Source organism: Gigantopelta aegis, chromosome 8 (assembly GCF_016097555.1).
Source record: "Gigantopelta aegis isolate Gae_Host chromosome 8, Gae_host_genome, whole genome shotgun sequence".
Lineage (NCBI taxonomy): Eukaryota > Metazoa > Mollusca > Gastropoda > Neomphalida > Peltospiridae > Gigantopelta > Gigantopelta aegis.
The window spans coordinates 37,706,426-37,812,062 of NC_054706.1; the positions used below are offsets into that span (position 1 = coordinate 37,706,426).

The 105,637-nt window shown below is 36.0% G+C and overlaps 2 protein-coding genes across 2 annotated transcripts; one reads left to right on the plus strand and one right to left on the minus strand.

Moving 5' to 3' along the window:
- The first annotated feature begins 13,475 nt into the window (after nucleotides 1-13,475).
- Nucleotides 13,476-55,618, plus strand: LOC121379651 (cadherin-23-like). The gene is made up of 33 exons (XM_041508299.1): nucleotides 13,476-13,562; nucleotides 14,833-14,931; nucleotides 15,183-15,353; nucleotides 17,559-17,699; nucleotides 18,025-18,141; nucleotides 19,097-19,190; nucleotides 20,444-20,559; nucleotides 21,291-21,381; nucleotides 21,698-21,831; nucleotides 23,172-23,291; nucleotides 25,206-25,325; nucleotides 25,763-25,933; nucleotides 26,612-26,864; nucleotides 27,461-27,727; nucleotides 30,474-30,589; nucleotides 31,769-31,876; nucleotides 32,539-32,713; nucleotides 33,875-33,969; nucleotides 35,224-35,364; nucleotides 36,109-36,211; nucleotides 36,773-37,176; nucleotides 38,461-38,623; nucleotides 39,294-39,428; nucleotides 40,168-40,319; nucleotides 40,984-41,184; nucleotides 42,483-42,571; nucleotides 42,783-42,866; nucleotides 43,396-43,464; nucleotides 45,716-45,946; nucleotides 47,070-47,213; nucleotides 48,401-48,481; nucleotides 53,759-53,773; nucleotides 55,150-55,618. Exons 1-32 carry the CDS (start codon nucleotides 13,476-13,478, stop codon nucleotides 53,769-53,771), a joined length of 4,485 nt encoding a protein of 1,494 aa, XP_041364233.1. The 3' UTR covers nucleotides 53,772-53,773; nucleotides 55,150-55,618.
- A 13,899-nt stretch (nucleotides 55,619-69,517) lies between these two features.
- On the minus strand, nucleotides 69,518-96,858 carry LOC121378782 (synaptotagmin-15-like). The gene is made up of 9 exons (XM_041507098.1): nucleotides 96,728-96,858; nucleotides 91,133-91,268; nucleotides 85,819-85,978; nucleotides 82,749-82,976; nucleotides 81,221-81,354; nucleotides 78,438-78,571; nucleotides 76,826-76,987; nucleotides 75,867-75,987; nucleotides 69,518-71,387 (listed from the first exon to the last, which is right to left on the minus strand). Exons 2-9 carry the CDS (start codon nucleotides 91,260-91,262, stop codon nucleotides 71,044-71,046), a joined length of 1,413 nt encoding a protein of 470 aa, XP_041363032.1. The 5' UTR covers nucleotides 91,263-91,268; nucleotides 96,728-96,858; the 3' UTR covers nucleotides 69,518-71,043.
- Between the last annotated feature and the right edge of the window lie 8,779 nt (nucleotides 96,859-105,637).

The following is a 105,637-nucleotide window of genomic DNA, read 5'->3' on the forward strand; positions in this document are numbered from 1 at the left end:
CACAGTGTAAAGAACAGTGCAAAAAATACAAATATCACAGATATATAAAATTAAAATTTAAAATAAAGGTCGGTTTAACGTAAAAATTGTAAAACTAATTCTGGATGAAATCGAAATGATTCCATCACATTTCTCTGACCAAAAATATATTTTCTAATTTCTTTGAGATGAGGACACTCCACCAAAATGTGGCGTACCGTCAGAGTACACTGACAGTGCTCACACTGAGGTGGAGGATCCTTCTTCAAAATAAATGAATGGGTCAAGTAAGTATGACCGATGCGGGCATGACACAAGACTACCTCATCCTTCCTGCATTGTCTATAGGAGGACTGCCACTCTCCCAAGACCGACTTGATGGCATGAAGCTTGTTCGCAACCGCACCGTCCCAATCATGTTGCCAAGTCAAAAAGATAAATTTGTTGATATTATTTTTTAAATCAGTATAAGGCACACCAACCCTAGCATGAGGCAAATCCAAAGCAGACTTGGCAGCTGAATCTGCCTTTTCATTACCACTGATGCTAACATGGCTGGGCACCCAACAAAATACAATAACTTTAAACAACAAGAAAACATTCGTTGTTATTTTTTTTTATTTAAAGGTATTTTTAACAATGTATCTAATTATGTATAGAGATTGTCCCTCCGTTGATAAATCAATATAATAATATTGATTATTACCCATATGGTTAAAAATATCTTGGTACATATCAAAGTGATACGTCCCACTTGGCGTCATCGATTGGCGCACTACAACCTTATAGGAACGTCAATCAAACGAGTTGAGTGATATAAAGTAAGATCGATTATCAGTAATAAATAGGATATTAAACTGGCTACCATTTCGTATCATATCTATGTCCCTCGTGAAATAATTTGAAATGAAAATTATTTCACGAGGGACATAAACATGATATGAAATGAAGCTCGTTTAGTATCCTGTATATGACAGAGGTGTGTGTGTGTGTGTGTGTGTGTGTGTGTGTGTGTGATTTTGTCGAATCAGTTTTGTGAGTGGCAGTCTTCTTCCATGCTGATCAAAAAAATTGGTTAATATTATTTCTTACACAGTGAAATAATTGCTTGATATGTCACGTGTACCATACATTCAGGTGTTATTTATAAAAATTGTCCATGTGTTCGAAAAATGTATGATAATATTTTTGTGCCGGGGTGTCGTTAAACATTAATTCATTTGTATATATAATATGTTCCACTTTTTTCTTAGACAGACAACTCATGTATACCAATCTACATAGGCTAGCGTTGTGTTTGTAAAATAAAGTTACTATTATGCACACACACACACACACACACACACACACACACACACACACACACACACACACACACATACCCACCACTACTATCACTACTACTACCACCACCACCACCACCACCACAGACAACAAAACATGAATAATATTTCTGAGCTGTTAAAAACAATGTCTGTACCTATGATTTATGGCGAACTGGATATTTTCCCTCTGGATATTAAGATCAAAACCAGGATGCCTAGTTTTTGGGCCTCTTTGATTACTGGAAACCTAAAATATAAATTTAAGTTTTTAATTGATATAGAAGATACTCTAAACAAATTAGGCATTGGTTAAATCTAAATATTATAAATAAGAATGCATTCGTTCATATTGTGTCTAACAAGTTAAAATATCATTACAGATGATAATTTAAATATATATCCAAAATGTATTCCCTGTTGTTTATTCAAATCAATACATTCATACGAAAATTATCATTTTCATTTACCGGAGAAACTATGGACAGTCTACATTCGATTCAGAACTAGTAATCATTATTTACCAATTGAAACTGGCCGATGCCAAAACATTGAAAGACAAGACAGAATATGTTCTCTTTATAACACTACTTCTGGTGAAGAATATCAGTATTAATATCAGTGTCAGAGGCGGATCTAGGGGGAGGGGGGAGGCGCAGGGGCCCGAACTTCCCCCTCTAAATTTGTTGAGTTATAATTTTATTATATATTAATTTTAATTATTTTTTTACGAACCCTCTGCAAACTCCCTCAAAGTTCCCTTGGCATTCCGCCTCATGTCATTCCCCCCCCCCCCCAAATGGATTTTTTTGGATCCGCCACTGAGTGTCCTTATTTTGCAAATGAAAGATTAAAGTATCTAAACAGATACTAATACAAAAGACTTAACACCTTCAAATTTCATCAGCTATTTAATTCTAAATACAGCAACAACAAAATTAAGTATGTTCTTCAAGAAAGAAAAAGAAGTAAAAGTATGTTCCTCAATTTGGTTAACACCGTTTTAAAAATATGTATATATTATAATTATCTCCAGTGTATTATTATAGTATATGTTTAACGTCTAGAGTACACTGCTGTCTTTAAAATTATTCTTGTATAATAATTAAATTCATTTATGTATTATTGCTATTATTATATACCATAATTAATTATTATATAACATAATCTGTTCACAGTACACTGCAGCTGTCATTATGCATGTCTGTAAACCACCTCAATGTATCACCGTTTGGTGATCTGAGAGAAGTAAAGTTAGGTTCTGTTTTCTGTACTTTGATATCTAAATGCTGTTTAACACAATCGTTTTTTACATGCACATTATTTTGGTACCTTATGTGTTCGACCACAATTAGATTTTCAATTGCATGCATTCTTTTGAAGAGCTAATAGTGACGAATGTGTTTTTGTTTTTAAATTTAATTTACCTTTATTGAAAATGACTGGGGTTTGTCGTTTTCTTTGCATAAAAATTACTGGAGCCAGTGTCACATTTGTAATTTTGTTAACACATTGCACTCTTAACGTAGGTTACGTATTTGTATTTATTTAACTGTCTGTTTCGACTAACCTTTAAATGCACTAACATTATATTTGAAGGTACAAGCAGTTGATCCATCTAATGAAGAAAATAACGACACAGCGGAAGTTGTTATCTACGTCACGGATATTAATGACAACGCTCCTGTATTTGATAGAGGTATACCTGCTTCTTGATTTCTATCAAAATTAATAGAGTTGTTTTGTTGTTGAATTAAAAAGAAAATTTATATTATTTCCTGAGAAATTGACTAGAGTTTAAAGTCAGAATTACCAAATGTTTGACATCCAAAACCCCGATGATTATTAAATCAATTTGTTCGAGTGGTGTCGTTTACCTTTTTTTGTTTGACACCCAATAGCCGATGTAATTTTTGTGCTGGGGACATTGTTCATTCTTTACAATAACGTTAAATTTTGTGGATCTGGCCCACAGACTAAGTGATGTTTCTTATTTTGTATATAGAAAACTATGAATGTCAAGTACCAGAAAACGTTGAGCCTTTTCAGCTATATGGTTGCGAAGTAAACGCTACTGACATCGATTCATTTAATAATGGAAATGTCAAATATACTTTACAGACAGAAAATGAGGTGAGTGCAGACTTGATGATAATTAATTTGACTCGGTTTTGGTTTATAGATCTATATAGTCTATACTCGAAGGTGAAAAGTGTATGTATATTAGGTGGTATGCGTTGTTGAACTATTTGCTAGAAGTCCTTATGGAGTAATGCTTCACTAATACAATGTACCTACGGATTAACAGTGACTGGATTATCGAGTCGGCGCTAGCCGACGGTTATCTTGTTCAGCACACATATCATAATGACTAATCACTGGAGAGTCGGCAGCTGGTATAGTGGTTAGCCATCGGACATGCGGCTGGTAGGTACTGGGTTCGCATACCGGTACCAGCTCACAACCAGAGCAAGTTTAACAATTCTATGGGTAGGTGTAAAGCCACTACACCGACGTCTCTCTCTCTCTCTCACTCTCACTCTCACTCACTCTCACTCTCACTCTCACTCTCACTCTCACTCTCACTCTCACTCTCACTCTCACTCTCACTCACTCTCACTAAGTACTAACAGCTAACCACTAACCCTCTGTCATTGACAGACAGTTCAGATAGCTGATGTGTCTGCTCAGGACAGTATGCTTGAACCGTAATTGGATATAAACGAAAGTAAGTATTAACAATAAACAGAGTCGGCCATAACACGGACGCAGTGGTCTTGTTGGTAGGTATGTTCTCACCACAACATCGGTAACTGGAATACCATTATAGCAACGTCGTTTATTCCGCATTTTTACTGCATAATATGTACTTAAAAAGCGCACTAATAGCTTAGATTTAATTTCTTTACCTATCATTAATTGATACACTATGAATATAAACAAGAGTGGAAGTTGAGGTATAGCAATGGAAGGGAAAGAATTGTTTAACATTTCTGCACATTTATATTACCTCTATTTGGTGTACAATATATGTTATTAGGACACGTGACTGAAAGAAAGAAAGGACATCCACTGCCGCTACATACATTCAAAAATAGCCTTCATTACTTTGAGGCAGTAGTGATGTAGAGTAGGCCTACTAAATGTCGATAAAAGTACTTTCCTTATGCAAAGCACGGTTTGAAAAACTATATTATAATGCCACTTTGTAACTGGTGTACGTTTACAATAGCGGTTGCAAGTGCTAACTAATTATTAGTTAGGCTGAAACATTTTGTTTAATACTTGCCTGCGATATTTATTTTTCAGACCTTTGAAATCAACGTAGTGAGTGGACACCTTAATGTGTTATCAAGCCTCGATTATGAGTCACAAAAGGAATACATATTAAACATCTTAGCCTCTGATTCAGGGTCGCCCAACAAAACCAGGTAAACAGCACACGTGCGTTAAAAACGAATGCGCAAACACGTACAAATGTTGCCACTGATGTTTTTTTTATCTTCACAATATTTGAGATCCAAGTTAGATCCCTTCATAGCTTTCTCCGAGAGTATAAAATAGTTTATAGTACCTATACAATAAAAACAAAGCACGGGAAATAACGAGGACACCTTAACACTGTCAGTATCCATAATGTAACAGTAAAGTTTGTTTTTGTTTGACGACACAACTAGAGCACATTGATTAATTAATCATCGGCTATTGAATGTCAAACATTTGGTATTTCTGACACATAATCATCAGAGGAAACCCGATACATTTTTCCTAATGCAGCAAGGGATCTTTTATATGCAGTTTCCCATAGACAGGACAGAACATACCACGGTCTTTGTCCAGCTGTGGTGCACTAATTGGAACGAGAAAAAACCCAATCAGCTAGATGCCACGAAATTTATTACATTTATGTTCACAAAGACAGGAAAGCACATACCACGGCCTTTGACCAGCTTTGAGAAAAACCCAGTTAGTTGAATGGATCCACTGAGGTGGTTCGACCCTGAAACGCGAGCACCTCAAGCAAGCACTCAACTGACTGAGCTAAATACCCCCCCCCCCCCCCCATAATGTAACAGCGTCGGCCTCTGGGTTACAGTGGGTGGGAGAGGTCAATCTCTCAGTCGGTAGAAAGCTTGCCTGAGGTACTTGGGTTGCAGGATCGAACCGTCACGGTGGAATCATTCTGGTAGACTTTTCCCTGTCCCAACCAGTGACCCATGACTGATAGTTCAAAGGCAGTGGTATGTGTTGTCCTGACAGTGGGAAAGTGCATGTAAACGATCCCTTGCTGCTAATGAAAACATGTAGTGGGTTTCCTTTGATCTTATTTGCCAGCATTATTAAATGTTTGACATCCAAAAGTCGATAATTAAATACGTCTGTGTGCTTTAGTGGTGTTGTTTAACAAAATAGTGATACATTTCTGACACATTGGATAATGAGTGCACAAATCGCTAGGGAAAGATGTGGCCACCACCGCGCCACTTAAGTCCTTAACCAATAACAACTAATGTTCAGGATACAGTCGAGATAACTGATGTTTGTGACCAGGCCAGTGTGTTTACACGTTAATTGAACAGAAGTACATCATAAGTAAACAAAACAAAAAAGTTGATATAGATATTTTTTTAATAAAAAATCTAAAACCAAAACTGGCAAGATTAATTTCTGTTTATATCAATGTACCTGGAATTAAGAAATCTTAATTTCTACGTTTAGGACATGCACTGTGGTTATAAAAGTACAAAATGAAAACGACAATTCACCACATTTTATTGGACTGCGGTATAACTTCACGATACTGCAAACTATCACAGCTGGTGGTTTGATTGGAGTGGTTGAGGCGGACGATGCGGACGGAGACGTTTTACTGTTCAGTCTGAAGAACCACACTGAAAGTACGTAAGCTATACAGATCCTCTTTTATTTACGTTGGCTCACAAGCCTGCCAGAGAGAAGTTCTAAGTAATAGGGTCATATATGCTAGAGAGCTTGAGACAGCTATATCAATAGTATACACCTCTTAAAATGTTTTAGCATCACAGATGCTATTTCAAGACTTTTGCAACAATATACTTTTCAATTTGTCTCGAGAAATACGTTAGTTAGCTACATATGGCTGTAGGCTGTGCTCATGACGGGTGTCATCGGAGGGGCAGGATATGCTCACTATTCGCGAACATCTGATACCATCACTGTATCAGCCGTATATATTCCATTGAGATTTATCCTGTGCAAGTTGGGGTTTTCTAAGCTTCTCTTGGGAGTGGCATTTCCCCTACCGGTGGTGCAGGAGGGATGGAACACACTATTACGGATCTCCTAGGGGAGTGGAGGTACCCCTAAGGATGAAGACCTGGTAATGAATAACGAAAGCAATCACGACTCTGCCCAACTTCCTTTCATCCATGTGCAGAGATGTGATATTGATATGGGAATACGGTTTTGTCGTTGAGATTAATATGCTATCCCATTTGTTATAATCTCTTGGTATATAATTGAAGTTTGGCTTCTATTAATCTGATAATTTATTTTCCTTTTTTCTTTCTTTTGCTTTGTTTTCTCTGTTTTATTTTTTGTTTTATTTTTTTTCTTATCTCTCCTTTCCTACTTTTCGCTTTCAGCCATTTTTTTTATATTCTACTGTAGCTTTTTTATTATTTAAGTCAATGCTCTAGAAGTGTTTAAGTAATATTCTTTCATACTAGACAAGTCTCTGTAATTACCTGTATACGTTGCTACTAATATAATTTATATATACTTTGTATGGTAGTGATTTAGGGCCCCAACCCTAGCACTGCGTATATTTCTTGTTGGACAAAAAAGATTATCTTTTAAAAATCAGATAATGGTTATTTCATGTCAAGCTAACACTAGCTGTCTAAATTGTTTACAAAGCGGCTTATGGTAGAATGTGTTAGCTGAGAAAAAATCTGTATGTTTCAAGGCATGTAACGGTAAACCCGTGCGACGCTGTCTTTCGTATATCTAGTACATAAGTTCCTTGTAATTTTTAGATACAGTCAAGCATCAGTCTCTCGAAAAATTTGAACTCTCAAACTGACGCGATGGTCCCGTCCGAACTGATATACAAACTATTAATAACAGGCCACGAAAACTCAAAATTCAAAAACTCTGAAAACAATCGATCTCTCAAACTAATTTTTTAGTCACACCATAGATATTTAATGTACATGTATTTCTAATATATAAGTGTCCATTTTGGCATATCAGAAAAGAATAAAACATTGTGATTTTTCATTTTAAATGTTTTTTTGTTCTTTTGTTATAGATTTTCAAATAGATAATACAGGTCTGTTGACAACCAAACATGTGTTGGGGTGTGACCATACCTACCACATCTGGCTTCAAGTGAATGACTCGGTTAACACAAATGAAACAGTCATTGTCATAACGTCTGTCGGAGTGAATGAATTCTCACCATCTTTCACGGATATCTATGCAAGTGTCTTGGAGGAAAATGCCACTAAGGGTGACATTGTACTGCAGGTGAACTAGACATCGCACACTCGCCCACTTACACACACACACACACACACACACTGTGTCTGTCCATGTCTCTGTTTCTGGCTCCCTCTGTCTTTCTCTCTTTGTCTGTCTCTCTTTGTCTCTGTCTGTCTGTCTGTGTGTGTGTGTGTCTGTCTGTCTCTCTCTCTCTCTCTCTCTCTCTCTCTCTCTCTCTCTCTCTCTCTCTCTCTCTCTAATACAGATATTATATCGTTATAATACAATGTAACAGTTGTTTACAGTATACAATTTTATTATACAAGTTCTTACAACTAATTTATTTGTTTCATAGTAAAATTTGATTTGTAAGTTACTTTTAAAACCTATATCCCTTTATTAAATATCTAAATAAGAATTATATTTTAAAAACATACTGCACAGATCAAATTATAAACGAACTGTGTCAAACATCTAATAAAATAGACTTGATATACGGCCCTGATAATGTATTACTTGGTTTAATCTCTCAGACTAGTTTACAATACAATCTGTATTTATAAATCCAGATTTCGGCTTTGGACGGTGACTGTGGACAAGCCGGACAAGTATCGTACAACATCGTTGGTGGGAATTGGAATAATGCGTTTAGCATTTCTGAGAAAGGTTTGCTGACAGTCGGCTGCTCTGGTTGTCTTGACTACGATACACAAAACCAGTATGAACTGTTAGTCAAGGTTCAAGATGGTATGTTTATTTTTGTTGCTAGAAATCTGAATTATAAATGAAATCTATATTGGTATAATACATGTGGAACATTTTCCAGCATTTAGATAGATTAAAGCCCCAGTAAAGGATGCCCATTTGACTCTGCATTGTGCTGAGATACGGCCCTGATCTTTTTTTTTTTACGGTTTTATCGTTCAGGTGCCTAATTCATAATGTTCTCTTAAACTCTCTCAACCAACATCGCACCGTCCTTGCAAGTATTTTTGAATTATACTGCAAGATCACAAAGTTGTGAGAGTGTATTAAATTGTGCAGAGATAACGCCTTGATAACATATTATGTTTTGTCATTGACATCAACTGCCAGTAACACCTAATATTAGGATTTAGTGTACATTAAAACAAATTATGTGTTGCAGAAAATATACCATTTAGCCTACAAAAAAATGGTAATAATAACATATGTATCATGTGTGAAATGCTATTATGCATTTTGGTAAACTTCAGATAATAGTTTTAAATAATTGAGCAATATTTCTTTAAAATACATATCCTTGCTTTAAATATTATTCTTTGCATATCTGTATATGCCTTCAGACATCCCTTTGTTTACGGAACCCGTAAAACGTATTAGTCACGTTTAATGGGTGTGCATTATAAAAGTGGCAGTCTTCTTATAAATTGATTTTCCTGTCCTGGACGGAGGAGCAGGCGGAAGTCGACATCTGCGCCCATGACAGGCGTGTTTACAACGACTTGCTCTGAATGTACACGTAGAAACCCTCTGACCTGACCTAATAAATGGATTTGAAATGACATCGTGGTGAAGTGAATATCAGCTGTCCTCTTTAGGCAACCGACGCCATATAACCGTAAATACAATGTGTTGAATGCGTCGTTAAATAAGACATTATCTTCTTTAGACAAAGCACTGGACAGTGAGTCATGACTGCATATCCGCAAGGCTCTATTATAACTTCTTTTGGAATCGGTCTTGTGCAATATAATGACTGATTAGTATATGATTAACGATTATCATGTATGTTACTGCTTTTGTTACATAATTAAAAGTGTGGGTTTTTTAAATATTGTTTTAATGTATTACTAATACACATATTATAGTCATGTTTTTTTTGGAAAAAAACCTTTCTTTTGAGGACAAAGTACCTTTAAGAAAATAATAAGTATCGTTTTGCCTTCTGCGTGGTAGTAAACGATAGAACAGTCTGTGACGGGTTCCTGTACTTTGAAACCTATAATTCCCCGAGTCTTCATTTCTAAATAACCCCTGCGTGTGTTGTAACCTCAACGTGGTGCAGGGGTGTAACATTCTCTTTGAGAATGGCCAATACAGCACAAATTGAAGTTTAGAGTAAAAGTCAGTATCTTATCTGTGATATTTGTATTTGTATTTTTGCACAGTTCTTTACACTGTTTTTATTTATATCTTGAATTTTTCTGTTGATGTTGACCATCACCTTGTTTGTTTCCATTACCATAGTTTGACACCCAACAGCCGATGTATTTTTCGTACTGGGGTGTCGTTAAACATTCATTCATTCATTCATTCATTCATTCTAAATAATGTCTTTACATCTATTACTAATATTAAAGCTGAATTATTACAATATGTGAGATATAAACTGTCTTGTATACAGAATTTGTTAAAAATAATTACCTTTACAAATCAATGATGTTTTGTGGTATATTTTTAGGTGGCATTCTTCCAAGAATGAACTTTACGCTGGTAAACATAACCGTGACTAACATTAACGACGAGGCACCCATGTTCGACCGAACTGTATATGCAGCTCACATTTTCGAGAATGAAGAAAACGGAACAATAGTTCTACAGGTATTATACAACATTAGGATGGATTTTAAAATCTATTTATATGTTAATATGCATCATTGTGTCTTTCTGGGGTGTTGTTAAATATTCATTCATTCATGATGTCTTTCATGAATGAGACTCTCACTTCTTTTATTGATAATGTTTAACTTTTTGTATTGATATTTAGTCATTTACCTTTATTTGACCCTTGTTAGTCATGTGTTTTTCGTACTGGTGAGTCACAATCTAATTAAAAATAGCTCCACTGGTTAATTACTATTACCTGTGGATCTAAAAGTACCACGTTGGAGCTCATGTCTAGTTGACCTTTCATTCGACCAATCAAAACCTTACTTGCAAAATCATGACAGTGATTTGAAAAGAATTTAAAAACATTTGGAATTATGACGAGGGTGGACGAAGTGATTTGGGTGAATTACAAAGTATGCCGGAAACTAATTTCAATATAAAATTTTAATGTTGAACTTTTGTTTCAAGACAAAAAAAAATCTATTTATACTAGTGTACAATCCAGAGTTTATTACTGAACTCCCCCCCGATCCCGTTTTTTAATGTTGAAATAGACCAACAAGTTCACCTATTGCATAGATAGTCTCACCCGATATTTGTAGAATTTGCATGCTCCCGAATAACGCTATAAAAGGATATAAAGTGTGATTGGTCGATATTTAAATTATTATTTATAGATGAAATGTCACCTGGACATGAGAGTCCACGCAATGCAGTTAGATCTACTGGTAGACCAGTAGAGCTCATTTTTAATCAGATTGTGGTGTGTCATTAAATATTCCTCAAATCAGTTAAATTAACAGGTAATCAATAATAATATAGTGTTTGAAACTCAACCTAAATCAGAATTCAAATCAAGTCTTCAGCTGGTCTTTTGACAATAGTTACCACAGGGATAAGGCTAGTTGAAATATTTTGCTGGAGATAATTTCTACTCGTACCTTCATAAATAATCTTGTTATATGTTTCATTCATAAACATAAGTGTACTCTTCAGGGGCCAAATTCATAAAACATTGTGGACCAAATTTACGCTGCTTACTTTTCTTAACGCAGGTGTTTAAGCTTTGTAAATGTATGTAGTTGTAAGTGAAAAAACTAATCTTGATAAATTCGGCACTGTAACTTTACGTTTTAGTCTAGACGAGGAATCTCAAAATGGAGCATTTTGGAGTAAAAGTTGGGAACCAAACTTTTAAAAATAATTTGGATATGCTGAATCCAAATTTGTCGGTTCCCAAGCTGGATTTTGAGTCCTTCACCTTCAAAATGGCAAAACAAAAATGGCCGCCATATGGTTCCCGACTTTTACCCAAAAATGCTCCTAGACTATTTAGAGCTAACAGCCATACTTTTCGATGTATTTCGAATCTATATCACGGATAAATGACATAATTATAGAATATGGATCATGGTCAATATGAAATAATTATTTCAGACTTCCTGTAAGTATAAGGATTGTTTTTTATTCGGTAATTTAGAAGCCCAGTTTTGCATATAAACATACATTTATTAATAAAAAAAACCTATTGTTATATAATTACAAACAATACAAATAATACAGTTCGAAATTTAGAAAAATCGGTTTCTTTTGTTCGTACATTGACCCATCATATTGATGTACTTTTCTGTGTGAAACAGATACCAAATACTTGTAAACGTACAGGCTTTTAACGCTACTAGTTGAAGTATTAACCATTGATTTTTATATTGGTCTATTGGTGATCACAACTGCATAGTGGTGCTTACAGTTTGTAATTATATATTTCTTACTTTTTATATTATTACTTTTTCAATTAGTAAAATATGTTAACGCTGGTCAAATTTTGGTTGACACTGATGTACAGTATCTGTCATGCATCCATTTTAAAGTTATTTGTACATATTGTTTCAGGTCATTGCCAGTGACAAAGATTCGCCTGATAACGAACTGATATACTCACTGGTTGCTGACATGCCTGGATTTTCACTCTCGTCCACTGGGATATTAACCACAAATGGTGTTTTGGATGCCGATGGTGGACATTTCATAATCACAGGAAATGTATCGGTCACAGATGGCATACATTCTAACTTTGCCATAATTAATATTACAGTCGTGGATGTAAATGACAATATTCCTATTATTTTACTAGAGCCATCTAGTATTGATGTTCCTGAAAATGCAGAAATAGGAAGCATTATTTTCGAGGTGAAAGCAACAGACGAAGACCATACAAATGAGGGATTTACATACTGGTTAACAAACACAGACGGAAAGTTTGAGATAAACGCTATAAATGGTAGTATATTCGTTTCTGATCACTTTGATAGAAGTGTGAAGGATACTTACAATATCACAGTGCATGTTAGCGACCATGGAATTCCACCAAAATTTAATCAAAAACATTTTGCCATAAGCATCAAAGACAGTAACAATGAACCAGTGTTTTGGAATACTCCATACACATTCAGTGTTCCAGAAAATACCAGTCTACATACGGTGATTGGTGCAATATTTGCGAATGACTCTGATAGGGGTTCATCAGGCACAATCAAATATCAAATTACCGAGGGCAATGAAGATAACATGTTTCTTCTTGATTCATATTCAGGAAATATTTCTGTGTTTAATCGTTTAAATTTCGAAGGAAAATATGGTCAAACATACGTGCTCACTGTTATTGCTAAGGATTTATCATACGTTCCCAAGACTGCAACAACATCTGTGACTATTAATGTGGATAATATTCCAGAAGCGCCAGTATGGCCATTACCACTTCCTATAGTATTGGTTCAAACATCGGCATCATGCAAGACATTCCAGGTGACAGCTTTCTCTCAAGATGTTACATTTGTATCCAGTAGCGATGGTGGCGTTCTCTACAGACTTCTCAATTATAGAAACATATTTTCTATAGGGAGCACGACTGGCATTCTGAAAGCCAATATAACACTCACTGCTGCTGGGAAATATAATTTGAAGTTACAAGCGTGTAATGCAAATTATACCAACTTGTGTTCAAATGCCAATCTTACCATCGATGTTCGAAGCGATAATTCATTATTTTCCTTTTGCCCAGCCTTTATTTCAACCAGTATTAGAGAAGATGTACTGGGCGGACATCTAGTTGTTGACATGAACACAACGTTGGGAGATCTTGGGATCAGTTATATCATCACAGATGGAAATGAAAACCAAATATTTCACCTTAACTCTAGTCAGGTATGTATGACTGATTGGGTGTAAAATAAAACTAGGAGATATGACATTGTCAGAAAAAAACAGGCCAATACATTTTTCAGTTTGAAAATATATTTGTTTTCAAATATAAATTTGTGTCCTAAATGGTGTTATTCACGAAAATACACTGTCCACTGATAACAGATCAGTCAAAGTTGTAAACACCGTTTTACTTATTGATAGCAAAAATATGAAATTGTGTCTAATGCCTGCATACAATATATAAGCATGGATAACATGGTTTTAAAATGGTTCATCAACACACTAAACAAAGTGAAAGAACATTAATGTATAGATGTGGGCCTAGTACAACTAAATCTGTATTATAATATTAATTAATTACTCATTTATATCAAGAACACGTTTTTCAAGTTGGCCGCAGGTAATGATTTTATTTTCGAAGATCCGAGGAGACCGCCAAACACCTGTCATAAAACCTTTGACAGGAAGGTGGCCTTAGCTACCAAGGTTCCCCACCACTTTTGGTAGCAAAAGGGGAGGATTTACAAAAAAATGACACTTCTTACTGATATTAATTAACCCACCTTTGCGGTTTTCACGTAGAAGACAATTCCAGGACGGTACTATAATTGACGTGTGATCCAAAAGTAACTAAGGTATCCCAAAAATAATTTGTATTATAACAGGATACACCCTTCCCTCCAATGTATACCGGTAGGGGTAACATGAGTCGGTATACCTATAGATCCATGTCATGTCTCTCCAGATCTCGCCAACCCCGATCATAATTTCCTGCTGCGACAAAATGTGTTTGAATACAATTCAAGATATTTTCATTTTCCATTCTTGATACCAAATGGACAAATTTGTGTTTATTATGCTTGATTAGAAGTGCCCATACCACCTACGTTGAGCAAGTCATAATATATCAGACCAATAAAGCATCCTTCACCGAATCAGTTGTCTGCATTACAGTCTTCTGTATTAACTGGTTCAGCACCTGTACTTTCTACACAGTCTTTATTGGCGAGTTCTTCCTAATTTAACGCTCCTCAGCTGAAAGTATATTGGAAACAATTCGGCAGTATAATATTTTAGTGACAAAGTATAATATATTATCTGAAGTAGAGGTGGGTAGGTGGGTGACAACTGATAAAGCGCGTTCTCTCCTTGGGTAATCAATTAAAAAAGAACATACATCCGGATAGTAGCTGGTGTTAAGTCGTGTCGTAATCTTGACTGTAAGTGGCGGGGTTGACTGATTGATTTATTTATTTATTTATATTTTTAGGGTTTAATAACAACAGCCACAAAACTGGATCGTGAAAAAACTGATCACTACACACTTCTAGTTGAAGCTCATAGCAACAATCAAACTGCCCAAGCACAGGTATTGTATTATTATTTGTACCTTTAATTCCTAAACATCTGGGACCGAATTTACAAAGCCTGTTTATGCCTTACATCCATGTAACTACATACATTTACAATGCTTAAACACCTGTGTCAAAGAAAATTAGGCTTAGTAAATTTGGCCTCCGGTATTCAAATGTTTATTTTTATTAAGCATTATCAACTATAATATGAACTTCCATTTGTTAAACATGATGGAATAAATCATTACACATATTTTCAATGCAGGTGATTATAAAGATACTTGATATTAAGGACACCAGACCAAGGTTTCAAAGAAGTAACTATCGAGGAGAAGTATCGGAAGCTGCTAACATATATGACCCAGTTATAGTGAACATTGGTGGATATAAAACAAATTTAACTGTTGTGGCTGTGGATCTCGATTTGGACACGCAGGTAGTAATTTATTTCTAGTTTCTAGTCTCCATTATGTTGACATTTACCATTGTCTGACACACAATAGCTAATGTATTTTCATGCTGGGGTGTCATTAAACATTCATTCATTCATTCCTTTCATTTCATTTCTAGTATTAATGTTTACTAATAATGCGGACCAGAGGCGGATCTAGGGGGGGACAGGGGCCCTCTCCCCCTTAAATTTTGCGATAGTTATAATTTTATTATATATTAATTTTCATTGTTTTACGATCCCTCTCCAAACCTCCCCCAAAGTTCCCTTGGCATTCCACCTCATGTCACTGGGGCCCCCCTAAATGTATTTTCTGAATCCGTCACTGCGGATGCATGTATATGTGTGCTTGTAAAAAACAAATGCATACATGCAAAAACACATGCATGCACACACAATGTACACAAACATACTGGTCAACTTAAATGGTATCAAACTGAAATGGCCTGGAAGCACTAAATTGCAGTGATAATACTTGTTCAGTTTCCTATATATAAATTTGAATATTTTCTCTGAACAGATGTTGATTTAGTTGCATACTGGTTGTTTTAGCATTGTAACCTATGCAATGGAAATCAATATTTGAAGAAATATGAGGTGGGTGCATGAGCTAAGGAATTCTTTTTTAATTATCGACAATAATAGAACGAATAAGAAGGCTCGCAGAGCAAACGGATCACAAATTGGAAATGTAGAAACTTAGACATGTCAGAATGTTTGTTTTATTTTTAGGAATATTTTGACCGTTACAAACAATATATGAATATTACACAAGTTTAATTAACTGAACATATGAGAATAATAATTATTATGTTTGTATTGTAAATGAAAAACAAAATATACTCATACATGCTAACCATACTCCTTAGATTCTGTTTCATGTGCTGAGTAAGCCAAGATCTTGATGTTCAAATATTATTTTATTTTTATAATCTGTCACCACATTTATTATATCGTCCGTTGACCTGTTTCGGCGAAGGACCTGTTTCGGTGATTGCGTCGTTTGTGCGCATCAGTACGAACATTTGAAGATTTCTGACGTCGTGGACATTTGTATGTGGAAAGTAAACAAATATCTGTCACATTCACAGAAATGTTCGTAAAAATAAGGTCAAAACGAGCAAAGAAAGCAAGATTGAACTTAACCCACTCATAAACACAGCACATTTTTAATACCGTTTTTTATGATTTTCAAAGACTGTTATTTGAAAGAAAACTTAATTTTAAAAACTATTTTTGACTGTACTGCTATGTTGTTATTGAAATCACATGATTGTCACGGCGTCTACTGGCTAAACTCTCTTTACAGATATTTGCCCAAAATATATGGTTCTTATATGTTTTAACATAAATATCTTTCTGGATATCTGTTTATATATTTATTAAAACTCAGAATGCAGCTTATATGTTTTTAACCAAACAATTTTACCATTATAACTATTCATTTGCTCAACTTATAACACGATTGCAAGACATCAGAATTGTTATATTCGTTTTCCTAAAATGTTGTCTGTTAACATTGGTTCTCGAGGACTCCATTTTGTAATAAGTCTTAAAATATTTAAAATAATTTTTATAAATTATTATAAATACATGGTTTGTTGAACAACATATATGTTTTGATAAAACACTGAAAAGTTTTGTGTTAGAAAGTTTTGGCTGTAAGCTATACCACTAAACGTTTCACTCATTGAAACAAATGAATGTATGAATGAATGTTTAACGACACCCCAGCACGAAAAATTTAATCGGCTATTGGGTGTCAAACCAAACTCACCGAAACAGGTAACGTAGTTAACAATATTTACGGCTGATGCATGTTACAGTTTTTGACGCACGTGCGGTAAAGTTTGCTATATAGCGGCCAGTTTAGTGCTCATTTGAAGCATAGTAATACTAATAAAAAGGTAGCTATTTGAATAACTGTTTGTTTATAAATATTGATATGCTATAGAACCGAATGCTTATGCTCACCAAAACTGGTTTACCCATAATTTGTTTTACTGCATATGGTGAAAGTGGTGACTGGCATGATAGAACTCCTGAAAATCTTTATTGAAAATATCTGTGTTGAATTTGACAAGCTTGAGAACTTATTTACATATTAAAATATATAAAATGTGTATGTGTATATTGAGACGAATGTTATACATTGATATTTTTATGTTATGTTCAAACGTTTGCTTCCAGCTGACATACAATATAGTATCATCGAGTGATTCATCCAATGGATCATTTTCTGTTGGACCATCGTCTGGAGTTATAGTAGTCAACAAGACGTTAAATCGTGAAGAAATCCCGGCAGACATGCATGATGAGTACACTTTTCAGGTAGGTGCCAGTATTGTAGAAAGTGTTCTCGCACCTTCTACTTGATTTTCTGTAACATGGTCCACCATTTTAGGAGTTGATCGGTCGGGTGGTTTTATGTTATATTAAATGTCATAATTGTTGGACTACCCGCACCAGAAACCATACCTTGTACAGATCTCAGTAAATATTGCTACCTACTTCTAACAAAACACTGGCAGTGAATATATTTAATGACATATTATAGACTATAGAAGTATAGGTGTTTTGGCAGGCTGTCTATTAAGTCTTCTTGAACGAGGACAAGGAACGACTGACTGAACATGCACTAAACCATTTATTCCAGGTTACAGCATCAGATGAAAACTATACAGCAACCGCTACAGTAACTGTTCACGTTCTCGATGAAAATGACAACTCTCCTGACTTTCAAGAAGATGTTGTTAACATTAGTATTTCAGAGGTAAATATAAATGGATGGAATTCACATAAATATCTTTAAATCAATGTTAGCACAGCTATGACCTTCTAAGGGAAATTTGACGGACGTCCGTCCGGCGTCCAACCATTTTTCCCTTGAAGTCTGTCTCCTAGACGTTAGATTGGACCATTCTAACTTGATACAGGGATTCTCTGGATCTCCTAGAGTGTTGGGGGTGGGACGTAGCCCATTGGTAAAGCGCTCGCTTGATACGCGGTTGGTCTGGGATCGATCCCCGTCGGTGGGCCCATTGGGCTATTTCTCAATCCAGCCAGTGCACAACGACTGGTATATCAAAGGCCGTGGTATGTACTATCCTGTCTGTGGGATGGTGCATATAAAAGATCCCTTGCTGCTAATCGAAAAGAGTAGCCCATGAAGTGGCGACAGCGGGTTTCCTCTCTCAATATCTGTGGGGTCCTTAACCATATGTCTGACGCCATATAATCGTAAATTAAATGTGTTGAGTGACTCGTTAATAAAACATTTCTTTCTTTCTTTCTCCTAGATTTTAGATTGGATTGTTCTAAAACTTGGTACAGGGATTCGTTGGGGCAGTCTATACAACTAATACATACTGTATATGAATACTCTTTTTACAAAATATATTTATGACTAAATCATGACCGATACTAATTGTGAAAACATGTCATTACATTAACGGCCGCAATCACCGTGAACCACCCATGGAGACCTCAGTGCAAAGGGTATATGAATGTAATGAGAGATTGGCTTGTAATATAGTAGTAAACACCATCATAAAGTCACCAAAATAACAATGTCTTTGATGAGAGTTTGCTGACCTTTTCATGGATCTATTATTTAATACTAAAAAAAACCCTTTAGTTTTAAGGGGTTTTTTTGCACTCAAATATTTGGTTACATTATCAAATCAAAGATAAATTCAATATATTTTATTTATTTGTTCTATCTGTAGAATACCGCCATAGGATCTATAATATTCCACGCTGAAGCAAAGGACCTTGATTATGTTGACAGAGGGCAACTCAAATACAACATTTCTCCCAAAGGTATATATCTTATTTTATTTTATTCATTACCAAATCTCAAGCTAGATCCAAGCTGGAGACTGAGAAGGTTTTGTTTTAAAATACACATTCTTAGTATATTGCCAAAAAGAAAGAATGCAATAAAAACTGTAAAGACATGGTTTAAAATGTGCTGATGTGTAGTTAAACGAACATTCTTTTTTGTGGTTTTTTCTTAGTCAGTGATTTGTTAATACAGTCACTCAAGCTGTCCCATCCAAATCACAAAATTGACCTTTGGAAATTACCGTTACGACTGACACAAATAAGCAACATCGATCGTGACGATCGATGTTGCTTATTTGTGTTGCATTGTTCACAGAGGGAACGATATCAAACTCCCTTCTTTTTACCATGTTAGTCGTAACTAAAATATATTTCATTAAAAATAGGTGGAATCAATTTTACCACAAAAACAATGACCCGACAAAGTTAGGCTGATCAAACTGAAGTTGTTGTTTTGTGTTGTCTTGGAATTAAAAAAAAAAAATAAAAAAAAAAAAAAAAATATATATATATATATATATTGGATATACAGTATTCTTCCTGGTGTGGCTGGTATAGTGCTCTACCTCTTGGGGAGCCAGTATAAATATATATACCGTTACACTTTTTGTTACTACTTAAAGTTTCACGCTATGAGCGATCATCAGGTAACGTGTAACTGCCCTGTCGTTACGTCATGAAGCAGTGATGTCACAACAGGTGCAGTGGGTACGGGCTATTCTTTTTCGGCTTAGCTTAGGTGGCTGTGTTAATCCATGTGGGTGGGTGTCGGCATTTGGATATAAGTTCATTTCTCTTGTTCAGCGAGTTGGTCCCTATAGCTTTCAGTACTTCCAGCTTTTCCCCAATACATAGATTGCACTGCCCCGTGCTTCTCTTGAAGGTGTTCACTTTCCTTATTACGCGCCACGTTATTGTGTACTCAGCGTTTTTTCTTTTTAGTTCCCAAATGTATTTCGACAGTTCTGTTTCCTTTTCGTACTAGCTATGCATATATATATATATATATATATATATATATATATATATATATATTATTATTATTATTATTATTATTACCTAGTTGCACAGGGTCTGCATTACCTACAACTACTAACTTAGCATCTTCATATAAGACCATTGTTAAATACAGACAACAATGTAAAACAAAACCCACACACACTCCCTACTAAATAGAACATAAAAACATAAAAAATTAAATATTCATTTTGATATTCAATGATTTTCAGATGCGTTCAGCATTCACCCTGACTCTGGATATGTCTCCATGCGGTTGCCACTTGATCGAGAGTCTAGAACATCCTACAGCCTTACAATTGTTGCCAAGGATTTAGCTAATCACACTGTAAGTTAAATACAAGTAATAGCAATAGTTGTCACTTATTTGCATTATAATAATATTATTAAATTAATATATCAAAGTCTATGGTATGTACTGTTCAGTTTATGGAAAGGCGTATATAAAATATCCCTTACTGTTTTATAATTAGGATTGGGCGGCAGTGGATTTTCTATCTTTATCTACCAAGTGTTTCAATAAACATATATTAGACACCACGTAGCCACAAATAGTTTCAAATGTGCTGTGGTGTCGTTAAATAAATATTCCTTTCCTATAAACTAAATCTATCACATTTTGGGTAGCCATGATGACATGTTGCCAGCTGACAGAGCCATGTTAAATCACATATTAATTACATTTTCCTCCTTGGAATATCAATGTCTCTGTATACTTAAGGCGTTTTTGATCATCTTAATCTTCGTCATAGATCAAACTTCATTTCAACTCCCATATTGGTTTGATGAATATAATTTTATAACAATTTAAACTACCACAATTTTAACACGTTTTAAAAAACATGTGAGTTCAGCACATAGAGTAGTATCCTACATTACAAGGGTTACATACCTCAAATTTCAGTGCTTAAGCAGGGTTACTTAGATTACAGTTGTACCTCTCAAAAACGAGAGTATGTTCATATTGTATTGTATACTGCCCGAAGAGATGTATTAATACAATGATTTTGAATTGAATTTTCATTTTGATTATGTTGATTATAATCATTTTTGTTGAAGGCTGAAATGGAATTGAACATCTTTATTACCGACGAAAATGACAATCCACCACAATTTTACCAGTCACAGTATGTCTTCAATGTATTGGAAGGTAATGTCTGAAAAAAAAATTCTTTCCCGTAATGTGCCAACAAAACTTAGGTAGGGTAGGTCGGCTTACTTAAAAACTTTTTACCACATTGACTAAATATAAGACAACATAGATTAGACACCTAATATTTATAGTTAAAATTATGCTAAGATGTCTTTAAACAAATGGGATTCCTGTATTTGTGCATGATAGACAACGAGCACTCTCTGTCAACATCTACTGCTAAGACGGAACAGTAAACTGAGTTTCTTTACCATTTAACAGTACATAAAACAGTGTGTAATTTTTTTTTTAAATGTTGTTGTTGTTGTTTTAGGTACTGCCAGCATTAATCAGTCTTTTGTGGTAGCGGCACATGATGATGATATTGGAAACAATTCAGTTATCACATTCAACATTGTAAATGGAAATGATGATGGAATATTTGTCATGTCCAGCAATGGAAATAAGGTTAATATTTTATTTTTCATTATACATTGTGCAGCATTACTGAATACATTTCTTAAAATGTATATTAAATATGTATCAGATTTTCTAGGTATTAAAGGGCTCACGCTAAAGTATTATACCACATAATACTAAGGATGTTAATTCTGTTTTTGTTTGTTTCGAAAAAACCCACATGGTAAATTATAGCTTGGAGCCAATCATTGCCTCGTGCGTTCTTAGTTGTTGGTCGGACCCATGTTGTAATCTGTACAGTTCTTCTTCCATATTGTCATTCCACCAAATATTTGGTTGTATATGTCTTATTCTATTTTATGAGCAATGATGCCAGGCTTTATCTAAACGTTCTGCGTATTGCAAACACTTTTAATTCTGCAAATAGAGAAGCACAACATTTGAAGATGAAAATTCAAAGTAAAGACTTAGTGACTTTACAAGTTTCATTTTAACACAAGGAAATGAAGGAAATGGTTTATTTAACAATACACTCAACACATTTTATTTACGGTTATATGGCGTCGGACATATGGTCAAAGACCACAGATGTTGAGGGAGGAAACCCACTGACGCCACTTCATGGGCTACTCTTTTCGATGCACCATCCCATAGACAGGATAGCACATACCACGGCTTTTGATGTGCCAGTCGTGGTGCACTGGCTGGAGCGATAAATAGCCGAATGGGCCCACTGACGGGGATCGATCCCAAACCGACCGCGCATCAAGCCAACGCTTTACCACTGGACTACGTCTCGCCCCCCCCCCCCTCCCCCACCCCCACCTCACCCTCGTTTTAACAGAAACCGTAGACGAACTCTGAGACTACTTTCGACAATGAAAACTTAATTATGACATCAGCAATTAATTTCCACTAGTTCACGGTTACACCGTTAAAAACGACCTTTTATGCTTTTTAATTTCTATTGCTATTTTGTTGTATCAAAAGTTAAATATCTTACAATCACAACTTTTGGAATTTGTCGTTTTTGATTCTGAAAATATATGGTCCTTTTATGATATTTGATGAAAAGTAAACTTAATCTTACCCGACATTTTGACCTCATTAATTTACATTCAATTGAAGCAGGTCATTACTGCTTGCAGCTTTAATTATTAGTGTTCTTTTTCTATGTATCTGCCATTTTCGATTTAAAATACTTCATTTGCTAAGTGGCATATGAAATGACTGGCCCTATAGTAGTAGATGGCACTGGAATGATTCATACTGGATTGAAAAATTAAATAGTAAGGCCCCCTCTTCCCATTGTTAACCTTTCAGTTTACTTTTTTATACTTAATTGTAAAAAATGCATATGTTAATAAGTATCAATGTATTTTCGATAGGGGACATTAACAGTTGTTAAAGAACTTGATCGGGAAGACACCAGATGGGAGATTGAAAACGGAAGTGCTATCATAATATTAACAGTGGAAGCTGTTGATGGAGGATTTCCACCACTGAAGGTCTGAATGTTTTTGTCCCTGTTAAACAATAGAGTAGATAGAATGTAATATTGGCATCACAATGTAATAATTAGCCATAACGTATAGAGGATAATAAACAAGCTACTAGATACTATCACGTTAATATATACCAATGGACGTAAATTTGACATAACTATAACTGAGTTTATCACTGTATTTATTGCATACGTTATGTTTTGTCAACACTTGACTATGTGACGTAATTTTGTATGTAGGTAAGGTTGTGACTACATCATTTTTACTACATACAAGGCCATTACATAGAAAGGAATCATCTCAAAATGTATTAAAGACAACTGATCATTGTCCATCCATTTCATCCAATGACAGATTTATATTTTGAGCGCATTTATCATGAAGAACTGATTGAATAACCATCTTAATGACGAGTCACGTGATAAATATACTACAACATGATTGGTTCACTGTTTTAAAGATGTGACATCTTGCACATGGCGGAGTGAGATAAATACGCGTGAATCAAGAATATGCTAAATAAACAGCATTTTGAAAATACCTGTCTACTTGTCAGTGGCGTAGCGAGGGGAGAGGGAGCGCACGGGGGTAGTGCCCCCAATCAGACCTTTTTCAAATTTTTTCTATTGTATTAAATGTTATAAAATCATACCTACCTACATACATAGTGTGGGTTGCCCCTCCCCCAATAGTGTGTTTCTCTCCCAATATAAAACCCTGGCTACGCCAGTACTTGTACATGTGTATATACAAATTTACCCAGATATAGACCTACAGTTTCAGTGAAGCCGTTCTCACATAAGTTTGCATACCCAGATGAACATAACATAAATAACGGACAATACTTATAATTAAATTTTAAACATACTTACTAATAATAACATTAAAAATTCAAATTTTATTTTGAATAATATTTTGGTTCTTGAACAATAACGCTCAGTAAGACAAACTAGCAATATAAAGTGACATCATCAGATATGACCTTCCCCGACGTTCTTTTAACGTCCATCGAGAAATGAACAAACTGGCGTTTCTATGGCTGGATCAATGGGATTTTAATAATACACTGATCCCTCCAGTTTAATTAATGTATAACTGTCCCCACTGGTTTCTGGCATCTTCCGATTTGTATGTATGTCATACGCGTAGAAAGGGGGGGGGGGGGGGGGCACTACCACTCATGCTCTGAAGATACAACATTGACCCTTACCCTGTGAAGGCAAATTAAAATACAAGTCCATCTAGCAATCCATTTCACTGTGAAGACAATACGCGAATGGTGTATAAGTGAAGACGGCAAAAGGTGTACTAATGCTATTTGTCCCACCCGTATGAAGGACTTAACCAATGAAACTGTCTAAATAGATTAGAAGGCGTTAAACTTTTTTTCATAATTATCAATGGGCTACACATCACTCTGCCCATTCTATTTATTAACAAATGTCTTAATGTCGTCTAAGCTATACATAATGTCCCAAAAGACAAAATTATTTCATTTGTTGGCAAAACGATTGCCATTTTTATTAACAAAACAAATATCTCTTGATTTTGTTTGATGTTCATGTAGAGTATCAAATAATTATGTACTGGTTTACTGTTTAAAAATAAAACTAATAGTTTCCTCAAAGAAATGTCTAACAAACCAGCCTGCATTCACTTGCAAAAGTCATATTGCTTTTCCTTCACAAACATTTCAACTTCAGACAATGTTTTGTTAGTGTTTGACATCATACATTAAATATCAGAAGTAGTAAACAAAACATCAAATATTTTCTTCTAGTGTATTTTTTGTTGTTTTGTGAGTTTATCGCTGTTGTATTTTATTTAAGATATAATTACTTTAAAACTGTAAAATAACTATGTGCGGAAAAGAATAACAACTGTTTCATGTTTTAAAATGTACCCTTTTTTCTGTAGGATATGTCTGAAGTGACAGTGCGCATATATGATATAAATGATAATTCACCAACATTTGACAGCAACATATACAACGGTAGTATTTCTGAAGATGCCACAAATGGAACCTTAATTAGTATGGTAAATACCACCTCCCTTCCACACACTTCATTATATAACATAATTGTAAATACACATATTTACAGCTATGTTATAAATATCTAATAATCCATCTTGTAATTATAAATGCTAATGTGAGGATTACGTTGTCTAAAATTAAATGACATATTCCATTCTATAAAGTTCAGATGGACTAATCAAAGAGCAGCTTGAATGTTGCTTCATTCTAAGAAAGGTGCATATAAGCTATCATTATTGTAATAAAAGTAAACCTGGATGATTTTTTTTACAGAATTTCCATTTAATTGTTGTGGATTTGAAGTTTTGACTATATATGTTATGTACTTACTCATTAGCAAAAATAAATATTGAATGATTCAAGTTTACAATTTACAATTTATTGAACCTTTGAAAACCATAAACATCGATTAATATGTTGACTTCACTATATGTCTAAGGTGTCACAAATAGTCAGTACAGACCCAGACAATGACTTCAATGGAACTCAAGGACTTCGATACAGTCTTAGCCCTGAAAATACAATTTTTGACATCACCCCCAAGTCAGGACAAGTGTATGTGAAATCATCAGGATTGGATAGAGAAACAATAGCAATGTACAGATTCCAGGTATTATATGTTTGCTAATTTTAAATTTATATTCATTTCAAGGCGTTTAAAATATATCTAGAAACCTGTGGTCTGGAAACAATTGTAACACTAATCGGACACCTAAGTCGGGATAATGAATATACTGATTATTAAATTAGCTGATGGCTATTTCAATAGCAAATTCCGGTAACGATATTGTCAGATATTATATGTTATATTTGTACTGCATAACTGATGATTTTTATAAACATGGGGATCAGTACAATCACAATATTGGTGATGTTGACGATTTTTGTCATTTTATGAGCATACTGTAAAAGGTAATTACTTAATAACAATGTTAAGATAAATTTATTCACAAAGACGACAACGTATTAAAATAAATGTCGTTTACAGGATACTTGCACATGTTAAATACAAATAAAATATTGTGGAACCCATGATAACATTTTCATGATCAAGCTATACCGCCTCCCCCTCCCTCTCCTAAAAGTGTACATTAATGATGTAGATTTTCTTAGAGATATTATTGGGCATATAAGTTTTTCGTTCGTATCCCCCTTAAAGCTTAGAATTTGTACATCCATGAACATGTTGATAATTGACCAATGAACAGCCCTAAAGACCATGCATGTTATTTTTCGGTTATTCTTAAGTGGTAATCCTTCAATTTAAATTAAAAAAAAATATTTTCAGATTGTAGTACAAGATGCTGAAGGCACAGGAAACAAGGCAAATGCTACACTCTTGATCCATGTGTCGGACGTAAATGACGTAGCCCCTGAATTCCCCCGCTCTTCTTATACGTTCAACGTCTCCGAAGATGCCAATCCATCTGATTTTGTTGGTCAAGTGATGGCATTTGATAATGATTTAAATGGAAATCTTTCACTACGTTACACTCTCATCTCTGGAGACGATTTCAGGTTTTTTATTAACCGAATAACAGGTAAGTTGAAGTAAATATATCAAGGAGTAAACCTTTTTTGACACTTACGAACAAAACGACTTCCTTCTCTAAATGAAATATTATCCACATACATTTTGGATATATACATCAAATATATTAAATTAATTTAAGTTAAATACACAGATTTTGAGCATGTTATGAATGATACAAAAACATCTCACAGTATCCTAAATTCATTCAACTTAGTTTCGTGCTTATATCCAATTAAGGTTCAAGCACGCTGTCCTAGGCATACATACCTCAGCTGTCTGTCCAGGACAGTGAGTTAGTTGTTAGTGGTTAGTAATACCCATTGTGTCATTAAAACTCGCTCTGGGTGGGATCTGGTACCAGGCTGCGAACCCAGTACCTACCAACCGTATGTCCGATGGCTTAACCACGACATCACTGAGGCTGGTTATCTATATATATATATAAAATGAGACTTATTTTAAAACATAGCCTTAATTTAATGACAGACTCTGGTATTCATAAATCTTAAAATGATGAATTATGAAACAACTGTTTTCTTCTACATCATATAAAGGGTTGCAAATAAGATACAACTAACAATCGTTTAAATATATTTTTTTTAGGTGTTTTGAAAGTATCTGGTGGACTTGACAGAGAAGTGAAAAGTGCTTATAGTCTGCACATTTCTGTTACCGATGGAAAGTATTCCACTTTCACAACAGTTGTTATTATTATAGAAGATGTTAATGATAACTGTCCCAATTTCTCAAAGTCTGAAATAAAATACTTCATAGGGGAAAATGAGAAGCCCTCATATCTTGGGAATCTCAACGCATCGGATCCAGATAGTGGGGCCAATGGCTTGGTGAGGTTTTTCCTCAATAATACAGGTATGGTATAACGGTATGAGGTTTTTTTCTCAATACTATAAATACAAAATGATAATGCTAAAACAATATTAGCATCTGTATTCTGATAAATTGTACATGATTGACCTCAGTATCACAGTTATCAGTCAGTTACTATACACAGGTACAATCAGAGCAGTAACGATCTTGTCTCCAGCTTGTGTAGAAATGTGATTATGTTAGGGATGTTATTAAAAGGGATTGGTGCCATTTTGATGAATATAAAAATAAGATTTTTTTTTAAAGTAGATTATATTTTCTTTTACTGAATATCATACTTTGAAGACACCATGTATATTATGCTTTACCATAAGATCAGTCTCTCGTGAACTATAAATCCCCTTTCTAAGGGCCCTATGGGAAACCCAGGGAGACACGACAGCATCGTAGAGGTCTAATTAACGAACTAATGTCAAAACCTATTTACGTTTTGACCGACCGTTCAAAATTGCGTCAATTTCCTCAATCACAATTGTGCACCTTTTCTCTTTGGCATATTAATTGCTCCATTCAAAATTCCATAGCACGACCCCCCCCCCCCCCCCCCCCCCCGCCTGCTACCGACCTGGTCGGGCTGCTGGTGCTCCCTTGCACCTGACATTGCAGGCGGTCCCTCCTCTCCCCCCCCCACCTTTCCTGTCATGGACGGAGGAGCCGGCAAAGGCCGGCTCTTGTGCCCATGACAGGCGTGCATTACAACAGCTTGTTCTGAATGTGCACGTAAAACCCTATGACCTGACCTGACCTAACTATAAATCGTAGATGAATAACATATGGGTCAGTGTTGCACCTGTGCACCATCTCAATGCATGTTATTTTATTTTTTAAAAACACATTTAATATATATAATATATTTCTATAAATGAATTACTATTTGAAGCAAGAAACAAAGTTTTAAAATAGTGTTGTTAGAGAACACATTACCTTTAACAATATGAAGAATACAAATAACAGTTTTAGTATATTTATGGCAGGATAGGGCACTCCCTAATTCAGCCCTTTTTAAAATAATATATGAACAAACGGTTATTTTTCAGTGATTGAAGAGTTTTTTAACATCACACATACCGAGTTAAGAACCACTAGAGAAATAGACAGAGAGAAGAACAGCAGCTTTTCCTTTCGAATTTATGCCTCGGATTACGGACAGCAGCCTTGTGTTTCCTACATTGATGTCTTAGTTGTTATTGTGGATAAAAATGATAACGACCCCATATTTTGTGTTGAAGATATATGCAATAACAGTCCTATGAATGTTGTCGTTTTTGAAGAATCTCCCGTACAATCAGTGGTAGCACTGATCAGTGCCAAGGATGCAGATGTAGGACAAAATGGAGTCATAACATACAGCCTATTTGGCCAGTTCAGTGACTACTTTCAAATAGATAGAAACACAGGAGTTGTAACTGTTTTTAAATCATTGAAAAATATACTGACTGATGGTTTACAATTTTCGAATAATACTATAATTCTGACAGTTTTAGCAGCTGATAATGGGAATGTGAAAAGAAACAGTAGTATTATTTTAAACATCAGAGTTGATATCACCAAGGATTATGCGCCAAGCTTTGAAGAAATCGTGTATAACTTTACTGTAATGGAAAACGTTAAAGCAGGTTTGCATATAATTATTATACATTTTAAAACGGGTATTCTAGTACTACATGTATTAGTAATGTAGTGATTAATCAATATAATATAATTGACGAAATATAAGTTACATGTGTTAAGACTTACTTAAGAATTACACACACAAACTATCAATTACAACACCACTAGTTTTAATATTTAAGCATAGCCGCATAAAAACTTAACCAGTCATTTACCTTTTTTTTTTTCTTTTTTTTTTTTTAAATCAATATATTTTCCTAACGTGTAACATAAGTGCGTTTCTAAAAATTAATTAAAAGGTTTTTAAAATATTTAATAAATTGATGAGTAAATTGGTTAAAGTTATTAGAACCATTTGTAGTGCCTTTACATAGTTTTATCTCTATATAGCAAGGGTGTTTCGTTTTAATACAGTGCACCAAAGTTTGGGTGACATGTCCCATGATAAAAGAGTTTGTTACCCCTAACATGTACCCCATGGTCAACCGATGGTCTGATTTGGGGTATACATTTCTTGCCAGAATGACTAGATATGCCATGTTTGTGTATAGACGCTGAATGATTGGATGAACGTGAAGTACAGCAGCACTTCTGAGTCTCGTACACCTCCTAGATCAGGATATATATGCCCACAAAAAGCTCAGAAATCCCACATAAATATGAGTTTTAAAAATAAGCCATAGTACCCATTTTTCGAAGAGCCGTGACTCAAAAACTCTGACAAATGTTTGGAAATGTGCAAGCTGACACGACATACCTTGATATTGCATGATTTAACATAGAATGACCCACTTATGAGCTCCCAGTTTTACTGTTCACAAACTTTCGTATTTTTATCTTAGGATACACCACTATATTTTAGCATCAATTACATACATTTCTTCATGGCCTTTGCGGGCGACATTGGTCAAAGTTAGTAATGATAAAAGTTGAAACATGGCACAATTAAGTCAAGTAGTGAAACATATAGATGATATTACAATGTTCGGAGATTTGTGGAAATTAAATATATATGAAATAATTACAAAAATATATTTATTAATCACAATAAATTGTAACCACTTACGAAATTGTTGTGAATAACGTAAAACAATGTTCTGTCTATATTATATTTCAGGCGCTACTGTTGGGATTGTTAAAGCAACTCTTTCAAACGCAACATCTGGCACACTGGTTTATTCTGTTATTAGTACAGCGGATGTATCCCAGGCCTTTACTATTGACGAAACACATGTAAGATACAATGTTGATCAATAAATGCATTTATTTCTCAATAAGTAAATCTTTAATTATGATTGGGTGGCATATGTCCATATTTATACTACAGGACATCATGATTATGATAGCTTAAAATACCATTTTACATTTCATAAAACAGTATCTTTCTTTTATGTACAGATGCTCAGCTACATGTTTAGAGTGTAGTATCTAACAATGAACAGTTGCATGCAATTCATAGCACCATTGATAGCAGAATTCATCGTATTGTATTTAGTATTTTGTATATTTACATAATCATCATTTGAAATGGAATAGCAATTTAAAAATATTGGCTCACCTTGAGACGAAGGGTGGGTGTGATTTTTTAAAATGCCTATAAGAACCCACACTTTAAAAACATTATGCTAACAATACCTTATATCTAATCAAAATTTAAGGATTTAAATGCTTTTTGAGATTTGACGCTGACATAAATGAATCTGTTGCATGAGTACATTAGTACTTTGAAAATGTCTGCAATCAAAATGTAGCTTGCTCTCATTTTGTATTTAAAGGGACTGTCCTGAGTTTGCAGCCATTGCAAGATGTTTGTGATAACAGAGCCGTGTTGGCGACTACTAAATACTAAATTTCATACTAAATACATTTTCCTGTTTAGAATACCTGTGTCTGTATATCGAATGTGTTTGCGGTCGTATGCTGATGTTTGTAGCACTCGGTGTTTACTTTAATTCATCATATATATCCGGTTTGGGCTACTACAAGCATTAGGACAACAACAATCACCTTGTAAATACAGACACTGATATTTTAAATAAGAAAAAGTATTTAATTTGTATGTTACGTCATCGAAAAGGCTTTATTGGTCGGAAACATTTTACAATGGTTGTAATCTCAGGACTGTCCCTTTAAAAATCGTTTTTCTGTTATCACTGTCTGGGACTGAAGCCAGATATTGCTTCTGTCGTACTAAGGTATCTTGCTACCATGGCTAAAAAACCACAAAATTCCGCATAATATGTTTGTTTTCTAAATATGTCTGTCGTTACTGACCGCTTGCCATTATTCATGTATGTATGTATGTATGTATGTATGTATGTATGTATGTTGAATTTCATACTAAACAATGCACAATAGTAACAGTATCTGATGTCGTTCTCAGGCACTGGTTATAATGTAAATTCTTTTCAGGGTAAAGTTTCAACTACGATGGAATTAGACAGGGAAACAAAACAGTCTTATTCATTGATTGTTCAAGTTCGTAATGGAAGAAGACCAGAACGGATTGCTTATTCTGTGGTATGGCTTTATCAGCAATTCTGAGAGCTTAACAATTTCAGTCTAGATATTATTTCATGATAGAAATTCTACTTCACTTAATTTGACGTTGCTGTACGTAATAGCTTAGTTGTAACTGGTATATATAAAGAAAAGGCTAAGTGGCAAATTATACTGTTCTCTCTCTCTCTCTCTCTCTCTCTCTCTCTCTCTCTCTCTCTCTCTCTCTCTTCTCTCTCCTCTCTCTCTCTCTCTCTCTCTCCTCTCTCTCTCTCTCTCTCTCTCTCTCTCTCTCTCTCTCCCTCTCTCTCTCTCTCTGATTTATCATTTGTTCAATGAGCAAAGGGTGCCTAATTTCAGAAACCTGTCATCACAGACAGTCGAACTTCAGTAATTCGAAATTCAAGGAGTCAGTGAGATAGTTCTAGTTTTCTGGGAGTCTAGTTTTAGAAATTTACCTTTTCAAATAAGTGTACATACATTTCTGTTTCTAAATACTGTGAAACATTCACAATAGGCATATACCAAATGGGGGGGGGGGGGGAGAGAGAGAGAGAGAGAGAGAGAGAGAGAGAGAGATAGAGAGAGAGAGAGAGAGAGACAGGGGCAGAGAGACAGACAAACAAACAAATGGAGATACCTTATAAATCTTATATAGATATGTATATTATTTTTTTATATAGGTAACAGTGAACGTGTCAGATGAAAATGACAATGAGCCACAATTTTCTCAAAATGATTATAATATTGAAATCGAGGAAAATACAGAAAAGACATCCCTACTGATTATTACAGCAACAGACCTTGACTCTGGTGAAAATGGCAGAATATCTTATTCAATTGAGAATAATACATACGGTAATTATATCATTGTTTAGAAAGCTTTCTGGGTATTGTAGAAAATCAGTCGATTACCCAGCATCACTAGGTTTTGTTTTTTACAAACATATATCTGGAATTGAATGCATTTGTTAATTAATATTGTTTTAGTTGAAAATACAATATTGTTAACTAATAATAATCATTAGTAATCATACTAATCAATATCAGGAATCGGAGAGCTTTTTCATTATAATAATATTTTATATAATATTGTACTTTTATTGAATAATGTGCATATTTTAAGAATACTTAATGAAAAAAAAGAATCTTGCAAATATCCATCAAAAAACCCCAATCAATAGTGTTGTGTTAGATGAATATTATCTCATCCCTGTCAGAACACTAGGCTGTTTTTAGTTCGTATAAAACAAAATGTATTTGTACTGTATTTGCCATCCCATTGAAAATTATGTTTCAGACATTTTACACTCTCATTTTTTTGTTTGAGAGGTTAAGGGAATTTAGCTGTCATCAAAGTCACAACCAACAACCTGCTCTGATACAGTATTCAGAGCCTGTACCACTTTTACCACAACCCACTGTCACAGATTGCATTTTATTTGAGTAAATGCTTTTGCTCAGTACGGGGAATAATGCTGTTGTTTCTGAGATATTTGTGATATTTTGAGGTCTGAAGGTGTGAGATAAATTCAGGAGACATTCAGATTAAAGTTATTGTTGTTCACCAGGTGTCATCTGAACGTTCAATTTCGATTTGCTCACTTTCCTTTTCGTGTTTTACGTATACAGAGCAGCTAATAACCTTACGTGTCCAGGTTTCATATTCTTATATACATATGCATGTATACCAATACACTTCTATTTCCTTATCTTAGTAATGTTTAAAATTTTCATTTATATACTAGAGAGGAATGAATGTTAGTTTCATTATCTCCAGTCCTGACTATCCCTTGACGTAAATTCAATTGGGACTATTTCACAGACATCAGTTTGTTACACGACTGTGTAACTTATAGATAGAGCTATTTGTGCCGGAGTGCAGTAAAACATTAATTAATTTATGGGTATATATCCATTTTGTATCTACTAATATTACCACAACAACTACAACAACCATCTCCACTGCCTATAGCTCTACTACCTTTAGCTATTTTATTCTAATATATTGTTTTGCAGAAACCTCATTTGCTATCGATAATAATACAGGCGAACTCAAATTAAATGGAACATTGGACAGAGAAGTAAAATCTGAGTATTTGCTAACTGTTCAGGTAAGTCTACATAATTCTGATAATTACTTACTTCATTTAAAGGGACATTCTGAGTTTGCTGCAATTTTTAAGATGATCGACTAACAGATACTTTTTGACGACTGTAATTACATATAAAATATATTTTTCTGCATAAACTATTAGTGGCTGTATATCAAACGTGTTTCTGATCGTTCTAATATTTGTACTAGGTTAAATTTCATTTTATTTCCTAAAAACTATTTTTTCATACTAACAAAATTATTTGAAGACAAAATCCAGTTTGGGGCTTCTTACAAATATTAAGACGACGAGAAAAACATTGAATATACAGACACTGATATTCTAAAGAAAAGTAAAAGTAAAGTTTGTTTTATTTAACGACGCCACTAGAGCACATTGATTTTTTATCTTATCATCGGCTATTGGACGTCACACATATGGACATTCTGAGACTGTTTTTAGAGGAAACCCGCTGTCGCCACATAGGCTACTCTTTTACGACAGGCAGCAAGGGATCTTTTATTTGCACTTCCCACAGGCAGGATAGTACAAACCATGGCCTTTGTTGAACACCTACCCATTGAGCCTTGCGGAGCGCTCACTCAGGGTTTGGAGTCGGTATCTGGATTAAAAATCCCATGCCTCGACAGGGATCCGAACCCAGTACCTACCAGCCTGTAGACCGATGGCCTAACCACGCCGCCACCGAGGCCGGTCAGATATTCTAAAGAAGAAAATATATTTAATATGTACGTTTAATCGTACAAATATTTTATTAGTCAGAAACATCTTACAATGCAGCAAACTCGGGAATGTCTCTTTAATGAGGGCCGTATCTAGCCAAAATAGCTATGGTAGTGTCCGTGTGTGTATGGGGGGGGGGGGGGGGGGGGGTGGGGGGTGTGGTGGGCTGCAATAAAGTGTTCTTAACACCAATAGAAACGCAAGTCAGCGCTATAGTTAGTTTGTAATTAGAATAAGATTACTTGCTTACAATGAGCTCTGTCTGGTGCTAGTTTTGATTTAATAAGCTAGTCTGGGAGTGGCAGTCCTTTTGAGCAGTGCAAATGGGATGACATCTCCGGTAAAGGATCACCTCGGGAGTGGCTGTCCTCCCATAGACGAGGCACCAGACAGAGATTAATGGAATCAACCACTGTTTTACCAAATGCCCATTCGACTCTGCACTGTTCAGATATACGGCCCTGTTCATTTATTACGGTTTTGTCGTTCAGATTTACATTTCCTCAAATTATGTACTTGTTCTTGTAGGCCACCGATCATGGATCAGCTCCTCTGTCAGCTGTTACCAGAATATTTGTCACCATCATAGACAGAAATGATGAATATCCAGAATTCCAGAACCTACCGTATATTGTATCCATCAAAGAAAATGAAACTGCAATAACTAATGTAAGGATAATCTCATTTATCTAAAAATTTAGTATATTTACTAAAATTGTAAAATTACAGAATTTTTAAAATCCCCAAAATATTTAGGAAATTGTTGATTTAGATACTAATTACTATTTCTAAGTTCTGTATTTAGTTGGGTTTTTTTTTTTTTTACAATGAAGTAGTTTTTCTTGATCGTGGAGGTATATCTTGGATTTATAATATTGCCAGCTTTGTCATAGTCACAACTGTAATAATGTCCATTGGTATAATACTTTTCTGCAAAACATATTTAAAATGTTATGTTAGCATACTTCACTCGAGAATATTAAAATCATATTGTGAGTAACACCATCATTTCGCCAAGAATATTTGGTACAAATAGAAAGTAATGCCCAAATTAGTACATATATACATGTATATATGTTATTTGAAATTAGTTGCTTGACCCTTTCATACAAATATAATTTTGTGTATGTGAGAGAGAGAGAGAGAGAGAGAGAGAGAGAGAGAGAGAGAGAGAGAGAGAGAGAGAGAGAGAGAGAGAGAGAGAGAGAGAGAGAGTGAGTGAGAGACAGACAGACAGACAGACAGAGACACACACACAGAGAGAGAGAGAGAGAGAGAGAGAGAGAGAGAGAGAGCGAGAGAGAGACAGAGACAGAGAGACAGAGGCTCAAACGTACCGGTGTGTGCAGTTGTGAATGTCTGATATAAATAAAATAAACTGTTTCCGTTTTAAGAAAATTATGTTTACTTCAGATTATAAATGTATCAGCAACTGACAGAGATACCGGACTCAATGGTCAAGTGATCTACAGGTTAATAGGAAATGGATACAACTCTTTCCAGATCGATGCAGTTGGTAAGATTTCGCTATGTTCCATGTAACTTGTCAGTTAAACATAACCATCTGCCGTAAATCAGTCAAACTAAGGAAATCTGAACCAAGGATAAAACTGAAGCAAAATGTCTTTATCTAACACTAAGATAACATTATATTACTGGTACGACATGTGGTTAGATTGGCAAACTAGTAGACAGCTTCGAACTCAAGTAATGAAGTGGATCAAGTAATGTTACTATATAATAGAAACAAACCTCTAAACCACCCAATAATAATTATGCTACATTATGATAAACTTATGCATACTCTTATCTTAATATAATTGTTTTATATAACCATTGAAATCTATAATTACTTAAATAAGACCAAAATGGTGAACAGAAGAAATACATGTATAATAAGTGAAAATAAATCACAGCTGAGGAGTGAGACAAAACAAAGCAAGGTGAGAACCTGGCAAAACTTTTGCTTTCAACCCTAGAATGTTGTACCATTTTAAACATATCGAAGGTGGCTTCAGTATCAAGATCTAGTCTTCCATCAACTAATTTATATAGTTTTCCCCTACATTTTATATAGATGGATCTATATCTACTCTTGGAACACTGGGTTACGAATGTCAAAGAGGGTGTGTGCTGAAAGTAATGGCTCATGATCTGGGGATTCCACCTCTGAATGCAACAGCTGAAGTTATCATTTACGTCAACGGTTCTTATCACTCAAAACCAAAGTTTACCCAGCGTTTGTATGCATCAGAAGTTGCAATAGGAACTCCAAGAAACACTTACCTTCAAGTTAGTGTTGATGCAGGCAATGGTAGTTTTTACTACAACATCACACAAGGAAATAAAGATGGTTTATTTGCTATCGATTCTGACACGGCCGCTGTCTTTGTAGTTGAGGAACCGGTATCATTAGGACAGCACTTGTTTACAGTTACTGCTTTTAATAAGATTACTCCAGACAGCTACAGTTCAGCACAGGTAGGACAATTTTCATCATTTAACAATTCGTCTTTTGTAATGATGTCTGTTGTACACAGTTTGTGTTTTAGCATTTTTGTTCAACATTAAACATGCAGATAAATTGCTTCTTTCAGTTTAATACAACAGGTATTTAAACATGGTGAGGCAGGAAATAATTGGTATATATAGCTAATTATAGTAGTCTCGTTATCATCTGAGTGTCCGGTACTCGGGTCTGGGTCAAGTTTGACCTTTGAGTACTCACAGGCTTTCAAGCAAGATTTTGTGAAAAATAAGGGCTTTTTTTAGGGCAAAATTCTTAAAAAATAAGGGCTATTTTTAGGACTTTTTTTTTTGACAAAAATAAGGACTGAAATTCAATAATCAATATAAAAGAAAAACATTCTGTACTCACCTCCAGGGAGAACATAAATACAAAAGCTAATTACCAACTCAGAAGATCATGCCAATGGTCATCAACAGCGATATTCAGCATATCAATACAACCAGATTAAAGTAATCTGATATGGTGCAAATCCATGCTGAATATGATGCTGATAACCACCAAGATGTCTTCTGAGAAATACATTAATTCAACATATTCATTATCTGAAAGTATACTAAGGCTAGCTTTAATTAATTCCAACACTTATTTTATGTTGCATTTATCAAAAAATGTGAAAATTTGAACATTTAGGATTTTCACCAAAAAATTAGGGCTTTTTTTTAGGATTTTGAAGCTTTAATAAGGAATATTAGGGCTGCTGTCAAAAAATAAGGAAAATTAGGAAGCCTGTACTCGAGTCTAATATTTTGAACTTGTGGTGGCCCTATTACTGACTCATTTCTTATTTGCACGTGAACTTCAGAATGATCTTGTTAGAATTTGCAGATTGTTTTGTCAAATGTATGAGTCAGAATGACAGATGAATAATAATAAAGGAATAATTGGGGGGCAGAACTGCCAAAAATACAATAGAAACGATTTTAATTCGACAGAGAGTTAATTGTTACAACTTCATTCTTGATCTTCCATTCTATAGCATATTTTACTACTAAAAATACAAACAAAAAGTGGTTACCCCTGCACTCAAACAATTGCATTTGTAGACAAATTATAGAGGAATGCATTACACAATGTTATGGGAAGTGATCTGTGTAGTGAGACCTTTGCAAAATATTTAATATTGTCTATTTCTTATTATTTATTTATTTATTTATTAACATTAATATTAATATATATTCATTATTTCAAAATAATTGTTAAATAAAGACTGCTCATCTGATTTTGCTTACCACAAGGTACTTGTGACGGTAGTGGAACCAAAGGTAACCTTCATTAAAATCAAATATGAAGCTCATATAAATGAAAACACTCCACCTCCAGTGATGATTACCGATCTGAACTCTTCTGCTGAGATGGAAGGATCACGTGTGCTGTATCAACTTATAGATGGGCCTAAAGGTACGTCTAAAATACTCATCTGATTCTTCTAATTTCAGTTTCTGCGGTAATATTTAAGTACACAATAGTAGACGTCTTAGTCTTTAACTTTAGTTTTCAATGTACACATTGATGTATGAATAGCCATTGAAATATAAAGGCACAGAGGCTATTTCATGTTGTTTCTTCTTGGGATGTTTAATACAATTTTTATTAACTCTTGATCATATTTAAAAAAACATAATGCATTGGTCTATCTATTGCATTTTCTTCATTTAGGATTTAAAATGACACCAATAGCAAAATACCAAAAAAAAAAGATTTTACCCGATTATGGATAAGCATACTGCACCAGTGATCCTCAAATAAAATATGCTTGTGACATTTATTAAAATAATTGAAATTAAATGTAAATATTTCTTGTGGTTTTTAAATAATGATTGTTGTTATTAAATAATCATGCATGCATACATTTCATGAAAACGTTTAGAAATTTAATTTACCGGTAGAAATTTAAATTGTCTCTTGAAATATAACAAAACAGAATAAACGCCAAAGAATACAATGGACCATATATATATATATATATATATATATATATATATATATATATATATATATATATATATATATATATATATATACATATATATATATATGATGATGATGATGATGATGATGATGATTGCAGACACATTTATGGTCAATGGAAGCACAGGTCGTGTTTACTGTATACGCAGTCTTGATCGCGAGCAGGTAGCACAGTACAGTCTTCACGTAAAGGTGTCTGGAATTCTGTCAGCAAAGACCAGGCAAGGGAGATCAGGTAATGAATGCAGCATTGATTCTAAGTATCGGACGTGAATAATACAAAAAAGATTGCTGTAATAGATATTATAAACGTTATTAACGTATAGACCATTTTAAAAGGTTTTTCTTGAGCTACATGATAAGAAGGCATTTCACTATATATTATGTATCATCAATATCCAACAGGAAATGTTATTCCTATGGTTGTATCAAATTAATCTCTGTAAATTGCAATACAAAGGCTAACGATTCCTTTATAATTTTAGTTAGTTAGATACATCTTAAAATGGTAGCAAACTCAGGATAGTGTCTTTGATATTTAAAGTGACAGACCCCAGTTTTTAAACACTAAGGCATATTTTTCACTATTACAGCTGTTTTTGATAACTGAAATCATACTTTGCTTAGATTTTATTGGTTAGATTATCCATTTCCATATATCCGAAGTGTTTCTCGTCATCCTGGAGTGTTTTTTAATATCACAAAATGCATGTTTTGGTGTTTTTTTAAATACACGTACGTCTGAGAAGTAACAGTAATGGAGTCGAGTTTTAGTCTTTTTTAAGGGTATTTCACCGTATCAACGTTACAGACTCTTGTTTCACTCTGTTGTAACTTTATCCAACTGTTTTACAGGTTTTTAGATTAACTAAACTTAGTGTCTATTTTTACGGGTTGAAACTAAGGTCTGCGATTTTAATGTTGCTGTATTAAATAATCTTTGTTTTGATGGTGTATTATTCTTTCTATATAAGTGAGACGTGATATAGCTGAAGTTATTGTAAAAGTGGATGACGTCAATGATAATTATCCAGTATTCACTCACCCAAGGACAGACAACAATAACACTGTTATATTGGGAATACCAAAGTCAGCTGATCGCAATTATCTTCTAACTACAATTTCGGTAAGTACAACAATATCGGATTGTGGCTATTCACCTAGAACATGGTCGTTGGGAACTGCTAACAACTGTGGCGGGAAGGACAGTTATTAATAAGACGCATTATAACTGAGGGGAGAAGGGCAACTCATATTCTGACGATAATATAATATATAACGCATACTTTGAATGTCTGTAATGTTTCAGCTCATTTTATATTCGAGCCCAAAGCGGTGCACTGCTAATACAAAATAAAACTATAAACGCATTAACATCTTTCCTGGACATAGTATCTTTAAAAAAAAACCTTAGTTTTGTGCACAACAATTAGCTCGAGTCTGAGGAGGGGGATACATTTTGACATTTTGTGTGTACTAGTATTTTAAACACAGTAATTGGTTGTAGAAAATTGACAATCTCTTGCACAGAGTGCACTTTAGCTATATTCTAAAATATAAACAGAATACAGCGAAAGGACACTCGAGTTACATGTTAATGTGCTTGAGCTTTTGTTTGATTTTAGATTACAATTTTTTTTAAATGGAATTCGAAGTCAAAATCGGGATGAATTAACAATTGGGTGCTAGTAGGATTAAGGTGCAGGCGAATTAAATATCATATATATACACCTTTATACATGTTGAGAAAATCTCTTTCAGATTGTTATTCATGGTTTGTAACATTGCAGGCAACAGATGTGGATGAAGGAATTAATAGTCTCTTGAAATTTACGCTGGCTGATGATCAACATGTATTTGGTATTTACAACCCAACAGGCGAGATTGTATCATTGCAGGAAATTGCTAAAGTAAACGCAGATAATATCTTTATCACAGCAATAGCAACTGATGAAAATGGAATGGGTCGATCCAGTTACCTTAGCATGAAGGTAAAAACAAATACACTACACAACTATTAGTTTAGTCACTTGAACATAATATTTGTATAATAAAATAAATCTGTTGTTAAAACTAAAATTATTGTAAAGCACTCGTTTAAAATCGCAAGGCATGGTTGGAGTTCCCGGGACAAATCACAGTATTAAAAAACACCCACTCTCCAAAATAACTGAAATTACACATTAGCAATCACGTTTACTTACATTATTAATAACTTTTATGTTTATATGATTTACCTATGCAAATTGTCACATTTGAGTTGTTACTTTATTAATATAATTATCTTATGAATATAAATAATTAATAAATAAAAACACAAATATAATGCATATTCAATTATATTTACAACATATGAATGATAGGCCTACGTAAGTCATATTGAAAACAAACAGCATAATAGGAGTCGGTGCAAGTAAAAATAAAATGCTAGAGTGCAGGACAATGCACATACTGCACACAATACAGATAATTCCCTTATATTCAGAGCCCTCTCATAGAAAACACACACACCAATAAATATCAACTATTATATTGATAACGCATTAGGCCTGACCGACTGAGTATATGTAACACACACTGCTTCACACAATCACTATAATTAATACTTCAACATACTCTTATACACCATAACGAAGACACAACTTGCCCCCTCGGTCTCCTAGGCTAAATGACACGTGCTACAAACTGCACGTGCAGGGTTAACTTACTGAAACGCCACCTACGGGAGCTACTCCCAAATCAGGGAAAAATAGTTTTTGTCTAATTCACTTGGATCAATTGAGAAAATTATATATATACACACACACACACTGTGCAGGCCCATACGCAGAAATTTATAGGGGTGGGGAGGGGGGGTGCGTAATCGACGCCCCAAAGGGCCGGAATTGTTAGAGGGGTCCGGGGGCATGTCCTCCCGAAATGTCCACGGATGGACCTCGGCAGAATATGGGGGTGCGTACGCACCCCTCGCACCCCCCCCTTGCGTACGGGCCTGCACACACACACACACACACACACACACACACACACACACACACACACCTGTGTGCTCAAAGCAATTGTTCTTTTCAAAACATATTTTTCAGGGGAGTATGACTCAAATCCCATTAAATCTTTTCTCATGACAGTCTAACTTTTTTGCATTATTTTTTGCGCATACACCTGCTAAATATTAAAAACATTAATTATACAACTATTTACTCCCTGTTTACATTATGTTTTTATTTTGAAGTATTATGATTGGATCATGATGTTAGATGTTTAATTGGTTTAAATACTTTTGCTTTAGGTCATAATTCTGTCTGATGAAAAACGGTTTGGTTTCAATGTTGGAATCTCACCCTCAGAGATGCTTGCGGGAAAAGACTTACTTATTGGGTGAGTAATCTTATACCTAATGTTAAAAGTTTAGTTATGTTTTTGATGATTTTGGATGATAGTTGAAATGTTTTGTTTTGTTCTTCACTTACTAAACAATATGACAATACAAGCAATACTGATTCGTGCTTCCACTTAATTAACAATCCAGAAGGCAATCTTGTAGAGTATAGAAGAGAATATTCATATACTGACTTACTTGATTATTCAGAAACCTGAGTGACATCCTTGGCCTAGATGTGAAGCTGGAACAGAGCATACCACACTTTGCAACGAGTACCCAAGATCTTGACACGTATGTATCCCAGACATGCTACACATCGCAAGACACGTGTGTAATACAAATTCACTTAAAGTAATGAAACTGAAATGAACTTTTCTCTCTCTCGTTTTTGCAAACTCAGAAAATAATAAATTTATTGACATTTGTGTGGGATTGAAATAAACGTTTCAGCTTTAAAATTTATATATGTAGTTAAAATGTATATCTACAGAACATGACTTTATATGTTGTAATTATTTGAAAGTTATCGTTATTTTAATATGAAACTTATTATGACTTGTCAGTTGAGTATAGACAGTGTTTGGTGACACCTATCATTTTAATAAAGATGTGTTTCATAGGTGGATTAATAAAAATTTAAATTATCCACGACTTAAAACAATAAATCCCAAACAATTCTGATCATCTATGCTTCGGACCACTAAAGCAGGTAAATAGTAAGACATTTTGGTATTGGTGATTGCTGTCTTCACTGACAGAGACCCAATAGCCTGTATTTTTCGTGCTGAAGTGTCATTAAATTTAATTATTTCTTTTTCAGAACTGACTTGTACCTTCATGCATTTGATAAACTGACAGGAAACGCTGTGTCTTTTGATGAAGTTGTAAAGTATGTCAAAAATAAATACTGTCTCATACCACCAATCATAACCACACTTGTGTTTGATAATCAATATTTAACGAATAAAAATATTTATACTTCTGAGCTTAACATACCTGTAGGAATTACATGTTGTACACTATCTTCACATGCAATTTAGAGTGCGTGTTCATTAGAACTTGAAAGATATTCTATAGATTTGGAATATGCTGTGAAATTTCACCTAATCAATATTACAAAGATCGGAATATTTTATAGTAAAACAGTTATGATTAAAAATATTCTTCTGTCAAGCAAACGATGGACAATACATGTTGAAACCTTGCATCGTTGTCCTCACGGTGGTTTTAGAGCTAATTACTTGGGCTGCTCAGATAAGTTTTTGTAAACTGATGGCGAGTGTGTTCTGTATTGTGATTGGTTAATTACATTCTTTTTCCGGGATCAAATAGACAGTAACACCCTGAAAGCTAATGACGTCATTAGAAAGTGACGTCATTAGCAATTGGAACAGGCGAAGTTGACGATTCAAAGGTCTACTGTTAGAGTGTAGCTAGGTAATTTTTTCAAGAAATACCAAATATACAGTTAGTTCCGTTGAAAAACGATCCAGATTACAATGGACATAACCATATGGAGTTTTTAGATTTGCGGGTGTTATTGTCTATTTGATGCCCGCAAATGTTTTATTTTTGACCTCAGACTAACGCCTTCGGTCAAAATGACATTTGCGGGATCAAAGTGACAATAGCACCCGCAAATCTAAAAACTCCATATGGTTATCTCCTAATTAAAGAGTCTTCATTTGAATTTAGCTGGGAGTACAAAGGGAATAGTTTCCTACTATCAACAAACAGAAATACCGCTGCATCCACAAAGCATGGTCTTTTTATTGTATAACTTACACATAACAGTACTGAAAAATAGCAGCTGAATATTAACAAATACACAGTCACTCGTTTTATATGAAAGCAAATACCATATAATACTTTAGCGTTTCGTAGAAACAGCAGATAGAGCTATTAATTAACTGTAGAAAGTCATGTGACACAGAGGTCACACATTCATAGTTTATGGCAGTAGATACCCATAATCCATAATAAACTGTTGTCCATGGAGACTGTTATCTTAATTGTGTAATCATCAAGGCAAAATAGTGTTACCGATACACAATTAACTCTGTAATAGGCTTGACACAAGCTTATTGTTGTAATTTTATCATAATACCTTTGCAAATGACAATTTACCATCATCACCAATTAGGAGAAATTTTACGAGTTAAGACAATGTCGTTGACAAATTGGGAGAATAAACCACATTACATATGTACCCTAAATTCATCAAACAATCATCATTATTAATGTTGTGATTCAGTATACGGATCAACTCAATGGTCGTAATTGTGGAGTTTTACTGTATATGCGGTCAATATAACGGATGTCATCAACTTGTTTTAACCCTGACTGAACCTTTTTTTTTTTTTTTTTTTGGGGGGGGGGGGGGGGGGGGGGGGGGAGGACCAAACCAAATACGTTGTGTATTTCTTGACTTGATTTTGAGAAAAGAACACCATTATTTATAGTTTCTCAAGGACCAGCCAACTTTAACTTCTTATTACTGGGGTAAAAAAAAAAAATAGATATATGTGGGCTGACAGTGAATACTGTATCACTGTGCTCTACTGGTGTCTTGAAATAATGAGTCATACCAGTGTACAATATCTCTCAAAAAACGAGAAAATATATAGTACAGTTGGAATGATAAATGTTAACAAAATGTGCCTTATCATACGAGTTTATTTTTCTCTTGAAAGTGCTAAGGAAAGACTTCAAGTTGTCCATTATTAATGATAGTACAACGTCATCTTACCTCAAATTAATAAGTGTTAATTGTGTATCTGTAAAACTGCATGACCTTGAAAACATAATAGCATGGTCTGTTGTAAGCATTTCTTTCAGAAATGATGATATTAATGTAACAGTAGTAAAGGGTGCATAATGAGAAGAACCAGAAGGTCAACTATGTAAAAATCGTGTATATCGTTTGAGATGGAACTCCAAAACAGAATTTATTTGTTTAAAATAAACACTTTCCTCCTTTTTAGATTATTGTGAGAGCAAATGTTGAATAGTTTAGAGATATATAAAATAATTAACGAAAAAGCATTTATATATATAAATATATAACTGTATAACATACAAAATAAGTTCATATCCTGAGAATATTGTGTTATGTATGTTTATTATTGTTTTCATTGCAGGAGGGCAAGGGATAAAACACGTGCAATTAATGACATCTTCAAGAGCCACAAGGTATTCAAGATATATTCACCTACAACTCGAGGACCTATGACAGTTACTATGACACCTGGTGTACGCCAGAGGGAGCCGTACCACATCAGCAAAGCAGAGATAGCTATCCTCGCCATTGCTGGAATGATGTTCATTGGCTCTATCATTTCAATAGTAGCCATTATTAAAATATGGAAGAGGTGAACATTAAAAACAATGCATTACTTTAGTGTATTTATAAATTCAATAGTTCCATTTAAAACATACAATCTTGATTTCTGCAGCACTATTACAATACACTGAACAATGTTTATTATATCTGACTGATGTTCAAAATCAAAACGTAATACCTACTGAAATAAAAAGCAATTTTCATTAAAGTATGTTGATAACAATAATTATTTAGAATAGACAATATGAAATACATTTTAATTACAAACCAAGTTGATGTCAGTTCTTGTATAGACATACATCCATATATCTTTTTTTTTTAAATCTATAATATAGCTATTTCAAGTTTCATATCATAAGCAACAAATTTCTTCCATGTAACATTCATTGTTTTTAAGCTGTTAATTTGTATTATATTTTGCAGCGTACACTTGATTTATTATTAAATGCAACATAAAAGGAACTCATAAAAACGTATTATGGAGATTCCAAATTTCAAAGTGACTCAGACTTATGAATTAATCCCAGACATCTTTAATTATTGTTTGAACAAAGTAATTTTCCGTCCAAAATGTTTTACATATTAAAGCTACGCAGCACACAAACCTGCTTAAAATTACTTGTTTCTTGTTACATTTTGGTGATAGGATGTGTGTGTGTGTGTGTGTGTGTGTACATTCATGTGCGTGTGTACATTCGTGTGTGTGTGTGTGTGTACATTCATGTGCGTGTGTACATTCGTGTGCGTGTGTGTGTGTGTGTGTGTACATTCATGTGTGTGTGCATAGATGTTCATTACGTTAGTATTTTAATTTGAAAAATTACAAATATGTCCAAATAATATTTTTTACAAAAACAAACCATTTTCAATTCAAATTTGTTAATTGTGTTTACAAAACGTCTTTGAAATATTTTACAAGAGTATCCCAAAATATAGTTGATGTAAATTGTTTGATACATAAAACATTTTGTTTTTGTCAAACTGAAATGTCATGTACTTAACACGTTTTGTAAATTCATATACTAGTATTTGGCAATTAAACGTTGCTATTAAACAGTGTATAAACATTATTCTTTCTTGTCTTAAATATTTAATGATTTTAAGCTTATTTATAGCATGTACATTATGGTGGATAACTTGCTACATTTTAGACATGAAGATTACCTAGTTCATCAACATTTAGCACAGAAAGTCAGAAACAGACAAACAAACGTACACATTGATCAAGACGGGGGAACAGATGAAGGTTTCAATGAGATAAATGTTGACTCCGATAACACTGAAACTGTTGATAAGTAAGTCTTTTATTATATTATCGTGTACATACCCATTAGCGTATTTAGGCAGGGGCTCCAAGGAGTCAGGACCACTCTATTTTGCCTTTGTATAAGGCGGGGAATCTAGGTCACGAATGCAAAAACAAGATTATAATGTAATAGTTGTTTATTCATTTAATAAATCTGGGCCAATAATGTATTTTTTAAAAATTAACTCAAAATATAATATATCAGTTACCCCTCCAAAAATAATATTGACATTCAAAAAAATGCTCTTAGTTCATGAGAAAAATGTTTCTTTTTAGTATTTGGGGGGGTATGTGGCGATCCAAACATGTTTGATTGAAACAGCTCTTAGTATTCATTCCCTAGCAACCAATACTGCATCCATAAAAACTGTGAAAATATACTAGATACGTTGCATATTGGATCTTAATAGTTTTCTTGAGATGCCTGATACAAAATGCATGTTTAGAAACTATAGGTAATTTCCTTCTATCAATAATCATAGCATCTATAGCAACAAACCGGCCTCGGTGGCGTCGTGGTTAGCCATCGGTCTACAGGCTGGTAGGTACTGGGTTCGGATCCCAGTTGAGGCATGGGTTTTTTAATCCAGATACCGACTCCAAACCCTGAGTGAGTGTTCTGCAAGGCTCAGTGGGTAGGTGTAAACCACTTGCACCGACCAGTGATCCATAACTGGTTCAACAAAGGTCATGGTTTGTGCTATCCTGCCTGTGGGAAGCGCAAATAAAAGATCCCTTGCTGCCTGTCGTAAAAGAGTAGCCTATGTGGCGACAGCGGGTTTTCTCTCAAAATCTGTGTGGTCCTTAACCATATGTCTGACGCCATATAACCGTAAATAAAATGTGTTGAGTGCGTCGTTAAATAAAACATTTCTTTCTTTCTTTTTCTTTCTATAGCAACAATGAAAATACAGCAGTCCGTGTTTGGTTTTTATGGGAAAGGATGATGGATTGTAAAATATATATTTGAGAAACTGTCAGATTAATTCTTCTTTGACAAGCAAAATGCAGTCGAAAAGCAAAGGTCAAAATATAGGGTAAATACAGGGGTATTTAAAAGTTAGGGCTGCTGCATAATTATTTTTTATGTTATTATAATTATAATGATGATGATGATGATGATGGTGATATTATTATTATAATTATGATTATTATGATTATTATTATTATTACAAGCACTGACGTGATCATGGAAACTGATGAGGAATCACAGGATTTTAACCCCAAGACGTACCTCAGGCCAACAAGGATGTCAGAGTAAGTTTTTAGTCTACAACTAAATATAAACAAATAATTATTTTGTCTTCGTATTACGATATAGTTATCATACTATTACAATAAATCTATCATATATTACAACACTATGTCATACAATACCCACACCAAAAAAAAAAATAAAAAAAATAGACAATCTTATTAGATCTTATCAGATCAGTTGAACCTTTGTTGATTTAAACAAATACGATCACATCAGAGTATACAAACATAAATGATGCCAAAGATGAATGTGTTTTCAAAATGTCAATATTCCATGAATGTAAACAAAGGTCACCAAATGCGTATCTTGTGTTTGCTTCATCTGCATTCAAACTAATGGACACTGCATGTTCATGGATGCTGTGAGACTTGGAATTGGTGCCTATACGACGTTGGGCTTCCGTCATTGGATGCATAGCTTCAGAGCTTCAATGTGGAAAACTAAATGTGCTCTAAGGGACAAAGGTCCTGGCTTTTTATAACCATATGCGTTACGTTTCATGTTCAAATCTTTTAAGGTGTCATGGATGTTAGCTGAGTTGCATTTTTGAGAACTGATCCATTTTTACAAATGATGAATTTTTGGGTTTTAGTGTAAGAGCATATCGGATATGACATAAAATGACATTAAAATGAAATAATATATATAATATTGCGTTTAACACATTGATAAACACATTATGTGGGTTTTTTTGTGAAAGTATATTACAATATAGTTACAATATTACAATATACATACAGTATACTATTAGAAAATATTGTCATTATACTATTTAAAATATATTTATCATACAATTACAATATAGTTATACTATTGCAATTTACCTATACTACTACGTTGTAGTTATACCATTACAATTCATATATACTATCACAACATATAGGCCAGGAGCATTAGCCAAAATATAACAAGCACCCGGAAAAAATTAGTAGAAAGCTGAATTTTTCAGGAGAGCTCCAGAAAACCATACTTAGGCCAACATCACAAAGTTCTGCAAATTCTACCCAGTGGCATTTTTAAAATTCAAGATGGCCGCCATTACATCAGAGAAAAATGGGAAAACTCCAAAAGCATCATAACTGCTCAACCACCAGCCTTGGAACAATGATTTTAATGTGTAAATTCATGTGTAAATGTGTGCTGAATCCAATGAAGCTATATACATTTGTCTTGAAGCTGAGTTAATTTGCATAAATCCAAAATGGCCACCAACGAGACTAATATTTGGCTCCGAAATCGAAATATTTGCATAACTTTATAACTATATACTACAGAAATATTATATTTGCATCTATATACTATAAAAGAGATTCCAATAAGCAATTAAAACCAACTTTTGACTGCTCATAATTAGATTATATTACCTTGCGTCTGGAAAGTCTAATCACTAACATCAGTTTCTACATCAATAGCATGAGAATTTGTACAGTGGTGTCCACCACACACAGTACACTCCAACCCTGCCTTGTAACAGCCCCACTGTTTTCCTCCCGCTTGTAGGCACAGGATATAATTTTCAGCACGTTATGGAGCAACAGGCCTGTCAGTTTCGATTGAAAAGGCAGTCCCTCCATGTACTGCCATCCCCATTCAGTTGGTAACAACTGTTTCCCCTGCCATTTCTGGACAGTATAGTATGCTCTAAAGCTATGCTATTTTGCAGCTACTGAAGTTGGAGGGAGTGATTCCAACTTAAAACCAGATGAAAATAAAGATGCTTTATGGACAGATCGAAAATACATGACATAACGATGCTTGTCCAGTGACTTCGATTTAACTGCTCGATATAGCTTTAGCAGAAATAACTCTCCAACACTTGCTATATCATCGTGAGTGCTGTTAGACTGAGAAAAGACACTCAAACAGTCCCAGTTGTCACCATCATCAACCTGTACAAGAGCCTTCTTCTTCTCTTGATTGTAGAGGGCAGACACTGTATCACGCCCTGTGATTGCGTGTACAGACATCAGGTCTTATTTGATGTTGCTAAAAGCTGCTTGAATTTCACCTATACAGTATACTTGCAATAGATTGTGCCCAGAAAGCATATAGAGATCCATGTTTAAGGTGGCTTGTGCAACCACCATCACCAGCAAAACAGTGTCACAAGAACAATAAGTGAATTTTGTGTTTGGGCAGTATCCATGGCAGTTGATGCAATCAACCAGTTAGCATCTGTGGTGCTATGCTTCACAATCAAACCTACTCATTCAAATTTTCCAATCAACTTTTTGATTAAGCGATCTTTATTTTTGCCATTTCCCAAAAAGCCTTTTTAGATGTTGTGGTTTTCATTTCCAAATCAAAAACTATATCAGCTAATGTGTTCTGCTGTGCTCGTCGCTATTGTTCAGCAGATTTGGTTGAGGTTGCACTAACAGAGTCTGGCCAAAAGTGATCAAGCACACATGATACATAGTGGTCACAGACTTGGTCATATTTGGCATCAGTAGACCAAGGCAAGCTTTGGAGGAGGTGACCTCCATCAAGAATGAAGCGTGCGTCATCAGGAAGTTGAAGGTGGACACTTACTTTCGACTTTAGGATGTTACCGAGAACACTCTTCGTGTTGTTCCTCATAATCCCTTTATTGAATAAGGGGGTGGCTGTTTGGCAAACTTGTGAAGGAGATAAGCTTCCATCTCAGAACTATCCTTAATCACTAATGTCACCTTCATGCATAACAATGTGCTATTCACCTCCAACTCAACACCACGGATAGTGATACGGTTATTTTACCACTGACGTTGGTCACTCTATTGTTTCTCTTCAACTTCATGTTGGTATACGTTTGCCCAGTAACAGCCGTGTTTACACAATTCCCAGCAATGACACCACTTGCTACACAGATCAGCGAGTTATTGTGCTATCCATAGGAAAATGGAGAATGCACTTCCAGCCAATGGAGGAAGGTTTTATAGTCTATATTATCTCGGGCTGTGCTACTGGCATGAAGGTCCACATGCTTGTCAGAGGTGTTACTATGCACACCCGTAAAGGTTTCCAAGGCATCACAGCGAGGCATACCAAGCACTCATTTGCTCAGTATGCTGTCTGTAAATCCTCGACCATGAGGTTTTTAGCAATTACATCAAATCTTGTTCTATTGTTTGGTCACTGAAGTTTCCACTACAGAATTTATCTGTTCTTCAAATGGTAAAATAACCTCTCTTGGTGAAGACATAATACTGTTCAGCAGACATAATAGCCATCAGCCCTTTCATGTGATCAAGGTAGAGATGGGCAGATATTGCATATGCTATATGACCAGCAGCATGGAACAAGGGGATCATTTCACTGACGACATGAAGATGTAAATCCCAATCCCCAATGCGCTCTGCTAGGATGAAACGCCTAATGAGGGACACTTGTTTGAAATATTCAACCCAAAGTTTACTTGTTCTACTTTGAGTGGCGGAATTTTCCATCGGACTATCCATAATATGTGTGAGCTTTTGGACATATTCATCATTGTCCACAAAATCAGTGGGACATTAACCATCGAAATCCCGTAAGTCTGAAAACAATCTTATTGAGCTCTGGGAAAGACGATATCACATTTCATTTGCCTTGATGTACAAGGTTGGTCAAATGTGACAGGAGAAACACCAAATGAATGCTTTTCGGACAACTTTTGTGCAAAACACAAGGCAGAATAGATAGTTTTAGGTTGAGATGAATCCTGATTAACGAATGGCAAGATCTGAATCTTACTTTTTTCATGATTATCTCCCGTCACAGCACATTGCATGAAGCCATACCATAATGGACATTGTAAAACAGGGATGCCAAATGAGAAACTTGCTAACCAGATACTATCCAAGCATTTGTAGACACTTTCAGGAGAGGTGGGTTTGGTTTGGAAGGTTCAAGGGGCACAATCATGATAGACTTCAATCCTGGGGCAGTGGGCTTTTTGTACACTTTGATTTGTACTTTTCCGAGTTGACCTGTTTGGACAATAGTCATGACTTTCTGAGTTGACCAAGGAATGGCAGGCTGGTCTACTTTCTCACCTGTAGGGGTAACACATGCAATACCACCAAGAACGTGCCAAGTGCCCTGACCTGTAAGGGTTTTAACATTGATGTCAGCATTATCAAATATAAAATTTACAAGATCACCCTCAATATCATACAACTGCTCATCTGTAAGAAATGCATCATACAGACGCTGAAACTCTGTAATCATCTGCAAATGACAAGCTACTCAATATATCAACCAGTTCTCGAGATTCATACAAGTTGGGGTCTATCTTCTTCGTTTATAGTATTAGGAAACAAAGTGTAAATGCCATTTAGCTGATGCTATGCATATTTCCATATTTGTCCTTATATGTGTTGGCGGCTATTTTGTTTATTGAAACTTAAATAGAAAAATACCAGCCAATCCATCAGAAGGTACACCTACAATGCTAAAAGGGTAAGTTATTGTTGCCCAACAAATAACTGATAGTGAAATTAGTAACATATTTAGTCCACTGGTCAAATAATGTTATAAAACAAGAAAAAGAAAATTGATACACGAGGTCAAAAATTCACACACGTTGAACAAAAACAGACATTTTGTGTTTTGCCCTATCTCCATTTATCAAGATTTTGTTAGTAAATCCGCTCTTCAATTTAATGTATTGTGAATTATGTATTATTATAGCTCTAAAGTAAAGAAATGCCTGTTTTCAAGCCGATTATTAGCTTTGTTGGTAGCCATCTTGGATTATTTCAGATGGAATTGAAACATATTTGCACCCATTAGATTCAGCACACTCCAAACATGGATTTACACATTAAAATCATTGTTCTGAAGCCTGTGGTTGAGCAGTTATGATGCTTTTGGAGTTTTCCCATTTATCGTTGATGGTAATGGCGGCGGGCATCTTGAATTTTTAAAAATTCCACTGGGTAGAATTTGCAGAACTTTGCGATGTTGGTACAGGTATGACTTTCTGGAGCTCTACTGAAAAATTCAGCTTTCTACTAATTGTTTCCAGATTATATGCTAATGCTCCTGGCCTAATAGTTATGCTGTTGTAATTTAGCTATAGTACTTGTATTACAATATAGTTATTATACTATTAATTTAAAGTGATCAACTAGTCTATCACTGATTATAATATAGTGTAAAATAGTTACATGATAAAATAAAATATACACGTGTATATAGCCATGTTTATTAAGTCCGTTCAAATGTACGCAATATTAGTTAGATATGGAACATTTATGCTTGACCAATGAAAATTGTGAAATTATTTTCTCTGTTTTTTAATGTCATCGTAGGATTTTATATTAAAGGTAAGTTTCCAGCATTTTATTAGCTAATAACAAAATTTGAGCATTGAACTTGTATTTAATATAAATTATAATTTAAGAAGAAACTTAAAAGTCCTACATTGAAAACGGAATAATCTAATAACAAGACCCAGAATTTTCACTACGGTAAACCCAAACACCTTGTCCACACCCATGTTTTTACTATCTGTGATTCATATTGATGTAGCTAGGATTTTATATTGCAAGTCCACCCATATTGGCTGGGGATTGGCGGCTAACCACAATTAAGAGTCTGGCAATATAAATGGCGGGGGGACAGGTGCGATTGGGGGCATGGTCCACCCTCCTGCCACGCCAGTTTTGAGACATCAATTAAGAGTCTGGCAATATAAATGGCGGGGGGGAACAGGTGCGATTGGGGGCATGGTCCACCCTCCTGCCACGCCAGTTTTGAGACATAACAAAAAACCGGGCAATATAAATGGTCCACACCCATGGGGAACAGGTGCTATTGGGGGCATGGCCATATTCCTGCCACGCCAGTTTTGAGACATCAATTAAGAGTCCACCATATAAATGGCGGGGGGAACAGGTTGCGATGGGGGCTGGTCCACCCTCCTGCCACGCAGTTTTGAACATCAATTAAGGGTAATATAAATGGCGGGGGGGGGGGGGGGGGGGGGGGGAACAGGTGCGATTGGGGGCATGGCCAACCCTCCTGCCACGCCAGTTTTGAGACATCAATTAGCCATTTAAATATAAAACGTAAAATTATTATGTGCATAATTTCCAAAATATTTCATCACTGTCAATGCAGTACTCCATAATATAAACGTTAGTTATGAGTACGAAAATGGGATTGTGACACCTAAACTTTTGAGGGTAATAGCTTGAAAACCCTTTGTATTATGAAGCTAATTCTGGGCATTTTTTGTTTGGCATATATAATATGGGTATTTTTAGATGTTATTTATTTTGTCTAATGACACTGTAGCTGTTATTTGTAAACGTACTATCTCAAAGTTGCATAATGGTGCTTCCCGCCAAAATTATTTTATTAACTATTGTTACATACATGAATCCATAAAATATTATAAGTAAACAAAAGTTTCGTTAGTCGGAGATATCTTAACATTGCCAGCAAACTCAGGACATTCTCATTAAGAATTTTGATCGAAATCTTTATCACGAATTATTGTGTGATAAATTGTTTTACCTGAAGTAGAACAAAAATTAGTAAAAACTTCAAAACAGTAAACAATGGCATTATGTTCAATAATTTAAAGAGAAGTATGTGAATAATATTATAAATATGAAAGGAAAATGGTTTATGACAAGTAAGTGATAACTGAATTAATACACTAACATTTAAAAAAGCTGTCAACTTATATTTTCAGAACAGCCGAATTATTGATCCTGTTCACACTCAATATTGAAATGGAAGATCGGAGAAGATTGCTACATTTTGAAAGGAAGCACCAGACCAAGAGACTAATACTCTACAGAAGTTTGCTGCGAGAGGAGAAATACCAGAAACTGATTGTCCCAACGTTCTGTAATTGAGCCTATTGAGAATGGCACGCTGGAAGGCCATTTAAATCAACAGTTTTGTGATTAAGACAGTTAAACCCACTCGAAAGCCAACACCAGACTACTTCGAGAATGTGTGTTTTACTTTAAAGAACAAAGAGATGCAAAATATATTGTTGCCTTGGTTTGCATGGAAAGTCTTCATAAATTATATAAGAAAACAATCATGAAAAACGAAAAAGACATGGAATTTTTTTTTTATGTAACAATGTAAAGACTGTCATAAAGAATGTTTCACATGTATTTAAAGTAAAATAATTTATACCTGTTTCAAATCATGATTCAAAATAATCATCTATATAATAGTGTAAATATTGTTTTTACTTATGTTAAATTAACTGCTAATTTATGTAATGTGGTGGGCGATTTTAATTTTTATTACGATACAACAAAATTACCTACATTATAACAAATTGTTTTAGATAGCATGTATTTGCATTAGGAATATCAACTACATATTATATTTAATTGATATTTGTTGTGAAACTTATTTCAACTTAATCACTGTAAGTATTGTTTCTCTTTTGGACAATTCCACATGATTCATGACATTTGCATAACACTGAAACGACATTTTAAAAAATGAAAATGATTACGAAACGTTTATTTACCTGATGAAGAACTCTCCTCTTATATGTCTAAAATATGACAAAAATATTTTCTTTATATGAACAGATTTCTTGTTACCTATCATAAACTGTTAGGGATATGCAGGAAATTAGATTCTGGGGTCCCCATACTATTTCTTTTAATTCTGTGAAATGTTTTAAGATAAGATTAAATAACATACAACGGTCATTTACATAAATACTGTCTTTACATATTAATACTATTTAGAAAGGAAATTTCAAAAATAGAAAAATGTCTATTTAAAAATTGCGAGTATGACAAATTTTATGACTGATGAATTGATACACAAATTCAGTGAAACTTCCATATTTGTAAATTGAACTGATTTATTTCTCACCATATTTGTAGACCATAAAAAAACCTTATGAAAAAAAAAGAAGCAAAAACAAATACCACCACCATCTCTAATTTCATTCAGATAAAACACTATTAAAATTACTTTTATATCAATTTTAGTTTCTTTCCTCTCATCTTTGGCTTCTTCCTCTTAATTCCACTCCAATCAAAACTTATGCTGAAGCGATTGACAAAATAATTTTATTTCTGTAAAAATAGCGCAGGGATTATAATAGCTCATATTATACTCTGAGAGAACGATTATAACTGACCAAATGTCGTCTGGCTCTCGAAAGGCAGAGTACTCTGGCTAAGATCATATATGTATATGAAGGAAATGTTTTATTTAACGACGCATTCAACACATTTTATTTACGGTTATATGGCGTCAGACATATGGTTTAGGACCACACCGGTATTGAGAGTGGAAACCCGCTGTCGCCACTTCATGGGCTACACTTTTCGATTAGCAGCAAGGGATCTTGTATATGCACCATTCCAAAGATAGGATAATAAATACCACGGTCTTTGTTACACCAGTTATGGAGCACTGGCTGGAACGAGAAATAGCGCAATGGATCCACCGACGGGGATCGATCCTAGACCGACCGCACATCAAGCGAACGCTTTACCACTGAGCTACGTCCCGCCCCTACATGTATATATTTAATCACTAAAAATATAGATGTAAATATCTAAATGTATGTTTTATATGTGTATATAATGTATCTGCATGTATATGTTTATTTACAAATACTGTGAAAGTCGGTGACTCAAGGCTTCCATTGTCACATTGTATTGATCGTGGGCAATAAAATAATAATGCAAAAAATTAAAAAACGAAAAACAAGGTTGTCTTTATATATGATTAACTATGAGTAAATAATGTCAGTCAGTGTTGTGACCTCGGGCTTTTAAAGGTTGTACTATACCAAATTAAATCCCATAGGCGACCATGTTAACGTTTGTATTTAAAAACACTATATGCAATATAATCAATACCTGTGACGTGACACATTTGTTCTAGGTGTAGATTATTTTTCAAGAATCTGGGATTCGAACCCACTACTGACATAACTTATGCATTGTACAAGTACAACGCTTTTACCCAGACATCTGCATGATCAAATAAACATGTAATTTAAGCCTTATATATACCTCATCCTAGTGATAGTAATATATTCTGGCGGAACACGGCGAAAATTGTCGGAAACTAAATCGGAAATCAGAGATTACACGTTTAGCATGTGCATTACCCTGAACGTCAGCCATCCACTAATGATGATTTCCTGGCCGAATCGTTCAGGTTAGGTCCGAAAGGACCCTATCGTTTTGGGGTTATTAAATTAATAGTTTTGAAAATATTATTTTGTCATTTTAAACAATATTTTCATTAAAAAAAAAAGATCAAATAAAAGTTAATTTAGCAGTCATGTATTTTTAAAAATGAATAATGGATTAAGTTGAAGAATGCTTTCGGAAATGTAGAAACATAATCCACAGGTAATAGTTATCAACCAGTGGAGCTAATTATTTTTCAGGAATCTATATGCACCTTTTACATTCTACATTACACAGGCGACCATGTTAACTTTTATGTTTAAAAACGTTATATGCAAGTTAATCCATACCTGTGACGTCACGAGAATCAACACCTGCTAAACAATACAATTTGAACCTTTTATGCGTGCAGGTCAGGGACAGATCGTGTTCATTGTAAACAGGTACAACGCTTTAAAGGGACACGCCCTAGTTGTTAACCATTACGCCGTTGTTTTTCGCTATTAAACCCATTTTTTTCACAAATAAAATTGCATTTTACTTACCGATTATTATTTAGAATATACATTTCCATTCACCTGAAGTGTTTTTTTAGTAATCCTGGTAATCCTGGTGTTTGTAATACCACAAAATGCATTTTTTGTATTTCATAAAATGCCACGGGCCTCTGAGAAAAAAACGTTGAGCAGACAAGGTCTAATCTATTTTTAGAGGGGATATTCCCATTTCAATGTCACAGACGTTGGTATACCACGTGACCGTTATCATTTTGGTTCGGTTTGTTTTCTCGTGCACGGTTCGCGCAATCAACATCCGATTTGTTGTCGTTTGCTTGTTGTTCATTTGTGAGATTTTTCTTCACAGTTCGTGAACATTTTCAGTAACAATAAAGTTCAGACAAGTAAGTATCTCAATACAAAACGTTACAAAACCCTTAAAACCAATAATTTTGCTAAGTCTTACGATATCTGGAGAGGGGATACAACCAGGACAGAACAGTTGGAACATGTCCAGGAGAGATGAAAGGAACGCACCCCAAGTCTGTGCGCACTCTGTGAAATTTGTCGTGACGTAGGCATTGTTGTGCTTCGAGCGACATCTACCGGTGACATGAGAATACTAACTTTCAAAATTATTTCAAGCAATTGGGACATGGGTATTCCCATGGTATTTATCGATATAAAACCTGCTTTTTCACTCCATTTGATAAATACGTGATCTAAGTGTGTTACAGGTTTGTAGATTAACCAAATTATAATTTATTTTCGCTGGATGGAACTAGGGCGTGCGGCTTTAAGGAACATACCCTAGTTTCAACCCGTGAAAATTAACACTAATTTTAATTAATCTACAAACCTGTAATACATTTGGATAAAGTTATAACTGAGTGAAACATGAGTCTGTGACTTTGAAATGGTGAAATACCCTCTAAGAATAGACTAAAACTCGACTCCATAACTTATTTCTCAGACGCAAGTGCCTTTTTTTTAAAATATGAAAAATAAATGTTTTGATATTAAAACACCAGGATGACTAAAAACATTTCGAATGTACAGAAATTTATAATCTAAACCATAAAATCTAAGTAAAGTATGATTTCAGTTATCAAAAACGGCTATAATAGTAAAAAAATGCATTAGTGTTTACAAACTAGGGTATGCCCCTTTTAGCCCACGAAATGAAAGAAAGAAATATTTTATTTAACGACACACTCAACATATTTTATTTACGGTTATATGGCGTCAGACATATGGTTAAGGACCACACAGATTCTAAGAGGAAACCCGCTGTCGCCACTACATGGGCTACTCTTCCGATTAGCAACAAGGGATCTTTTATTTGCGCTTCCCACAGGCAGGATAACACAAACCATGGCCTTTGTTGAACCAGTTATGGATCACTGGTCGGTGCAAGTGGTTTACACCTACCCATTTAGCCTTGCGGAGCACTCACTCAGGGTTTGGAGTCGGTATCTGGATTAAAAATCCCATGCCTCGACTGGGATCCGAACCCAGTATCTACCAGCCTGTAGACCGATGGCCTGCCACAACGCCACCGAGGCCGGTTTTAGCCCACGAGGCTACACATCTGCATCATCAAATAAATATGTAATTTAAGCCTTATAAACCTGATACTAGTGGTAGTAATATATTCTGAGCGGAACACAACGAAGATTGTCAGAAACTAATTCTGAAATCGAAGATTATACGTTTAGCACGTGCATCACGCTTAATGCCAGCTATCCGCTGTTGAGGATTTTCTGACCCAATGGTTCAGGTTCAGGTTAGGTCCGAAAGGATCCTATGGTTTTGGGTAATTAGTTTTGTAAATATTATTTGCCGTTTTAACCAATATTTTTGTTATTAAAAAAGATAAAATAGAAGTTAATTCAGCAGTCACGTAATTTGTTTTAATGAATAATGGATTAAGTTGGAGAATGCACTTGGAAGTGTAGATTCATGAAAAATATAAAACAATTTCACGAATCTACACCTCATACATTCTCCATTACATATCAACCAAACTATGACCCATAAAAATCAGTACTACAACCCCAACCTCAAATTATTAATTGAAGAAAAATGGTACCTTTCATGGGTCATTTTCGAAATAGCCGGATGTTTTTACAAGACCCTTAGTTTCGCACAAAATTTGAGTACTTTTGTATTAGGTACCCCATACATGTTTCAAGCACAAGGCTACTTGACATAGCGGTACTAGATGAAATAAAATTCCATACAATTTTTACCCAGATGAAACTTTTTTCTTTTTTTATACCAAACACAGTCAAATTTATCAGCAATGGAATGACACGTGGTATTAAATGTTCGGTGCACCTCAGACTTTGACCTAGCCAATGTCACATAGTGTAGGACCAGGTGCGTGTATAGGAAATTGTGCAGCGGGGTCTTTGACTATGGCAAGCGAATCTTTTATTTTTCTATTCTTGTTTTTGTTTTTTTTGTGGTGGTAGGGTGGGGGTGTTACGTAATGCTCTCCCGGAAAATATATTAAAAAAAAAATATTTGCTCACGCGCCTGTGGTCGAACTCTCCCCCCCCCCCCCCCCCCCCCCCCCCAAGACATTTTAGTTTTTTATTCAATACATTTTTAGGGGAAGCATGTCTCGACTCGCCCCTTCCCCCAAAATTTCGTTCACAAGTCAACCCCTACCCGTCATAATTCCTGTACACGAGCCTGAACAGCTATAACTCACCTAATTGAAATACGTTTATATTATTGTTTATTAAGTTATCGAATATCTCATCAACTATATATAGGAAATGGACATTTTTCAACAGGGATAGTTCTTAATCACTCAGCGGTTTTTAATACAGCAACATACCTTATTGGTTTGGTAAAAACAAATAACAAAGAAAAACTACAAAACAGAATACACCCTGCTGAATATAGTGTTTCTTGGCACTAATAGCATCATATTCGGAGTGTCATTTGTTCGTTAAAGGGACATTCCTGAGTTTTTTGTATTTTTTAAGATGTTATCGACTAACAGAGACTTTTTAACGATTGTAATTACATATCAAATATATTTTTCTGCATAAAATATTAGCGCCTGTATATTAAACGTGTTTCTGATCGTTCTAATATTTTTACTAGGTTAAATTTCATTTTATTTCCTAAAATATTTCTTTTCGTACGTACGAAATTATTTGAAGACAAAATCCAGTTTGGACTTCTTACAAATATTAAGACGACCAGAAACACACTGAATATACAGACACTAATATTCTAAACAAGAAACTATATTTAATATGTAAGTTTAATCGTAGAAATATTTTATTAATTGGAAACATCTTACAATGCAGCAAACTCGGGAATGTCCCTTTAAGCATTGCAGTTCTATATTTTGCGTGGTAGTTCTGACGACGATTAGGAGGAAAAGTAATCGTTTATTTGATGACGCACCACTCAACAATGGTTATACTGACATCGCACATTATAGATAAGAGTTACAAAGATAACGAGAGGAAGCCCGTTGCCGCCATACCTACTACCGAAAACAAAAACCCATTCAGGGGTCCTTTATATGCACTTTGATATACCAGCCATGGAGCACCGATTGTGACGGGGGTGCGATCGGAATCTACACAGTGATAATACAGCTAATATGTATGATATTGTTCCTAGGGTATTCATGGACATTATAGGCCAAGTATGCTTGAATTTGATAGTACGTGTATTTGAAAAACAAAAGAAAAATTTTTATATTCTTTGAATACTCACCCCAACCCCACCCCCGGCTCCGACGGCCCTGTAGCAGGCAGAGGCGGATGCAGGGTATTTCTAGTGAGTAGATGCAATGCGTAAAAGGGGAACTTACTAACAGTTTTTAGAAGTACACTAACAATGTGAGTAACAGGTATTGTCAATATGGTAATCTTCAACAGAAAAATTATGTTTACCATTGTAAAGATGTTACCTACCCACTAAAAACCATAAATGGACTATGTATAAACACTGGATTTTCAGGGCTCTTCGAATTTTTGAGGGAAGGGGGCACACCTCCAACGCCCTCGAGAGCAGTTCTTAAGATTAAATTAATGAAATAAACAGAATTGAATTGAACTGAACTGAATTAACCTCGCGAACATTTCTTGTACAGTTTTATAATTTAATATACATTGTGGTAGCCAATATGTAACATGGGCGTATCCAGTATTTTAATAGGGAGGCGGGGGGGGGGGGGGGGGGGGGGAGCACCCCACACTACATAGGCCTGTGTATGTATGTATGTATGTATGTATGTATGACTTTATAAAATTTAAGTTTTTTTTTTTTTTTGAGAGTGATTGCCGACGCCATTGCCCTCGCTACGCCAATGCCTATGCACCTCAACTCCCGACTTCAACGGTCGTTATAAATAATCAAACAAACACTTACCTACCTGTAATCACTCAACACTTGCAACAGATCAGCACAGTAGGCCTAGTTAGATGTCGTCATTAGGTAGTGTTAGATCAACGCACAGATATTTTACATTTATACACATTTAAAAATATGATTATTAAATGACAAACAGCGATTCTGTTAGCACATTTCTGAAATTAAAACAGTAGTCAGAAGAATGTACGCAATATCGCTTTGACATCAATATGCATATTAATTAAAAGGTCAAAGCATTGTTGACGTCACGTCAAAGGACTGTTGACGTTTTTATGGTAACGTTTCCGGTCATTTTTATTAACAAAAAGTGTCGAAGTGCACATCCATTTTGATCGGCACCTTGACATACTGATGGGGAATAAAGGTAGCGCGGGACAGCGTACAGTAGACCTAATAATCCATTGTCTGTCAAGGGTAGAAATGATTATGCAAAGAATATATAAAGTATATATAATAATGTAACAGGATGACTGGGTTCTTTACTGGATGATTTCTTGTAATTAATAAATAAATGACCGAACAAACACAATTTGAAAGGTAACAAAAACGATAGATAGATATTTATTTACAAATGACAACTAAAGAAGGCATGTTATACATGATACAAAATAGATGAAAGAAAGAAATATTTTATTTAACGACGCACTCAACACATTTTATTTACGGTTATATGGCGTCAGACATATGGTTAAGGACCACACAGATTTTGAGAGGAAACCCGCTGTCGCCACTATATGGGCTACTCTTCCGATTAGCAGCAAGGGATCTTTTATTTGCGCTTCCCACAGGCAGGATAGCACAAACCATGGCCTTTGTTGAACCAGTTATGGATCACTGGTCGGTGGAAGTGGTTTACACCTACCCATTGAGCCTTGCGGAGCACTTACCCAGGGTTTGGAGTCGGTATTTGGATTAAAAATTCCATGCCTCGACTGGGATCCGAACCCAGTACCTACCAGCCTGTAGACCGATGGCCTACCACGACGCCACCGAGGCCGGTCCAAAATAGATGAATAATAAATAATAAAATTGTATGTTTATTTCCCCAAAATTGCTACTCACTTAAACCCCGAACGGTCTCGGAAGTTAATCCGACTTTAAAAACAGTGTTCTGAAACACTTCTTTTAATAGATCGTGCACGGGTGCCGACCGTCGAGACTCCAATGTTACGCATGTCAAGAAGGCCTATGACGTACACAACTAAATTGGAGACCGCCAACAAATATGTAATACATTGTTGCTCGATAGGCTTCATCCAAACATCTGAGCTATAAATACCCTTTGTTATTATTATTTACAAATAGGAGGTGATTAATTTCAAGCTCCCCTATCACACTAATAAAAAAAGTATTCATGTATTAAACTATCAGCCAACAATTTTTTTTTGTTTTTTTTGTTTTTCTGTCAAATTCAAAATGTAGCGTCACATATTAAACCTGTTGGTAATTATTACTGGGTATTTCAATAATACAAATTAAAAAAAAAAATTGTAAAAGAAATTATTTGGATGTATTTTTGTTCTCTGACGTAGCCAGAATGGCGGCATGCGGGCACTACCCATGCTCCCCTCACACCTTCCTCCAACTATCACGTTATATATTTTCCTGTCGCCACGTAATATGACTCAGACAATGTGGTTACCCCCCTCCCCACACACACACACACACACATTAAAATTGTTTTGTTTTATTTAGTGGAGTGGGGACATAATTCAAGGTATAATTTTTACACATCACAAATAAAAATGAATATTTTTGTTATTACGCAACTTTGAGGCTGACCGGCCTCGGTGGCGTCGTGATAGGCCATCGGTCTACAGGCTGGTAGGTACTGGGTTCGGATCCCAGTCGAGGCATGGGATTTTTAATCTAGATACCGACTCCAAACCCTGAGTGAGTGCTCCGCAAGGCTCAATGGGTAGGTGTAAACCACTTGCACCGACCAGTGATCCATAACTGGTTCAACAAAGGCCATGGTTTGTGCTATCCTGCCTGTGGGAAGCGCAAATAAAAGATCCCTTGCTGCTAATCGGAAGAGTAGCCCATATAGTGGCGACAGCGGGTTTCCTCTCAAAATCTGTGTGGTCCTTAACCATATGTCTGACGCCATATAACCGTAAAATAAAATGTGTTGAGTGCGTCGTTAAATAAAACATTTCTTTCTTTCTTTGAGGCTGTCGCTTTAAGTGAATGTATATGAAAGCTGCAACCACAAGGTTTGTAAGTATTATTTAACCATTTAGAATGGATCATCAACATTAATGTTCTTACTGTCGACAACATTTGGCCAACATTTGGCCAACATCACACTAAAAATGTATTCTTCTCCACTATAAAACCATTAAGCGGGCTGTTGTTTAATAGATTTTGTCAACGTCAGCGAGCGACTTTGATTTGTTATACAACAAAAAAAAAAACAGATTTAGCAAAAAAATAACGGAATTTCTAGTTTAGGTACTTGCTCAATTTATTGAGCCCAGACTAATGTAATAAACAAAATATTTAGGGGTCTCAGCTAGCTTGTGACCCTTAATTGTTTTTCGAAGGAGGGGTTACGGGACATGGATCCGCGCCTGCACCTGCGCCTGAAAAAGTACCAATTAAGGTTTAGCGAGGTAGGCAGTTTGGTCATCTCGCAGGGCCAACGCTCCAGTGCTATGTGATAGTGTTATTTTTATATTTGTATTTGTTCATTAAACGTTGGTTTTATCTGGCCCCACTTCATTCATTCATTTCAACTCATTATTGTGTTTATATCCAAATAAGGTTCAAGCACGCTGTCCTGGGCACACACAGAGAGAGAGAGAGAGAGAGAGAGAGAGAGAGAGAGAGAGAGAGAGAGAGAGAGACCTTAGCTATCTGGGCTGTATGTCGAAGACAGTAGGTTAATGGTTAGTGAAAGAGAAGTCGGTGTAGTGGTCTTACCCATTGAGTCGTTAATACTCGCTCTGGGTGGGAGCCGGTACCGGGCTGCGAACCCAGTACCTACCAGCCTTATGTTCGATGGGTTAACTACGGGAGGGGGTCGGCTTAACCACAGGGGTCAACGCAATGAGTAGGGGGTCAACGCAATGGGGGGGGGGGGGGGGGTCAAACGTAGGGTCTAAATTGTCATGGGTTATTCGGACGAACCCCCCGCTGAAGCAAATGGTCCGCTTTCAGAACTAAAACATACAGGTTTATACATATGGAGTTTCTGGTGGTGCAAAACCAAAATACAAAAAGGGTGCACTTGGTTCATATTCGAACACACACACACACACACACACACACACACACACACACCAAGGTCCAGATCACGCTACGCCACAATTAACAAAGGTTCGGCAGCTGTTTCACGTGAATCTGAGTGTGCACAAACTGTACGGGTGTACCAACACGTCTATTGACCAGTATCAGTTTGACTGCACTTGTACATCCCACAGCAATATTTCTGCAACCTTTATCCATCCAACCGACTTTTCAGACAAACTGTGCTGTATAAAATATAATATCTTAAGCTTCTTATTTATTGTGCTTTAAAAAATAATATATAGACATCATAACCTCAGGCACGGCGGAAGTAAGTAGACATTGGGGGTGGGGGGAGCTGACTGAGATCGAGGGCGCAAAGCAAAGTTCCAAGGGGGTTCGGGGGAATGGCCCTCTCCCTCCTATAACATTTTGAAAACTAGATGTCCTGAGATGCAATTTCCTGCATTCTACAAGTAGATGTCATCTCTGCCTTAAGATTTACTACCAATATTATTTTTGATTCGACGTGCCTGTACGTTGGTGACTGTTGGGTGGGTTTTTTTGTAAAAAGTTTAGTCATGCAATTATGAACCTATATATGTATTTTTAACAACTGTTTTCTTTAAAAACATGGGGGACATTGCTTATGTCTACTTAAATTGGTACACCCTTTAAATCCATTATTTGTCCATGAGGATGTTCGTCATCTCGAGTTCCTATTTCTCGCTCCAGCCAGTGCACCACGACTGATACATCAAAGGCCGTGGTATGTGCTATCCTGTCTATGGGATGGTGCATATAAAAGTTCCCTTGCTGCTAATCGAAAAGAGTAGCCCATGAAGTGGCGACAGCGGGTTTCCTCCCTCGATATCTATGTGGTCCTTAACCATATGTCCGACGACATATAACCGTAAATACAATGTGTTGAGTGCGTCGTTAAATAAAACATTTCCTTCATCTTGAGTTCCAGCATGACAATTCTCTTTAGTTGAAGGATTAAGTGGTCCTCGTCAGAACTATCATACAAAGTATTCTAAGACAACGTGCCCATATTAATGTGGAAGACACTCGTCATTGACATTCAACTCCAACGTTATGTGTGTATATTATACATAAGTATAGTATTACGTTTGTATTCAATTAAATGTTTTATGTTTAAATGACTTATCTTCACTGGTGTTACCGTTAAGTTTATTTCTGCTTCCAAAGTTACATATTTATTACGAGGTATTGGAAGCGTTTCCCTTCATTCTATATACTATTCAAAAGAATTTAAGGGTCAGACGATATTTTCGACATTATTTTCTGAATGTCAATTATATTAGCTAGACCATAATGTCACGCATGGTATTGTTCCATTTTGACGAAAGTGGGTCTAAGCAACCCATAAATGAATTAAAATCCACTGTCATTGACACTGTCGACTAGTTCTAATGGCGAAAACATGCTTACATTTGCACGTAAATTAGGGCGAAAGCGAAAGGTCTGCTAAGTGCCCATATCTTGCTTTTTCACAAAGCGCTTCATTTGCACGCTTTGCATGTGTATTCCATGTTCCCAATGCTGAATTTCCGTATAATTGGAGCTTGCGTTCGTGTACGTGCCCCTGCGCGTGCTGTAACCTCACCGTGGTGCAGGGGTGTAACATTCTCTTTGAGAATGGCCAATACAGCACAAATTGAAGTTTAGAGTAAAATTCGGTGTCCGTAAAAGTCTGTGATATTTGTATTTGTATTTTTGCACAGTTCTTTACACTGTTTTTGTTTAAACCTTGAATTTTTATATTGATGTTGATCATCACTTTATTTATTTGCATTACCATAGTTTGACACCCAATAGCCGATGTATTTTTCGTGCTGGGGTGTCATTAAACATTCATTCATTCATTCATTCATTCGTGTACGTGCACACTCCAAATTCGGCAATGGTACGACGTCAACTGACTATCGAAGATCCAGGAAGGGCTATTGCTTGGCTTCAGGATGGCAATACGCAAAGAAATGTTGCTCTGAGACTTGGTGTCAGTCAGTTTCGTTGGCCGACTGTGGCAACGGTACCAAGCAACGAATTCTGTTCGAAATCGTACACGTTCGGGAAGACCCCGAAGCACTACAAATAGAGAGGACCGCTACATCACCAATATGGCTCTACGTCAACGCACAACCACTGCACGCCGAGTACGTGACAATCTGCGGACTGCGACTGGAACTCGAGTGTCTGATCAAACCATACGCAATCGTCTGAGAGCCAATAATCTACGCTGCCGTCGCCAGGCTGTTCGACCACCACTCCTACCACGTCACAGAACGGTCAGATGTCACTGGTGCACACTTCATCTGCGGTGGCAACGTGTTCAGTGGGGTCGAGTGATGTTCACTGATGAGTCCAGGTTTAGTCTCCAGTTCAACGGTCGGGTTCGTGTCTACAGACGTCCTGGGGAGCGCTTCGCTGACGTTAACGTTAGACAACGTCACCGGTTCGGTGGTGGCAGCGTCATGGTGTGGGGCGGCATCTCTATCCACCACAGGACCCCCCTCTGTGTGGTGGATGGCAATCTGAATGGAATCCGCTATCTGAATGAGATTATCCGGTCGTTGGTTCTCCCAGGCCTTCAGCAGACTGGCGGCGGGGAAGTTCTGCAGGATGACAATGCCAGACCCCACCGCGCCAGGGTGGTAACGGACTTTCTCAGACAACAAGGTATCGCCAGGATGGATTGGCCAGCATATTCGCCTGACTTGGCCCCAACAGAGCACGCCTGGGACGAATTAGGCAGGAGAGTTCGGGATAACCATGCCCCTCCGGCCAACCTTCATGATCTGGGTCAACTTCTTATGGCAGAGTGGCAGGCCATTCCCCAAGAGTTCTTCAGACGTCTGATCAACAGCATGAGGCAACGATGTGTCGAGTGTATTCGCGCCAGGGGTGGATTCACACACTATTAAACGAATGTTCTAATGTGTAAAATCCATGTTTGACAACCTTCAACTTTGACAACATGTCATGTGACTTTCTTGTATACAGTGACGTTTATTTGTGGTTTTTTGTAAATATGGAACAATAAATTAAATTTTTGGTGTAGTTTACATCATCAATCTAATACACTCTGAAACTTATTTGGTTATAAATTTTTGACCCTTAAATTCTTTTGAGTAGTATATATATATAAAAAAAATCATTGTTGTAATTTATTTAACAGTGCGTACTTAATCACTCGGTCGTGTGTATAGACGAATGAACATCCCAGATTGTTAGTGCTAAATACTGCCGAAAATATCCTATTTAGAAAAGCTAATGAAGTTTAAGACTATATACATTTTGGGGCCGGTCACCGGCACCATTCCAATAAAGTATATTGGCAATACGATATAAAACTTGTTCCCAATTACGACCCAACAGTTTTCCCAATTAAGATTCCCAAAGTTGCTCCATCGTGATCACTTAGAACTCATAACCCCCCTCCCCCCCCCCCCCCCCCCCCCCCCCCCCACACACACACTTCCATATCCAACTCTGCGGGCAATTATTTTGTCTTGTAATTTGGTGTCGATTCCACTAGTACGATTGCTATATTAATATTATTAAATGACTGTTACTTGAAATAGATTTCTTAATAATGCTGCCGAAACATTTTTTTTGTTTTAAATATAATTTCCTCTGTTTGACGTAAACATTTTCTATTAAAGCCAGGTAGCGCAAAATATTGAAGAAATCAAATCGGGTTGATTTTTATTAACATTTGTGCAATAAATTTATCATTAAAACAACAACAAACAACAGAAACAAAGGCTGTGGTGTATTTATTTTTATAGCTGTCGACCGATTTTAATCTATACAATTTTTTACAACAAAAATATAAAGTACGATCCACTATTTCAGGATATGATGCTATAAAACACACAATCAAACCTAACACGATTATACAACTAATATAAATGAGAAAAAAACCCACTTCTCCCCTTCAAATAAAAAAAATTAAGAGTCAAACGTCGTTATCTCGAACACGGGGTATTTCGAATTCGAGAGCCCGTTCAGATTTTATTTACCGTGCACAGTTAGAATCCTTTCTGAGCAAAATATCCTTTCCTTATGGAAAACGTGGACGCAATCCCTTAAATATCTGCTAAAAACCGAGTCACAATATAAACATTACTTTGTAAAGACATTAAACCAAGGCACCCAACCCTTGGCAATGCGAAATGATCTGCAAATAATACATTTATATTTACATACAAAAATAAAACCATCAAAATTTGAAAAGTAACGAAGTGTTTCCATGCACAGTTGGAAATAGTAGTATAATGTAGACATGGTTATTTTAAAAACAAAACCTCTCTTAATATGGACTGTTTATTTATGTATGACCTAGGTTTTGACAACTTGGGCTGCGTTAATGAAGAAATATAAACACATATTTAAGTGAAAATTGCAATAATGGATTTGGTTGTTGTAGTTGGCCAAGCATAAATATCCTAATAATATGCTCAGCGAGCACATGCTGTAATAGAACATTCATCAGTTCATGTCAATTCACTGAGTCATTTGTATTATTCGTTAATATATTTATGTTCCATCGACTCAAACGGTAATTTATTCACTTACTTATATACAATGTATCTCATAAATGCCGTTGACCTACGGCCAGAGAGTTTTAAAAAGTTTAGTTTTACTTATTCGTAAATATATGTATGTTACTGTGACCCAACTGTCATTTATTTACTTACTTATATACAATGTAGGTCATATATTCCGTTGATCTACGGACAGGGAGTTTTAAAAAGTTTAGTTTTACTTATTCGTAAATATATGTATGTTACTGTGACCCAACTGTCATTTATTTACTTACTTATATACAATGTATGTCATATATTCCGTTGACATACAGCCAGTTTTAAAAAGTTTAGTTTGACTTATTCGTAAATATAGGTTTCCTCTCTCAATATTTGTGTGGTCCTTAACCATATGTCCGACGCCATATAACCATATATAAAATGTGTTGAGTGCGTCGTTAAATAAACATTTCCTTCATTCTTATTCGTAAATATATTTATGTTCCAGTGACCCAACGGTCATTTATTTACTTATTTATATACAATGTATCTCATATATGCCGTTGACATACGGCCAGAGAGTTTTAAAACGTTTAGTTTTACTTATTCGTAAATGTATTTATGTTACTGTGACCCAACTGTCATTTATTTCTTTACTTATATACAGTGTACCTCATAAACCGTGGAATACGGCCAGAAAGTTTTTAAAAGTTCAATTCAGTTACCGGTATGAATTTCCATCCAGAACTATTTAAGTATGCGTAGCTCAGTCTGAGCTGTTCACCGGTGTCGTGTTGGTCAGTGTGTGCCATCGACTGACAGATGTCCGGGGTTGTGACAGCATCTCTTGCCAGTGCATCAACTCCTCCCCGCGTGCCACCATGAAGGAGCCGACCACCACCTTGCCATACTCCTCGTCGTCACTGAAGCGGCCACTAGCGCGCGTCTTCATAACGGATATGACGACACTGCTCTGCTCCAACTGCCGGCCGCCGATGTGGAACGAAAATGATTCGTTAAAATTCGGCTCGGGCGATCCGAACTGTACCGCAGTCTTCTTCGTTTTGTGAGTCTTGCGTCCGTAGAAATGTTGTACTTTAACATACATACCTGGTAAGAAAATAACCAGAAAAAAACATGATCAATATTCAATATATTTTTCTGCATTTGAATTGCGTTTTCATAAAGGTTTTAGTATTTTACATTGATATATACATCATAGCTTCGCTATTTGTTTGTGAAGCTACATTTCTGTTCTGTTTAATACTGTAAAACTGGTTATTTTGGTGACATGTTAATCCTACCGAATAGCGACCTTTGTTTGAACCTCTGTTTGATATTTGAGGAGATTGATTTAAAATGAAAACCGCTAACGGGTCTTTTGAAGGGGATCGTTATTATGACCCATCACATTTAACCAATCCGTTTCTGTTGGTTGTTTGAGATGAGCATCCTAAAAGTGTCACATATCCTCACTCTCGGCTTCCTGGGGTTATGCTAAGACTTGCATTGCAGTGTAATTAATCCACAGGCAAGGCAGAAGTAAGTAGACTGGGGGGGGGGGGGGGGGGGGGGGGGGTTGACTGAGGTCGAGGGTGCAAAGCTAAGTATCTAGGAGTGTTCGGGGGTATGCTTCCCCGTAAAATTTTGATAACTAGATGTCCCGAAATGTAATTTCCTGCATTCTACAAGTAAAATTAATTATTGGGGGAGGGTTATAGCCCCCATGCACCCCCTGCTCCGCCGTGTCCAATTCGATGCTAATAATTTAGGTGGGAAAACATATTTAATGTTCGTTTATGAATAGGAAAGTGAACAACTAATCTAACATTATAAGTTGTGTCCGCAAGTTGTGGCAATCGGTGATCTTTGGCCAACTATTACAAACTGTTATGGTTGTTTTTTCCACATATACGTCATCCATCACAAAATATTTTGTCTTCCGACATTTTGTGCCACATTTTGTATGTTTTATTAACTTCTTCAGAATTATGTTGGTAACCTTCGTGTTGTAGTTTAGCGCGTGTAAAATTCGGGAAAAGCCTATGACGTGGTCGCGAATTCCAGTTCAGCCACGCCAGGGCATTCGCGAAAAAAACAAAAACCCACATCGTTTTCAAAACATTACAATGTATTTCTATATGTAAATCTGTTCAGAACTTCCTTATAAATAGCAAGCGTTTAGATAATAATTAACCATTCGCCATCTAAACTCCTCTTTCCTTTCTTACTTCCTTTTTGATCTCCGTATTTACTTTTCTATTCTTCTGTCTATCCTTGTTAACCACAGTGCAGATGTTTGTATTACTTTCGTTGTCGTCATCTCGGTTTATTAAATGTTTATGTGATAAATGCAAGAAGAGCCCATAGTATAGACATTAACCTGTTGGTCAGTTTTAAACCACTGTATTTGATTGAGGAATAAAATTTTGTTTAAACCAAAAATCACATCATCGGCCTCGGTGGCGTCGTGGCAGGCCATCGGTCTATAGGCTGGTAGGTACTGGGTTCGGATCCCAGTCGAGGCATGGGATTTTTAATCCAGATACCCTCCAAACCCTGAGTGAGTGCTCCGCAAGGCTCATTGGGTAGGTGTAAATCACTTGCACCGACCAGTGATCCATAACTGGTTCAACAAAGGCCATGGTTTGTGCTATCCTGACTGTGGGAAGCGCAAATAAAAGATCCCTTGCTGCTAATCGGAAGCGTAGCCCATTTAGTGGCGACAGCGGGTTTCCTCTCTAAATCTGTGTGGTCCTTAACCATATGTCTGACACCATATAACCGTAAATAAAATGTGTTGAGTGCGTCGTTAAATAAAACATTTCTTTCTTTCAAAAATCACATCGGGTGACTATTAAAACGGTGTCGTATGTCCTGTGACTGACAGATGGAAAGAGAATATTATGCAAATACTGCACCATTGAATAAGAGGTGAAATAAGTTTTGAATTATTATTAAAACCGAACTGAGTATACTACTTCCCCGAGTTACTCAGTTAAACGTACATGTATCCAGAAAATAGTGTTAGAGTGACATGAACCAACTGAAAGGTAACCCCAATAAGTTTGGTATTCGTAATATATATAACTTGTATGTTATCTACACGTAGTAGTGACATAGGAGAGTATTATATTTTGCTAACAACATAAGGCATAATAAAAACATCAAACTGAAAGTATTTACCATCCGTCAAATGTAACGCACGTAAAGGTACGTGTAGATAGTCTAGTCGTGTACCTAAGTCACAAATGGAGATACTCCCAGAATTATAAACATATATATATATATATATATATATATATATATATATATATATATATATATATGTATATGTGTGTGTGTGTGTGTGTGTGTGTGTGTGTGTGTGTGTGTACGGCTTCCTTGGTATATATATATATATATATATATATATATATATATATATATATATATATAAAGGGACATTTCGGAGATAATTTCTGGATATCGCAGATACTAATTGCGTCATATTATCTAGAACACATTGGTGATTTGGTGATTTATGGGCACATTAAAACGGCAAATAAAGCCACTTCAAGGTTAATTGAGGAGCGAGACGTAGCCTAGTGGTATAGCGCTCGCTTGATGCGCGGTCGGTTTTGGATGGATCTCCGACAGTGAGCCCATTGGGCCATTTCACGATCCAACCAGTGCACCACGACTGATACATCAAAGACCGTGGTATATGCTATCCTGTCTGTGGGACGGTGCATATAAAAGATCCCTTGCTGGTAATCGAAAAGAGTAGCCCATGAAGTGGCGACAGCGGGTTTCCTCCTTCAATATCTGTGTGATCCTTAACCATATGTCCGACGCCATATAACCGTAAATAAAATGTGTCGAGTGCGTCGTTAAATAAACCATTTCTGTCCTTCCTTCCTTCAAGGTTAATTGTGTAAATGTTCAGGATGTCAGATACTAAAAACGGCTCATTAGGATCCTACTTGTTAATGTGAAACGAGGAAGAAGAGAGCACTTCAAAGTTAATATGGTGAATGTCCCATTAACAACAAACAGAAGTAAAATTACTGATTAGTAAAGTTGATCCAGCATTATCATAACACGCACACCCGGACACAAATAAATAAATAAATAAATAAAAACTAAAGCCGGAATTGTTAGAGGAAAAAGCCAGTACCGCCTCTGGTTTACTGCTAATTTGATGCATTTCGATACATCAAATAAATATCGTTTAAGTGCTAGGAAGATGAACTTATAAGTAATAAAGTTATATTTATAGTGTAAAATGCCCCCTGGCAATAATAATGACGTGCTACTGTTATGCCTGAACTATAAATGTTAATGACACTGTATCCGTTAGGCAATTCGATATATGGAGCCATGAAAATATTACGTAACGCTCGAGGGGTGGGTGGGTGAAAGTTCAAACATTATGCGACATACTGCATTATTTAATACTCGGATATGTCCGATACCATTGCGTATAAATACATTATTTATCGCGCGACTGTTTCTGAAGGGACGGGGGTGGGGCGTAACCCAGTAGTAAAGCGTTCGCCTGATGCAAGGTCGGTTTAGCATCGATCCCCCTCGGTAGACCCATGGATTATTTCTTGTCCGGGCCAGTGTACCACGACTGGTATACCAAAGGTCGTGGTATGTGCTAGCTTGTCTATGGGATGGTGCATATAAAAGATCCCTTGCTATTGATGGAAAACGTAGCGGGTTTCCTCTTTAAGAATCAGCAGATGTTTGACATCCAATAGCCGATAATGAATAAATCAACGATCTCTTGTGATGTCGTTAAACAAAACAAAAAATTTACTTTTGTTTGTGAAGGAGGCAGATCTGTCAACATGGCGTCTTATGCAATATTTTGATGGGAAGTATGGTCTAGCGTTACGTTACGAGTGGTCTAGTGTGACGAAAATAGCATTACATAATATTGGACTGGACTAGTGATTAACGTGCACATTCAGAGCAAGCTGTTGCAGCGCACGCCGATCTTGGGCAAGACAGGAAAGGCATATACTATGTTTATCTTTAAAAAAATACATCATTTCAAAAACTTGAAATGGAGGTACAGGCTGAAATGCTTAAATTAATAATGACGTCAGCATTCTATTGTTCTCTGTGTGCATTATATCAACTTAAGCGTCACTGCCCACTGTAATATAAAAACAAATTAGATTTTTCTCCATTTCCCATGTTTACCTTTAAGACTTGGGTAACTGTAGTTTTGGATTTGACAATATGTTAATATATTAGTAAATGAATACATGTATTTGATTCAATGCACAAGGGATGTAATATAATATGTAGGTACCACTGCTGTGCAGTTTTATTTATAATATACTTATTTCTGTGCTTATATCCAATTAAGGTTCAAGCACGCTGTCCTGGGCACACACCTCAGCTATCTGGGCTGTCTATCGAGGACAGAATTAGAGGTTAGTGATGGAGACGTCGGTGTAGTGTCGCTCTAGATGGGAGCCGGTTCCGGGATTCTAACCCAGTACCTACCAGCCTTTTGTCCGATGGCTTAATCACGACACCACCGAGGCCGGTGTGCGCAATTTATTATCGTAATGTTGGTTTGAGAATTACCTGTGTCCTCGTCAAAGTCGAACTGTCGAAGATTTCTGGCTTTCATAATGGTGACTTTGATCTTGTCCGAGTTGGGCAAGTAGGCCAGGCTAAAGAAGATCTCGCCTAGTGAGACGGCAGTCTGAAACGAAAGTTTATTTAAGTGGAATAAAACAGCCAACATCAAGCAATATCGAGTTAGATTGGTTAATATTAGTTGATCCAAACACCGGACATAGAGGCTAGTGACATCAGATTTTAATGATATCATGTAATTTAACATCCGTACGTAGATATCTTTGTTTTATTAATACCTAGTTATGAGTGCATCTGTTATTTTGTATGATTTTGGAGAGGTCTAAATGTAGGGGAAATATGGCCACAGACCACAATTAATTACGCTACATGTTTCTATATAGCGTTAGTGGTTATAACATTTTTTATTAGTATCAGCAGGCCCATGGATTTTTGTATGTACCTTTGTTTGCCTGGGGGAAACATACCCTGAAAATGACAACCCCTGTTGTCCAGCTCTTTCTCCCAGGATATTGGTTTAAAACAAGCACACCCACTAAACCTGGCCGCAGTACACCCATTTTACACAAAAAGCACTACTTTTCCATGGGCCGGAAATACCACAAAGTCTTCAATGTCAACAAGTTACACATGTTTACAAACTACATGCTCTCCTCTGTCAACTTCAGTCAAATAGTTGCCACTTCAAAGCTGTCTGCCATGAAATAAACACAGCCAAACAGCAGACTACATGCGCGGACAAATTTCCGGAAAGATATCTGTGATCTGTGGCCATATGTTACCTGATCCTCTTCCATTAATGTTTTATAGTCGTAAATGTGATTTTAAATCAATGTAGAGAGTCTGAATCAACACTGGAATGCTAAAAAAAAAAAAAAGAGAAGTGTTTCTTTATGAAATTTGTTTTGAACTTTATGTCTTCACAAATCAGTAAACATATTTACATGGGCCATGGGTTCCAAGTCGCTCCACATCGTCTCTCCTTTCGTCAAGTCGAAATCTCTCAGTGGAATCATCACGTGACCTAAAGAATGTCGAACCCGCCTCTTGTCCACATCGTACACCGAGAATCGTAAGATCCGTCTCGTCACGTCTTCAGCAGGAACCTACAACCAGACACCCTAGTTCTGTTAGTCATTCAGATTCATTATATCCAGTTAAGGTTCAAGCACGATGTCCTGGGCACACACACACACGCCTCAGCTATCTGGGCTGTCTGTCCAGGACAGCGAGTTAGTTGTCAGTGGTTAGTGAGAGAGAGAAGAGGGTGTAGTGGTCTTACACCTACCCATTGAGTCATTAAAACTCGCTCTGGATGGGAGCCGGCACCGGGCTGCGAACCCTGTACCTATCAGCCTTGTGTCCGATGGCTTAGCCACGACACTACCGAGGCCGGTCAGTAATTCAGAATAGACATTATCATGTGCAGCAGCTGTGTCGATGGTAAATAGGTTAAGCATCAGGATTAATCTCTCACCCTATTAGCTCTAGCCATTCAGTTACCAAAGTTCTTTATGACTGGGATCGCAAATGATCACCATTATAGAAACCTTCTCCATACAATTAGCGTCAATGATTAGTTTTTAAATGAACAGTTGAAACCATTTCGATTTTTTATTTTGTTTTGCAAAATGAGAGTTTTTGCCGCTATGCTTATTTAACTGGTAATGGTTTTTAGATGGACTAAAACGTTATTACTAACTGTGCGTATTTATTTAGAAAATCTGTATCGAAATTTAAGTTTCCGTTAGACAAACAAAATATATAACAAAATTATAGATTGTCTTAAGTTTCTGCCATTGTTTCCAGGTAGACCATTTTTCTGTTTAGAATATTAACGTTTCCAGTCGTCCTGTTGTTTGTAGTAGACCAAAATAAATTTTAATAATAGATTTATAGTCCTATATTATATGGAGAATAATCTCACAACGAGTTGTTTTAAAATGTATCTAACGAGCGAAAGCTAACGGACACGAATGTATTATTCTATTTCTTACATATCCTCAAAAACCAGGTTTTAAGTAAATTTTAACACCTTTATCGACTAAAAGATATTTACAACCCTTTGCACTTGTAGCACGCATCAAAGACTCATGATTGCCAGGTTAACTATACGTAACAGTCTAATCGATTTCCACCGTGCTGTTTTTTTATTGGACGTATGGCAATGGGGACCTGGTCATCACCTAGGAGCAGCCAGTCGTATGTCTTGAAATTGTTAGTACACTTACGTGTGTAAACAACTATGTGTTATAAAAAATAACGCATGGTGTTCTCACCAACGGGTGTTTAACAGATTATATTATATTATATTATAATATAATATATTATGTCCATGTGATAATTTTAAGACCTAAAACTGGATAGCATACACACTTAGACGTCCTCTCTCTCTCTCTCTCTCTCTCTCTCTCTCTCTCTCTCTCTCTCTCTCTCTCTCTCTCTCTCTCTCTCTCTCTCTCTCACACACACACACACACACACACACACACACACATACATACAAGTGATAACTGGGGAAGAATAATAACAATATAAATATACAAAAGAACACACCTGGAAAAGAAATGTTTCGTTGAATGTTGGAGATAACGTCTTCTTGCGTACTTTGGAAATCCGACAGGTTTTTTCATCAGGAAGTAGAATTACTTTGACGAATGGATCACGTGCCAATCTCGTCTTCCCTCGGCCTGCCAAAATATGAAAAATATTAAGCAATCCATTATTCTACTGATAGAAAGCGTTAAAATGTATGCAGATTGTTATTGGTCTGTTTTGTAAATAAGTCAGTCAGACTTGTTCAAATCATGATAGAAGCATGAAAGTTGGTGTACATATACCTTGAAATATTTAGAAACGGAAATGACTGGTACCCAGCAACAGAATCAGTGAGTACACCATCAAAATGGCGGCCATTTCCAAGATGCCCATCTAGTTTATTACACGTTGCTGTTATACACATTATGAAATTATGTTCCGTTTCTGACACAAAGTGTCCCACTAGATGAAAAACAAAATTGACTGATTGAAAACAAACAAAGGGATTTTGCACAAATGTGTTAACATACTAGGCCCTCTCCTATAAACATTCAATATATGCATATATTATTTTCTTAAATTAGAAGCAGCAAGAAAATTTTCAAAATTATTGACATCTCAGGGTCTTGTCGGATCGCCTTTACAAGGCACTTCAAGTGATTAGAAATTGTACGCAATTTGACTACATTATATCCGAGATTTGTAAAGTGCTACCGATATACTCACCCATGTGTCTCTGGGTTAAATACAGTTCACAAGTTTACATGTCTTCCGATTAAATCGTCCCAATTACAACAGAGTTGGTTATCGTAAATTTGACACTAATAATTTAAGGTAGGTGGTCAAGTTTCTCAAAGACATGGTAGAATGTGTCCAAATTGCAGATATACAGTGCACAACTTGTGAGTGAAAAATTAAGGAACCTGAAAGACACTCTGTTTGCAGATAATACAGCGAGCCCAAACCCAGTCAAGACAACTCTAGTGTGTACTACTGATAACACACCATAATAAAAAATATAAATATATATGTATATATTTATTGCAAAACTCAATATTTCATCACAAATCATGTTTTTGTTCAGTTACATACGAGCTAACAGTGTACTGTATCACTGGCAGTAGTGGCGTAGCGAGGGGGGGGGGGGGGGCAAGTAGGCAATGCCCCCCACCCAATCAGACCTTTTTTCTTTCTGTTATCACTGTATTAAATTTTGTTTAAATCATGCATACATACATAGTGTGGGTTGCCCCCTCCCTCCAATAGTGGGTTGCCCCCCCCCCCACCACCACCACCACCCCCGCCCCCTCCCCAAATATAAAATCCTGGCCAGTACTGCAACATATTTGAACAATAACAAACGAAAGTTTATGCATGACTGCTTTTTGGTTTAGTTGATTCTGTAAACAATATTTACTTATTACAATCGCATCATAACGTCACACTCGAATGCTATAAAGGTTAGGAAGTGTGTGATGTGAATTTTGCGAGTACTGGGGATTCCGGTCTCACCTAAAAATTGATGTAAGGCCATGAATTCAAGGCTCCCCAACCTTGACATGGTCAGAATGGACTAGGGAAAATAAATATTTAAAAAACAAAACAAAAAATAAAAACAAATTGAGCACCGATTTTTATTACGTAGAAAGTAATTCGTAACCATAATTATCAAGCAGGGAAGCAAGATATATGTTAGAATAACATCCTGTGTGGCACAATTAATTTATCGATTTGTCATTGTTCAGTATGCGTAGTTGAATATCCATTACTTGTTGTGTATCATTTTACTCCATCACAACAAACACTATCATTTTTACAAGCTACTGTACATAGCGAGTCAACATGTATCTGTGAAACAGCTGCTTTGACAATTAAGGCGGCGCAACACGATACGAGTGCCCTGTACCAGAATAGCGTATTACATATAGCAACCGATGAAATCACAGATCGTAAATGAGAATTCTCATGGCTATTCTCGTACCAGGCTCTCGTATCGTGTGGCGTCGACTGAATTGTCAAAACAGCTGTTTCGCAGACGCCGATGTCGCCTTTACAGAAGAAAAAAAAACTTCATTGAGATTCGTAGTAGTTGAAGGCTTTCTGGCGAAAGTGGGTATAAAATATCCTGACATCTAACTGACGATGTTAGCAACTGAACTGAACTGAACTTTATTTACACTCGGGCCGTAATCTACGGCATATGAGGATATATACACACAGCAGTTAATATAAGTGTAACAAGATGATGGGTGTACATTAGTGTACATAGATACAAAGATACACAAAAATACATAGAATATCAGCCAGAGGATGTGAAAGTATTCATAATTAAATTACAAAATATAGAAAGTTTTCTACTTTGGACACCAGCTTTTTTAAGAGTTAAATAATTTATAAAATTTATATATAATTTTTGTTTAGACAGCGGTCTGTTCCGTGCATATCTCCAATAAAACACCGGTTTTTAGCTCTTTTAGTATGACTAAATGCGCTACTTTCAGTAGGAGTAATTTTACTACTGTCCAAATTATGTTTCCCTCAACTATAATTAATTATATTTTCTCGTCTAGTGTATACACTAATTATTTATATCACAAGATGACCAATGAATGCGTCTGATCAATTAAACAGTTAAAACAATGATTTTTCTTTTGGCATCATTTGCTTTTTAAAAAGAATTTAAATAAGTCTCCAATACCAGACGATGCACCCCTTTCCCCTTCATCTGCGTCTGAATATGCTAAATGTCTGTTTTCTCTTGACTGAAATCTACGTGTTACAGATTGTGTGACGGGCTGTACCTGGTAAGTCCTTCACCTTGACCAGTGTGACGCTGAGCTGTTCGACGGCCGCGTCATACACCAGAGAATACCACAAACGTCCGTGGGTTGTCGGGGGCAGAGATGATTCCTCGTCTTCCGAGCAGCTCTGGTGCCTAAAACGTAAATAATAATAATAATAATAATATCAATAATAATATCAATAATAAAAATAAATTATTAAAATAACTTTTAATTTTTAATATTTTTTTAAATGTTTAGTGATTAATATTTATATTAATTGATAGAAACCATCAGCATATGTTTATCATCTAGAACCAGCATTAACTGACGACATCGTGGATTCTGAATAAGTGATAAGGAAAACCCTCCCAGTCTCCGATAAAGCTAGCCCGAGTACTCTGGACTGTAAGAGAGCTAGAAGGCCATTTGGAAGGTTATATACGTTCTCATTACAGACCGGCCTCGGTGGTGTCGTGGCAGGCCATCGGTCTAAAGGCTGGTAGGTACTGGGTTCGGATCCCAGTCGAGGCATGGGATTTTTAATCCAGATACCGACTCCAAACCCTGAGTGAGTGCTCCGCAAGGCTCAATGGGTAGGTGTAAACCACTTGCACCGACCAGTGATCCATAACTGGTTCAACAAAGGCCATGGTTTGTGCTATCCTGCCTGTGGGAAGCGCAAATAAAAGATCCCTTGCTGCTAATCGGAAGAGTAGCCCATGTAGTGGCGACAGCGGGTTTCCTCTCAAAATCTGTGTGGTCCTTAACCATATGTCTGACGCCATATAACCGTAAATAAAATGTGTTGAGTGCGTCGTTAAATAAAACATTTCTTTCTTTCTTTTCTCATTACAGCGTATAACCTTCCAAATATCGGTCTAGCTCTCTTACAGTCAGAGTACTCGGGCTAAGATAAAGCATATCAGGCCAAGTTAGGTTTAAAATTGTGTTAAAATGGAACAATATTAATGGCAAAAAATAGGCTAGGCCTATCATAAACATCAGCAATATTCACGCAATTTTCTAGCATTTTTTATGGGCTTGAGCAGTTGATCTATAATAATTTGTTGAGAAATTTCTTCACTTGGCAGGTTACATTTCGAGGAAAAGTAAAATCCCAGATAGTCGTCATAAGCTTTTATCAATCTGATTGTTTTGCCTACCTGCATGGATGCAAAACCATCTGCAGAATTCAAAGTGTTCTTATGAGAACTTTTGAAAGCCTCTAAATAATTAAATAATGTATGGCTTTATGAGAGAGAGAGAGAGAGAGAGAGAGAGAGAGAGAGAGAGAGAGAGAGAGAGAGAGAGAGAGAGAGAGAGAGAGAGAGAGAGAGAGAGAGAGAGAGAGAGAGAGGATGCGGGGGGTGGGGGGGGGGGGGTGGAAGCCAGTACCCTAAATTATTATATTGTGTTGTTTTATTATTTTTATGTACACAACCCATGTTTTACCCTTGGCATGTGTTGTTTTAATTGTAAACAGGGGACAGAGAAATTTGTTTAAAGATGTATAGCTCTATGTCTTATATAAATTCCATCAAGGTACCTATACAGATCTGGCTGGACAGACCCGAGAAGGCTTTGTTGGTATTGCATCGGCATCAGGCTGACGCCGCGCTGTCTCTCGGTTGGCTGGATCCGTTCTGGGGGGAGTGTGAAGGTCGGAATTCCCTCCAGCGTCATCGAGCGCTCCATTGAGCCGCTGTTTCTGTAGGCTCCAAACGCAAACGCTTCGGGACACGATCGTCGCTTGACGTTGTGGGGCGAGCAGCTCCTGTGTTCAGAACGGCAAGAAAAAGGAAAAGTTAAACTTTGTTTTGTCTAACGACACCACTAGAGTATGCTGATTAATCATCGGATATTGGATGTCAAACATTTGGTAATTTTTTACACGAAGTCTTAGCGGAAACCCGTTACATTTGTCCATTAGCAGCGCGGTATTTTTTATTACCCGAACAGGACAGTGTATACCACGGCCTTTGACATTCCAGCCGTGGAGTACGGGTTGGAACAGGAAAAATAACAATCAGAAAATGGGTCCACTGAGGAGGTTTGATCCTACGATGCAAGCACTTCCAGCGAGCGCTCTACCGACTGAGCTAGATCCCGCCCGACAACGAAAGGAATGCTGGTGTAAACTTAATATTCAGCAAATTTTAAACTACGTTGTTGTGTTTAACACATGGTCACAGCGACACGTGTTCCGGTACGACGGAGCAGGGGGGTATGAAGGACTAAGGCCCCCAATAATTTTAAATCAAAAATATTATTGGTAGTAAATCTTAAGGCAGAGATGAATTGTCCTTGTAGAATGCAAGAAATTGCATTTCAGGACATCTAGTTTTCATAATTTTACGGAGGAGTGTACTCCGAACCCTGTAGAAACTTTGCTTTGCGCCCTCGATCTCAGGCAGTCCACTCCACCCCCAATGTCTACTTGCTTCCGCTGTGCCTGGTGTTAAGAATGGAAGTTCAAATATAGCTTGTACTTTTGTTTCTGATGAATATTTATTTCCATGTACCAATACAGGTGTCTTAATTATCAGGGTAGGAGCAAAGTTACATTATTAAAATCTTTACTCAACCCGACGAACATGGTGACGATTACGGTTTTCTTCTAATAATCGTAATCAGTCATCTTAAAAACGAAAAACATAAAGATTACGATTATGATTTTGAGTTCTCCATCAAAATAAAATTAAAATTTACAAATCGATGTTAAGTTGATGCTATCAACATGAACACTACTCAGGGAAATATTGCTTGTTTACATGAACTTATACGACATGTGGTGACGACATAACTTTAAAGGTGTAAAGTGTATCCCACAGTTAATGGGTATCCTTCAGTTAACTACAAACTTGTAGTGAATATATATTAGTACTAATGCAACGTATTGTGCTATCTCTATAGATTCGCAATAAACTATTTTACCACCCGTGAGAAAACCTGTCTCAATGTTAAAGTAATAATCCTCATGTGTTTAATATATCTGTATTGTCACAGCTCAACATATAAATGGATTTATTTATGTTTGAACAGCGCTAAATGTGTTGTATGAGAATTTAGTGACCAAATTAAATATGTACCATTGGCAAATTCAAAGGGGTGTACTCAACGCCACCATTTTGTTTAATTATATAAAACATATTTTAAAGCACAAAACACCCATGGATTGATTGCACTCTCTCCTTATGAAATGGAAAACAACTGTCACACCTCCATTAATTTTGTTTATTATAATAAACCATCAAATCATAGTGTATTGTTTACACGTACACGTACATGTACACGTACACGCGCACTCAAACACTGTTGTTATAATAAATTGTCAAATCATAATGCATTGTGAAAATATACTCAAACATCATTAGACTACTTCTCGTTCCAGCCAGTGCTCCACAACTGGTGTAACAAAGGCCGTGATATGTACTATCGTGTCTGTGTTCTGGTGCATATAAAAGATCCCTTGCTGCTAATTGAAAAGAGTAGGCCATGAAGTGGCGACAGCGGGTTTTCTCTCTCAATATCTGTGTCGTACTTAACCATATGTCCGACGCCATACAACCGTAAATAAAAAATGTGTTGAGTGCGTTGTTAAATAAAACATTTCCTTTCTTCCAACATCATTATAATTAATAAATCATCAAAACATAGAGTATTGTTTATACGTACATGTACACGCACACTGAAATATCATCATTATAATAAACCATCAAATCCGTGTATTGTGTACACGCACCCAAATATCATTATTATAATACACCATCAAATCATAGTGTACTGTTCACACGTACACGCATACACGCACTCAAATATTATTATAATAAACCATCAAAACATAATGTATTGTTTACACGCACACTCGCACTCAAATATTATTATAATAAACCATCAAATCCGTGTATTGTGTACACGCACCCAAATATCATAATTATAATATACCATCAAATCATAGTGTACTGTTCACATGTACACGTAAACGCGAACTCAAACTTCATTATTATAATAAACCATCAAAAAATAATGTATTGTTCACACGTACACGCATACGCGAACTCAAATATTATTATAATAAACCATCAAAACATAATGTATTGTTTACACGCACACTCGCACTCAAATATTATTATAATAAACCATCAAAAAACATAATGTATTGTTTACACGTACACGTACACGTACACGCACATTCAAACATTATTATTATTTAAAAAATGCATTAAACCATAATGTAGTGTTTACACGCACATTCAAACATCATTATTATAATAAACCATCAAATCATAATTTATTGTTTACGCGTACACGTACACGCGCAATCAAACATCATTATATAACAGTAATTCTACAGGTGCAAACAGTTTAAGCAGGATTTCTAAAATTATGTATTTTAATTAATTTTAGACAACAGCGTGGTTTTCGAAATTTGAATTGAATGCTTTCTATATTAACAAAACTTACCCTTCCCTGAAATGTAAGTGTGCCCTACACTGTAGGATGAGGGAAAACTGGCTACCCTTAGCTGTGTTATTAATTAATTGAGATAGCTACCCAGTTTATGAAGCGTACAACAAACATAACTTGAATACATGTTTCCCTCTAACAGTATTTACCGAGAGTTTGGAGCAGATCTTGAGAAGCTTTCATCAGTGATTTCATCAAATGTTGCATTATACTTTCGTCGTTTTTGTCGAAGTCTGAAGAATACGACGGCCAGAATGATGAGCAGTAACGTGGCAGTGGTACATCCTATTATGATTCCCAGAGTTGTGCCTTAAAATAAAATAACGAGTGTAACAATCATGGTACAGTGTACAGTGTATATCACAGTAAACGAATACAAAGATGGTACAGTGTATGTCATAATAAACGAATACATTGATGGTACAGTGTATGTCATAATAAACGAATACAATCGTGGTACAGTGTATGTCATAATAAACGAATACAATCGTGGTACAGTGTCTGTCATAGTAAACGAAAACAATCATGGTACAGTTTACAGTGTATGTCATAATAAACGAATACAATGATGGTACAGTGTATGTCATAATAAACGAATACAAAGATGGTACAGTGTATGTCATAATAAACGAATACAAAGATGGTACAGTGTATGTCATAATAAACGAATACAAAGATGGTACAGTGTATGTCATAATAAACGAATACAAAGATGGTACAGTGTATGTCATAATAAACGAATACAATCGTGGTACAGTGTACAGTGTATGTCATAATAAACGAATAGAAAGATGGTACAGTGTATGTCATAATAAACGAATACAAAGATGGTACAGTGTCTGTCATAGTAAACGAAAACAATCATGGTACAGTGTACAGTGTATGTCATAGTAACCGAATACAATCGTGGAACAGTGTATGTCATAGTAAACGAATATAATCGTGGTACAGTATATGTCAGAGTAAACGAATACAATCATGGTACAGTGTATGTCATAGTAAACGAATACAACCATGGTACAGTTTACAGTGTATGTCATAGTAAACGAATACAATCATGGTACAGTGTATGTCATAGCAAACGAATACAATCACGGTACAGTGTATGTCATAGTAAACGAATACAATCATGGTACAGTGTATGTCATAGTAAACGAATAAGCATGGATACACAAAGTGTGACAATCAATAAATAAAATAAACTATATTTATACTAGGTATGTAGTTTATTGTTATTTCTACCACAAATACCAGACATGACAAAAATGATCCTAGCCCGATATAACTGCCGTGAAATTGACATTTAATGATTCATACATCTGTGTAGTGAACTCGCTCCACTAAAGGTTACCAACTAGCCGAAGTGCGTTTATTTATCATATACAAATATTCATATATTATATGACTATAGGGATTTATTTATTTTTCAATAATCTTATAACGATACTGGGATTGGAGCAAGCTGACTACCTAATGAGGCGAGTTTACCAACAATCATGTTAAATGATGTATACGAAAGTGTTGCATGCATCAGCCGACTTGAATAAGCATTTGCAATGGCTTCTAAGTAAATGAACGTCTTGCTTACTTATATTAGCAATTAATAGTCTGTAGACACAGGGAAATGTGATTGTGGCAAACTGACTAAGCACTACTAATTGGTTTGTTAACATTATTGATTTACGAAAAAAACCCACATTCATTCTTTTAATTTAATTCTGAGACATTTTCAACAAATATTGTATTGTGTTAGAATCTGTAAAACTAGCTTCATTGTGATTCCAGGAATAGTATCATCATGAATATGATTGTCGCAAACTGACCAGGCATTGGGGCGAGTTGATATCATTTAGGGGGAGCAGTTGACTTTACAGATATGTCCTTTTCGGTGAGTTGACCAAGCACTTTTGCAAGTTTGTAGCATTTAGGGGTGACATGACAATACCGATATGTCCTTTTCGGTGAGTTGACCAAGCACTTTTGCGAGTTTGTAGCATTTAGGGGGTGACATGACAATACTGATATGTCCTTTCCGGTGAGTTGACCAAACACTTTTGCGAGTTTGTAGCATTTAGGGTGACATGACAATACTGATATGTCCTTTCCGGTGAGTTGACCAAGCACTTTTGCGAGTTTGTAGCATTTAGGGGGTGACATGACAATACTGATATGTCCTTTCCGGTGAGTTGACCAAGCACTTTTGCGAGTTTGTAGCATTTAGGGGTGACATGACAATACCGATATGTCCTTTTCGGTGAGTTGACCAAGCACTTTTGCAAGTTTGTAGCATTTAGGGGGCGACTTGATAATACAGATTGTAGAGAGCTGGTTGTCTCTGTATAGTGTAGCGAGTTGACCAAGCTCTGAGGCGTGTTGACCGATTATTTATTCAGCTTTTCAGAATCCACTTTCGTAATCAGAGGTGTCAAATTAGTGGAGTTGAGGGGAAGAAAGGAATAAAGTAAAATCTTCAGCGCATGTAATTTGCCAGTGTTTATAATACACCTACATGTATATCCATAGTTTCACAGGACATATTGTTAGTGTTTAACTTTTTCCTCTTTTTTTAATGTGTTTATATAATAAATTGAAAATGAGCGCCAAATAGCATTCATTAAAATAAATTACATGCAAACAAACAAAAAATTTAAAAAATAAAAATAAAAATATTAGACTAATTAGTAATTAATTTGTAAACTCATTGAAATATGTCATAAAAGAAATTAGAAAAGTAATTTCTTACCCATGTTATAGTGTATCATTGGTCAACTTTAACTGTATTATAGGGTATAGCATTTAAATGTCAGCATGTTTTTCGACTACATGTATTAGATTTAACCAGGTTTTCAACATTAGTGGGGTGTGCCACTAACTGCTATTGTCCTGAAGATCCGAATGTCAGTCCTAATGACAACGGATTGAAATATAAAACGAGAAGGGAAGACCCATTTATACTAAATGGAGAACGCTATAGTATATCAACATTTCGATGTGCAGGGCCGTACCCTCCGGGGAGCGGGGGGGGGGGGGGTATTGCCCCCCTGAGAATCTCACTTTCTTTTTGTTTTACTCCAGAAAATAGCATACATATCTCAGGGTTTAATTTGTATAGTGTTTCATTTGTTTATAAAAAGTAGTGCCCCTCCTCAGGATTTTGATCAGGGTACGGCCCTGGTGTGGGTCTAAAGTTTGTTTTGTATAACGACACCACCAAAGCACATTAATTAATTAAGTATTACCACTTCCAAGCAAGACTTCTGTATTTTATACCTTACTGACTTGTATGCCCATCAATTCATTTGTTTTTTCCCCTCAAGATTTGCACTGATGAAACATCAAAGATTTTAAATATTTCTAAGTACATTTAATTTAACCTTTTTTTTAAAGTTTTATAATTTGGTAATTTAGACATAATGGAAACTCGCTACATTTTTCTATCAGCAGCAAGGAATGGTTTGTATACACCTTCCTCACAGACAGGACAACACACACCACAACCTTTGATATACCAGTCGTGGATCACTGGTCGGCAGTGGAAAAAGGCTATCAGAGAATAGTCGTTACAATAACACCCACTGGATGAGAGTTTTAATTGTAACTGCGTGGAAGACGAGCATGTAGTGTTATGCTTTACTGTCTCCTGTATAAAAATGTGAAGGGTATTTTATTTAATAACTGCGTGGAAGTATGGGATGGTTTTATAACTGGTACAGATGCACACAAAAAAAAAAAGCAATATATTTTATTCAACCATATTTTGTACAGATTAAGTTATACGACCTGCAAATAAATTTGAGAAAATTTCGTGTTATATGTTAACTGAACGTATTGAAATATTTTATTAATAAAACTGAATCTGTTTGAAGTTAGATAATACAATACGTTTCATCCATGTCGGTTATTAAACTGAATGTTTAATAGTGTATGATACTGTTTTATTAAATATATTTAATGTGTTCTAGTTAGATAAATATTTTTTATATCTCAACTGGATATAATCGAAGAGGGTAGTAGTGTATATTATTTCGTGTTAAATTATTTAAATGCGTTTTTAATGTAATATTATATTTTTTATTTATGTCATTTATAGTCTCTCATAACACTATATTTTAGATTTGATTGTAGTGATGGTGTATGTTTTATAACTGCAGTAAGAGCCTAATAAATAAGTTGTCTGTCTGTCCCATAAAACAATACCATAAAACAAAATTTAATGTAACCAGGCCACCTATGATGTCCCAACGAAGCGCTAAGATAGCTTTGAAAATCTGGAGTGAAAGCCAAAATGCAGATTTTTAGTTTTGACTCATATTGCTTCCTTTTAACGAATCAAATACATAGAGGGTATTTCATGTTTTTTGTCAAATATGATTTATATCTCATCGAGTAAAGTTTGCAATCATATATCTCAAGTCGCGCTTCTATTTATTATATAACTTTTGGCAATTTACCTTTATTTTTAAAATGCCAGCAGCAAAATTGTTCCGGCTTTCTTACAATGAAGATAACACTTTTTACAGTGACGATAACACATTTCAGAGTGAAATAGTGAAATTTCCACTCTAAAATGTGTTATCGTCACTGAGTGACTGATAACACTTTTATTTCACCGATATTTTAAGATATTTCACTTAATGTTATATAACAAACTGCCGTCTTAGTACAGCCGAATCTACACTAGAACGAAAAAAATCGAGTTTGTAAGAAACTTCAAATGTTATTTAATGCTATCCAATGTTTTGATTTTTTATTTGATGGTTGTAATCCATTTTCATCTGTGAAGATATGCGGTAAAAGTTGTTCTACCTCAAGCTTTATAAGGATATATATATATATATATATATATATATATATATATATATATATACATATATATACATATATATATATATATATATATATATATATATATATATATATATATATATATACACATATATATATACATATATATATATATATATATATATATATATATATATATATATAATGATACAACGCTATTTCAACATTAAAATAAATAAATAAAAAAGACTGGATTTCCCTAAACACAAACCTAATACAAATACTACAAATACGATTGAGCCTATTACAATACTATAAAGTGTACGATTTCTTCTTATTTTAAAAACATCTCCTTCTACCTCTTCTTCTTCATTCAGTTTCTTAGCGCTTCTTAAAATTCAGACGAAGAGTTTTACCACCTCCATAAAACCAGCAGTCAACAGCAGGTCGCCTCCTTCGCATTAAAGTTTTCTCTGGTTGTTATGGGTTGTGACCAGATGTTCCGTCTTACACTATCAGCGATATATTCTAAATGGTTAAATAACACCAGTAACCTTGATCTAGAGACTACAACTTCTAAACAGAGATACTTTCAATCCACACTTTTTTAATGAATTACTGGATGACAATGACATTTGGACAAAACAAGTTAACAAATTAATACAAGTAGTAACCTACCATCCACGACAACGACGATTTTTCCATCATCTGTGTGCTGTCTTTGAACCGTCGACAACTTGGGTGACGTGGTCAGTGTCAAATTGTCTGCCGCTGTAGGCTGAGGTCCTGGGCCATCTTTGGCACCCATTGGGAACTAAAACAGTCAATATGATATGTTTATATAGAGTACATTTTAAATGTTGTTGACTTTTCACGTCTGTTGGTGGTTGCAGCACGAAACGACCTCGAACAAGCGAACTAAACGTGCTCCGCCACCTGGTCGTCGAGAACACAAGCAACTAACGTGGATCGATGGAAACTTTCTATGCCACATCGATCAAAAGAGGTGTCCCGCTTCCCTTTAGGCGGTAGAGATATTTTATTGACGCAGGTAACTGACACAGATACAGTTAGTGTGCTGTAGTAGTTAGCTAGGTTGAGAAGGGGGCGGGTGGGCAACAAAATACAACCCGTGGTGAAAGCAGTGCTGGATTAATAACGTAGCAGATGTAGCAAATTGTACGGACCACGCGAATCAACTCATTATTTTATATATATATATATATACGCATGTCATTGACGTGTCATATTATGGTATGGCGTTATTTTCCGTGCGTCCGGAAACGTTTCGTTTTCGGAGCATATCTGCCTTATCAATTCATATACTATAGGATCATTAAACCTTGCATACAAGTACAACTTGGGATTGTAGTATGTCGCGTACCATAACTAGGTCACCGCGACCTACTTTTCACGCAGTAATGCACATAAAAGGAAATCCTTGTCTGGACCATATCTTTCTTATCAATTCATTTAGGATCATCAAACTGTGTATGCAAGTACAACTTGGGATAGCGATTTGTTGCGTACCATAACTAGGTCATTGCGACCTACTTTTCATGCATTAGTGCACATTAAAGGAAATCCTTGTCCAGGCCATAGTTTCCTTATCAACTGATAAATGATCATCAAACCTTGCATACAAGTATAACTTGGGATGGCGGTGTGTTGCATATAATAACTAAGTCACCACGACCTACTTTTGATGGGCGTATCTTATACCTCACCAGTTTTTTTTTTTTTTTTTACAAGGGCACATTACGGTTAATAGGCCTACCGACTACTGTTTTTCTACAGAACCAGCAGCTGCTTAATCCAGTACTGCGCGCTAGAAGAAGGAAATGTTTTATTTAACGACGCACTCAACACATTTTATTTACGGTTATATGGCGTCAGACATATGGTTAAGGACCACACAGATATTGAGAGAGGAAACCCGCTGTTGCCACTCCATGGGCTATGGGCGCTAACAGGAAACAAAAATGGCACGATACAAACCCCCTAAAAAAAAAAAAAAAAAAAAAAAAAAAAAAAAAAAAAAAACCTATGAAACTTTATTAACTACAAACAGGCCACCAGACGACAACATAAGAACATTTACAATGACAAGATGACAACAGTAGCTTTTCGTAAAATATACAAACATGATTCAAAATAACTATACACACTACTTTGAAAAAAACAACAAAAAAACATGTGGACAAGATTTGACCTAATATAGTTATTAAGTTTCTCGAGTCGTTTTGTGTACCTCTATATATGTGTCTGTTCAGCTGTGACACAGTTACGTCACAGAAGAAATCACGGTTATTGATATATAAAATAGGTTTAGGTCAAAATCAAATCAACATAGTAACCTGTTTTGAACACGCGCAAGTACAAAAGGAGTTGTTGCATTTCATTTTAGTGTAATGCGTAGGAGTTGCGCCATTTCATTCCGCATAATGTTTCGTTTGTTTACAGCAAGAAGATGTTTTATTTAACGACGCACTCAACACATGTTATTTACGGTTATATGGCGTCGGACTTATGGTTAAGGACCACAGATATGGAAAGAGGAAACCCGCTGCCGCCACTACATGGGCTACTCTTTTCGATTAGGTCAGGTCATAGGGTTTTACGTGCACGTTCAGAACAAGCTGTTGTAGCACACGCCTATCCTGGGCACAAGAGCCGGCCTTGGCCGGCTCCTCCGTCCAGGACAGGATTAGCAGCAAGGGATCTTTTATATGCACCATCCCACAGACATGATAGCACATACCACGGCCTTTGTCGTGGTGCACTGGCTGGAACGAGAAATAGCCCAAATGGTCCCACAGACGGGGATCGATCCCACACCGACCGCGCATCTGGCGGGCGCTTTCCCACTGGGCTACGTCCCGCCCCTCATTTGTTTACAGATACTGAGAAGCTGTCAAACTAGGTTTCTCCAAATAGTTACATGATGGCTAGTATAGGTAGTAGTATAACTTTAACCATTTTAAATAAAACGTTCATTCATTAATTTCAATTTATTTTCGTGCTTATATCCAATTAAGGTTCAAACACGCTTTCCTGGACACACACCTCAGCTATCTGGGCTGTCTGTCCAGGACAGTCGATTAGTTGTTAGTGGTTATATTAAACGCATTTTTAATGAGAAATCAACATTACGGTTAGAACAAAATGTATTTATATGTTGTAGTCAAAGTAAACTGGATGGTAACTGATTTTAACGAATAAACCCATAATTAACAACGTAATACATTTGTCAACAATTTTTTTTTACCTGACTTGAATATACACAAAGTACATCCTTCTAACGCAGACATCAAATGTAAGAAAGTAACGTATCAATGATTTACTTTGTGAAAGTTGATAATCATTAAATCCCAACCCATATTCAGAGAGTGTGACGAGTGTGTACGCACCCACGCCCACGATACAATATGTTACCGTAATCAAAGTCAAAGTCAAAGTCTGTTTTATTTAACGACAACACTATTTATCATCGGCTATTGGATGTCAAACATTTGGTAATTTTTACATGTATATATTCTTAGAGAGGAAACCCGGTACATTTTTCCATTAGTAGCAAAAGACTTTTTATATATACCATTCTACAGACATGATAGTACACATCACCGTCTTTGGAATACCAGACGTGGTGCACGGACTGAAACGAGAAATAGTCCAATGGGCCCACCGACGGGGATCGATCCCAGACTGGCATCAAACGGGCGCTTTACCACAGGGCTACGTTCCGCCTTTACCGTAATGAAGACACACACACTTTTGACTATAAATGTGATCGCTCGCTTGATGCGCGGTCGCTTTGGGATCGATCCCCGTCGGTGGGCCCATTGGACTATTCCAAAGGCCGTGGTATGTACTATCTTGTCTGCGGGAAGGTGCATTAGAAAAAAAATGTAGCGGGTTTCGTCTGATGACTACATGTCAGAATTATCAAATGTGTGACATCCAATAGCCGAAGATTAATAAATCAATGTTCTCCAGTGGTGTCGTTAAACAAAACAAACTTTAACTGTAAATGTGTTCGTTAATCCGAATATTTATAATATAAACATACGCAGACACAGATCCATAAAAAAAACCAAATGGCGCATAAAATTACTAAATTGTCTTTAAATACTAAAACCCAAACGTCAATATGGTAAAGCCATTGAAACAATGTATGGAACTGTGTTAACAGAGAGAGAGAGAGAGAGAGAGAGAGAGAGAGAGAGAGAGAGAGAGAGAGAGAGAGAGAGAGAGAGAGAGAGAGAGACTATGAGTATTATCAGAAACCGTTGTCATAATGACTATAGTCCCATCCAATTATAGTAAACCGATATTTTTTACTAATTTAATGTTACCCAACACTTGATTTCTTTAGAAATGCATTAAAACAAAGCCAAACCCAAAAAGGTTTTGTTTTATTAATCACCATGTAAAATGCATGATGTTTTAGTAATTTCAATTTTAAACAAATTTCTGTATGATTCAAATGCAAATTCTTACTGATACCACTATCTAAAGTTATTCATAAACCAAAGATTAAGCTATGAAGCAATGTGAAGGTCATTAAATCAAATAATTCCCGTTTACTTAATATTATTAGGTTTTAGATAATTGACAGCACTATAGTAACAGAGGTATTGTACAAATTTATACTTTGTTCGATAATACGGCGGTTTTTTCTTCTTTCTTTTGCTCTCTCTCTCTCTCTCTCTCTCTCTCTCTCTCTCTCTCTCTCTCTCTCTCTCTCTCTCTCTCTCTCTCTCTCTCTCTCTCTCGATGAAACGAGTCGAGCGCGCTACGCTGTATATTGTGTATCGTCGTTATACCTGTAGTAATAAACACCCTCAAACTCCAACCAGGACCCGAACGCCAGTGGTTGTTGCTACTGTCTACTGAGGTGACTAGTTCCAGCCAGTGCACCACGACTGATATACCTAAAGCCGTGATATGTGCTATCCTGCCTGTGAGATGGTGCACATAACAGATACCTTGCTACTAAAAGCAAGACTAAGACTATACGTCAAAATTACCAAATGTTTGACATCCAGTGGCTGATCATTAATAAATCAATGTGCTCTAGTGGTGGTGTTAAAGACCCCCGCAGGTTTGAAGTGCCTTTTTAATCACTTTTAAAAAACATTAATCATCCACAATATACAACACTAATTTGCCCCAAAACGCGCCGCTAAGCATCTTTATTCCAAAAGTTTTGGGGATGATAAAGTTTGCTTTTGTTTAACGACACCACTGGAGCATATTGATCAATTAATCATCGGCTATTGAATGTCAAATATTTGGTAATTCTGACTAGTAGTCAACAGAGGAAACCCGCTAAATTTTCCCAATGCAGCAAGGGATCTTTTATATGTACTTTCCCACAGACAGAAAAGCACATACCAAATCGTTTGACAAGTTGTGGTGCACTGATTGGAATGAGAGAAAAAACTCAATCAGTTGAATGGATCCACCGTGGTGATTCGATCCTGCGACACAAGCACCTCAAGCAAGCACTCAACCGACTGAGCTAAATCCAGCCCCTGCTGATAGACACAGCCATTCACAATTAACACAGTCTGCTACTATATAGCGCTACCTCGGTAGACTTTTGACAATGTACGCTTATAAATCAGCGAATACAGACGGGTTTATATAAAATGTAATTGATTATATATATTTTATTAGTAATCGCAGGCACGGCGAAGCGGGGGGGGGGGGGGGGGGTGCTTGGGCTCTATCCCCCGAATAAAAAAATTATTGATAGTAAATAATTATTCATTTTACTTGTAGAAGGCAGAAAAATGCATTTCAGGATATCTAGTTTTTTAAATTTTACGGGGGGAGCATACCCCCGAACCCTCTAGAAACTTTGCTTTGTACCCTCTATCTCAGTCACACACACACACACACCCACACACCCCATCTCTAATTGCTTCCGCCGTGTCTGAATCGATGTTAAAAGATGGTGGCTAGTGAGCAGCTTGAAATAAATAAATAAGATATTTATAGTAAATAGCAAATAATATTCATGACCACAGATATCCCAAAATAATGCCAAAATAATAAATATTATATATAACCACAGCATTACAAGTTATTTGTGAGTACTTGTTACTACAACAAGGTAAGATGTCAAACTGTCTCTAAAGTTACTTTAAAGAATGAAAAAACTATTCAGTCTAAAAGGTTTCACGTATTAACATTTTGTAGTGTAATATTTTATTTGAAACAGTGTTTTATAAAGCAGTAATATGAAGAAATATGTTGGTATCTTACCCACTGAAGAGCCACGTCCTGAGAGACGAGACAGCAAGACGTTTAAAAGATTGACAAGTTTAGAGATATCACGTCCTACAACCGTTCGGGCATACCTGTTCATAAATATATATAAATAGCCTTGCAAATCCAGTGTCTTTATCAAGGCGTGTTTAACTTGCAAATTAACAGCTTGCTAAGGGCAAGAAAATGCTAAGGCTATTGACACTTACGGGGGTAATATTACATACCTAAACTATTGCTTAATAGTATGCTCAATGGCGTAGACATTGACTGACGGTCGTGGTTCGTTAGTAGCTGAGTGGTGTCCTCGCAAAAGCCAGACACCCAGGGCCGTACCTAAAGAGGGACGGGCAAGGTGACAGCCGCCCCTCCCCCTCTAAAATTAAAAAAAAAACCCAAACAAACAAACCCAAACAAACAAACAAAAATCTCAAAAATGTAATTTTTAAAGTTAAAAGTGCCTATTGTAAGGTAAAAAAGTTCCTATATCAATGTCAATGTGCCCTAATATGTTTACTGCCCTACCACAACCACTCCCCTTCCCCATTACTTTATGGCTCCAACATACCAATGATCCCATAACGCATAAAAAAGAACACAACTCAACTTCATAAAAGAAACGCAATAAATAAATAAATAAATAAATAAATATATACATACATATATATATATATATATATATATATATATATATATATATATATATATATATATATATATATATATATATATATATATATATATATATATATATATATATATATATATATATATTATATATATATATATATATATATATATGGTGACAACTAAACAATTGACTCACATGTTTTTGTTATTTGATGGGGGGGGGGGGGGTGTTGTTGTTGTCGTATGACCGGATACGTAATCAAAATAGCTCAAATGTGATAAAAGAGAAACATCAATTCACAAGTTTAAAAGACTAGATTTTTTAAAATATATAAAACAAGATTTTTCAATAATGGTGCATTACACAAAAATAGCATACCTTTAAAAACGTTTTTTTTTTATATATTTTTTTTCTTCTACTGTAAATATTTAGATTTTTTTTACAGTTGAATAAACAATAGCGTTCATTAGTCCATGAACTGAGACCCCAAATTTGACCAATTGGCACCATCCGAAGGCACTATGCTTTTTTCATAGGTGTGTGTATTTGGATCTCAAAACAGCATGATGGACTTTTCTGCAGAGTAGCTTAAGGTCAGAAAATTAGTTTTAGTAAAGAGGGGTATTTTTGTAAAACTTTAATACGTTTTTTTTTTAAATTATTAATCTTTATGTCAATATATAGATAATGTTAATAACACAAACTGAAATGCACTTGACAACATTCACCAGGAATTAATTGAAACTATTCCCAGCTAATTAAGACACTGCAACATCACTGTAATCCAAGATGGCCGTGAATGTATAAGCTAGAACAAGGAAATCATAATTTATCGCATTTTACATCAACCGGGAAGAGATTTTTATGTTATTGAATGCATTTTATGTGCCAAGGAATTCATTTATAACGAATTCTTGCTAACTGAGATATTGCATCATCATTTCTATCTATGACAATGGCCGCCAAGAGTAAGAAATGATCATATTTTACAATCTATATATTTTCCCCAAAGAATAATTTAAACTTCAAATAGGCCTACCGGGTTTTCTATATGGCAAGCATTTTAATTCTTATATTCACTTTATAATTCACTTTGCAAAAACAAAGAAATGACAATTTTATATATTCTTAATGTCACAAAAAACAATCATTTTGAAACCAACTGCTACATTTTAAGAGTAAACCAATTAACCCCCCCCCCCCCCCCCCCAAAAACAAACTACATATAAAGTTGCTTGACATGGATCAAATAGTTCAGAATACCAACCTTGCTGTGATAAATGAGCGTATGCATGCATATACAAGTGGTTAATGTTTATACGAGGTTTGGCTGAAAAGTTCTGAGCTTAACTACGAATAATGTAGTCTACATCCTTAAAAGCTTGCGTGTATTAAGTACAATACTTTCTATGCGTATTGGCTGCATTCAACCAAATACACTACTGGCTTCTGCGCTGTCATCAAGTATCTCCAACTAAAAGGGATAGCTCCAGCATCAGTGACAGCAATGTGTAGGCCTAGGAGGGGATTATGTTGAAAAATAACTTCCAACCAACTCCGTGAAGGTAGTTCATCATAGTTAGGCTCAGAACTGTTGAGCCATCCCGTGGTGTTAGTATTCCCACTTCCTATCTCTATATTAATTGATATTACTTTACCATTGCATTTTTTTCGACCAACACTATTTATCTCATAAAATGTATAATCGTGCGACGTTTCTTACCAAAACATGGCAATTACTAGTAGGTATACTAGTATGCTTCGGTTATACCTGGGAATAATCTGCCATCATTAAATGAACTTAGTAGCTATATATTAACAGGATTCAAACAACGACAAAAGTATTTGTCCGGTTGTTTTAGCATTTGTCCCTCGACAGCTACAGAAAATTATATAGTAACTGTTCTGTTAAACATCCACATTTCGCATTTAAAAAGGGTATTGTTTCGTTAAAAAGCTACATAGAGTTACTAGCAAGAACTGCAATGGGCAGTGAACTAAAGCTACTCCATTGGAAAGTCTATCATGCAATTCTGTTTTGTCCTTGGGAAGGAAGGAGGGAAATGTTTTATTTAACGACGCACTCAACACATTTTATTTACGGTTATATGGCGTCAGACATATGGTTAAGGACCACACAGATATTGAGGGAAGAAACCCGCTGTCGCCACTTCACGGGCTACTCTTTTCGATTAGCAGCAAAGGATCTTTTCTATGCAGCATCCCACAGACAGGGTAGTACATGCCACGGCCTTTGTTACACCAGTTGTGGAGCACTGGCTGGAACGAGAAATAGCCCAATGGGCCCACTAACGGGGATCGATCCTAAACCGACCGCACATCAAGCGAGCGCTTTACCACTGGGCTACGTCCCGCCACCGTTTTGTCCTTGGGTGTACTAAAACAATTATAACAGTTTTGTTTGGTTCCCTCAGATGGTACCGATTTTTAGTCTGGCTCATGGATTACATCTCCAATGTCAATATTACAAAGTTTACATAGCATGTTTTTTTTTAAGAACGTCAAACCATCTGTCTGTTTTAGTGGTAATGTTAAATTTGACTTAAGCAATTTAGTACAATAATCGTGTGAAATAGGGTTTCGAAATAACTGTTAATAATATCCGAAAAAATACTGTCGTATCAACTGATGGCAGAAATTTGTTTTAATTCTTGTTTCTAGGATTTGGAATTGACATATTGATTATTGTGGATTAATCACAATCCGGTGTCATCAAAAATACTCTCTTTTTTTATGAATTTCAGCCACCCGATCTTATAATTTAATGAAACCGCATTATAAATGTCATTTAGAGTCATTTTCCCCATACGACTTATAAAGTCCAGATATTAGAAGACTGAGAATAATATTCGAATATTTAGAATATCAAATTACTTAGAATATTAGAATATTTGAATATTAAAATAATATTCGAATATGTCGAATAGCAAATTTTCTTTGCTTACAACTTCCTTTCTGTATCGACATCGTGAGTCTGCGGGGAATATGCAAACCTTTTAGTCTATTCATGAAATATTCATAGCTCACGAGTTGCTTTGTAGAATTAAAGCCCGACATAGCAGAGCTTAGCAATGATAGTATATCCGATTCCGTGAGAGCGTGTCCATCTTTATCAAGTTGTTCACCATTATCGTTTCAGAGTAATGATCTTTTACAATAGTCCACAAAGCTATTAATTTCCCGATAAACTAGGTAATATTTTGAACACGCGCGTATGCAAAAGCGTTGGTGTTTTCGGGTCGACCTCCCACCCCATAAAGCGAAATTGTTTTTTAAAAAAACAATTTCAGTGGGAACATGACTTGAACCCTGCTAGAAACTTCGCTCACCAGTCTTACCCAGTCTCCCACCTTGCATAATTACCCGCACACGCGCTTGCTTGTAGTATATAATTTTGTAAATACAGTAAAGTTAAAGTTTGTTTTATTTAACGACACCACTAGAGCATACTGATTAATTAATCATCGACTATTGAATATAAGTAATTCTGACACGTGGTCATCAGACGAAACCCGCTACATATTTGCTAATGCAGCACGGGATCTTTTATATGCATTTCCCCACAGACAGGAAGCACATACCACGGCCTTTGACCAGTCAGAACGAGAGAAAAAAAACCTCAATCGATTGAATAGATCCACCTGCGACGCAAGTACCTCAAGCGAACACTCAACCAACTGATCTAAATCCCGCCCCCGTAAAGACAGTAATAACTGTTCTGGAATATTGTTTATTTGATGCATCATCACCACCATCGACTCGGTCTACATCCGTTTCATTGACGGCGAAGCAGGTTCAATAGAACTATTTTTACACCTACCTATATTTCAGAATCACTCATCCGAGTCGGTGTGTTGCATCTCTTCAATAGATTGTCGTGTGTCCCGACTCGGCAAAACATATCCTGTGGTCATAGGCGTACAGTTATTATTTCAATTAAAATACTATTAATTAGCATTTAGCTCAATATTAAATTTTCACATTTATATCAAGTTTCTCATTTTATGTCAATTTTGTACAAGATGTAAGTCCTAGATAGGCGGGGGGGGGGGGGGGGGGGGGGGGGTATTTTTTTTTATCCGAATGCTTGAATCAGGATAAAAACATTTATTCATATATTAACATTATCACCAATCAGCTACATAGTTTCAAACGAATCACTTTGCATTTTCACATGGATTACAACTAAGAAGAATGATGGAAATACATGTACTTAGTGAATAGTTTTCATGCCAGCTTATTTCGCCTAAATGTCTCCATTGGTTTGGCCCACAGCGAAGGTTTGCTTTAGCACTGGTGTGGGGGATGCCCCCTTGATAGCCCTCAACTCCTACGCTTATTCGTCTCTGGTTGTTATCCACATAAGCATCAAACAACGTGTCACATAAGTCTTGAGACTTGTACGTGAGCATGACTGAAAACATTTTAATTTTCTGCCTTTATTATAAATTAAGGGACTAAAAAGTATGTCTGGTTACACAGATTTCTTGCACACCGGTTGCTGAGAACATAATGCCAGTGCACCACGACTGGTATAGCAAAGGCCGTGGTATGTACCACCCTGTCTGTGGGATGGTGCATATAAAATATCCCTTGCTGCTAATCGAAAAAGAGTAGGCCATGAAGTAGCGACAGCGGGTTTCCTCTCTCAATATCTGTGTGGTCCTTAACCATATTATCTGACGCCATATAACCGTAAATAAAATGTGTTGAGCCGTTAAATAAAACATTTCTTTCTAACATTGTTGTTTAAAAACATATCAAACTCGGCTTCGCTCGTTTAGATACATTTTAAAACAATTCGTTCCGAGATAAACGGCCACTCATGTATTATTCTCTGTTTATTGTATGAACAAATTTACGGTTACTTGGTCACCGTAAAGGAACAGTGTCATTGGGGTTCAAGCACATCTATCATGGTCACAATCTTCGCCAGTGACAGTCCAGGGCAGAAGAGGGTTACGTTTGAGGTGGGCCGAATTTGGAATAAAAAATGTGTCAAGTTCCTCATAAATACATGATCGGACGTAAAAGTTACGGCCAAACAAAAACTTCGTCTGCTCTGACATTACACACACACACACACACACACACACACACACGACATATTAAAAACCATTGTGCGAACACCACTCAGACACTGTTCACATGTAAACAAACACAAGTTTTCTGAGATGTTCTTCAAGCAGAACAGGATATAAAACTCACATGGATAGTGGTGATTTTCATCCATTTTCTAGAATGGCCTACCGGGAGACTGTTGCGTTTACAGATTAGGACAATCTTCGTCCGATCCGCTGGTGACGTGACTGAAAACAATCCTGCCTCTCATAGTAAGAGTTTCCATGAGGTCTTCGGACAGCTTGAAACCAAACTGGTACTCGAGGAATGAACGAACAATACATCGGCTGTTGGGTCCTCGGGGAAGTCACCACTCGTGCAGTGTCTAAATTTTGCCCGAAATGTATCATAGGCGATAATCCAAGAGAAGAGGTGGTACACTAACTTTTCTACTCTTGACTATCTCTCACCCCCCAATGACATCACCAACATGAACAGGAGGTTCAGAGTCAGGACTGACCAGATCCTCAACATGAATGACAACTTTGTCTTCTTTGCTCCCAGTGTTGTAGGCATGGAGTAATTTGTGTGGGTAGCAACGTTTGGTCACGATCCTGGACACTGTTCTCCAAGGTGGCAAGACTGCCTGCACCCTAGACACCCTAGGGTGTGGGTGGATGGGGAAATCGGAACGAATTAAAGTTTATTTTGTTTAACGAAGGAAGAAGGAAGGAAATCTTTTATTTAACGGCACACTCAACACATTTTATTTATGGTTATGTGGCGTCAGACATATGGCAAAGGACCACACAGATATAAAGAGAGGAAACCCGCTGTCGCCACTTCATATACTCTTTTCGATTAGCAGCAAAGGATCTTTTATATGCACAATTCCAGACAGGATAGCACATATCACAGCCTTTGATGTGGTGCACTGGCTGGAGCGAGAAATAGCCCAATGAATCAATCCCAAAAAGACCAGGCATCAAGCGAGCGCTTTACCACTGGGATATGTCCTGCCCCATTTTATTTTTTTAAATTTGTTTGATGACACCACTAGAGCACATTGATGTATTAATCATTGGCATTATAATGTCAAATATTTGGTAATTCCAAAATATAGTCTTACAGTGGAAACCCACTACATTTGTCCATTAGCAGCAAGGGATCTTTTATATGCACCATCCCAGACAGGACAGCACATACCAGTCATGGTGCACTGGCTTTGAGAGTAATATTCGCTGTTAACGCTTTGACAATAAACCACAAACATTTATATTTATTTGTATACTTAACTTTGTTAGACATCCAATGCCCGATTTGTTTTTTACACTAGTGTCATTAAACATTCTATTTATTACAATGTAAATCATAATCATATACATTGAAACCATTTGAAAGGGGACACTCTGCAAATCGTAATTTTCTCAAAATCAGACATTTTTTCATCGTCCCTTTTTAAAACAGAACAGAACATAACCTGTCTAAACCAGATACCCCTTATACAAAGTTTTGCACTTGGACGCATTGGTATTTTGTTTAGATGGGTTTCACAGTACTTAACCTTGTTTGACACCTAATAGCTGATGGGTTTTTTGTCCCGAGGTGTCATTAAACACCCATTCATTCGGTATGACAGACACACAAGAAAAAGAACACAGATGATAAAGTGAAATATAATTTATTTTACTTATAAAACATCTTGACATATTATCCAGGGGCCTAGCTTCCATATACGCTGGTATGCAGCTGCTTTCCACCTGAGATTGCAAATATTTTTTTAATATTAAAATATATGATGTAAATATGTGTATACTCTATTTTATTCCATTGCCAAAAAAGTCTGCGTACCACCTAAAAATCCTAAGCTAGGCTCCAGTTATCATTCACACCAAAGTTAATTCACAGCCAAAAAACACATTAGTTAATGTTTTAAACCCAGTTTTAACGGATGTCAAACTGAATCGAAGAACACATTACTACAAACATAGTGTATTTTAATCGGAGATAAACCCTTAAAGACAGTCCTGAATTTGCTGCCTCTTGTTAAGATGTTTTTCACTAGCACAACCTTTTTAACAACCACAGTTATATATGAACTGTATTTTCTTATTTTAAATATTAAGTGTCTGCATAACATGCTCTGTTTGTGAATGGGTATTGTGGCTCATTGTTTTACCAGTTGGATGTGTTACTACGTGATGAAACTTCTCAAAACCGGACCCTCTGTAACCCGAATTCCCTTAAAACCGGACATTTTTCACAGTTCTTTTTTAAAATCAGTACTGAACTTAGCCTCTCTAAACCAGATACCTCTTAAAACTGGACATTTTACTTGGTCCCGAGGGTGTTTGGTTTAGAGGGGTTTCACTGTATTAGTTTTTGTTTAGCAGTGCTTAATGATACAGAGAAATATCAACAATTCTAAGGCACTTACCGGGTACATGTACATGTTATGAATCATGGCCCATGCTGCTTATTGCTCTGGGGAAATTATGTGATTAACTCAATGAAAGTTATATTCTTATAACTTATTATCCAGTATAGATAAGGTGATGTTAATACGGTAGTATCATAACTTAATTTTGAAATAGTTTACACGATTTGTTTTTGTTCTATGATATAGTGTCAATCCTTTAATAAGTAACAATTTTTTACATGATTGGATTTTAGATATTTCTATGCTGAAGATTCCTGTCAACGTGTGTTTGTTAGCGTGTAGTAAAGTGAAAGGGTACTAGCCTCAGTTTTGCAGTTTACAATTCAACTTCACAGACATGCAAAAAATGAGAGGTATTCAGTTCAGTATTATTGTCAGATAAATCTTTTATGTTCATCAAGTAAGTCTGCGGATAATTTTTTGTGTTCATACCCAGATGAACATAAAAGAAATAACAGACAATACTTATAATTAAATTTTAATCACAGCACTAAAACTTCAGGCTTTATTTTGAATTATTTTTGGTCTATAAACAATAATGCTCAATAAGACAACATGCCTATATAAATAATGACATCCCTGACGACGTAATATTTACGTTCATCTAGAAATAATTAAATTTTCTTTGTGTCTATACACTTTATGGCAATCTGATTAGTCCAGAGGTGTTTACTTTTTTTCATTCATATCTCGAACCAAAAAATGTTTAAGCCACGACATCCTACTACCTCCCCCACAATGACTACTACTTTTA

Coding starts and splice junctions, on each gene's coding strand:
- LOC121379651 (XM_041508299.1), top strand. CDS start 13,476: ATGAACACAACGTTGGGAGATCTTGGGATCAGTTATATCATCACAGAT. Junction 19,191..20,443: donor ATACAACATTTCTCCCAAAG/GTATATATCTTA, acceptor AATGATTTTCAG/ATGCGTTCAGCATTCACCCT. Junction 30,590..31,768: donor TTACTATTGACGAAACACAT/GTAAGATACAAT, acceptor AATTCTTTTCAG/GGTAAAGTTTCAACTACGAT.
- LOC121378782 (XM_041507098.1), bottom strand. CDS start 91,262: ATGGGTGCCAAAGATGGCCCAGGACCTCAGCCTACAGCGGCAGACAAT. Junction 78,572..81,220: donor CAAGGTGAAGGACTTACCAG/GTACAGCCCGTC, acceptor ATATTTTGGCAG/GCCGAGGGAAGACGAGATTG. Junction 75,988..76,825: donor ACTTGGAACCCATGGCCCAT/GTAAATATGTTT, acceptor CTTTCGTTTCAG/ACTGCCGTCTCACTAGGCGA.